We start from the raw sequence: 141,096 nt of genomic DNA, 5'->3' as shown, positions 1-141,096 counted from the left end.
GTGATTGGATCAGACTACAACTGGTGGTTTTAAAACCATAGGTCAGGAATACATGTTTGTGTTCCTGACCCTATAGTGATCCTTTAATATTTGTATGTATTTTGCAGAATAAAATATTAAAATATTGTCCATAAATCTTCAGCCACCCTCATTTATACTCTATTTGTGATTGATTACAAGCCATTTAGAGGGACAAATTGCTCTGCCAGAAGCCGCTAGTTACTGATATAATGAATGTAAAGTTGAAAATGTCAGCTCACCCCCTATTTAAAACAGTTGAAGAAGTTTCACAGGGTGAGGACATTCCTACAGTCAGGGAGGGGAGGAGTGAATGGACTCTACCATTTCACTGTCAGCATTAGTAGTAGTACTACTTTAGTAGTCCAGAGATTGATGAAGATTGCTATAGCAATTTTATATAACCTTTATATGAGAAACATATGCTTTAACTGTATTTACTGTATGTGGGCATTATGCTCAATGGAAATTTCCTTTTTTAATTCTGTTGACATTTTTAATAAGCTGTACTGCTATTAATTCCTTCAGAATCCCTACAAATACCTATAAGCAAGGTTTTTGACCATTTTTATATCTATATTTTTGTCACATCTACTGTATGTCAGAAAAATCAATTTTTTTTTATTTTATACTAACATTTCAGAGTCTGTTTAAAACTTTTCATTTCTCAAATATTTTTTAATATAAACTATAAAGGATGAATGAATAAGTGAAAGAAAAATTGTTGTGTTCTGTTCTGTTTATATGCTAGCTATGCATCCCTTGCTTCATATTTGTTTTTTTTTTGAAAATCTTTTTATTGAGGGATTAGCAAAGATTACAGGTCAAACTGATAGGACTCGCAGGTCCAGCATTGCAGATGAAAAAGCAAAATAGAACAGATAGACAACGACAATAAATGTTTACTAGTTAATCGATAGCAGTATAAACAATAAAATATTATACGACAACTGAACCTGGCCCTTCATAAGCTTAATTTCAACATATGAAAAGATATAAGCGGAAGTGATCCCGCCAATAAAACACTTTATATACTAAATCCTTGAGTGATATGCATTATGTATGAGCGGGTAATGTCTGGGATCAAACTCACCATTACGTACAATACTCATTATAAAAATCTATCGTACAGTTTGCTCAACTTTACACTCAATTTTGAGAGTAATGTATCTGGAAGGTAGCTGGCTAGCGGTGTCGATACCAGAGCAAAACCCCGGATATTTTAAGAGTAGCTTCATATGCCGCGGTGAAGACCCCAGGCCCTGAGTTAACTTGGGAGTCGGGACCTATAACTAATAATGGCCTCGTATATGACACATCGACGTTCCCCTCCATCCCATCTCTGGGTCAGACCTGTAGGCCATTCCAATGTGCCTGAAGAGAGAAAAAAAAAAAAGACAAAAGAAAAAGGAGGGGGGCGTTGGGAAGCTCACTATCTCAGGTTTCATAAGAGAAGTGTATTGTGTTGTGTGTTGTGCGTGCTATCGGTGCATAGGCAGGAGTTGTGTCGCGAGTGTGTCACGTCTGTAACCTACGTCTCGGTGGGTATCATCCCGTCATAAGGTAGTTAATCACCAAATCTGATAGTCAGGTATGCCAGTCCGTGAGCGCTTGCTATATCGTGTTGTTTTCGTGTGGATATCTCGGGTCTCCTCATCGCGTGTCGAGAGTGAAGTGTGTAGTCATTATCTCACAGTGAGTGTCTAAAGGACTCCCCCGGTCCTAGTCCGGAACCCCGGCCACCGACATGGGGTAGAGAAGGGGGTAAGGGGGGAGAGTACGAACAGGACAGAAAAGGTATTGCTCCCTCAGCCTAGCTCGGCACGGTCCGCGCACCCAACGTGCCCCCTGGTGCGCCCCCAGCTCCACGGCACTGAGAAATATACATGAACCACGGCGTCCACATCTCCGTATGCTTTGTTTCCCTGCCAGTTAGGACAGAGTAGGCTGCTTCAGCACCCTGGATTTCCTCCACCCTATGAATCCATTCGGACTTGGAAGGCGTATCAGGTTTCTTCCAGTGGGCTGGGATGTTGGCTTTGGCGGCGTTGAGTAAGTGCCGCAAAATCGATTTCTTGTACGATGAAATAGAGGACGACGTGATGTGCAGTAGAACGAGTTCCGCGTTCCAGTCCGGGACGTCCCCCAGGATCTGTACGATTGTTTCCTTGATCATCTCCCAATATGGGGTTATAGCTGTGCAATCCCACCAGATGTGTAACACCGTTCCGCTCGCCTCCTGACATCTCCAGCACACAGAAGGTATGGAGGGGAATATGCGGTGCAATAAGGTCGGCGTCCTATACCAATGGGAGATGAGTTTATAATTCATCTCTTGGTAATAAGAACTCATGGAGCTCTTATGTTGCCATAATAATGCTGTTTCCCATTGTTGTACCGTGAGAGATGTTCCAAGTTGTTCTTCCCATTGTCTCTTGAACGTCTTTGGGCCGTCGCTTGACTGGTCTGGAGGTGTGTATATAGGACCGAGATAGCATGTTCCACAGCCGTGCCCTGGTCGCAGAGGTTCTCGAACCATGTGAGGGGTCTGTGTAGCTTGTCTTTATGAGGTAGTGTTTCGTAAAAGTGCTGTAATTGGAAGTATCGGAAGCAGATGAGAGGTGTTCGTGGTCTGTCGCCTAGCATCGAAGGCAAGGTCCGCAACCTCCCGCCCTCGAGAGCCCTGTGGATAGGTATATACGTCCCTACGTCCTGCAAGGGCAAGGCTTCGGGGGGAAGTCCCCCACCTATGGCCTCATTATGCGTGATCGGGAGCATCGGGCTCGGGGATGGGGATATGCGATCCAACTGTCTCACAGATCTCCATCCCACCAGGGTCTGGAGGGTTAGTCCCTCGACAGGGTGGCGGATCGGTGATCGCCCCGGGGAGCCCCATATGCGTTCCTCCAATGTCGGACCTATAAGACCTTTATCAAGTGCCACCCATTGCTTGGTGGAGGGTGTTACATGCCAGTCTAGGACGCGTTGCAGTATTGCGGCTTGGTAGTATTTCCTGAAGTCGGGCAATGCCAACCCACCCTGGATTCTAGGTCAACAGATGATTTCGTGTCGGATCCGAGATCGACCGCCTCTCCAGACATACTTGAGCACCACTGTCTTCAGGGTAGAGAAGAAGACCAGCGGTAGAGCAAGAGGTATGGTCTGCATAAGGTACAGAATCCGCGGAAGAATGTTCATCTTGATTACTGCGATTGTGCCGTGCCATGTGATGTGTGGGTGTGCCCACCTGATGAGGTCCGAAAGTACGGTCTTTAATAAAGGTGCGAAGTTGTGTTGGTATATGCTACTCGGGTCCTCTGAAACCCAGACCCCCAGATACTTCATTTTGTCACGACACCAATGAAATGCGAACTCCGTTTCCAAGGAGTGGAATTCCTCTGAGGGGAGCGTGATGTTCAAGACCTCGCATTTCGAAACATTGAGCTTAAATCCGGAGATCTGCCCGAATCTATCGAATTCCTTGAGTAGGCACGGTAGCGTGATCCTAGGGCTGCGGACAAAGAACAGAAGATCATCCGCGTATGCTGCCACTTTGTGTTGTGTCCCCTTCCAATCATAACCTTGGATGTCTGGATTGTTGCGAATCGCTTGTAAAAGGGGCTCCAGAGAGAGGGCGAACAATAAGGGCGAGAGCGGGCATCCTTGTCGGGTTCCGTTGCTGATTGCGAAATCCCCGGTTGTGGCCCCGTTCACCCGCACAGACGCCCGTGGGCTGCTGTATAGCGCGGATATCCATGCAAGGAGTCTCTGCCCACAGCCTTGCAATCGTAGGGTCTCTAGCATATACGTCCAGTTGACACGATCGAATGCCTTTTCGGCATCGGTCGATAACAGGAGCAGCTGTGTCCCCAATTTTCTAGCGTGGTGCTGGATGGAAAAGAGTCTCAATGTGCTATCTCGGGCCTCCCTACCTGGAATAAAGCCCGTCTGGTCAGGGTGTATAAGGTCCGGAAGCAGTTGTTTAAGACGGGTGGCTATGACCTTCGTGAATAGCTTGGCATCTATATTTAGTAAGGAGATCGGCCTGTAGCTACCACATTGTAGGGGGTCCTTCCCCAGTTTCAGTAAGACCGTGATGGTGGCAGCCAAGGATTCCGTCCCCAGGGATCCTCCTTCTCCAACCGCATTGACTGCCTTAGAAAGCCAGGGCAACAATGTATTCGTAAAGCTCTTGTAGTATCCCGTGGGGAAACCGTCCGGTCCGGGGGCCTTGCCCGTTTTGGAGGCCTTAAGGGCCGCGGCCAGTTCTTCTATGGTTATCGGGGCATCCAAAAGTGTGGCAGAATCTTGGTCTATCACTTTGGTGATTGTTTCGGTCAAGTAGTCCCGTGACGCGTTGTGTACACTCGGGACTGTAGGGGTTCCATTAGGACCATAGAGATTATATAGGCGTTCATAGTACAGTCGAAACTCCTCCGCAATTGTCTGCGGGAACTGGGAAACTTCTCCCGAAGTCAGCCGGATCTTATGGATTTGTCGTTGGGGCTGGGGGCCTTTCAGTAGTCTCGCCAGATATTTTCCCCCCTTGTTGGCGTGTGTGTAGTAGAAGCCCTTTGTACGTTGAACCGAGCTAAGATGTCTTTTAAGGATAAGGTCCTTCAGTTTCCTCCTCTGCTCCATCAATTCGCCATACGTAGCGTTGAGTTGGGAGCGTTTATGTTGGCGTTCCAAGGTAGAGATAGCAGTATAAACTTCGACCATGTCTTGCATGAGAGCCTTACGTTTCTGGGACGCGATGCGAATGAGCATGCCCCGGATTACACTCTTGTGAGCCTCCCAGATGGTGATAGGGGAGGAGTCTGGGGTGTTGTTTTCCCTGAAGTATTGGTCCAGTTCTTGTTGGATTTGCATTCTAACGCCCGGGTCCTGTAATAGTGACGGGTTGAGCCTCCAGGTCCATTTCTTCGGTCTGTAAAGAGGTGAGTTCAGCTCAATCCCGACTGCACCGTGATCTGACCAGGTGGTCGTTCCAATGTCGGCCCCGCGGAGATGGGAGAGGCCTTCCCTCGTGATAAAGATATAATCTATACGTGAGTAACGATCATGGAGTGCGGAGTAATAGGTATAATCTTTTGTCGAGGGATGAAGGGCTCTCCAGCAATCCACTAATCGTAAAGAGTCGAGCGACTGCCGTATTGACCTAATGTTGCGCTGTGGTATGCAGCTATGACCCGTGGAGGAGTCCAGGGTCGGGTCGAGTGGGGCGTTGAAGTCCCCTCCCATCACCAATATCCCATCCGTGAAGTCCTCCAGTTGGAGTAAGACATTGCGGATAAATGATGCTTGCCTTTTGTTGGGGACGTAAATATTCGCTATCGTATAAATCTTGTCCGCTATGGTGCCTTTGAGGAAGAGATATCTCCCCTGTGAGTCCTGAGCACGTTCCAGCTCTTTAAAGTCCAGTTCCGTCGCAATTAATATGGCTACACCAGATTTGTGAGTTGTAGGGTGGTTGCAAAAGTAGTTAACAGGGTAGTGTCTACTTCGCAGTCCAGGTGCCGAACCTTCCTTGAAGTGCGTTTCTTGTAGCAAGGCAATTGAGATGTGTTTCTTCCTCATTTCCCGCAGTAGGTGCATCCGCCTTTCCGGGATGTTGAGTCCCCTGCAGTTCTGGGTGAGGAACCTCAGAGGTGCACTTTGGAATGCCATATTCACCTAAACGTGTCGGCAGGATTCCCAAACGAAGGAGGACCGGGTAGCAACCCCGAGACGCCGGAAGGCCAAGGGCGACCGCGCACCCGACGCGCGGGCCAGAAGCCGAGCGGCAAGAAGGGAGCAGGTGGGGAAAGGGGGGGAGGGTGTGTGTGGGGAGGGCGAGGGTAGAGGGGGGAAAGCTGGCGACAGCAGTAGTCGGTCGCCGGTGAGCCGGAGTCGGTACAGGAGGGTCAGGCTAACAGTCTCTTGTATATGCGTAGTTAGTCGTGTAACTGTATGTAGGAAACTTCCCAGAAACCAGTGAGCGTCCCGAGTTAGGATTCCCTTAACAGGTTGAAGGGGAGTCTCGCGCGGCAACCGGTTGCGGCTGAAGTTAGCTCCGGGACCAGCCCAGGAGTCCAAGGTCCTTCCGTCCGGTCACCAAGTAACTAGCGCGAGTATAGGTTGTAGAGAACGTGGGTCAAGCCCCAGCCAAGTGAGGTGTCAGAGAGTCGATGGGTCAAGTACGAGGATATCCACTCCACCACACCCCCTAGTTTAAGCTTTGAGTAAACAGTAACAACATGGGAACATTGCGCGTCATAATAGGAGCGAGCCGTCAACAACATCAAACATCATGGTCATATATACATTGCCCCCCTTGACAGAATATGAGGAGCCCCATAGTACCCGTGTCCCTCTAGCTCCCTGGAACCATTGCGCCAGAGGTGTCCCCGAGCGGCAGCAATCTCAGGTGTATCACCAGGAGGGGGGGGGGAGATGTTCGGGGTCGCAATTGCATCAAATGATTAGGGTTAAGGATAAACGCTGCACACACTGTTGTGAGCCAGTGGGCCTAGGCTGTAGCGGGCGGTGAACCATGCAAGTGCCCCCCCCACCAGGGAGGGGGGGGGGAGGGAGGGGGAACCACACCAAGTAACCACGGGTAAGTATAAACTCTGCACGCGCTGTCATGAGCCAGTAGGCCCGGGGTATAGCGGCGAACCTTGTATGTGTTCCTCCAGCCGGGGAGGAGGGGAAGGGGGGGGCGCTAGAGATGCTATGGGGGGGAGCCTCAGGCCTTCATAACCTTCCGTGTAATACTGATTGACAATGTACGTGGGTACGGGCCCAAAATGAGGTGCATGCATAAAATCAGTAAAACAGCACAACGTATGGTAAAAGCATGAAACGCAATTCACATGTCCCCCCATCCCCCTCCCAAAGCCAATCAAGAAGGAACCAACAGTCCCCTATATGTCCCCGTAGAAGAGTAGTCCCCCGCAACAGTTGAACAATCGATTCCAGGCAGTCTTCACCCTGATTAAACCTACGAGAGGTGCCATCCACGAGGCAACAAGTGCAAATACTTCGCAATGCCCCCCCTCCCCCCCACCCCAAGGCAAGGTGAACCCGTTCTAGCTTGTAAGGAGTTAGCGGTTGGAGACACATACAGGCCGGTGTCAATACCTCTATGGGACCTTCGCCTGTGTCAGAGGCAGGACCTGATTCCCCCCCCAGACTGTATGCCCCATTCCCCCCCACCCAAAGCCCATTTCCCTTCTTATAAAGTACAAAGTACCTGAAACTGAGTCATAAGTCAAACCTGCTTCCTGTAGATTCTGGGAGGCATTATCAGCCATCCGGCAACAGCTTAGGGACACATCGTATTTGGGTAAGAGGGGCATTTGAGGCGTTGAGGGTGCAGTAAGGAAAGCCATCCCGGGGTTGTATCAGGTGGCGCTTGGGTCCAGGTTGGCAAACGGTGTCACTCCTCTGGAGATAACGGGTCTCTGCGGCCTCCCATATGCGGAGCAGTGGGTGCTCTCCCGCCTCGATGTCTAGGTCCTCTCTGCGGTCTTGGTGGCGGGTTCAAAGAGCCAAGGATCCAGTCAGGAACCGGCGGTGAGGGAAGGCCCAATTCTTCCATGAAGCGCGGTACCTCTTCAGGCCACTTCAGCGAGAGCCAACGATTTTGATGTCTGACTTGCAGGGAGAAGGGGAATCCCCATTTATAAGGTATGTTACGGTCTCTCAATATCGTAGTGACCGGTCGTAAGGCCCTCCTGGCTTCAAGCGTCATTGGGGAAAAGTCATTATAGAGAGAGACCTGGGCTCCCCGGAAGGGCCAGGTCTGCCGTTCCCTGGCCTTCAACATTATAGCATTTTTTATCGGGAACGAGTGTAGGCAGCAAATTAGATCACGCGGGCCCTCCTCTGCTGAGCGGGGTCGCAAGGCTCTATGTGCCCTCTCAAACTTAATTTCTGCCGGCGGAGATGGTTGCAGGAGAGAGCCAAAGAGGTCAGTAAGTGTAGCCACTGCATCCTCCGGTCCCTCAGCTTCAGGCCCCCGCGGACTCGTATGTTGCACCTTCTTCCCCTATTGTCAACATCCTCCATCTGTCGGCGTAGGGAGAGCAACATCTCGCCCTGACGTGCTACCGCGGTGTCTGTGGCCGTCGCCCTGACTGTAAGGGCCTCACTTGCTTCCTCCAGCACTGTAATGCGGCCTGCCTGCGCGGTGAGGTCGTTGCGCATCTCCGCTATCTCTGAGCGCATGGTGTCTTGAATTGTGGCGATAATGGCCTGGAGGTCAACTTTTGTAACTACTGACTCCTTTAAGTCCTGCAGGGAGGCCTCAATGCGGCTCAGGGCTGGTACCTCCATGTCCGGCGCTGATGTAGTGGGCGCCGCCATCTTGGGACTTGGGGAGCCTCCGCTCGATCCGGATTGCGGCTGTAAGAAGCCGTCCAGCAGTCTCTGTTGTGGATGCTTAGGGGTTTGGGGGTGCTCCGGGCGTTTTGTGTGCCCCATGAAGTTAGTGGATGTGTGCTTATGTAGCTATTTGGGGTCCGGTGGAGCGGAGCTCACTCTTCACGCGGCCATCTTGGCTAGAGCCAGAACCACGCCTGCTTCATATTTGTTATGCTAGTATTGTTTCAATGAAAAAATGCTCGGTAGTGAAGGGGTTAAACAGTATTTTTAATCCAACCACAGGGATCCTTTATACATATTTCTTAAAATCGTCATGGCGCCATATATTCGGTATACTATACATATATTGTAAACTAGGAAAAAAACAGGCATTAAGTCAAATTAAATACATCAGCTGAATGTATTAACACCATATTACATAATAGGTCATTTAGCCCACAAACATTCAAGTGTCCTAATCCAAAAAATTTCTTTGTTTTTCAGTAATATTTGCAGGTCCTACTCGTCCTTGGACTTTTAACACAATTATTTGAAACCTTAGTTGTGATATCTTGTACCCCTTTTCTAGGAAGTGTGTGGGTATGGGTCTGACGGAGCTCCAGTACTCTGACCGAGTACCCTTCGCCAGGTTCGCTTTCTGCCACAGGGAATTCTGGAGTACTTCAAACCCAGTTGCTAAAGCTTAACAAGGGTTTCTCCAGAACTCTTCCAACCAACCAGGCAGCTCTGTTCTTCCTGATAGGTATCATTCCTTCTGCCTTTGCCTCTTAAGCGTCTTTCCACGGCAGGTATTCACACCTCAGCCTGTAATGTGAGTAGTTCCTTCTTTTACAAAGGCACCTGCGTCTCTCGGGCCTAGCTCTCCTTTTGACTTTTCCCAGTATACAAAGATCAAGCAGCCAGCCAACATGTCTAAAGACTCCAAACTGGGATCCCTGAACAAATTCACACAGGACACAGAGTTCCTAAAGGAACTAATATACAAATCTTTATTTTGAACAAGGACTAGCCATTGCTGACTAGTCTCTAAGCATGTGATAAAAAAAAAAAAACATACAAAGGGGGGTGGAGCTAACGCATGAACCTGATTAGACGCCATTTCTGAAAGCTCCTCAGAGACCTTTTAAAAAAAGCTCTATCCCAATTCACCATCTAGCCCTATCGACCCAAGAATCGATATCTGGACTCCTTCCCGCATAAATGCCTTTTCAGTACTCTCCGAGACAATACAAACAAATGCGCAAAACAAGGGCTGACCAACCTCTGATGCCACGAGGCCTGGAGACACTACTTCACAGCTACCTAGAAGCACACAGTCCAAGCAAGCCAGAACAGCCCAGGCTAACTCCATTACCTGCCACCTCGAGTATGAGACACAAAAACCTAACAGGGACATTGGAGCCATGCTCCAGAGGCCCACGACAACTAAACCAACACCAGCGGAGGCCTGCAACACTGCTGCTGAACCAACACTAGTGTCAGTAAGCGTCAAGGTAGTGGCTGAAGAGCTGCCGCACTTCATCCGGAGACTGCTTAACTCTGTTCTCTCTCAAATGATGGCCAAGAAAATTACTCTGGATGGCACATTCCGGATCGCTGACACTGCCAAATCCTCTCGCACAGAGTCGCGAGAAGTCATAATTCGATGCACCTCAACAACAGATAAGGCCCGCATTATGGCAGCATTACTTTACTTTACCCCGCTGACTTTCGAGGACTCCTCACTAAACTTCTTCCATGACCTCTCAAGAGCAACATTGCAATGGCGCAGAACCCTGGGTTCTGTCACTACCCACTTCCGATCGTCTGGTGTGCCTTACCGATGGGGGACCTAGGGCACCCTACTGGTGAACTATAATGGATCTACACACATGCTCCGGTCCCCTACTGAAACCCAAGCATTCTTTGTAGTATTGGGACTCACTGAACCTGATACCAACCCACATGCACGGGCTCCATCAGTTATTTGGAACCCTTCCACTGTCATCCCATTCGTATAACGGGTCGCTAGCCTCACCTTGTCAGAGACTTGACCCCTCGGTCTATATTTACTGAGCCCAAGGATCTACGTGGCAAGAAATTATAAACCATGCAGTGGATTACATTAAACCAGTTGTTTTTTCCTTTTTTGTATTGTGCTTCTTTGTGTTTTTATTTTATTTTATTTTGTTTTCAGTTTACCATGTGTTAGTCATCCTCAGCATCTCATGCTCTAATGCTACTATAGCTTAAAGGCTGCGATGGGCTTCTGGTAAACCTCAGAAAGCTACAAACAATCACATACTCTTTTAGGTGTGATATACCTTTAACCCCCCCTCTCCCCCCCATGGTCCCATAGGTCAGGGGTAATTGTTTACACAAGCTAACTAGCTATTTGCCAGTCTACTCATAGAAAATATCTGCCTTATGCAATACACTTGCACATAATTACATGTCACAGGTCCCTTTGTGATAGCAGGCTAACTAGAAGCTCATGAGAACCACGACCCACATGTATTTTTAGATATTAATATGCGTTACACAGGCGCTTTCACCTAACGACACCCTTCGACACATAATTGTTTAATTTCCCTGGGCAGCCTGGGACACCAATCTGATCCTACTATGTGTCACTCTCACCAGTGTTGTAAAGGACAGTTAACTCTTGATTACACAAGAAAACAGTGCTAGACGTCTGTCTTAAATGACTAATTTTGTTATTTCGGCGTTTATTGCCTTATTCGGCTAATTACATGTATTGTTTGCAACAAGCAGTACAAAAAGAACGAATTGTAAACAAAAAGAAACAAACATAAAAATATAAACAGACATACATTACTTGAAAAGCAAACATTATAATACTGCATCAAATATATAATACAATCACAAGTTTCCAAACTATAGAAATACACAGATGTACAAATGCAACTGGTCAGTTTTTGCAATTCTGTTATTTGCATACTGTAATTCCACAATTCATTGCATTTTCCAGTTACACCAAGAGGGCAATTATGAGTCATTCCATAAGATGGAAATAATCCCCTTTTAAGATGGATATTCCAACCTTGCAATCCCAAATCAGGGGGAAAAGCCAGTGCAAATGGCCCCTGTGTAGCTGCCTCTCCAATAGAGAACCTCATTCCAGGCCAGGGCCCATAGTCAGTGGGAAGGAGGCTGACCTGCAGTCCTCTACAAGTACCAAAGTAACGGAGGATTCCGTCACAATGAGTAAATCAGTTTTCTAGTCCTAACTGTTGACCCGTGTTTACAAAATCTTGTTTTTCAATTTCTGGATAGCCTGTCCCATACAAACCAATCCACACAGCGTTTAGTGTATAACCCTGGGCAAAAATCCAGCTGAATAATTTATCCAATGAGAAGGGGCAAACACGTAGGACTTAGCATAGGACTAAAATAACGTAATTCTTTTAAAGCCAAATACAAACTGTACAGACCTATCAAATAACTGGAATGATAGCTTTTATTTATTTTAAAGTCCTATAAATGCTTTTTCCTTCACATGGAATAAATAATTTTCATTTTAAGTATTTTTCCACCTGTAAATCCCAAGTGGATGAATATGCATTGGTCGTTGGAGATCTGGCATATTTGGTAAATTAATTGGTTTTGCTCGTTTTTTATAATGATGCTTAATTTTCACTTTGCTGTTTTTAAAATTTGAATGACTACTAGTGAACTCTTTCTACCGTTTATTATAATGTTCTGTTTATAACCTTAAAGGACCACTCTAGGCACCCAGACCACTTCAGCTTAATGAAGTGGTCTGGGTGCCAGGTCCTTCTAGGGTTAACCCATTTTTTCATAAACATAGCAGTTTCAGAGAAACTGCTATGTTTGTGAATGGGTTAAGCCTTCCCCTATTTCCTCTAGTGGCTGTCTCACTGACAGCCGCTAGAGGCGCTTGCGTGATTCTCACTGTGAAAATCACAGTGAGAGCACGCAAGCGTCCATAGGAAAGCATTATGAATGCTTTCCTATGTGACCGGCTGAATGCGCACGCAGCTCTTGCCGCGCGTGCGCATTCAGCCGACGGGGAGGAGAAGAGGAGGATCGGAGGAGGAGAGCTCTCCGCCCACCGCTGAAAAAAGGTAAGTTTTTACCCCTTTCCCCTTTCCAGAGCCGGGCGGGAGGGGGTCCCTGAGGGTGGGGGCACCCTTAGAGCACTCTAGTGCCAGGAAAACGAGTATGTTTTCCTGGCACTAGAGTGGTCCTTTAAAGGACCACTATAGGCACCCAGACCACTTCAGCTCAAGTAAGTGGACTGGGTGCCAAGTCCCCATAGTTTTAGCCCTGCAGCTGAAAACATAGCAGTTTCAGAGAAACTGCTATGTTTACACTGCAGGGTTAATCCAGCCCATAGGAGTGCACACGGGGTGTGCCGGGTGTGCTTGGGCACACCCTAATCCCAGCGGCACACCTATTGATTGAGACCGTGTCGGCTATCCGGGCGTCGGTTCTGCTCTAAGCCTCCATGGGCCGGTGGGGAGATCCTGAGATCTCTCTCACGGCCCACAGCAGCATGGAGGGAGGCAGGAGAGGACCCGGGGAGCAGCAGCGAGGTCGGAGCGTTGCAGGCTAGAGTTTACTCTCTACTGGACCACCAGGGATGGCAGCAGCATGGTCCCCCTCCCTACATAAGGTAAGAAGGGAGGGGGGATATTAACGAATCTGCTCCCACCTCCACCCCCACAATCACCCAAACACACAGCACCCACACACAGCACCCACACACATACAGCACCATCACACACAGCATCCTCACACACAGCACCCACACACAAACAGAACCCACACACAGCACCCTCACACACACAGCACACACACACATACAGCACACACACAGCACCTACACACATACAGCACCCTCACACACACAGCACCCTCACACACACAGCACACAAACAGCAACCACACACACAGCACCCTCACACATACAGCACCCTCACACACAAAGCATTCACACACATACAGCAGACAAACAGAACCGAATGGAAAGTGCCAACCAGGGGAACCAGGGGGAATAAAATATGTGTCTTTACAGTCGGTGACCTGGCCCATAGTCGGTAGGCAGGAGGCCAGCTTCCACACTTCTCCAGGAGTCTGTGGAAAATGTCTGTGGAATGCGGCGTTTGTCACATTATCAATATTAAAATTTGATGGTCATGGTCTCAATATCCTCAGTTTGTGAACTAAGTTGCACACCTAAGTGCTATACAATTCCTCTTATTGTTAAAACACAATCCAAGCCTCAAAAAAAAAAGTTTAACAAGTTCTTCCCTTTCGTACACGATGGCATGCATCAGAGTATTCTGGCTCACTTTGGCACAATAGTCACCTTTGCCCCAAAAGTCAGGAGAATTCATGCCGATCTCACATCCTGCTTGTGCACATTGTGAAGGCAGCATATTATTATTGGAGATCCGGTCTCTACATTTGTGATATTGACTTTACCTCCAGACTCTACCAGATTTCTGAGTATGTTGCAGTCTACATTCACTACCTCCATTATTACATCCATTTGAAGTTTTGGATTCTTGAAGGTTGTTTGGGTTTGAAATGTAGAATTTATAGGTTTGTGAAAAACAAAATTATCTGGTGGGTGGTGGCTTATATTTTAGTGGGGAGGGCAAAGACATGTCCACCCCTTCTTTTTTTTTTAGGTAGCCCCCTCCATCACCCAGTGGTTGGGGCTGGGGGAGCAATGGGATGTCTCCCCCTGTTAGGAAGTTAGTGAGTCTTTTTTTTTAGGTAGCCCCCTCCATCAGCCAGTGGTTGGGGCTGGGGGGAGCAATGGGATGTCTCCCCCTGTTAGGAAGTTAGTGAGTTCTGTCCATGTTTTTAGTTAATAGAACCCACACGCTGGCCAGCAGTGGGGACAGGGTGTGGGTAGTGACTTTCCCACCCCCAAATATTGAATTTGAAGCACACACGTGATGCTCAGAGGGTGGAACTTATGACAACCCCTCCCCCTGTTATTGTACAGGGGTGTTATTTTTGCTTCATATTTAGATATACCCCACCTGCAGCATGGCAAGTGGGGGCATATGATAAGTTTATATCCTCTCTTACACTAATATGGGGGTCATATTGACCACCTTAAACTTTTTATTTTTTAATTTTCTCTTTTTCAATGTGGTGGCTGGCTAGCGAGTGCTGGCCATCCACCGCTTGATTAACCCTTGCGCTGTCAATGTTTTTTTTTTAACTCTTTGTCCACTAGCAGCTTGTGCTTCCAGCTGGCAAAATGTACTTCAAATTATCATTCGCTTGTAAAGAACAGCTATATGATCATTTGTGTATGTGCATTCTACTGGATACATTTGGCCCTTTATTGGTTGAAAATCTGTGTTTTGTAAATATTCTGCATGCTATACTTTGTTTAGCGTTCGTATGCGAAAAGCACTGATTTTAAACCCTCAAATGCATTCGGATAATAATACATTTCTCGGTTTGACAGTATTCCAACCAAAATTGGCTTTAGTAAATATGAAAATTGTCATTCCATCGGGAATACAACCATTTTCACTGAAATTTATCAATCCAGACACAATTTGGTCTTTACTAAATAGATTCCAAAGGGTTATTTAAGTGAGATTTCAGATTGAATGTCAAAATAGCTGTTTTAGAAAATGTCTCTGTCACCTATGCTTTAACTTGAGCTACTGTGGCCTTAAATGTGAAATTCACTTTAAATTCTCACTTTAGTAAATAAATGTATTAGTTTTTTTTGCCGTGAACCTATAGTTTGTCCAGTAGGGTGTGCTATTAGTCTGCAAATCCCAGGTCATTGTGCTAGTAATGGGTGCTTTACTCAAAAGACAAGTAGGTTATATTTACACCATGTGAAGGATCACTATAGCATTAGGAATGCAAAACTGTATCCCTCTAACCACGAGTCCCTTAACCAGCAAGTAAAGGGTTAAAAAACCCTTTAAACACTTATCTCTTGTGGCGTTGGCTCCGTCTCCTTCTCCAGCAATGTCACTCCAGTGGTGGAACCTAATGTGTATGCCCGGAGAGTACTGTGTGCTTATTAGGCCTTCCACGTAGGAAAACATTGAATCAATGTTTTCCTATGGGGGATTTTGAAGATGTCCTCATGCAAAGTGTGAGAACGTCTTACGTCGTTTCACGGAGTTAAACTCTGAAAAAGCAGGAAGTGCCTTTATTGGCTGTCTGGTAGACAGCCACCAAAGGTTGTCTTAGCCCTGCAATGTAAACATTGGAATATCTCTGAAACTGGTTTAAGAGGACAAGGGCACTGCACTCAGAACATTCACTGCAATGAGATAAAGTAGTTTGGGTGCCTATAGTGTCCCTTTAAGGAGTGTGATTAGACATCCCAAATTCATCACTTATTAAACCACAGGCTGTTAGCACCATTCATTTGTACTTACCCCTCAGGATGAAAGTTGCAAACCGTCCACTGAGGAGTGCCTAAATATTTTAAGATTTAAAGGGACACTGTAGGCACTTTAGCAACTTTATCTTATTGAAGTTGTCATTGTGCCTGCAGTTCTGCCACCATGTCCTACCCCTCCAAAACCCAATATTAAACTAATTAAACGGCTTTAAGCCACGGCTCTAATCTCTCTGACTCTCACATCGTTACGAGCACATGCGCAATTCTGTTACAGTCGGCCATAAAGAGTAATTGAATACAATAATTTTCTATGGAGGAATCGAAGGCGCAGCGACGAGCGCCATGCATGTACCAACTTTCCCTAATTCTCCTCTCTTCATATTATTATTATTTCGTTTTAATTTGACAGAGGTGGGGACGTCATCGATAAGGGACATCAGTGCAGTACCGTTAGGAATACAGATATATGTTCCTAACGCTACAGTGTTCTTTTATGTCTTTACTGGACAGTTCAAGAATGTTGATTTGTTTTTGTTGTTGTTATCACTTCAGACGTGATAACCTAGAACAGGATCAGAACAGCAATGAGCCAGAAATATGTCCTCAAGAAAACGCAACCTTACTGCAAAATGTTAGAATACAAAATAAAACCTGTAAGCAGTTGTGCTGATACAATGTGTGTCTGACATGTCTTGTTACCATGGTAATGTGTAACTAGTCTATACAGCTAATCATCAGTCATGCTCAGTGGAATATGATATAATGGAGATATGTGTGTGACATGTTGAATACAAACATTAAACCCCTTGAAGGTTATACGATCATACTGTGTGATAGCAAGATTAATGAGATTAAAGAGATGTAACGATTATCATGCCCAGCGAGCATTAGCCATCATTTCTTTGTAAAAATATTACTAGTCAATAGGATGTGGGTAGTGGATGCATGGAATGCTTATCCATTAGAGCTGGTAAGACTGAATATCGCATTGCAAGAGCTAATGTGGCTGTTTGTAGCTAGAGGGGTGAGCCATTTGTTAACATAGGGTTGCAAATATCATCCCTTCCTTCCAAACATTTGTTCATGACTCTCTGGCAAGGTGTGAAACCCTGTGCCTATCGACCTTCACAAACCTGCTGGCTTCCAGCCATTTGTTTTTCTACGTTTCAAACAGGTCTGGTGAGGTGTTTCTGGAGGAATTATGACAATGCCACAGACTATCTTTGTACTGGGTATACAACAAGACCTTCTAGTCTTTGTACTGGGTGTACAACAAGAACTTATTTATATGCTCCGTTCCTCAAGCCACCTGTTCCCTCGATCCTATTCCCTCATATCTCATCCGCACTTTGTCTCCTTCTCCTGCTCTGCCTCTCTCTAAAATTTTCAATCTCTCTCTCTCCTCTGGCACATTTCCTCTACCCTTCAAGCATGCAACCATAACCCAGATTCTGAAAAAGCCCAACCTTGACCCTTATTCCCGGTCCAACTACCGACCTATCTCGCTACTGCCGTTTGTCTCCAAGGTCCTTAAGAGAGTTGTGTATGCGAGATTGACAGACTTCTTCGAATCCAACTCTCTGCTTGACCCGCTTCAGTCTGGATTCCACGCTCGTCAATCTGTTGAAACAGCTGTGACCAAAGTATACAATGATCTTATCACTGCTAAATCCCATGGCCACTTCTCTATCCTAATTCTCCTCGACTTTTCTGCTGCTGTTGACACTGTTGATGATCAACAACTTCTTCTCGTCCTCCGTAATATCGGTCTACAAGATACCGCTCTCTCCTGGCGCTCTTCCTAACTCTCCCAGCGCTCATTTAGTGTTTCTTTCTCTGGCTCTGCCTCTTTTCCCCAATCCCTCTCTGTTGGTGTTCCCTAAAGGTCTGTCATTGGTCATCTATGTTTCTCAACTGCCTCCCTTGGTAAACTCATCAGCTCTTTTGGCTTCCAGTATCATTTCTATGCAGATGACACGCAAATATATCTGTCCTCCCCTGATTTCTCACAACCCCCTTGACTCATGAAGCTGAAGTGGTTTGGGTGCCTACAGTGTCCCTTTAACAAGTAATCAAAAGGAATCTCCAAAAGAACATTGTATATATAAAAAAAAAAAAAATAGAATACCAAGAAAAATGTAAGTATGCTGATAAATATAACTCCCTACAGGAAGTTTCCCTAAACCGTCACTTGGGGTCATAGTGAGTGTCCACCTTTAATATCATGATCTAACTGACTATAAAATATAGCCAACCAAAGTGAAACAGTCAAAAACTGATAACAAAGCAATTAGCATAAAAGAAGCCAAATGCCACAGTCACAAAGATATACAGGTTTACAGTATAGAGGAGTAGCAAATATGGGCAGTCATCAGGAGTGCAAAAGCTTATTCAAGAAGCTTGTGGGGCAAAGGGAAGGAGACATATATGACAATAGCTAGGCAAGGCTTATGGGTCAAGAGAAAGCTTTTTTAGTATTGCTGTGACCAGTATGTGTTTGAAGGACGTCAGAAAATGTCTGAGCCGTGAGAAAGATTGAAGTTTCGGTGATACCAGAAACCTTGCTCTCCCCCTCTGAATGTACTACCTCTCTTGAATTTGGCAGTTTTATTAATTTGGGCAAGGGGAGCTTGCAGGGGTTGGAGTGCCCCTTTAACCCATTCACTGAAGATGAATGTTCTCTGTTGTCATCCGTAGCCCTTAAGAAATCCAGAGGACGATAAAGCGTCATCTTTAAAACAAATTAAACAAAAAACAAATTGCTTAATGTTCGAAATTCATCCATGCATATTGTTTATTTGCAATCTGTTACTTTAATGACAAAAAGAGAGTAACAGGGTTTCCATTTTTTTTTAAATCGTGCTTGTGGATCTATAATGAGCTACCCTCTGCTTCCTCCCTGCTTTTACTATTTAGTTTACCTATCTCCTATTTAACAAATATTTGTTTGGGAAGTCTTGATTCCTTGACAATCAATTATAAGCTCTGCCATGTGCACCTGGCAGTCTGCATGCTGAGCTTATAGAGTTCCTCCTTCAATGAGGGAACATTGGCTGTGTCAAGACTTCAATGGATTGTGATGTCAATTGGTAGATACTTTCCAATGCTTTATCCAATAGTGTAAAGTCCAGAAGTGTTGTGCACACTGTCAGACAATGTGTTGCAACATATTAGCACTGGATCTATAACAGGTACTTTCAGGATTTTGAAAGGTAGATACAAGACATGGTGGGATTTACCTTTCTAATCTAGGACAATTCCTTCTCAGGAAGACAGGCTGCAACCATAGATCCAGCGCAGTTAGTTTTTTCCAACACCATTGCAGAGATGTGAGGTTGTTTTTTCTTTAATGGAGTTAAAACATTTAACCCCCCCATCCATCTGGACAAAAATAATCTTCATATTCCCGACTCCTTACCACTGCCGCATCAATACAGTGGGTCCTCAGTTTAAGAATTTAATGCGTTCTCCGGGATGGTTCTTATTGTGAAAAATTAGTCAATCGAAATGCGGTTTCCCATAGGAATGCATTGAAAACCAATTAATCCGTTCTGGAGGTCAGAAAAAAGTGCGAATGAGCTGGCATGGACACCAACCCACAATGCCGAACACACAATAAAAGGCTTGCAAACGACGAAGCTCAGCTCCCTACATTTCAACAGCTTGAGAAATGCACCAAAAAGTCCCAAAACAACTGCAAACAATTTCCAGGATGGCTCCAAAACTCGATGCAAAAGCCGCTCGAACACCTCCACACTCAACGCCACATGCTACCCACAGGCTCCAGCATGTCGGGGGTGGTGCTATAAACCTCCCAGGTGCAATGCATCATGGGAAAAATTGCTTTGTATTGCGAAAAAAAATTGTACACCGAGGCATTATTTTCAATGGATTTTCTCTTGTAAACTGAAAATTATGTTAACCGAGGCATTTGTAAACCGAGGTCTCACTGTACTTTTAGGAAAACAAAATGGCTGCCAAATGTGCCCCCCATGGATGAGCTTCCATTGCTAACCAATATCAGGAGGGTAATAATAAAATGTGACCTAGATTTCTTAAGACCAACAGTGAGAGTATAACCTTTTTTTTTTCCGGAGGCCTCGAGATGCCAAAGCATTAAAACAAAACTTGTGTTAGTTTTCTAAGGTAAAAAATAAAATAAAATAAAATAAAAATCTATATAAGGGATTATTTATGTTTTATTGCTGTATTGATGTCTTGTTGACACTAGATGGTGCAATTGCATTGAGTTAGCAGTGTAACCATTGCAAAGATAACTGAGATTTGTCAGTTTTGTTTTTCATTCTTTTACAGGTAAAAATGAAATTTTAATATATGCAGGAGTTTGCTTCCTGGTAATGCTCACCACTGCTGAATGTATCACATTTCTAAAGTAGATATTTCCTTCAATGTAGCAAAATTTCTGTGTGCTTTAGTGTGTGAGCCTCCACACACTAAAATACCTTGTTTTATAACATAATTCCCTGGTGGTCCAGTGGTTGAAATTCCCTGGGGGTCCAGTGGCAGCAGTCTCTGGTGGTCCGGTGGGATGACTGTTCTGTCTGCAGCTCCGTGAGAGCTGCAGATCTTGTTCTCGCGAGCACCTATCAGAGCGTTGCCGTGGTAACCGGCGGCAACGCTCTGTAAGCCCGGGAGAACCGCATTACGTGATCTGCATCTCTGCACTCGGCGGAGCTGCAGATCAGAGGCTGGCTCTCCATGTGGACAGACCATGTGGAGGGGCCACCCGGCAGCATACTGGGCAAGCCGCCGGGCCCACTCTCACTGTCAGGTCCTCGGTCATTGACCGAGGTCCCGACAGTTCAGTCTGCCCTGAGGCGATTTAGGCGGCCGCAAGGCCCCAGCAAGCGTGAGGCCTTAGGCGGCCGCCTTAATCACCTAATTAGGGAGCCGCCTCTGACCAAAGTACCTCCATACCTGCTTATTGATTCCTACACGCAAACCTAAGCTTTTAATTAGCTAGTAAAGAGGGACATTTTTTTTTACCAGTTCTTAGAATTGCCAGGCTAACACTTATACAAAAAGGCAATACGCCTACAGACGCTGAGAATGGTCTGAGACCGGCCGAGGTCAAGGGGCAATAAGGCCAGAACATGATTAGTAAAACAAGTCTGAGATGCAGGGCAGTGTAGTCAATGAACAGCCAATAATCGGTAACCAGAAAAGCCAAAACAGTAAGCCAAACTCGCTCTCAGGTACAGTAGACCATGATGGGTCATAGTTGTGAGCTTGGGCTGGGTTTAAACATGGGATATGTCGATCCTATAGGGCTGCATCATTAGAGTAAAGCCACAATGTGTGCGACAGCTGTTACAGGAATGATGTGGAACCTGATTTATTCTTGCCATAAATATGAGCTGAGGTAGAGCAGTCCGCATCAATTATGATGACAGAGGGGAGCACGGCTTACAATGTATGGTGCGTTGACACTGGGAGAGGTAATATGACACTCATGTAGACATTACCAGGATGTTGGCACATATAGTATGCACCATACCCGCTGTAAGCATGTCCTCTGCCTATTGATACAGATATTACATACAGAATCCTAGGACCACACTTGATTTGTACACCATATCTGTCAATTTATATCAATTGGCAGATTCTATTAATTGACAGATAGAGATACAGACTGATACAGACATTGTCTGCCTATCTATCCACCAATATTTATATTTATTAGTTTGGATGGGCTACCTACCCAATTGTTCTACGCTTCATATATTTCTTTATATATTTTTTTCTTTTACATGTTCCTTTAACTGAACTTTTTATTCTATAAAAACTTCTTCCTTTGCAATTTATTTTAACCTGATTCATTTAATTTTTAGGAATGCCAGATAACCACGGTGGGGAGTGAAGCTTGGTGTCAATTAAACTGTTCACATCTACTGTTTAGAAGAACATTTTGTTTTGAATTGTGAATTTTCAACATATATAGACAAATCCTGAAACTGTATTTTCCTCTTACATTGATTGTAGTTTAAACGTGTTCTCAGATTATCTTGTAGTCCAGAAATAAAAGCAGCATAAAAGAAGTGTTTTTAAAAAAAAAACATATTCCATATAATAAGGAAGGCATCATTGATATAGCGCCATTATAGGACCAATCCCTGGGTGATTAGGTAATAGGACATGAGCAGTTTAACTTCGATCAAATTTGCTTACCTTCACCATTCCAGTAAATGTTAAGAAAATAAACTCCATTGTGTCATGGTCAATGCTCCACCTTGGACTTGTTGTATATGCCCCGATGATTGTGTCATTTTTAAAGCTGTAGCAGTCTGCTATCAGTCAGGTACCTTTTGGCATTTTAATTGATGTTGGCCTGGCATATGGAAATTGATCTGAGGTTAATTAAGGTCACTATAACCACTACTCTATAACCATAGTTTCTATTACCCGAGAGTGCATTTTGACTTATGGTGTGCATGTATTGTTTTTCAATTGGCTTTGTTTCTGACTAGTCTGACATCTAAAAACCCTGACTTTTGGCTCTGATAAATCATTTTCCTGCTACTCTGTATTTCTTGACCTCAGCCTGTCTTTGTTTACCCTTGTTTGTTAATATAGCAGACTGTATTCTATACATTCATAAATTAAAGGGAAATTAGTCATTATAACCAGTTCATCTCCTCGAATCAGGGCCGTTTGAAGGAATTTGGGGGCCCCAAGCAAAATAGACATGGAGGCCCCCCCTCCACGCCCTCCCCACCTTACGCACGCAAAGCCTACAGGAACCACAATATAGCCATACAGTTTAAGTTCACCCACACCTTATATAAATAAAAAAGGAGGTTTACAGTGCAAATACTACTGCTGCATTTAATGTGCATGAAATTTGCAAAAAACACCACTGTACCATACAATCCAATATACATTAAAAAAGTGCACAATAACTAAATCCAACATACTTAAAACACACACATTAACATTTTTCAGTTCTTACAAACATGTGCAAATGATCTAAAACTGCTGTTTGCGAACCTTGTTTTCTGCAAAGGCAATCACAATGTCCTCCATGTCCAAAGACTGGCGAACATCACGCTCAATTGATGTAAGTGCCAGTCCTGTGAGCCTTTCTTCGCCCATGGTGGACCTCATGTAATTTTTTATCAGCTTCAAAGCTGAAAAGCTCCTCTCACCAGAGGCCACTGACACAGGGAGAGTCAGGAGTAAACGCAAAGCAATGCTTAAATTACTGTACAAATCCAGCAGCTTCTCACTGTATATGTAATTAAGCATGTCAAATGGGGAAGTGGCTACATGGCCCCTGCCCCCTCTCTGTGTTCTCCTCACCCACCTTCCCTGTGTTCTCCTCATCTCCTCCCCCCCTCCCTTTGTCCTTCTTACTCCCCCCTCCTCCTCCCTGTGTCCTTCTTACTCCCCCTCCTCGTCCCTGTGTCCTTCTTACTCCCCCACCTCATCCCATTTCCTTCTTACTCCCACCTTCCCCTGTCCTTCTTACTCCCCCCTCCCTTTGTCCTTCTTACTCCCCCTCCTCCTCCCTGTGTCCTTCTTATTCCCCCCTTCCCCTGTCCTTCTTACTCCCCCTCCCCCTCCCTGTGTCCTTCTTATTCCCCTCCCCGTGTGCTTCTTACTCCCCCCTCCCTTCTTATCCACTGTCTACCCCATGTCCTTCTTAGTCCCCCCTCCCCTCCCTGTGTTCTTCTTATTCCCCCACTCCATGTCCTTCTTACTCCCCCTTCCCCTGTCCTTCTTACTCCCCCCTTCCCCTGTCCTTCTTACTCCCCCTCCCTGTGTCCTTTTTATTCCCCTCCTCGTGTGCTTCTTACTCCCCCTCCCTTCTTATTCCACTACCCCATGTCCTTCTTAGTCCCCCCTCCCCCTCCCTGTGTCCTTCTTATTCCCCCACCCCATGTCCTTCTTACTCCCCCCTCCCTTCTTATTCCACTACCCCATGTCCTTCTTAGTCCCCCCTCCCCCTGTCCTTCTTACTCCCCCTCCTTCTTACTCCCCCTGTCCTTCTTACTCCCCCCTCCCTGTGTCCTTCTTAGTCCCCCCCTCCCCGCTCTCTACCTCCAGTCCTGGCTGTCACTCAGTGTGGTATAGGTCAGGAGATTCAGACAGTTTCCTGTTCCCGGCCGCGGCCGGACTAAAAGGAAGTGAGCACTTAGTGTACACTTCATGTCAGTCCGGCCGGGAACAGGAAACTGAATCCCCTGTTCCTGTACCGTGCCGTACCCGGCCGGACTGAGTGACAGGCAGGAGGAAGAGGAGGAGAGCTCGGCCACGCTACAGAGCAGCAGTCAGCACTCAGCAGAGGAGGAACTCGAGAGGTAAACAGGAGTGCTGCAGCCGCCTGAGGGTCTCTATAGAGCCTTAAAGGAAGCAAAACAAGCACCGGCTCTGCTTGTGGCCCTGGGCCAGCTCGGGGCCCCAAGCAATTGCTTGTTTTGCCTGTCTGCTAGCGACGGGCCTGCCTCGAATTGGTTATAGTGCCTGGAGTCCCCTGGTACTGTCCCTCTATTCAGTGTAAAACCACTTTAGAGAAGTTTAACACTAAACAAGAATCCCTGGCTACCCACAGCTGGCCCCTTCTGAAAATGTGGCTAAGGCAGAGATTACACACTTCCTTGTTGTCATACCCATACACACCGTCAGTTGGAGCTCTGATAGGATGAAAGCAGTCAGCTGACACTCTCAGCCAATCACAGGTGCCCACTGCTGCTCAAGCTAATACTTCCTCATTAGTCAAAGCAGCACAGAGCAGATGTGCAGCCAAGGATTCTTGTTTAGCATTAAAACATAAAAACATTAAAAAACTGTTTAATGCAGAATGAAATTACAGTATCCGGGTACTCCAGATTCTTTAACCAGATCTAATGAGAAGAATAGCAGATACCCTAAGGACCCGTAATACAGTTTCCTATAGTATAGGATACTTTTAGCTCTGAGATTTGTGTGTTGGGACGTCTACCCTTAAGGATTGCATTATTACCCTTTAATATAAAATCTATTTCACCTTAAATCATTTTCCCTTTCTTTCTCCGAAAATTATTTGACTGCTTCATATATGATCTATAATACATAACAAGTTACAAATCAACAGGAAACTCTACATTGCAAGTATTCCAAAATACTAATTACATTAATAGAACCATCTTAAATAGGCAGGGCAAGTCTTTAATGCGTGTTGCAGTTGTATATCAAAATATTCTGATAATTTTGCTAATATAGTTACATATAGTTACATAGTTACATAGCTGAAAAGTGACTTGCATCCATCAAGTTCAGCCTTCCTCACATTTGTTTTTTTGCTGTTGATCCAAAAGAAGGCAAAAAAAAAAACAGTCTGAAGCACAATTTTGCAACAAGCTAGGAAAAAAAATCCCTTCTTGACCCCAGAATGGCAGTCAGATTTATCCTTGGATCAAGCAGTTATTACCCTACATTGAAAGATTATATCCTTGAATATTCTGTTTTTGCAAGTATGCATCTAGTAGCTGTTTGAACATCTGTATGGACTCTGATTAAACCACTTCTTCAGGCAGAGAATTCCACATCCTGATTGTTCTTACAGTAAAAAAAACCTTTCCTTTGCCTTAGACTAAATCTTCTTTCTTCCAGTCTAAACGCATGGCCTCGTGTCCTATGTAAAGTCCGGTTTGTGAATAGATTTCCACACAATGGTTTGTATTGGCCCCGAATATATTTTTATAATGTTATCATATCCCCTCTCAGGCGACGTTTTTCTAAACTAAATAGGTTTAAATTTGTTAACCTTTCTTCATAGCTGATATGTTCCATTCCTTTTTATTAATTCTGTAGCCCGCCTCTGCACTTTTTCTAGTGCCATAATATCCTTCTTTAGAACAGGTGCCCAAAATTGCACAGCATATTCAATATGTGGTCTTACCAGTGATTTATAAAGAGGCAAAATGATATTCTCGTCCCGAGAATGAATGACCTTTTTCATGCATGACAATACCTTACTGGCCTTGGCCACTGCTGATTGACATTGCACATTGTTGCATAGTTTGTTGTCTATAACAATTCCCAAGTCCTTTTCGTGTGTTGTTATCCCTAATTCACTTCCATTAAGGGTATACGTTGCTTGTGTATTCTTTACGCCAAAGTGCATAACTTTGCATTTTTCAACATTAAATTTCATCTGCCATTTGAGTGCCCAGTCCTCCAGTCTATCTAAATCCCTCTGCAGCAAAGTAATATCTTGCTCACATTGTATTATTTTACAAAGTTTTGTGTAATCTGCAAACACTGAAACATGACTTTTAATGCTGTCTTCAAGATCATTTATAAACATGTTAAATAGAAGGGGTCCCAGAACAGACCCCTGAGGGACACCACTTGCACCTTCTGTCCAATCCCTGAGATAATCAGCCATTCAGAGGCTCCTCCTTATTTCTATATACATAAAACTGGAATCTTTTAGTGATTTATATTTAGATTATTATATGTATTTTTATTTGAATACCCTTTATTCTGCCTTTATTTTAGTAAAATTACAATATTCTTATAAATCCTTCTGTCTTACCATCAGATCACCTTTTCATTTTTTTTACTACGTTTTCGCCTAGTTGCTTAGATATTATTTGTTCATAGTTCACAGTATTTTCTTCATTTCTTCAACCTCCATCACTAACTACTGGTTTTATTGCAATTTCTACATCATATGTGGAATCTTTAACCCCTTAAGGACACATGACATGTGTGACATGTCATGATTCCCTTTTATTCCAGATGTTTGGTCCTTAAGGGGTTAAAGTCTTATCTCTCATCAAAACTTAAATTATCCTGTACAACACCTTGTCTTCTGTTTGTATTATTAATTAGTGTATTGTGAAGTGGGAATACGCATGAAGTGTTTGCTACTTGTTTGATTGTTGACACCATTTCACACTACTTTTTCTCTTTTGAAGTAATTGCTACTGGACAGCTTTGGACCATTTGATGAGACATGGCGTGAAATGATTTCTTGAGACTTGAGAACAAGCCCTACTGTCCTCCTAATATCTAAAATCTTTCTCTGTATTTTAGGGTTCTTCCGTCATCTCCGCAATTTATTCATCAAAACCAAATTACAGGGAATTTTAAACCAAACTTTTAAATATCCGCTAAAGGAGCACAGCTGTGACTACAAACGAGTTGGACAATTTTTTCCAAATATCTTTTATGAAGCATAAATGTACGTGATAATCTATATATTTTCAACCTTTTTCTTTCTCATGGAATTTTAAATTTCATTTTATCACTTAATAGTTTTTTTTTTTAAAGTTAAATTGCATGGGTGGAGTTTTATGTTCACAATATATGTGTGTTGCCTCTTCTTTGACCAAATTGATAATGCTATTTTAACATAAAAAATATCAATATTTCTATTACATAAACATAAAGAGACAGTTTTTTAGAGACAGTACAAGTTACACATCAGGCTGCAATGTGATCTATATTATGTGATCCTGTGAGAGAGACAGTAACAGAACTACCTCCGGTTCATGGCCCGTTGGGTGGCCCATGCACTCACTGCCACCTTATGGGTATTGCTGAACAGGGCCAGGGGTAGGGGCCGTAGCCCTTTAAATTCGGGCCCGGGCCCTGTGTCATCGATTTTAATAATTCCAACAGTCTCCCTCCAACTGTCACATGTACCTGTCAATTTATTCAGCTAGTACTGAAGTTATCATACAATGTCTCTCTGGTTACCTTCTGATTAAAATATAAAAATAAACATGGAAGGCTGTCCATGATAAGTTGTTACAACTTTTAGGGTTTATTTCACAGGCCCCTTGGGAGGAAGTGACAGCTTGGGAGGAAGTGACAGTCTGCTACTTCCTCTCAGCTTCATACAGAGAGCGCTGAGCAGGAGGGAGAGAGGCAACATGGAGCAGGGAAGAGACAGAAGGATTGAACTGCTGCAGAGCCCACACACATTAGCCTCAGCCTGCAGCGTCTCAAGCAAGCCATCCTTCCTGCAGACAAACCGTATTCTAACAGGAGGGTGGCTACAGACATAAAAATTATGACATGTAGGGGTGAAACTTGCTAGTGAATGAGCTCAGACCCCATTTCTTGCAGCTCCGACTGCCTGCCTAATATAACTACAAATTACTCAAGCTACTGGTGCTTTTCCACTTTGAATTACCCCACCACTGTGTCTCAGTGGCATGCTGATCTGACTTTTGCCATTTTTTCACACCACAAAGATTTCCAGAGCAGAACGCAGGCCTGCGTCCTGCTACTCACATCCTGTGTCTGGGCTTGCTTCGTTCCTCGATGGCCTTCACATGAATGGCTCTCCCGCCCCAGCAATACCCACCTTGCCTGCTTTGGCTACTGCAAAACCCGAGATGTCGCAATCAGAAGCCAACGACTGGTGTCTCAGCTGACATTGACACTATGTTCCAACACCAGCCGCAGCCCACAATGGCGGCTGAGAAAATGCTTCCATGACCTCACTAGGGCTATGCTTCTGTGGTGCAGGTCACTCAACGTGGTAACAACTAAGCTTTGAGAGGCTGGAGTTGCCTATTGATGGGACCCCCTGAATTCCCTGTTGGTATCTCATTGTGGAACTGTACATGGACTCTTGACTGTTGCAGAAGCTTCCACAATCTTTAGGGCACTTTAACTACCTCCACTGAATGTCAGCGAATCTCAGGGAAGCCCTTTGGGAAGCCCACTCTGGAACGTGAATGGACTGCAGAGGGAACACGCATGGGCTCGGAGCAGCTAGTCACCTACTTTTGCTCCATGACATATCTTCTGACTTTTTAATTTTAATGTCTTTTCTTTGTAACCAGATGGTTTTCTCCTACTGTTGATGGGTCTTACTACCCAAAACCAGTTTAATTATCATTCATACCTGTTAGAGCAATTTAAGTCTGCTATACACACCAATTATTGTATGCCCCCCACTAACCTCTTCAGGGGCAAAACCATTACAAGACCCACTGAGCCTAGCGTGTCTTAACCTACTAGAGCAGGATTAGACTTTTCGTGTTTACCTGTCAATGCCTGCTACATCTATTACTACTCCCCATTTTGCAAGGCTCAGATGACAAAAGTTATGATTCATCTTAACTCACCACCTAGCCTCCTTATTGATTTACTTATATAATCTTTCACTGACATTTGTCATGTTATACTAGCTTACACATGATTGCTAGACGGTGATACCTTTTTAATTTACATTTTCATTACTGTAGCAGTATATACACATTGTTTCTATAACACAGATCAAAACAACATAGGCTTGCATGGTTGTGATAATACTATTCTGAATATCCCTTGGATATGGTCCCTCTTGTTTCTCTCCGCAGCAGTTTGGCTAACAAGTCCTCTTATTGAAAAGAAAACAGAAATGAGGTTGTTATTCTGTGCTATGTTATTGTCAGACTATATCTCTGTATGTTATGCACAATTGTACACTGTTATTGTGCCATTGTCACGACTAGTAATGTGGTCCAGCACGCAGAAACTATGTAAACATATACATAAGTAAGAAAAGGAAAATAACAGGATAGAGCGTAAACCGGACCTTAGAATGGCCGGACTAATACGCTAGAGACAGAGAATGGTCAAAGGGAAAGCCGAGGTCAAGGAAGCCAGAAAATACTCAATACCGATAAAACAAGCCAAGTCAGGGAAACCAGAGATCAGAATAACCAGGGAAACGCCAAGGATCAGGATACCAGGAAATCAGAAACACGAAAATAGCACTTTCAGGAAACCAGGAAACTGAAACCACGACATGGCAAAGTACTGGGGTGAATTAGGGGTTTAAATACCCCTCTCTAAGCTATGATTGGTCAGAGGGCGACCTCTGACCCCAGAACGTGCGTGTGCGTTGACGTCGTGACGTCACGCACACGTTAGTATAATTCTCGGGGCTATCCATAGACGCGACCACGTGGTCGGCGCCATATTGGATTCGGGCGTGATGCCCGGAAGAACTACGTGCGCGGTTCCAGGCTCGCCGACGAGCAGGTAAGCTCGTGTAGTCGGTGCGGTCGTGCCGGTCGGGCACGGCCGTGAGGCTCGGCGGGCCGGTGACCGCAACAGTACCCCCCACTCGAAGACCGCGCACCGGGCGGGAAGGACCCGGCTTAAGAGGAAAGCGGTTGTGAAATGACCGGATAAGACGGGGCGCATGGACCCGGTCAGCAGGAACCCAACAACGTTCCTCGGGACCATAACCCTTCCAGTCAACGAGATAGGACAAGACACCTCTGGATAATTTGGAGTCCATGATAGAACGGACTTCATATTCTTCTTGATCACCCACTACCAAGGGCGGAGGAGGAGTGGATAACCTGGTGTAGCGATTACAAGTAAGGGGCTTGAGCAGAGACACATGGAAAGTATTCGCAATTCTCATATGAGCCGGTAGTGCCAAGGAATAGGTCACTGGATTAATACGTTGGGTAACTCGAAAGGGACCTATGTACCGAGGGGCAAATTTCATGGACGGGACCTTAAGTTTGATATGTTTTGTGGAGAGCCACACCCTGTCACCTGGAAGATATACAGGATTAGCGCCCCGTTTTTTGTCAGCTTGGGCCTTTGCTCGTAATGAAGCTTTTTGCAGAGCTGAATGGACGGAATCCCAGGTATCATGAATTGATTCTAAACGGGTGTTCAAGGCAGGAATTTCCGTGTCTGAGAATTCATAACCCTGATTTACAAAGAATGGACTATGATTAGAAGATTCATGAGTGGCGTTGTTCCTGGCGAACTCAGCCATGGGTAAGAGCTCATACCAGTTAGACTGATTGGCATTTATAAAGCAACGTAAATAGGCTTCTAAAGACTGATTCGCCCTCTCTGCTGCTCCATTAGTTTGAGGGTGATACGCCAACGAAAAGGAGAGTTCGATGCCCAATTGCTTACAAAAGGAACGCCAAAACCTAGAAACAAACTGGGTACCTCTGTCAGATACTATGCTTTTGGGTACACCGTGCAACCGAAAGATCTCTTTCAAGAATATTTGAACTAGATCTTGAGCAGATGGTAATTTTTTAAGGGGGACAAAATGTGCCATCTTTGTGAATCTATCGATAACCATAAGGACTGTATTAAACCTGTTTGAACTAGGTAGATCCACAATGAAATCCATGGCTAAGTGGGTCCAAGGAGCACTAGGTATGGGCAGTGGTTGTAACAGTCCAGGAGGCGAACTAGGAGGAACTTTAGAAACGGCACATATTTGACATGCCCCAACATATTCTTTGATATCGTTTCTAAGAGCAGGCCACCAAAACCTCCGGGAGATGGCAGAGAGAGTTTTATGGACTCCAGGATGGCCTGCTGTGAGCTTGTCATGGAACAAATCTAGTACCTTCTTTCGAAACTGAGGTGACACATACAGTTTGTCCGGAGGTTTTCCCACAGGTGCCTGAGTTTGATCTGCTATTATGGCACAGAAGAGTGGAGAAGACATTTCGGAAACTGTAGTGGCAATGAGGCATTCAGGAGGTATATGTCAGGGTACCTGAAGTCTCTACCTCCGAGAGAGGTAGAGACTTAGACGTTCATCCGTCCGGACGGGCTGTTTCCTCTGTTCCTCGCGGTCCATCCGGTCACGTAAACGCCGGCCGCGAGGGACTCACTTCCTTTTCTAGCATGACGTCCGGAAACCGACGTCATGACGCCAACCCGGAACGACCTGTCACTCAATCCTTCAGAGACTAATCAGGACTCGTCGGAGGCGTGTCTACCCTTCCGAGCCAGGGTATTTAAACTTGCTTCTCCCATTTGCTCATTGCCCTGTCGTGGTTCTAGTCTCCCTAGTCACACAGTGCTCTTGTATTTCTGTTATCCCTTTGGTTCTGACCCGGCTTGTTTGACTTACTCTGTTTATCTCTGTTACCCTTGACCCGGCTTGTTCCTCGCTTACCTGTCTTCTCGTTCCCTCGACCTCGGCTTGTCTTTGACTATTCTCTATACTCTCCGTACGTTAGTCCGGCCATTCTAAGGTCCGGTATACGTATCCTGTACCTGTTTGTACTCTGCGTGTTGGATCCCTGTCCCGATCCTGACATTACGACAGGGCCAATGGATCCTGCAAGTGCAAACAGTCAGCTTGGTCCTTCTGATCCTAGGTTCGAAGCCATGGAGCACAGAATGGATCAGATGGCGCTAGCACTACAGGCGTTATTGTCTCGTGCTAATAACCCACCAGAGGAGACGCGTACTACTTCTATTTCTCCTGTGAGCTCAGGCGATGGTTGGATTTATTATCACCTTACTCATTGAGAAAGCTCTGAGATGAGCCAACCCATTATGGGAGAATGATAACCCTTTGGTATATAATTATAATGCCTTTGTAGCTGCCTTTAGAAGAACTTTTGACCCTCCTGGTAGAAAGGTCAATGCAGCTAGATTACTGTTGCGCCTGAGACAAGAGTACCGAACTCTTGTGGATTATGCACTAGAGTTCAGGTCTTTGGCGGCAGAAGTTAAGTGGAACGAGCAGGCATATATAGATGTATTTTTGAATGGGCTATCAGATGTAATCCTCGACGAGGTTGCTACGAGAGAGCTTCCTGAAAATTTGGAGGATTTAATTTCATTCATTTCTCGTATTGATGAGCGTATTGATGACAGAACACTCGAGAGAGGAACCTTAGACCTTCATTTAAATTAGCTCCCGCATTTCAAAATCCTGATTCCACTACCTCACTATGTCCTGAACCTATGCAGATAGGCAATACTCGCCTCTCAGAGGAGGAGAGGCAGTACAGGAGAAGGGAGGGATTATGCATGTATTGTGGAGTCAGAGGTCACCTACGCCTTAATTGTCCTAATCGTTCGGGAAACGCTCGCACCTAAGTTTCTCTAGAGGACAGGCCTTGGGTGTTTCTATTTTGTCCTCTACGCATAATTATAAAGATCACAGGCTTCTGCTACCAGTTTCTTTAACTTGGGAAAGGGGAGTACTAAGGACCATGGCTTTGATAGATTCCGGTGCTGCTGAGAATTTTATCGATCAAGCCTTTGCTACTAAACACACTATCCCATCCCAGTTAAGGGATACACCCTTGGCCGTTGAGGCCATAGATGGTAGACCTTTACTTGAGCCTGTTATCTCTCGTGAGACCATCCCAGTTAGCTTAACTGTTGGTATCTTACACGAGGAAAACTTATCGCTTATGCTTATTTCATCCCCTTCTGTTCCCATAGTCCTGGGTTACCCATGGTTAAAAAGACATAACCCTATTATTGATTGGGAGTTAGGGGAGATACTCTCATGGGGCCAGGGTTGCCAGGAGAATTGTTTACGGAGGGTTTCCCCATTGGGTGTAATTAACACACCAGGTAGTTCTACCCAGTCTACAGAGATACAGATACCGCCCCTGTACCTAGACTTAAAAGCAGTATTCGACAAAAAGAATGCCGATACTCTACCTCCACACAGGACCTTTGATTGTAAAATGAACTTGCTACCTGGTACCATGCCTCCGAGGGGCAATGTGTACCCCCTATCCACTAAGGAGAATTCAGTTCTAGAGGAGTATATTCGGGAGAATCTAGACAAAAGATTCATTAGGAGATCTTCTTCTCCTGCCGGGGCTGGTTTTTTTTTGTTAAAAAGAAGGATGGTTCACTAAGACCTTGCATTGATTACCGAGGTTTGAATAAGATAACCATCAGAAATGCCTATCCGATTCCCTTGATTACCGAGCTGTTTAATCGTCTGAAAGGCTCTAAAATTTTCACCAAGTTGGACCTCAGAGGGGCATATAACTTGGTGAGAATCCAGCAAGGACACGAGTGGATGACAGCGTTCAATACCCGTTATGGGCATTATGAATACACGGTCATGCCTTTTGGTCTTTGTAACGCACCTGCAGTATTTCAGGATTTGATTAATGAGGTTCTTAGGGAATTTCAACATGATTGTGTTATTGTATACCTGGATGACATACTGATACACTCTAGAGAGATTGAGACCCACCACAGACAGGTCAGAAAGGTATTATACAAACTCCTGCAACATGGCTTATACTGTAAATTGGAGAAATGTAGCTTTGACCAGTCTCAGATAGACTTTCTTGGATACGTGATTTCTGGGGAAGGCTTTAAGATGGACCCTGACAAACTCCAGTCCATTTTAGAATGGCCTTTGCCTAAGGGACTCAAGGCTATTCAGAGGTTTATTGGTTTCTCCAATTATTATAGGCGCTTCATTAAGGGATACTCTTCTATTATTGCACCTATTACCAATATGACCAGACAGGGGGCTGACACTAAGACTTGGTCTAATGAAGCTCTCGCTGCTTTCAAGACTCTCAAGGATCTTTTTGCTTCTGCTCCAATTCTAGTCCATCCTGATACGACTCTGCCGTTCCTACTCGAGGTCGATGCCTCTGAGACAGGCGTAGGGGCTGTTCTGTCGCAGGTTAGGGGTGGATAAACCACTACACCCTTGTGGTTTTTTTTCTAAGAAACTGTCTGGCCCTGAAAGTAGATATGACATTAGCGACAGGGAACTCTTAGCGGTCATCATGGCCTTAAAGGAGTGGAGACATTTATTGGAGGGGACCTTACATCCTGTTACTATTTTAACGGATCACAAGAACTTGTCTTATATTGGGGAAGCTAAGCGACTGTCCGCCAGACAAGCTCGTTGGTCCTTATTCCTGACCCACTTCAATTATGTGCTTACTTATAGACCTAGTTCTAAGAACTCCAAAGCCGATGCTTTGTCTCGCCAATATGAACCTTCTACTATATCTGAACCGGTTCTTTCCTCTATAGTTCCGAAATGCAATATTGTCGCCAACACGAATCTCAGGATTCACTCTCCGTTACTTGCCGAGATCATTAAACTGCAACATCTAGCTCCTAAACAGACTCCTGAAGGTCGACGTTTCGTTCCTCCTGTTCTACAACTGGAACTGTTGCAATGTTTCCACAACAGCAAGGTGGCTGGACATCCTGGTATTTGCAAGACATGTGCTTTGATCTCTAAGGACTTCTGGTGGCCTGATTTACGGAATGATATTAAAGATTTCATCGGTGCATGTGAGGTTTGTACTAAGACCAAGCAACCTCATACCCTTCCCTGTGGATTTCTGCACCCCTTAGAGGTTCCAGAGAAGCCATGGTCCTGTTTGGCTATGGATTTTATTGTCGATTTACCTATCTCTAAAAAACAGACTGTTATCCTCACCGTGGTTGACAGATTCACCAAGATGGCTCACTTCGTTCCGCTGCCTAAACTCCCGTCTTCTCCCGAATTGGCGGAGATATTCGCAAGGGAGATTTTTCGATTACATGGGATACCCTCCCAAATTGTCTCTGACAGAGGTTCCCAATTTGTTTCCCGTTTTTGGAGGTCCTTCTGCTCTCAACTGGGTATCAAATTGAATTTCTCTTCTGCCTATCATCCTCAGTCTAACGGAGCTGCTGAACGCACCAACCAAAAGATTGAACAATATTTACGTTGTTTTGTTTCCGAACACCAGGACGATTGGGTTGGTTTGATTCCTTGGGCGGAGTTTGCACACAACAATCTCGTTTGTGATTCTACTCGTTCAAGCCCCTTCTTCATGAATTATGGCTTTCATCCATCTATTCTTCCTTCGGCTTCTTCTTCCCAGGGGGTGCCGTCGGTTGATGTTCATGTTGCCAATTTGAGGAAGTTGTGGGATCAGATTCGACAGATTCTTCTGCACAATTCTATGCTGGTTAAGAAACACGCTGATAAACGTAGAAGGGCGGCTCCGGTATTTGTTCCAGGTGATAGAGTATGGTTGAGTACAAGAAACATCCGTTTAAAAGTGCCTTCCATGAAGTTCGCTCCTCGTTATATTGGACCTTACAGGGTGCTAACTCGCATTAACCCAGTTGCGTATCGTCTAGCTCTTCCAACTGCCTTACGCATCCCTAACTCATTTCATGTTTCATTGTTGAAACCAGTAGTCTGTAACAGATTTTCCTCCACATCATCCTCTCCTCGCTCTGTTCAGGTGGAGGGTCAGGAGGAGTATGAGGTTAACTCTATTATCGATTCTCGAATCTCCCGGGGGAGAGTACAATATCTGGTCGATTGGAAGGGATATGGTCCTGAGGAGAGGAGTTGGGTACCTCAGGAGGATGTTCATGCTCCTCGTCTCCGCAGGGCGTTTCACTCCCGCTTCCCATCTTGTCCCGGTTCCTTCCGCCCGGTGGGCGTATCTGAGAGGGGGGGTACTGTCAGGGTACCTGAAGTCTCTACCTCCGAGAGAGGTAGAGACTTAGACGTTCATCCGTCCGGACGGGCTGTTTCCTCTGTTCCTCGCGGTCCATCCGGTCACGTAAACGCCGGCCGCGAGGGACTCACTTCCTTTTCTAGCATGACGTCCGGAAACCGACGTCATGACGCCAACCCGGAACGACCTGTCACTCAATCCTTCAGAGACTAATCAGGACTCGTCGGAGGCGTGTCTACCCTTCCGAGCCAGGGTATTTAAACTTGCTTCTCCCATTTGCTCATTGCCCTGTCGTGGTTCTAGTCTCCCTAGTCACACAGTGCTCTTGTATTTCTGTTATCCCTTTGGTTCTGACCCGGCTTGTTTGACTTACTCTGTTTATCTCTGTTACCCTTGACCCAGCTTGTTCCTCGCTTACCTGTCTTCTCGTTCCCTCGACCTCGGCTTGTCTTTGACTATTCTCTATACTCTCCGTACGTTAGTCCGGCCATTCTAAGGTCCGGTATATGTATCCTGTACCTGTTTGTACTCTGCGTGTTGGATCCCTGTCCCGATCCTGACAGTATAATAGGATATATCACCTGTTCCGGAACTTCATCTGTCTCAAACTGCCTAGAAAGTGCATCTGCCTTGGTGTTTTTAGTACCAGGCCTGTACGTAATTACGAAATTGAATCGGGAGAGGAACAATGACCATCTAGCCTGACGAGAGGACAGTCTCTTAGCGTCCCCAATATAAGCCAAATTCTTATGATCAGTAAAGATCAAAAGTGGCTCTTTGGAACCTTCCAAGAGATGCCTCCATTCCTTAAGGGCAAGTACAATGGCCAAAAGTTCCCTATTCCCTATGTCATAATTCTTCTCTGCAGGTGTGAGTTTGCGAGAGTAAAATCCACAGGGATGTAAAGGCGTATCAGGACTTTCTCTTTGAGACAGAATGGCTCCAACTCCTGTCTCTGATGCATCCACCTCTAGGATAAATGGTTTGGTTGGATCAGGATGGGTCAGGACAGGTGCTGAGGAAAATAAAGATTTTAACAGTTCAAATGCCTCTCTTGCTTCTTTGGGCCAAGATATACAATTTGCTCCTTTTTTTGTTAAATTGGTTATAGGGGAAATCACGGAGGAAAATCCCTTTATGAATTTGCGGTAGTAATTCGCAAAACCTATAAAGCGTTGAGTGGCTTTAAGGCCCTTGGGTAATGGCCACTGTAAGACTGCCTCCAGTTTGCGGGGATCCATCTGGAAACCAGACGGAGATATAACGTATCCAAGGAATTGTATCTCCGTTTGGTCAAACTGGCATTTCTCCAGTTTACAGTAAAGGCCGTTCTGTAACAGGGTTTTCAGTACAATTCTCACATGTTCGTGATGTGTCTCTAGGTCTGGGGAATAGATGAGAATGTCGTCCAAGTACACTAGAACGAACATGTGAAGGTACTCTCTTAGGACATCGTTAATAAAATCCTGGAATACCGCTGGAGCGTTACATAATCCAAACGGCATAACCAGGTATTCGTAATGTCCCATTCTGGTGTTAAATGCGGTCATCCATTCGTGACCGTCCTTAATCCTGACTAGATTGTATGCACTTCGGAGATCGAGCTTGGTAAAGACTCGTGCTCCCTTCAATCTGTCAAACAGCTCTGATATAAGGGGAATAGGTTAGGCATTTTTTATGGTAATCCTATTCAAACCCCTATAATCAATACAGGGGCGTAGGTCTCCTTCTTTTTTAGAGACAAAGAAGAATCCAGCCCCGGCTGGTGAGGAGGACCTACGGATATGACCCTTTCTGAGAGCATCCTTAATATATTCCTCCAAACAAAGATTTTCCTGGGGGGACAAGGCATAGACTCCTCCCTTGGGAGGCATAGTCCCTGGTAATAAGTTTATGGTACAGTCATAAGGTCTATGAGGAGGTAACCCTTCTGACTGGACCTTGTTAAATACCTCTTTCAAATCCATATACTGCGGTGGAATTTGTGTGGTCAAGGGAGGTGCAACAGGAACATTAATGGTACCAATAGGTTGTGGGATTTGCTTAAAGCAAACACCTTTGCATCTCTCACCCCAACTCACAATCTCTCCTTCAATCCAATCCAAACGTGGATTGTGTTTCAGGAGCCAAGGGAAACCGAGTATTATCGGAACTGTAGGTGAAGATATGATTTGAAAGGTAATTTCTTCAGAGTGGAGAATACCCACTGAAACAGTGATTGGCAGAGTTTCGTGTGTGATGAAAGGCTGGGTAAGAGGCCTTCCATCAATGGCCTCGACTGCTATAGGTTTCTCTTTATGTCTTAAGGGCAGGAGATGTTTTCTTTGTGAATGAAATTCTTTGTCTAGGAAATTCTCCGCTGCCCCAGAGTCAATCATAGCCTCACACTGAACAGTAGTGTTCTTGAAAGTTACTTTGACAAGGAAACGGTTCTTAGTCAATTTAGGGGACATATACATCACACCTTAGGTCGGTCCCCGTACGTGCCTTAGGTGTGCAAGTTTTCCGGCCGAAACGGGCATGACGATCTTAGATGTCCCTTCTTGCCACAATACATACATAACCCCTCGTTACGTCTGTGTTGTCTCTCTGCCTCAGTGAGTTTAGCGCTACCCAATTGCATGGGTTCAGGTTCTGTAAGAGGCGTTTGGCTACTCACCACTGGGTTAGAGAAACGAGGAGCTATGGACAAATTAGAACGTCTGTTACGTTGTTTGTTTTTCTCTCTCTCTCTGAGCCGGTTATCAATGTCTATCATGTAGGCAATAAACGCATTAAGATTAACCGGAAGGTCTCTAGCTGCAGTCTCATCTTGTATACTCTCAGCTAGACCTTCAGAGAAAGCAGCCACCAGACCACTATTGGTCCAATCAACCTCAGACGCTAATGTCCTGAACTCTATTGCATAATCGGCTACAGAACGACTGCCTTGCTTGATTCTCATAAGGGCTTTGGCAGCGTTCTTCTCCCTGCCTTTAGGTTCAAACGTAGCCTTAAAGGCCGTAAGAAAGGTACTGTAATCACGGGCTACTGCGTCACCACTTTACCATAAGGGGTTAGCCCAGGTCAAGGCTTTTCCAGTTAATTGGTTCATCAGATAGCCTATTTTAGATCTATCTGTTGGGAATGAACCTGGGGAGGCCTCAAAGTGGTATTCAGTTTGGTTTAAAAAACCTCTGAATTCCTTAGAATCACCTCCATAACGAGGGGGCGGTGACAAGGTTATGGACGGTGGTTTATGTGGTACGGGAACCACTACAGGTGGCGGAACCACAGGTGGTACAGGAGGGACCTCTAAATAGGCAGTCCTCTGGAGCAAGGTCTGAAATGCCTGGGCAAATTGGTCTAACCTGTGGTCCATATCCTCCACCCTATTTTCACAGGCGATCATATGTTTGCATAGTTCTGCAGGATCCATGGCCATGTCGTAATGTCACGACTAGTAATGTGGTCCAGCATGCAGAAACTATGTAAACATATACATAAGTAAGAAAAGGAAAATAACAGGATAGAGCGTAAACCGGACCTTAGAATGGCTGGACTAATACGCTAGAGACAGAGAATGGTCAAAGGGAAAGCCGAGGTCAAGGAAGCCAGAAAATACTCAATACCGATAAAACAAGCCAAGTCAGGGAAACCAGAGATCAGAATAACCAGGGAAACGCCAAGGATCAGGATACCAGGAAATCAGAAACACGAAAATAGCACTTTCAGGAAACCAGGAAACTGAAACCACGACATGGCAAAGTACTGGGGTGAATTAGGGGTTTAAATACCCCTCTCTAAGCTATGATTGGTCAGAGGGCGACCTCTGACCCCAGAACGTGCGTGTGCGTTGACGTCGTGACGTCACGCACACGTTAGTATAATTCTCGTGGGCGGGGCTATCCATAGACGCGACCACGTGGTCGGCGCCATATTGGATTCGGGCGTGATGCCCGGAAGAACTACGTGCGCGGTTCCCGGCTCGCCGACGAGCAGGTAAGCTCGTGTAGTCGGTGCGGTCGTGCCGGTCGGGCACGGCCGTGAGGCTCGGCGGGCCGGTGACCGCAACAGCCATCTTTACCTCAATAAAACACAGTATGTAAAAAAATTATATGTGTGTGTGTCAGTGTGTATTAGTGTGTCAAGGTGTGTGTGTTCATATCAGTTTATGTGTATCTGTGTATCAATGTGTATCTGAGTGTGTCTATGTGTATCTGTGTGCCAGTTTGTGTATGTGCCAGTGTATGTACCATGTGTATGTGTCAGTGTGTGTATCTTGTGTCAAGGTGTGTATCTTGTGTCAAGGTGTGTGTATGTGTCAACATGTGTGCATGTGTCAAGATGTGTGCATGTGTCAGTGTGTGTATCTTTGTTTCTATGTGTGTGTCAGCATGTATATGAATGTATGTGTATGTGTCAGTGTGTTTATGTGTGTATCTGTGTATTAATGTATCTGGGTATCGGTGTAAGTATTTATGTATGTGGTAGTGTATGTCAACAATCAAACACCAACACAACATGCAAACACACCCCTGCAACGAAACTCCAAAATTATATACAAACACACCCCTTCACTCAAACACCAATACTACACACACAAATGTACATTTGCCTTTAAAAGCCAACATTACATCCAAATACACCAATGAACTCAAACCCAAATGTTACATACAAACACACTCCTGTATTAAAATACTAAAATTCTATGCAAACAACAACACTACACACAAAAGCACCCCTGTATACAAACACAAACGCTACACACAAGTACAACACTGCATTCCAATGGCAACAGTACATACACATACACCCTTACATGTACACACACAGAGGCGGCTCTCTAATTAGGCGATTTAGGCGGCCGCCTAAGGCCTTGCGCTTGCTGGGGCCTCGCGGCCGCCTAAATCGCCTTATGGCAGACTGCACTGTCGGGTCCTCGGTCAGTGACCGAGGACCCGACAGTGAGAGGGAGCCCGGCGGCTTGCCCAGTATGCCGCCGGGTGGCCCCTCCACATGGTCTGCCCACAGGGAGAGCCAGCCTCTGATCTGCAGCTCCGCCGAGTGCAGAGCTGTAGATCACATAATGTGGTTCTCGCGAGCTTACAGAGCGTTGCCGCGGGTTACCACGGCAACGCTCTGACAGGCGCTCGCGGGAACGAGGTCTGCAGCTCTCGCGGAGCTGCAGACAGAATAGCCATCCCACCGGACCACCAGGGACTGCTGCCACTGGACCACCAGGGAATTTTATTACAAAACAAGTTATTTTAGTGTGTGGAGGCTTGTCACAGCCTCCACACACACTGTCCCTAACACTACCCACCCACCCTCACTGCCCCAACACTGCCCACCCTCACTGTCCCAAATACACTGCCCACCCTCACTGCCCCAATACTCCCCACCCACCCTCACTGTCCCCAACACTGCCCACCCTCACTGCCCCAACACTGCCCACCCTCACAGTCCCAAATACACTGCCCACCCACCCTCACTGTCCCTAACACTGCCCACCCTCACTGCCCCAACACTGCCCACCCTCACTGCCCCAACAATGCCCACCCTCACTGTCCCAAATACACTGCCCACCCACCCTCACTGTCCCCAACACTGCCCACCCTCACTGCCCCAACACTGCCCACCCTTACTGTCCCAAATACACTGCCAACCCACCCTCACTGTCCCCAACACTGCCCACCCTCACTGCCCCAACACTGCCCACCCTCACTGTCCCAAATACACTGCCCACCCACCCTCACTGCCCCAATACTCCCCACCCACCCTCACTGTCCCCAACACTGCCCACCCTCACTGCCCCAACACTGCCCACCCTCACTGTCCCAAATACACTGCCCACCCACCCTCACTGTCCCCAACACTGCCCACCCTCACTGCCCCAACACTGCCCACCCTCACTGTCCCAAATACACTGCCCACCCACCCACACTGCCCCAATACTCCCCACCCACCCTCACTGTCCCCAACACTGCCCACCCTCACTGTCCCAAATACACTGCCCACCCACCCTCACTGTCCCCAACACTGCCCACCCTCACTGCCCCAACACTGCCCACCCTCACTGTCCCAAATACACTGCCCACCCACCCTCACTGTCCCCAACACTGCCCACCCTCATTGCCCCAACACTGCCCACCCTCACTGTCCCCAACACTGCCCACCCACCCTCACTGCCCCAATGCTCCCCACCCACCCTCACTGTCCCCAACACTGCCCACCCTCACTGCCCCAACACTGCCCACCCTCACTGTCCCAAATACACTGCCCACCCACCCTCACTGTCCCCAACACTACCCACCCACCCTCACTTTCCCCAACACTGCCCACCCACCCTCACTGTCCCCAACACTGCCCACCCTCACTGTCCCAAACACTGCCCACCCTCACTGTCCCAACACTGCCCTCCCACCTACATACACTGCCCCAACACTGCCCTCCCACCCTCACTGCCCATCTGCATACACTGCCCCAACACTGCCCTCCCACCCACACTGCCCCAACACTACCCTCCCAGTCCCACCCTCACTGCCCACCTACATACACTGCCCCAACACTGCCCTCCCACCCACACTGCCCCAACACTACCCTCCCACCCCCACTGCCCACCCACATACCCTGCCCACCACATACACTGCACCCACGTTGCCCTGCCAGCCACATGCCCTGCCCCCACACACACTGACCACCACATACACTGCCTCCCACACTGATGACCACACTGACCACCATACACCCTGCCCCCCCCCACTGACCACCACACTGACCCTCACATGCCCTGCCCCCACATGGCCTGCTCCCTCACTGACCACCACATACACTGCCTCCCACACTGATGACCACACTGACCACCACACACCCTGCCCCCCCCACTGACCACCACACTGACCCTCACATGCCCTGCCCCCACATGGCCTGCTCCCTCACTGACCACCACATACACTGCCCCCCACACTGACCACCACATACACTGCCCCCTATATACCGTTCCCCCACTCTTACCACCACATACACTGCCCCCACACTGACCACCACAGACACTGCCCCCACAATAACCATCACACTGACCACCATAGACACTGTTCCCCACACTGTCTCCCATACACTCTGCCCCCACCCAGTTTCTCACACAAAATGCCCCCCACTGTCACACACCCTGCTCCCCCACACTGTCTCCCACACACTCTGCCACCCACAAGGTCACACACCCTGCACTCACTACACTGTGCCCCACACTGTAACACACCCTGCCCCCCTCACTGTCACCCACTCACACCCTGCCTCCAAAACTGTCACATTCCTCCACACTGCTCTCTCACCCTGTTACCCTTTCACACACCATTTTGTCAGCCCCCAACACTATGTCACCAATACATACAGTCACGCCTCCCACACACTGCCCCTGCACACACTGTCACCCTTTCCAACACTGCCTCCCACACTTTCACCTACCCACCGTCACAATTCCACACACATACAGCCACCCCCCACACTGTCACCCCCACATGCTGTCATGCCCCCTTCACCCAGCCTTGCTCACATTAACCTCTCCTAATCTTGTCACTCTCACCCCCTCCATCCATACCACAATTACCAGCCCTTGCCCTTCTACACTCACCCTATCACATTAATCCCCCTAATCCTATCACACTCATCGTCTCTCATCCTGTCACACTCACCCCCAACCCTGTCACACTCATCCTTTTTCACATTAACCCTTTCACTCGTGCCCAACCATGCCACTCTCACCCTGTCACATAATCCTGTCCGACTCACTTTCCCTCGTCTTGTCACACTCCCTCCTCCAGCTGTGCAACACATAACCCATAACCCTGTCAAACTTATCCCCCTTCACCCTATCACATTAACTTCTCCTATCCTGTCACTCATCCTGCCTAGACATGCCACACTCACCCTGTCACATAACCCTCCCTCATCCTGTCACTCTCACCTCCCCATTGCCCTGTCACACTTTCTCCTTCAACCGTGCCACACTCACCCCAACGGTGAATACAGAGACTAGCTCTCTGTATCCAGAGCTGCAAGCCTGTCATACATTATAACAACAGCTCATTATACACACGATGCAACCCCTATATGTTTTTTTACTATGAGTGTTAGTTGGGGTCCTCTTGTTTGAGTTTCGCCTAAGGCCTCATAAAGTCTAGAGCCGCCACTGTACACACATATACTCTATACAAAAACATGCTTACATTTATGCACAAACACTGTTCACAAATACAACTCTGCTAGGATGGGCAAATGGTAGATCTCCAGCTGGGATTGCATAATGGGAGTTGTACAGCAGATGGGGATCTATCTTTTCCACCCCCCAAAAAAAATCTTGCACCAGGGCTCTCTCTACATTAGTTCCGCCACTGGTGAGAGTTAATTGTTATTTTAACCGCATGTGTTGCTGGAGTCTGTATAACAATACTACATTTGTCTTTTTATTTAATTTCGAAAGAGAACCCGACAAGTCCTTACTTTCCTTGAAACTCGCTGAGATCATGTCTGTAGCTCCATCCACGAAACTGTGAAGCTGCTATAAGCTTAGGCAGCAGTCCCTGAAAGAGAGGGATGCCCAGTGAATGTACATGCGTCATATCTACTGAAAACAATAGCAGCATCAGGATTGGCGGAGCTGTTTCCTGGTTTCAGGTGATCTCACTGCTGTAGCTACAAAGTAACTGCAGGAATTTGCTGCTAACCCGAAAACGATTTAATCTTTTTAAATTATTTATTTAATGCAGTATCTGAATACAGAATTAAAGTAGCAGTTTTAACTTCTCCAAGCAGGTTCAATTTCAGGTTTCCTTGTTGTGCAGCAGTGCTGCGGAGTTATGTATATTCTGATTTCTCATTTTTCTCTCAGCCTTTTCATTTTGCCATCTGCCTCTCTTGCTGGCATCCTATCCTTCCTGATATAATCACAATATAATTATTTACTATTCTTTCTCACTGCCGAGCGGTGGTGGTCCTTTATTTGCATCGTAACAGTGTCAGCTCATCTATTTCTAAGGATTCTGATCTGATGAAATGAGGGTTTCTAAAAAAAAGCAACTTGATTTTGAAAATCACATGAATTTATTACAGAAACATTAAAGGGACACTCCAAGCACCATATCCATCCAGTAGGAAGTATGTTCTCTCAGTAAGGTAGGCATTGGGTTTTATTAGTAAAAGGTGCCCCCCCCCCCAATTTTCTCGGGGTTCATGCATGCACAGGTGGATGGGATAGAGAGGCTAGACAGAATACGGACACACAAACAGAGATAGATGGATGGCTGGGTAAGTGTGTGGGTGGATGGATAGATGATAGATAGATAGACAGAGAGAGAGAATAGATAGATAACGGGAGAGATGATAGATAGATAGACAGAGAGAGAGAGAGAGAGAGAGACGATAGATAGACAGAGAGAGAGAGAGAGAGAAGATAGATAGACAGACAGACAGATAGACAGAGAGAGAGAGAGACACAGAAAGAGAGAGAGAAGATAGATAGATAGATAACGAGAGAGAGAGAAGATAGATAGACAGAGAGAGAAAGAGATGATAGATAGATAGATAGATAGACAGAGAGAGAGAAAAGATAGATAGATAGATAGATAGATAGATAGATAGATAGATAGATAGACAGAGAGAGATGATAGGTAGATAGATAGACACAGAGAGAGAGAAGATAGATAGATAGATAGATAGATAGACAGAGAGAGATGATAGGTAGATAGGTAGGTAGATAGACAGACAGACAGATAGATAGATAAAGAGAGAGAGATGATAGAGAGAGAAGATAGATAGACAGACAGATAGATAGACAAAGAGATAGAGAGATGATAGATAGATAAAGAGAGAGATGATAGATAGACAGAGAGAGAGAGAAGATAGATAGATAACGAGAGAGAGAGATGATAGATAGAGAGAGAGAGAGAGAGAGAAGATAGATAGATAATGAGAGAGATGATAGATAGACAGAGAGAGATGACAGATAGATAGATAGATAGATAGATAGATAGATAGATAGATAGATAACGAGAGAGAGATGATATATTGAGAGAGAAGATAGATAGACAGACAGATAGATAGACAAAGATAGATAGATAGATACATAGACAAAGAGAGAGAGATATGATAGATAGATAAAGATAAAGATAGATAGATAAAGAGAGAGAGAGATGATAGATCATAGACAGACAGATAGATAAAGAGAGCGATGATAGATAGATAAAGATAAAGATAGGTAGATAAAGAGAGAGAGAGAGATGATAGATCATAGACAGACAGATAGATAAAGAGAGAGATGATAGATAGATAAAGATAAAGATAGATAGATAAAGAGAGAGAGAGATGATAGAACATAGACAGACAGATAGATAAAGAGAGAGATGATAGATAGATAAAGATAAAGATAGATAGATAGATAGATAAAGAGAGAGAGAGATGATAGATCATAGACAGACAGATAGATAAAGAGAGAGATGATAGATAGATAAAGAGAGAAATAGATGATAGATAGATAGATAGATAGGTGGGTGGATGGATACCCTTGGCATTTGATCCACGTGATAAATGCTCTCATACTATGTTTAGGATTCCAGTCACAATCAAACAAATTCCATGAGTTTTTTTTAACCTTTATGTAGACAGAATAATTTGGCATTCGTTATCGGGAAACGCTTCGTGGACGATGTTGACGGGTGTTAATATAGAGAAAATATTTCAGACTGAAGATGGGTGAATGTGAATCCAAACTTCGATATAATAAAGCCTTGTTTTTGTTAGAGGCAAATGATGCATTTATCTTTCTCAGTTTGGAAAAGATACGCTTTCCAGTTTGAACCTCTCCTGATGAGTTCCTGCTATTACTGCGTGCAGAATCTTGGCTGTCTTATGGTATTGGCTGTTGGTAATAAGATACTGAATATCCCTTGTCAGAGAGATTGCTATTCTAATCACCGCAGCTGTAGATTGGATACATGCTCTGCACTTTGTTGCAAGCTGCTTTTTGTTCTACGAAGTGGGGGTTATGATGCCAAATGGAGATATCAAGATGATAAAAACCACAACTGAGAAGTAATGAAACAATAACCCATCTCACCTCCTGCATTATGCTAAAGAAAACGAGGCGCTCTGCAGATAAATAGATTTGAAAAAAATATTTCACCCCCAATATATTATTTCTATGAAAAAATCCCACTTTTGATATTATTTAAATGAGATCTTCTATTTGTAACCACCTTTCCATTAATCAAAATGGGTTCTGAAATGTCAATGTTTCGTTACCATTTTTTTCAGAATAGTTTTGCTGTTTTTATGGTGTTTTAAAATAAAAAATGCATTTCAACCTTCCTGCCTTAGGCAATGGGTCTTTTTTTTATTTTTGACATATATTATTTTAAAAAACGTAAGCATTGAAAGAAAGTATTTACTGGTGGAGAATGCACAACCAACTACTTTGTATTTTAACCACACTTGACAAAGCTTGAAAAAGGGCTACCATTGTCAAGTTTGATCATTTCCCTTATCCTCCGCAGGTTCCCCCATAGAAATCAGTGTTGTACTCTTCCGCATGTGTGAGACTACAGCACTGACGTACGCTACTGGTAGATGAAGGACAAGGAGCTAAAGAGGGTCCCATGGATGAAGATGGCGGTGGCCATGAGGGACAGCCTCACGTAAGTAAAACAGCCTCACAAAATATGCAGAGACCCCCATAAGGTGATTGAGCTGCTTTAACTAGTTGCACTATTGTTAAAGGACCACTAAAGGCACCCAGACCACTTCAGCTCAATGAAGTGGTCTGGGTGCCAGGTCCCTCTAGTTTTAACCCAGCAGCTGAAATCATTGAAAATCGCATTGAGCACACAGAACGTCTATAGGAAAGCATTGAGTAATGCTTTCCTATGGGCGGTGTGAATGCGCGCGCGGCTCTTGCCGCGCATGCGCATTTGGCACTGTCGTTGGCAGGAGGAGGAGAGTTCCCCAGAGTTGAGGGAGCTCGGTGCTGGAGAAAGGTAAGTGGCTGAAGGGGTTTCAACCCCTTCAGCCCAGTGGGAGGGGGGCCATGAGGGTGGGACCTATGGACTATATAATGCCAGGAAAACGAGTTTGTTTTCCTGGCACTATAGTGGTCCTTTACGTTTAGCTCTGAATGTTCCTTGTTTATTTGTCAACATATCTGTCCCATCAACACTCCCTAATCTCCTTTCTAGAGGCTTTGCAGATTGTGTGAGTATGTGTGTGTGTTTGTATGAGATGTAACAAATGTGCACAGACTCTGATCTGTCATATGGCCATTGCTCTCTGCAACTGGAATTACCTGTAATAAAAGAAAATACCAAAACTCAACCAAATTAAAACCACTTGCTCAACTGTATGGACATCGTCAAATGAGACTGCTATTCATTTGCATCAGCGATTTTCATGCATATTTCTGTAATGCTGGTCTTTGCTGCGGCATATGCCTGTCGACGATGTCTCTTGGAAATCAGTAATCAGGGGTTTATGGAAAACGTACCAATTTTGTTTCATCCCATAAACTTCTTCACAGATGCTGCAAAATTTTATGGAGCTAAGTTGTAACAGTTTTTGAATTTTTCATAAAAATAATACATCTTTCGTCATGCTGCTACAAAACAAATAAAAATAATCTGTTATCTTTTATACCGCATTTCACAAGGTACATTTTTCTAGGTGTCTGGAGCAGTCTGTAAGAAGCACAAGAGAGCCAATATGGATGATATAACAGTGACCTGTGCCAAATGAGGGATAGACTCATGAATCGACCCTGGGTAAAAAATCAAGGTTTTCAGATATGTGTTCACTGATGCCTCTCGTGCAGACATTTGACGATGAGTAGAAGACTTTTAAATCCAACACCTTCTACAAATCCTTTTGAGTGTGACGTTCCTTTCCAAATACAAATTGTTTATTCACGTGCAACGTGATGGAAACCTCCTTCAACATCATCCGTCATATTCCAAAAACTCAAGAATCAAACAGCTTGGGGCAATTACAAAGGGCTTAGAAGCCAAAAGGTAGCTGAGCTGGATGGGCGAGGGGAGGGGGTATCTTGGCTGATGATTGAAGAGGCACTCTCCTGGGCCAGCATATGGGATAAACAGCTGGCTCAAAGAAACAGAGCTGTTTGCCGAAAATCATCCTGTTTGCTAGACACTTACAAAAGAAAATTTTTGCCTGCTTTTACACTTAAACAAAGCATGAAAATAAAACAATCTGAATGATAAATACAAATCACACTATTGTTATCGCGTTCAATGGCATTTTGGCAGCTGACGGCTGTTAGATGATCCTGTTTTATCCCCAGTAGAGGAAAAAATGATTCTCAAGGCTGGCACTGAGGAGGGGTTCCAGGAATGCATTCCAGTAACAAGCAAATTGTTACTCTTCTGGGTAAGGGGTTGGGGAACATGTGAGTTTTCTGCTGCAGGCAAAACAATATTTTCAAAGTGCATTTTTTTCTCTCTGTCTCTCTCTCTCTTTTTTTTTTTATTGCTGCACGTCAAGCTCCGATGTTCATTATGTGCATGTGTGTCTGCACGTACAGTAACTTAGATGTACTGTATATGTGCACATCACATGGGCACCGGGGCAGAACAGTGATAGCAGTGCATGCGTCTTACATATCTCTCAAATATTTCAAATGGACACAGAACGTTGCTCTGAGAAATTTTAGGAGACTTACTAAGAACACTTTATGCAACTACATTTTAATTTAGAATATGAATAATGTATCTTATTTATAAACAGATTTGATTGGAGAGACGATTATGTTTGATAATTGCCTAACTATTATTGTTTGATTATGTAGTTAATTAACTGTAGTAGTTCACATGTTTTATCATTTACTAATTATTTTATGCACCTATATATTGATTGTAAGAAATGTGTTCAGTAACGTCGAAACGTTGTTTTTTGGTTCTTGGGTCCAATAAAATTGCCTATCTTTTGGAACATTTGGAGTGCCTGGATTACTTTCTACAATTATACTATATATTTGGTCTCTTTGGTACTGGGACTGATCCAAGAGCACCCTAGGATTCCAGAACGAATGGCTGAGTGCAGTTCCACTACCTGTATATTGATTATTGTAGATTAAAGACACATTACTGGGAGTATTATTGCTGAAGAGCCAGAGATATTTCTGACTTACCTTGGTCCCGATCTACCTCCGTTCCGGTCCCCAGGGGGTGCGATGTTCTTAGGAACACTAGTCGTTGAGGTTCAGATTTTTATAGTAAACTTACCTTTGTCCACATCAAAGATGGCGTCAACGTACGTGTGACATCACATCATAGACGCGCATGCACGTTTTGGGGTCAGAGACAGCCAATTACAGCCAAAGGAGGGTTATTTAAACCCAAATTACCTTTTTGTCAGTGCCTGGTCGTGGTTTCCACGAGCTGGTTATCCGAGAGTGTGTTCCTGATTGCATTTTTCTGGTATTTGACTTTGGCTTCATTTTGAATCCCTGATTTTCTGGTATCCTTGACTTCTGGCTTTCCTCATTGTGGTGTCTCATTTTGTGTCCCTGACATCGGCAAGTATTTTGACTATTCTCAGGTACATGAAGTCCGGCCATTCTAAGGTCCGGTTAGACGTTATCCTTAGTCCTAGGTGTGATATTATTCTGCGTGCTGGATCAACTATAATCCTGATAGGGTCTAATCCAAATAAACAAGATCAGTATGTGCCCTGAAACCATGCATTAAGTTGCCGTTGCAGAATTTAATCAAGTCTTATCTTAAAGACGCAGTCTAGATATCACCACATTAAATATTTTCATTCTAAAACATCACTATTTTCTCAGCTAAAAATTGTGAAAAGATGTCCGCATATTGTGTATTTTGGTAACAGTTCAGATTTTTTTCAAGTTATTTTTTATAATTTTTTTTAACATTTTAGAGTTTAGAACATGTAGAATAGCTCCAGAGAACGAGCTTTACCTCAATACTTTTCAAAGATGTGCTCTGAAATAATTTTAGTTTTGGTTCATTTTGGTTCGATCTGATAATTTATGGTTTTTGGTTCTTCTGAAAATTGACAGTGAATGGATTTATCCAAAAGGTGGCAGTCATGAAATTTGTTCGATGGTGGATTTGTTCATGTGGTCATTCATTAAATTATCTGCCAATATTAGTTTTCGGGAAAAAATTATCGAATATTTTTCATTAATTTTTAGATCCGTCTGAAATCGAAAGCTCGTATTTAATATTTATACCTTATTTCATTCCTTACCTTGCTTTTTGTTTTTTTAACGTTTTTAAAAGTCCCTGTCTCTGTTTTTAAAATGATTCCTCTTGGGATAGATGTAATTGCACTGTTGTCATTGGTGTCGATGGGATGGAATATATTCTTGTTTCCCTTTATCAACGAAAAGAATACCATGGCAGAGTGTTACCTATAATCACTGAAATAAGACATATGCAAGGTGCTTACAGTTTGAGGTCACGGCTGCTGACAAATGCCAACTTTAAATTTCCATCTACTTCTTTTCTGGCAGTGGGCAAATTATTGTAAAGTAGACATGTATCAGACAATCCAGAAGACTAAACTGAAGATGAGGTTGGTGCATTTATATCGGGGATAGGCAACATTCCGCACTCCAGATGTTATGGACTACATCTCCCATAATTCTCTCACAGCCATAATGCTGGCAAACCATCAAAACAAAACGTAATTTATTTTCTCACCCTGGAACAAACATTATTAAATTCAAATGTTATCCTTGTTAGTGGTAATCGATTTACAATATATTTTTATTTGCAAAATGTAGTGCCTTTCATTTTTTGCTTTGACAAACATACTTGGCAAGAAGGTAATCTACACGCCTTGCAGACTAGAAAATTAATTTTTTTTCAGGAACGTCTTGCTTGGATTGCATGTACATATAACTGTCTTTGTGTGTGTGACTTTATATATATATGTGATTGAACTCAGACAAATGAAAAGCGCATTCTGAAATGGAACACAAATGTCATTTTCCCATAATCCTTTGCAGAAGCTTGGCTTATTTGACTTTGTTTGACTTTGACACGTACTTATGGCTAGATTCTATTAGATAAAATCAGCTTTTCTCTTGAAACTGAATTGTAGTTTCCCTATTGAGTTTAATTGGGCAAATGCTATTCACGTAACTTAGTTATCTAATAGAATCTAGCCTTCAGTTCTGTAAAGCTTGCTTATGGAAATTGAGGGAATTGATTAACAGAAGCACTGCAAGGCCAACGCGTTGGACTCTGTGTCTATATATATATTGTATTGGGTTTTGTTTTAGTTTTACTATTTGCGATGAGTAAGGGGTAATGTAGTTTAACATCATGGCTCCAACTAAACTTATGTCTGTATGTATTAACCATTCTACTTTACTATTGCTTATTTCATTAGTTCCAGCTGTTTTCATAGTTATTGTCTGTACCTGCCAACACCCCCTCGCCTGTCAAAACAGCACTTTGGAGGAATGTGCGTAGGGAAGATCACGTATATAAAAATTCGAAACACACAATTTATGTCTAGTTTTTTTGTTGTTGCCACAAATACATTAAGTACAAGCCTGTGCCATCAGACTGAATTTGCTATTCCCTGGTACAGGGGTCCTCAAACTCCGGCCCCCCAGATGTTGCTGAACTACAATTCCCATGATTCTTTGACTTGCATAGATAGCCAGAGAATCATGGGAGTTGTAGTTCAGCAACATCTGGGGGGCCGGAGTTTGAGGACCCCTGCCCTAGTGCAACAACAGAAGACAACTCATTCAGCCACTACATACGTCTTTACTGTAATCTCTAAGAAAATGATTTCCCTTCATTTTCAACATTTAAATCCAGCCCTAATCACCATTATAAACCAGCATGTGCATTAAGGAAATAAAAGTTAAATATTGTTTTATTAGTTAGGAATTAAAAGTTTACCTACGTTAATGCAGTTTCAATTTCTTTTTAGTACAATACATTTTTTTCCTATTCCTGAACAAAGTATTCAGCCATTTTCACAGAACCATTTATTACCCCCACCCACAAATGGTTGCTCTTCCCACATAATAACTAATTCATTTCTTTTATTGGGCAAGGCATGCCTGAGGCCTCTGCATCCACTCCCTCTTCAAGTAACCTGTCACATGATCACGGTGCAGCATCTCATTGGTTATGCGCTTCTAAAGTCTTATGACGAACGTTCCCTCTTGAGGAAGTAGTAAATAGGGTATTGGAAATTCTGCAAGAGATACTGTAGCGACTATTAACAGAGGCTACGTTTCCACTTAACAGGGGTGTCGCTACCCAGAGGCTCCCTTTCCTACATGGTAATGACTCCAAGCACTTAATCTCTACTATCAATTACAAAGCACCTTATTTGGGGAAAAACTCAACATAAGTAGTGACTTAGAAAACTTATGTATGATTCCGGAATGTGGACGAAAAAAAAATAGACAAATGTTTTTTGTTTTTTTTCCCTGTGATTGTATTCCTTTAAATGTCAAGCTTTAAAATGCCTGTTATTCTGGATTGTGGTATGATTACGGGTGGGTTATCTGAAATACAATTATTAGGATATAATCCTATTCCTGTAGTCCTATTTTCCATTGCAGAATGTTATGAGCGCCTGGCCGTAGCCTGATTAGGAACCAACACAAATCGAAGAGATTAGATAGTAATTTTCTCTAATGCACATTGTGGGATTCTCTTCTGAATGAATATGCAAAACCGTTTTCCACCGAAGGAAAAAATAAAAAGAATCCCACGTTCTCTGTGCACTCAGAGGAGCTTTATCATCTTTGGGCATTCATGACAAGCCGATAGATTGGTAATGTCTTTCCTTTTCCTCCCTGAATCACAGGCCACTGTTTATCCATCTGTATCTCTAAAAGCCTATTCTTTCAATACTAATACAATACATGACAGGTAGTCACACAGATCTCGATTTCCAGCATTTGTTGCATCTGATGGTAGGGTGTTAGGTGAATATCTTCCTGATGCTCCTTGATGTTTTCCTGGAGGTACTGCAAGGGAAGCAGCATCCCCCATCTTCCATGGTGGCTTTTGGGTTCCCCACCAGGTTCTAGCAGTTTAAATGTGTTCTTCTGTCTTCTGTAAGAAGGATTCAGACAGGTGTAGTGCGCCTGTTGGAAGGATTATTGTGCAAAGATTCTTTATAGTCCTTCGGGATAGAGTTGTGAACTTGAAGAAAATTGTGTTCCCTTTCAGAATTTAGCAGGGAGCCCACAGTCACCTTGGTAGGGTCACGTGCAGTTAATGTATACAAGGATATATCACTAGTGGGAATAGTGTGGAAGCTCTTACCAACAGGAGAAGGTTCTCTGGATCTCGGCTCAGTGGAGCGTGAGCTGGAACGCCTTCGAAAGCGGTACCGATAGCTGGGAATGCGGGAGAAAGCAGATTTTCTGAAGAGGTCAGAGTGAGATTTGGCTCTTATTTGCCTGTGCTTCTCGATAAACATGTGCACAGCTAGAACGCCCACCATCTCCGCAATAATGAAAGACAAAGCCCCAAAATAAAAGGACCAGCCATAGGAATAGTTGCTTTTTTTGGAATCACTCTGCCCTGGGTCGCCGGCATTAGCCGAGATGTAGACAATGATTCCAATGATGTTGCTCAATCCTATAAGAAAATAAAGTAATTAAACTAAGATTACTAATAGATTTAAATACATGTTACAGGAAGCCATTAATACCACGATTTTAAAATATATATTTGTAGCCAAGGCCTTGATCACAAACCATTTCTAGTATTCGACTGATGACTTTTCTGAACTTCGTACGGAATTGAGTGCGTGCTGCTATTGCGAGCACACTCCAAAAACTCTTACAAACTTTTTCTGTCAGTAATGCTCACGAAATGAGAAATCATTATTGTATTAAAACCAAACTAAAACCATGCTCCAGTTATCATTGTTAATCATACTATCGCGAGATCGATACTAAGAGATTGCTAGGTTAACAACAAGGAATATTGATCCACCTTGTAAAGATATGACCTGTCTGTATGATCACTTTTATAGTGCACTTGTGACTGATTACAGCTGTGTTCTAAATATTCCTTTGCGTGCATGTTTCTTTAAGTACCGTATGTTCATATCGGAGATTTGGGGTGTAGAGTACAAGTGTTTTTTTACTGTTATCAATATTAATAAACTATGTTGTTTATAATTTTATGTTATGTTAACACACCAATAATATGGAGTTCCTAGAAAAGAGGGACATTAGAATCTAAAAGAGTGACAGATAGGTTTGGGCCCAGACATGGACTGTCCCTCCTAAACAGACACTTGGGAGGTATGCCGAACTGAACATTCTGTGCTCTAAATACAAACTGTGATTTTATCCCCCCAAAAAATCTATAAGAATAATATGATCTCAATATATTTAATCCCATACCATTCTTATAACTTTTTATTAATGCTCATTTTATTATTGCTACTTTAAATTATCTGCTTTAGTAATATTTTATTACGTAACTGGTCCTTATCAGGCTTAGTTACTAAATTGCCTGCAGATTGCAAAACGTTAAAGTGCTATTCATGTATTCATTAAAGGCATGGATATATTTCCAATAAATTTAAATTACTAATTAAAACAAAGACAAGAAGGCAACTTTACCGCTTCTTCAGTTTTTGTTTTTGGGTAACATCTTGTAGCAGTGAATTAGATTGTCAAAAAAAGCACTTAAGAGCACTTATTATTATATATTTATATTTAGAAGTCAATTTTTCCGCATTGATTACCTGTAAAATAGAAAAGCTCTTACCTATAGCGCCACTAAGACCAAATATCATTCTGATGCATGCACAATGTTTACTTATTACAATTTCTTTTTTTAAAGTCATGACAAACTGGGTCTCAGAGGGGGAGAACCTTTACTATGACCTTGGTCCGGATGAAGGATACTGACCTGCTGATACAAAGAAGATCCCCGCGCTGAGTATAACATTGTGCTTATTCTTGTAAAACTCGCTGGCAGCAACACATAGACCACCGAAAAACAGGAGACCAACGCTGAGTATAGGGAAGATGCTGGAAGCTCGGACAGCACCTAGAGTAGAGACAGATTAGAAGTTAATCAGGTCACTGGGTTAAGTCGATGCTTCGAGGTCAGTTATTAGTAGACAGCATTCTGATTACGGTATATCTAGAATTTAATAACAAGGCTATCGTGAGTTTTGTTTCAACCACTACACTAAATGGGACCCCTCCCAGACTCTCATCAACACCTTCACTATAAATCATTTTTGGTTGAAAAAATGTAACAGCAAGATTAATTTCAAACCTTTGAAGGAAATGCGGCACATAAACATAGGATAAAACAGAAATGTTGTGTATAGATTGCTGTTTAGAGATACATAAATCAATACAATTATTAAAAGTAAAAAAAAAAAGCTAAAAACGTTGGAGTAATTATTTATTCTGCCTTTACAAAAACATTGAAAGGATAAAAAATACCGATATTATGTTTTTTTTTTTTTGGGGGGGGGGGGGATAGAAATTTATTGTGTTTTCTTTTTTTTTTTTTTTAAATAGGAAACACAGGTATTATAAAGAAATTGCAAATCACGACTGGTCAAGATAGAGAACCAAATACGTGATATGATAGTGATATGATCATTCGGCATTTGGAGCCATGGATACAAAGTAATATACACTAAAGTAACCAAATGCCACCCAGATATTAGGAACCACAAAATGAACAGGGCCAGTTAGAAGGCCTGTTGGAAGAAAGGGAATTATGTACTACTTAGTGCTACGTACTCAGTAACTTCATTTAATGCACAAAAGGCATTCCCCACTCATTCCTAGCTTCTTGGTGTCTCGTTATGATGTAATTTATTTACATTCTATTTGCCTCCTTTTATGTTGACAGCGGCGCTTTTTGATGATGTTTACAATTTTATGACATCACAGCCCTTTGCAACCAATCACAACCCAGTACAGGATAGATATACTTCCCGGTTGTCCTTGTTTCCTTGTCTTGTGGTTTTTCTACGCCCGAGAGTGAGTTATTGTCTAGTGCTTTACTGCTAATCGAACTTGGCTTGTCTGACTATTCTTGCTTTCTGTAATCCGGACCTTGATTTGTTTCTTGCTTCTGTGTACCACTGTTTCTGGTTTACTCTGTGTATTCTGTTTCTTAGGCACAAGCCCGGCCACTTTAAGGACCGTAACGTGGTTCTGTCCTGTGTCCTTTTGGTTTGCGTATTAGAGTAGGTTAGTCCTGACAATAGCTAAAGCAATCGCTATAGCTGCAATTCAGGTATCTAATAGGTTAGGAGGATATAGCATTCGAGTTTGAGATTATATGCCTATATTGTACCTGAAGCAACAAAATCCATTCCTCCATTGGTTCAAGAGATTATATGTTATATTCCAATATTTCAGACTGGGTCTATTATGTTAGCATAGAAGCAGAAATAATGATAGATTGTATAAAAAACGTCATCAATACACTATTCGTACTAGTTAGTATACCCCAAATAATCCGTCTAGATTCCATTAGATGGGATAAGCTTATCTCTTGTAATTAAATAGAATTTTCCCTGTAGATGTCAATGTAAAGACTTATTTTCTGTTAGCAGAGTTGAGTATATCTCTGTTAACGGAATTCAGCATTAAATGTTTTCAAAACCTACCCTCTTCCCTTCTCCAACTTTTAGTAAAGTTTCATCTTCAAATAAATGAGGGTCCTGCTATTCTCAGTTCTTTTTGCAAAGTTGCAGCCATTGCGGATTCATTTCTTTCTGCGATGGGTAAAACTAAGAAACATTTTGTTTTGTGTTGATTTGCAGTTAAAGGGTTACTTCAACCACCAGGACCACTCTGCGTTCTACTCTACTGAGAGGGTAGTGGACGCATGGAACAGCCTTCCAGCTGAAGTGGTAGAGGTTAACACAGTGAAGGAGTTTAAGCATGCGTGGGATAGGCATAAGGCTATCCTAGCTATGAGATAAGGCCAGGGACTAATGAAGGTATTTAGAAAATTGGGCAGACTAGATGGGCCGAATGGTTCTTATCTGCCGTCACATTCTCTGTTTCTATGTTTCTGTTGTAGGATTCAGGATGTACAGTGTTTCAACTTGCAAATCCAGAGATAGTTGCCCCCCTGCACACATCATATTGGCAGCCCGGCGCTAGATTAAGGTACATATTTTTAAAAAAGGTTCTTTGAGCATTTTTGTAGGCGTGGATTGATAGAATAATGTTATAAACGAAACAGAGTTAGAGAAACCCTTTAATATCATCTATAGTTATTTTGGGAAAAGAAATATACACTGACTGGTACAGGCTAGGTTTCCCTGCCTTTGAACACTGGGAGCATGCCTGGGTTGTTTACATGTGTTCTCTTGTAAAATGCAGATAGGATATCTAAACAAATGTCGTGTTTGCCACCAGCCTTCTGTTTCTGATTAAATGTGAATAAAACTAACATCCATTCTACTAACTCCATTAGACAGCAGCTTCAATACTTGAGCGTCAATTATAAAATAGATGTAATTATGTTTGAGTAAATGACTAAATTGATTGAATTATACAAACACATTATTCTATTTAAGTTCTATTTAACAAGTCTACCTTGAAGGAAATTTTTTTCCAGCTTTCTAAAAAGTTTTGTACGTATTTACATACATATAAAGATGACAGATATATAAAGAGACCGACAATTTCTTGCTGGGCAACTTGATTAATAGCTGAATCGATCAGCCTAAAAACATTTATATTCTTTCTGAATGCTTGATTTATAAAACAGCATATTGTATAATTTAAAAGAATGGCATCAATTCAAAGTTATTTTAAATTCAACCTACAAAAACATGTATTTAAAGAGTAACTTCAAGCATCATGACCACTTCAGAAATTTTAAGTGGTCATGGTGTCTGAAGTCTCTATGTGTAACGTTACGCATTAAAAAAAAGCTGCACTACGCATAGGGAAGGACTGAAATACCTATTCTGGATTCCCCCATATCTGAGGCCCCCCAATCCGGACCTACTACCGACCACAGACCTACTATTACGAACATGGGATGCCACTAGAACCCCCTATACTCAACTGAGACATGGTCACTAACCATCCGGATATACAGCATCCACATAATCAACACCTCCTTTGACCACAGGGCATGGCTGCTCACGGGTTGCACCAACTCTTCTCTAACGGTAGATTACTGCAATTTCCTGACATCCAAGCCCAATTTGACCTTCCTCATAGGGCTCTATTCTCATATTTGCAAGTAAAGTTCACCCTGGGTGGCCAGGCCGCCTCTGTGCACATGACACTACCCATGACAACGATATAGAAATCCTGCCTATCTGTTATAGCCCGCAAAAGAACCATCTCCCTTAGTTACAACTTACTCAACATTGGGACCAACAACCCCCAGACAAAGCAAGGCATGGGGACCTCAACTCCACCTACACCGCTCAGCAGTGGCAAGAGGCATACACAGCACACAAAGTTAGAATGGCCTGTGTCTCCCACTTTTAACATATGAGAAAATTGCAATATAGATGGTACATGGTGCCTGATAGACTAGCAAAGATATATCCCCATACCTTGGCTATTTGGTGGCAGTGTGCACGCATTAGACCATATTGGAAAGCAGTGGAGGCTATGATTGAGGGAACACTGAACACAACACTTACTCTTAAACAAGACCTAGGGCTATTGTTTCTCACCCTAGGCCAATTTTGCAGGGTGGACTCTATCCTGGTTTTCCACATCCTTATCTCAGCCCTTACGTTAATAGTTAGAGAGTGGAAATCGACAGAGGCCGCCTTGACAAACACCCTGAAACAGCAGATCATGACTAACATTGACTACGAAGCCATGACTCACTAACAACTGGCACCCAGGAAACATGTCCTGGCAGCGCAGAGGTTATGGAAGGGCTACCTTAGGCCTACTACACCCACTTACCCGGACACTCCGACTCGCCCATTGGAACAATAACACCACACAAGCCCACCGTTAAGACTTGTGACGCTAAGTCATTCCAGAGTCACAGGTACAACGACGTGAGCCACCCGAATGGAATGGAGCTAACCTAGACACTCATCCATGGGGTATGGGAGGTTTAATCGCCGAGTCTCGCCCAGAGGAGACCACTGGCTGAGATTATTAAGCTCACTACACCGCACAAAATCCCGTTTGCTGAAACCCGAAACACCCACCACAACCCCACACAACCCCTTTCCACAACATGCAGATAACTAGCTCCGGACACAGTTCACCAGATTCACTCTCCCTCACAAACCAGGGATGATTAGGGTTTAGAGGGGGGTGACGGGGATGCACGGGGGGAAGCCAGCAGAGTGACAAGGTGGCCCAGGGGGTCCCCGTGGCATCTCCTCTGGAGCTACACGGAATTTATGTGTCACATGTAACATGTTAAGACCTGGGTGACATGAACTGACTCTGTATCGCAGTTGAATTAAAAATGTATTGCAACTGTATGACATAAGCAATTCAAATGTATTGCATTTGTTGAATTTGTCTTTACCCACAGCCCTCTTACTTTCTGTACCCCACATCATCTTTCTTTGCTTCCTTCCTTCAAGGAACAAAAAATAAGTGAAAGAAAAAACACTAAAAATTAGCTGCACTAGAGAGATTAACTCCTTAGCTGCTGGAGGTGTTGCTCCACCTCCGGCACCATCATAGGGGTGTCATCGGCCCGTCCAGAACTAATGTCAATTCTGTGCAAGTTTTGTTCCACAATATGTCAGTCGTTGGCTCAGAGAAGTCAGCTACAGCTCTAAGCCAAGAATGTCGATCGCTGCGGCTTCTGCATCGCTACAGAAGCCAGAAGTGCATCACTGGATCAATGAGCATCGGAGCCTGTTGGGGCCCAGGTAAGGGGGCTAATCATTTAGCAACGGGGAACCATGATGCACAGAGTAACCCTTTAAGAATATTTTTTATTTTCTAATTCATTCTATTTTCCCCCCCAATATATCTAAAAATATCTCACAAACTACCTCGCAATCATATTAAGTAAATAAAGTCACATATCTGATAAATTTCCGTAACTCATTATGCAGAACTGTGGAATATGTTTGACGCATTGTGCTTCATAAATAAACATATTACAATAACTCACAGCCCTTCTCCTACCCTTCACCTGGATTTGATAAGCAGATCACTTTGCCAAGCTGTGCAATAAAATACCGGTGACTATCTGCTATTTTCATTTTGTTGCACATGAATAATCTCACGTCTGCTAAAAAGACTCATCTCCGCTGCAGGAGAACATGTTTCGAAGTTTCCAGGGTAGACAAAGGCCGATCACAGAAAAATGAAACGTCAGTCTCCTAACAAATGAGAAACTGTCCCGGCTGCCCCAGAATTGCCATAGGCTTCTGGTAGATTGTAACAAACTATCTGTGTATCTTTATTTAAATAGAGTCCCAGCAAGCCTCTCTTCCCTATCAGTCAGCTTCCTTAAGGCATATTTCTACAACGCACAGGATTGGCTCACGTTTGAATGGGAATAGCTATTGACCATTAAGTGACTGGGGTGATACATTTATTTCTTCATACGATACACTGTTTCCTGCTGTGCATTTTGTCAAGGTACAACTTAATCCTGTAAGTAACGTAGATTCAAGCAATCTATTTCATTGCACATATAAATAATGTCATTTATTTATTGAGCTGTCCTTGCGGGTTAGGTTTTGCGGGCATGACCAGCTGCACACTTCGCAATCAAATCAAGGAAAATTGTAACAATATCCCAAATCAATATGGCAAACACGATATCTCATTATACATTAAAACAAATCCACACAGCAGCCCACAAGGCCCACTATTCATGGTTACTCAGATAATTCAAGAACGCCGCTGGAAAGGTAAAAATTTAGTTTCGAACTTAGTTCAATCTAAGAAGAGCAGAAATTTGCATCTGAATTCTATAAAACCTAAAGGCCTTTATTTAGATCTTTAATATTTTTTTCTGCCACTTGTATTTTTTTAGGCAATATTTAATAGGTGGCCTCTGCATTAGGACAAATAGGGGAACCTTTAAAGGAACCATCCACTAAAAAAATGCAAACAACAATCACTGTTAGATACACCGCCAGTAAAAACATGCTTGCATTTAATGATGCATTTTCTCATTGGGGGTATATCTAAAAACAGTGTGCTAGAGCTGCAGATCTCAAGTCTGCTGCCTTTTCAAGCCCTCCCCTTCTAACCCCGCCGAGACTTTCGTGGCTGTCCAATCACAGACTTCACAATGCAGCTCAATGACAAGTCTTTGCAAGGTCGGTGTTTGGGGCAATTCATACCTCTTGAGTTTAGCTCCACTGAGCTAAACAAACCAGGAAGTAAAAGGACCCAGTTGTCTGATTGATAGGGGGGTGTAACAAGGTTACTTTATAAAAGTGCCAATTTCTGTTAAAATCTGAATTTTTCTGCCTAAGCTGCCCGCTCACGGCGGAGAAACACTTATCTACCCAGGCACACAGACCTGCATAAACGGACACCTAACCTAACCCTGGGACTAAATGTCTAAACGCAAAGAAGGGGTCTGGAGGACACCTAGCATCAGACCCTTTAGGTAACACTACACACAGGGGACAGCCCCTAACCAGCCCCAACCTTATGTGTTATAACCTATGCTTAATTGTTTACTTTTAATTTAATTATATTGCATTGAAAACGGACCAATCATAATCATACTCACTATTAATGTTGATGTTTTTTCTAGTTTAAAATTGTACCTCATCTTGTGACACAACTTTTCCAGCTTTAGCCTAATATTATTAGGAAAATGTGCTGTCAAATCGCATGCCATGTCAAACCAATTGTCTCTAATTAGCTTGCCAATGCTGTTGTGGCACCGCAAGAAAAATGTTAACTGTCTATACATGCACAAGAAAAATACAGAATGTAAAAACCTTGTTTTTACTGGGACCTTGTCACAGCTGAAACTGATGTGCAGGAAAACATACTGAGAGGGTCCTCTGGGCCTCTCCTAACTAATGCTAGCACATCAAGGGCATTGGCAATCCCTACCATCTGTGGTAGTATCACCAGGGAGCAGTGACAGCAACTCACTCACTGACAGCCAGTGAGCAACAGACAGCCAGAATCACAGTGACAGCCAGAATCACAGTGACAGCCACTCACTCACTGACAGCCAGTGAGCAACAGACAGACAGAATCACAGTGACAGCCAGAATCACAGTGACAGCCAGTGACCAAGAGACAGCCAAAATCACAATGACAGCAGTTTATACACTGACAGCCAGTGACCAAGAGACAGCCAAAATCAGAGTGACAGCCAGGGACCAAGAGACCTCCAGAATGTCCATTGACAACCTATTCCCAAGTGAGTGCCAGAATGTAAATGATGGCAATTAAAACAGTGACAGCTAGCGAGCTCTTAATTAGACAAACAAGTTGCATCACTGGCAATGCCCCTAGCCACCAGCATCCAGATCTCATATCTCCCAATACTGGCAGCACAGTGATAGCCTGTGACCAAGCAAAAGCCAGAATCACAGAGACAGGTAGAATCACAGTGACAGCCAGAATCACAGCCAGAATCACGATGACAGGGATAATCACAGTCACAGCCAGAATCACAGAGAGAGACAGAATCACAGTCACAGCCAAAATCACAATGACAGGGAGAATCACAGTCACAGCCAGAATCACAGAGACAGGCAGAATCACAGTCATAGCCAGAATCACAATGACAGGGAGAATCACAGTCACAGCCAGAATCACAGAGACAGGCAGAATCACAGTCATAGCCAGAATCACAATGACAGGGAGAATCACAGTCACAGCCAGAATCACAGAGACAGGCAGAATCACAGTCATAGCCACAATCACAGTGACCAAGAGACAGCCAGAATCAAAGTGACATTCGTTTATACAGAATCACAATCAGGGGCGAATCCAGAACCTAATCTTGGGAGGGACACTGGTAGATTATTTAAAGGAACAACCCAGGCAATACAGCCCTCTGTAGTGGTTATGGTGCCAAGAGTGCCGTGGCACCCTCCCAGAGTAAGTAGTCAAACTGTTTAAGAACAGTTTGACAACTTACCTGGAGTCTGCTGAGATATTGCCTGTAGTAGGGTATAGGAGCAGTAGTGTGTGTGTGTGTGAGGAGTGCAGTGTTTGTGTGTGGGGTGCAGTGTGTATGAGGGGTGCAGTGCATGTGAGAGGTTTAGTGTGTGTGAGGGGTGCAATGTGTGTGTGAGGGGTTCAGTGTGTGTGAGGGATGCAGTGTCTATGTATGGGGTGCAGTGTGTGTAAGGGTTGCGATGTGTGTGTGTGAGGGGTGCAATGTGTGTGTGAGGGGTGCAGTGCATGTGAGGGGTGCAATGTGTGTGAGAAGTGCAATGTGTGTGTGAGGGATGCAGTGTCTGTGTATGTGGTGCAGTGTGTGTGTGAGGGGTGCAGTGTGTGTGAGGGGTGCAATGTGTGTGTGAGGGGTGCAGTGTGTGTGAGGGATACAATGTCTGTGTATGGGGTGCAGTGTGTGTAAGGGGTGCAGGCAGAATCACAGAGACAGGTAGAAGCACAGTCACAGCCAGAATGACAGAGACAGGCAGAAACACATAGACAGAATCACAGTCACAGCCAGTATCACAACGACAGTCAAAGCCAAAATCACAGTTACAGCCAGAATCACAGTCAAAGCCAGAATCAAAATGACAGTCCAAGCCAGAATAACAGTCACAGACAGAATTACAGTCACAGCCAAAATCACAATGACAGGCAGAATCTGTTACAAGTCAAAAAAAGAGTTGCAGCAGCTCCAAAAAAACTAATTCATATTAATCTATTTAGTCGAAGTGATCCTTAACACACTTCAGTAGATATATATCAGGGTTACCCTGTCGGTGCTGGAATCCTCCCAGTAGTCAAACAATAGTTAAACAATACTTCACACAAAAGTAAAAGTTTTGATCTGCACTCATCCCCAACAGTATACAAGGAAAGAAATCGTAGAAAAATGCAAATTTATTTAAATGTAAAAAAAAAGTACACATGGCATAAGACTGAGACAGCAGTCCTCGTGTATGCTATAATGGTCCAAGCATATAAACTAAAAATATAATGAAAGGTAAATAAATAGAAATGTATAAAATCCAAGACCTGAAAGCAGGACCACCTGCAGCATTTCGTGTTATTTACGTTTCATTGCCAGATTCTTGCTAGATCTTACTTATTAAGCTCTAAATAAGCAAAAACCCGACCCCTTTCATGCCCACAAACTGACAGCTGTAACCTAAGTACCTACTGCTAAGGCTACAGAACCCTGGTCTGGACACCGTGAAGCCCTTGTGAAAGATTGAGCATCCGGACCTACTCGAGCAATGGATGAGGTTGACGACCTCCTACTTACCGATTGCCCTCCCTGTTTCCCCCTTTGGACCGGTGGGGGTTATCCCGGTTCCCACTGGCTTGATTTACGTACCTCTCTTGGTTCCAGTAACGTACCGCAGTTCATGCGTCGCAGGCGGCAATCCTGGCAAAATGGCAGACATACCTCCATCACTGGAGTTTACATCCACGCAGTCCTGCGGAGGCTGCTGCAATATGGTGCTCACTTGAGTGGATCTCTTTCAATGCTTCTGGGCAATGCTAGAGAAGCACATGGCTCCAACACCAACCCACACTGTGAGGGAGGTGAAGAAAGTTGGGGATGGGGTGCTGAGATGGCCTCTTTTGGGCAAAACCCCTACTCCTACAATAGCTCCCTATGCTGTTTGCCTACTTAGGCCGAGGGTCCTGAGGAGACTGCCTCCGAAGCATTGACCACCCTGCTAGAAGACTGCCTGCCGCTGGCGGCAGAAGAACACATGGGTCTCCTGCTGCACCGATGTAGGGAAGACTTGGACTCACAGAGCCTTCGAGTCTGTGGTCAACAGATGCTGCCTTCCACACAGGCATGGGGCTGGAGGAGGACCTCATCCCACCTACATCACTTTACCCTACATGCTCCTGCGGTTACTCTCCAAAGTTTAGGCATTGGCTGACTGTGGTTGGTTTGCGATGTGCAAACCATGTGAGAGTCCTTGTTGATAAATCACTTACTGCATTTGTTACCTTTATTACCCTTATTTTATATTCATGTGATATTCCTTTTGTGCATGCAGAGTCTTAAACACTAAGCCCCAGTGGTATACTCAGTGTGGCGGAATTAACCCATGTTCCTATGAGTGTGACAAACCCCCAGGTCACTGGACTACTATGTTCCCCTATGATGCCCTGGTTTGTTCGGTAAAACCGCATTCACCTAGTTTTGATCTTTGTTTTGTTCGACAACCGAACAAAACCACAAAAGATCCCGACCACTCATATGCGTGTTAACCTCCATCACCCCTATTAACACTCCAATAATGGTTCACACCTCAGTGTTCTAAATGGTCGGTTGGGTGGCCGTTGTTTATATGTACGAACACATGGTGGCGGCCATCTTGTTCCCGTGAATGCAGGCAGCAGTGTTTGCTCATTGAGTGCCTGGAACTAAAATCGGACACTCGACCTCGCGAACACCGCTGAACTTCCATCATCGTCTGCATTTGTTTCTATACATCTGAGAAGAACATTGTTCGGTGGAATCATTCCCATGAATGAGGAGCACACAAATAGCATACAGGTTGAAGCATCCGTTTGGTATTTTGTGCGTTTTCGTGCCCCCGAAAGAGATTGACCGCTACCCCGGATTCTATGGAACTATTTTGGGCAGGAGCCTCATGTGAGGTCGGTCAAAACTTTACCCCGGTGGTGTTTCGGCTGTGTTCGTAGGATCTGAGCCCTTTTGGGATATGTTCTGCGCTCAGATCCAGGCTATCCAGGGATATAAGACTTCTTTCTTTCTGTACTTTCTGTACCTGAGAGATAATGTAATGGTATGTTTTTCCCCCAGGTAATTATCTCTCAGGCACAGAGGATCATGGGAGGGATTACCCTGTAAGTTTATAAGGGAAACCCCCATGTAGGGGCTTTTGCATAAAAGGCCGTGTGTGGCCCTGAATAAACCAGTTGACTCCTTTCCAGCTTCAGAGAAACCCAGTGGAGATTTTGGATTTTAATATTGCAGCTCCGCTACACTCAGCATGTTAGTGAAGTATCTAGTATTAAACTAACTCGTGACCACTTATTTCATTGCAACCACCATGTCTACCTAACCATCTGCAAGTTTAACCTCTGTCCCAGTGTAGACATGGCATTTACATATAGTGATTTTATTTATTTAAAATAAACCAAAAAATGACATGTTGTCACCCAGAAATGTCTATGACTGGAATTGTGTATCTGATTATTTTGTCAAGCAGTCAAACTCTGACGTCATTTTGATTATTGTCTCTTTCATGATACCATCTTAATAAAACAAAGATTGAAAAAAAAAATACCAACCATTGCTCAACACAGGGCACAGTCGGACCAATTTTTTTACATGTGTAAAGGTTATTGTACAGTGCTACAGAGTTTGTTGCCGCTGCATCAAAACAATACAGTGTTTCCGATACAGTGTGTGCTCTACGTCAATCCCTCTAGTTAACCAGATTGTTGACTTTGACAACGTTTCCTTTCTAACTGCAACTGTTTTTCAAATTGTTAATATTACAAGATTGTCTTTTTACATTGTTTTACATAGTCACAGTGCGCCATATTGAGGATGAAGGTCAGACAGCATGATAACTTGTGGTAACAATGTCCTTACGCAGTAAATACTCCGCCGTGTCTTGCTCATAATCCGCGTCCTCCGGGAAGTGATCAATTTTCTTGCACATTCCTCGGAAAGCTCCTGTGGGGGAAAGATAAACGTTTAACAAAAAAGCAGCAATGATGCCAAAAATATTACAGATTTAAAATCTCCCTGCAAGGCGTTAAGGCAGACATACACAAAACAAGAGTAATCCTCACTTTAACCATTTACTGATGTATAATGCTAGATTTGTGTCCTTTGTATGGGCTGATTAGAAGTGTAGGTACACTATAAACCTCTGGACGTTACCATTATTTTAATATTTTTTTTTTTGGGGGGGGGGGGGGGGAGGGGAGAGGGATTTTCAATAAATAGAACTTTTTTTTCCATTTTTGATATTTTGGTCTAAATTTTGAAGCCTCTTCATTTCTCCACAATTCCTAGTTTAGCGAATTAAAGGACAACTGTCATCACACACATTTTTTTTTTATATAATAATCCTGTCATAAAGTTTAGAAAATGAAATAGATATTTGTTTAAAATAAGTATATGTAAATTTAAAAACAAAAAAACACATCCCTATTCCCTACCTTTAGTATATGACAGGATCCTTCAGCCATATATATATGCACCTTGGGTCAGACAGTGTTTGAAAACTGAAAATTAGTCTCTATGGTCTTCCTGGCTTCTGTGCAGGGAGTGAAGCTGGGAAGACCATAGAGACTAACTATCAGTTTTCAAACACAGTCTGACCAAAGCTACATGTGTATGGCTGAAGGATGTCATGTCTTATACTAAAGGTAGTGATGAGTTTTTTTTTGTTTTTTTTTAAATGCTCCTTATCCCATACAGGGAATACAGATCTGCAGTACATGCATTATATGAATAGGATGCATACTGGAAACTCCCCCCCCTCCCCCTTATTATGGGAAACTCTCTTCCATTTCGTTAGTTAAAGAGACCAATTTAGCATTTTCCTTGGTTTAGGAGTGCTGTGTAACCATTTCCATTCAGCTGGGAGAGTAACGGAATCTTTGTTATTCTTAGTTTATGAGAATCTCAGATCCTTTACCCTATGGTTGAAGAAAATTACAGAATAATTTCCCCCATTGATTAAGAATGTACTGGATTATTTCCCCTGACATTAGGAAGGTACCGAAACCTTTTCCCATTAGCATTTAAAAATTCAACATGGACAAGCCTGGGGCAGATCTCGATAGGGGGAGATAACAGCAACTCATAACAGCAACTGATTATCAAATGAGTTGCTATGCCCATGGTAGCGCTTAATGGCTTTACCAATGAAATTTAGCAAGGGACAGAGAGTGAATGGATCCAGCAAGTTCACAAGGATGAACTATGGATGACTTTTGTGACAGCCAAAAATATTACGTTTCACTGCACTTGAACCAACTTTCACGGGGTCGTATCCCAACTTACAGGAATGGCGAATCTCACAAACAGAGATACTAGAAAGACATATAACCAGGCCTTAGAGAGACTTAACGCTAATACAGATAAAGACAGAGTCAGGAATAGCCTACGTCAGGGATATAGAAATACAGATAAATGGAATAACAAGCCAGGTACCAAGAGAGAGTTACTATGAACACTAACATGTATCAGGACAGAAACCATGATAGGGCGAGGAACAAGGGCCCAAATTAGCTTTATATATGCTAACATTAATTCTGATTGGTCCACGTCATCTCTGTGACTCCAAAATAATTGATAATGGGGTCGCCTGGATGATGTGGTCACTTAAAGGGCTAGCGTGACGTCACAGCACTCGAATGATAAAAGACGCCAATAAAACGGGCAGGGTCTTTTATAATGCAAGAAAAAAAAAAAAAAAGACTTTCGGCCCCCGCGAGCCAGCAGAGGGAGCTGTTTGTCAGACCGAATGGTAAGTATTCGCTGCTCAGGTTGCATGGCCATGTAGAGCGTTCGGGCTGCGCGACCGGAGGAGGGGAGCAGTGCAGCTGCACGAGCTGAAAGGAACAGCATGGACGCCAGAAACAGATACATTTGTGACATTTTGCTTCTTTTACCTTAAAATTAGGCCTGCGGCTGTTTATTGATAGGGTACCAATCATTGACTTTATGATTATATTTATTTCCCGTTTCATTTAACCAATTTTCAAGGCTATAAGCATTGAGCACAAGAGGTGACGTGGTTGTACAATGTCCTATAAATACGTGTGACCTAAATCTGAAGCCATGAATTTAGAGATCATCACCAAGTGTGTCCACATCAAGCCTTCTATCACTGAGTGCTCCCATTGATCACAGCTCGCATTCTCTGGGACACCAATGGTTAACACACTTGAATGCACCCAGATTAGAGAGAATATGCTTGTGTACCTTCCACTGTGTGTGAGGGACAGAATTAAAATCAATTTTTTGCTGTAGGGAAGGACAAATGAAATGACCCAGACGGAATACTGGAGTCCTCCCCATATGTTTGTAGAATATCATGATGTGTGTACATTCTCTAACTGAGTCTTAATCTTATTTCTAAAACAGAAAATATGACTAATACAGTCATTTTCCTTATCCCTTCACTACTTGCGACACGCAGAGAAGGCTTAAAAAGTATTAGAGAAGTGGGGACATTGATAAGGAGGAATTTTTTTCATGCTCTGCAGTAAGTAGTTCAGTATATTTTATGACCCATATGCCAGAGATATCCAAAAAGTAAACCAAAAACCTGGCTGGCAAAGCATCATGGGATATCTAGATGGACAACAATGGATGATCTACCCATTGACCACCCCTTCGCCATTGCATTTGAAGTTTTCCAGACAACATTTACAGCAGATCTAGAACAATCTCCAGATTCACCTGCTACCAATTTACCTGGTATATCAATGAGCATAGAACCATTTCCCAAAACATCTGATAAAATGTCTGACAGCTGGACTGACTGACAGCTGCTCTGGCCAACCCCAGTCAGGGATGATGCCCTGCGTGCAGTTTACACAGCATTAGCAGGATATTAAGACAGTATCCTGAATCTGGGACTGTCACACGCAACATGGGACTGTTTGGATAATTGGTTCTGTGTGACCAACACAATGTCATACTGACAACATTTAAAATAAACAAAGGGGGACACTTTTATTTCAGGGTTGCGGGTGGGGTATTTTAGGTGACTTACTAATAACAATTCATGGAACTAAAATGTAATTTAGAACAAGAACAATGTATCTTATTTACACAGACTGATTTCTAAACACATTTATTGTAGTTTAAAGACACATTACTGGGAGTATTATTGCAGTGGAGCTCTGTTGTACACTCAGACCCACCAACAATGCAGAGCTTCTAGAAAAGAGGGATATTAAGATAGAAAAGAGGGACAGAGGGTTTGGACCAAAAATAGGGACTGTCCCTCCTAAATAGGGACACTTGGGAGCAGGCCCGGACTGACCATCAGGCAAACTGGACAGTGGGCCGTGATTGGCATGGGCCAATCATGTAATCTCTCTGCTGGCCGCTCCAGTGTTGAGTGCTAAAAGTGGTTTCTGCATCCGGTAGGGAGATCACGAATCTCCCTCAATGGCCAGTCCTTTGAACTGTCGGGAAACATGCAGTGAACTGCTCTCGGATGATCAGAGCGTTGCCATGGGTTACCACGACAACGCTCTGATACTTTTGCAACAGCCACACAAACAGCCAAACGAGGACCACCATTGTTCCCACCTCACTGGCCAAAGGGACTTAACAAATTAATATAACTATTACTGTATTTTAATATTTTAAGCAACCTCTCCAACCCCTACTGTGCAGCCCCTACGCCCCCCCCCCACTGTGCAGCCCCTACCCCTACCCCTCCCCCACTCTGCAGCCCCTTACCATCCCATTGTACAGCCCCTTACCCGCTCACAGTGCAGTCCCCTCTACCCTACTATACAGCCTTTTACTACCCACATGGCAGCCCCTTTACTCCTACAGTAAACACTCTGTCTACCACAGACATAGTATAGCCCCTATCCCTGGACACAGTACATATCCAATCCCCCACATTACAGCCCTTATCTCCCAAAGATAAAGTACAGCCCCCACCCACCAGACACAGTGCAGCCCCTTATCCCTGCCTCATTACAGCCCCAATCCCATCCACATTACAGCCGCAATTACTCTCACACAGTGCAGACCCTATTATCCCCACACACAGTATAGCCTGTATTCTCACACACACACATTCCCTATCCCCTCTACACATACAGTATAATCTCTATCCACAAATACACTACAACCCCATTCCCCACACCACACGCACACATTGCTGCCCTACCCAGACACACACAGGACTGCGAACAACTAAATCCACACACACAACCCCACATGCACATAGCACCACAGGTAACCTACCCTACACACATTAACAACACAGGCAATTTCAAAACGGATACAACACCGTATGCAGTCTCTCTCATACACATACACAAACACACACTCTAAAACTTTCATGTTTTAACAGGCTAAGCTAGACATGCATGGAACAATGCTGATTGCGCTTAGGATATGGAGCAGGCAGGTCGTTTAAATGTATGGCTTCGTAGCGCATGAAAAACAAAATAATAAAAATAAGCAAAGAAAAATCAACGATTTTGATCTAAAGTTAAACCAGCGTAAGTCATATAACTAATGTTTGCTAAGCGAGAGGCGTTAGCTTTTAGACAGTGACATTTGGTGTGAAACAAAATAAGCTATTACAAAACATTGGTTAGATCTCTGAATGTCTAGTTAAGACTTTGAATGATAAAATAACAATCAAGAATCACCAGCTAGCCGTGTGTGGTAGGTCTCTACAACGAGAAACTAAATTGCTGAAACCTGGCTTTCATGATAATTATTACATGCTGATCTAAAGCAGTAAGTATGACGTTACCTGGTGACCATAAACATGCTAAATAAAACAGTCGAGTGGCTAACAGTGGTATCTGTTCAGCAGGCCATCCCATGGTAGCTGTGTTTTGAGTAGGCAAGGACTAAGTGACTAAGTGAAAACATATATTAAAATAAACATTTTGAAATAAACTCTGTTTGGGGATATAAAGATGACTTTGCTGTCCGTTTCTAATGGATGCCAGGAGGGGACAAAATAAGGGACAGTGAGTCCCAGTGAGTCCGTTCACAGTACCCACCCTAACCAATGCCTTCAGAGGGTAGGAAACAGTCCGGCATGTTGTGGGGATAGCGGGAGCTGCTTGGGTTCATTGCTGTCTCAATGTTGTCCTGCCGTCCCAGCCTGGGTGCTGTGTGCGGTCTTCTGTGTATGGGGTCCCCCCTCCTCTTCTCCCAAGGGGCATGTTGCTCAGCAGCCTTCGTGGCTAAGTCCCTCTGGGGCAAGGGATGGTTGGTGCTCCCTCTGTTTCGTCGCCGCCGGCTGTGGTGGATCCCCAGTCTCTGTGGTGTATGTCTGGATTGTAGCTTGGGGGCAGTTACTTTGCCTGGGGTGAAGGATCTCTTCCCACCGCTCACAACTCCAGTCTTGCTCTTTGCCTGCCTGTGCAATGGTGCCTGTCTTCTTTCCCCATAGGTACGATTCAGCTTACTCGTTCTTGGGGATGTTTGCAGTGTTGCTCGGGGTGCTTGCAGCCGTTCGTTTAGGTTGTGCCAGGAGCGGGTAAAGGCAGCTTCTATACGCCGCATAACATCGCTGTGGGTCTCCGTTTCAGGATCGCAGCTCGGCTTGCTCGTCGCCGCCATTTTGGATGCGCCATGCGCTCGGCTGCCCGAGTGCTGCGGTGAGTCAAACTGCGGGTTCAGCCTGTGACTGCTCCTCCCGTCGTTTAGAGCGGACCGAGATGACCCCCATCGGTCCAGAGGGGGGGGGGGTAGGAGGTGGTAACACCGAGGAATCTCTGTCCAGGTCAGTCAGCGCGGGGAGCGGCCGTCTCCCCGCTGCTCGATCTCCGGCAGGCCTCAGGGTATTTTGTCGGGTCCCCGGAGGGTTACAGGCTTGGGTTTGGTGTCGGGAGATTCCCCCGGGTGTCCCCGACATGATAGCTGCCAGTTAGTGCGCGTTTGTGCCGTTTTTTAGGGGAATTCACCCCAGAAAGTGTGGATTAGAGCGGGAGCTGAGGTTCAGCACAACCACTCAGTCCGGCTGCTAGGCTCCGCCCCCACTCTACTCTCTTTTAACCTTGTGTATCCATCTTGTGTTCTCTGGTTTGTGTCCCACTTATGAAGGAACCAGAGACAAGTCACCAGCAAACACAGAAGAAGTGTATCATTAAAATAGCTTGCACTGCGTTAAACACAGGGCATTTTTGCCTATGTGAGAGCTCTTCAGAATGGCTCTGCAAATGCCCTGGTGGGAAATCGTATGGACATGTCCACTTTGGGGTGAGTGATTCCGATTGGTGACACAACATGCTCCTTCCTATTGGGCTACCTTAAAATGTCCAGGACAATTTTTGTCCCAGTCCAGCCCTGCTTGGGAGCATAGTTAGCTCTCTAATTAGGTGATTTAGGAGGCTGCCATAGGCCTTGCCCTCATTCGGGTCTTCAGGTCTCCTGACTCACCTTTTGAAGAGCAAGGGCTGTAGCATGGGGAAAACTATTATGAGGTGCAAGGAGTGACAGTAGCCAGTCACACACTGCCACAGATTCAGGGGAGGGAAAGGGAGCACCAGCATAGGTGCCGAGCAGCAGTTAATATTGCAGGCAGTCCGCAAAGATCACCTGTACTACCTGTTAAAAGCCTAGGGGATGGTTGTATCCTGAAGGAGCAATACAAAAATTTGCTACTGAGGAAGTGGCAGGAAATAAAATTTTAAGCCCATCCCCCCTCATTAAGACTTTATCACTCCGCATAGGAGCTGCCCTCCGCTGGAGGGAAGAAGAAGGTGACCACCAGGGTAAGTGGTTTAACAATTTATTGTGCTAGAGGAGAGACACAAACTGGGATGGGAGGAGAGAGAGAAATTTGGAAATTTAAGGAAAGAGGGAGATGGAGCTGCAGGTGAGACATTGCCTTTAAGCAGAGGCTTCCAGGGCAGCAGGGCCACCATCAGGACCATCATGAGTGTACAGCTCATAATCTGGAAAGCGGACCAGTCATGCTTTTATTGTTCCAAGGTTTAGTTAGGCACTGGACATTACAGAGTCCGGTGATGGCACGGACCCCTTTAAAGGTATAGCCCCTCCTCATGCACGGCAGCACTGGGGGGAAGTGATGTGCAATCTATTCCTTCCAGTGCTCAGAGAAGGCCATGCGAGAAGACAGAAACTGCCCATCACAGCTTGCAGTCAGTGCCAGACCCCCACTGGATTACAGGGAAGACACCCGCTTGGCAAAAGATAAGCAAAGAGTAGGGTGACTGAACCATGTTATAATTCTATATTTGCGTTTGTGTGTGTCTCTGTCAGTGCTTGTGTATGTGTGAATGTCAGTGTGTGTCTATTAGTGTGTGTATGTGTGAGTCTGTTAGTGTGTGTGTTCCTAGCAGTGGGTGTGTGTATGTTTGCCTGTGCATTGCTGTGAGGCCATTTCTGGGTGGGTATTGTATGTTTGTCCGTATGTCTGGCATTGAGAATCACTGTGTGAGAGCATGTCTTTCTGGCAATTTGTATGTGGGTATGTATATGTATCTGCATGAGTGTGTCTGGAATGAATATGTGTGTGAGTGTGTATCTATGTATCTGGAAGCATGTGTGGGTTGATGACGGCGCAGTGACCATAAATGATGGCAGCCCTGCAGTGTGGATTAGGAGGCAGCGGGTGCGGAGTAATATGCCAGTGCCTTCCAGGGAAACAGGAAGGAGTCCCCACCACTAGACACCAGGGACCCTAACCAGTTAATTGTGTTATCACTGTCAATTTATTCATAAATGATCTCAGAGTGGGCCTCATGATCAAGTTTTGCCTAACGCCTCACAAAGTCTAGAGCCGCCTCTGCCTGGAAGGTACTCAATATGTGCACACTGAGTGATTGAGTAACACTCTGTTAGAATTGAATGCCGCTCACACTGTGTATATGTACACAAAATAAAGAATAATGGAGGTCTCAGTAAAAGAGTTTATTCCACCAGAATGAAGCTGGCAACGTTTTGACCAAATCACATACTCTTTGTCAAGGCTAAGCTCACGCCCTACCACAAACAATTTAAATAGGCACATAATTACTAATGAAGTAATTACTCCCTCGCGAAAATCTCAGCCAATTCGGGAGAAGAGGGCAATTTAGGCAGGGGTACAAAATGAGCCATTTTAGTAAACCTGTCAATCACTGTGAGGATAACAGTATGTTTCTTAGAAACAGGCAAATCGACAATGAAGTCCATAGCCAAACAAGACCATGGTTTCTCAGCAATTTCTAGGGGGTGCAAAAGCCCACATGGAAGCGTATGAGGTTGTTTAGTCCTCATACGGACATCACATGCCCCGATGAAGTCCTTTACATCCTTACGTAACGAAGGCCACCAGAAATCTTTAGAAATCAGAGAACACGACTTGCGTATGCCAGGGTGTCCGGAAAATTTACTGTTATGAAAACACTGCATAAGTTCCAGTTGGAGTTCAGGAGGAAGAGCTAGGGCTAGTAACGGCTGGATTCTCGAGGCAGTTTGGTTAGTAGCCTCTGTGTCCGGGTGGTTCAGCAGTGGGGAAGTAAGCTGGCATTACTACTATAAAATGATACTAATAAAGCTGTGGCTGAGGCTTTACCTAAACTATTATTGTCAATACTTACTTATCTGGTGATCAAATACAAGTTCTACAATGTGATTGGCTGAAAGCATCGCAGCCAATTACAATATTGTATGGTTGCTGTTGAAGTCAGTGTGAGCAAAAGAGTTAAATTGCTATGTTTGGCTACTGTACTCTGCAACTACCGTCACTTTCTAAATTAAGGTTTAATTAGCGCATTCACCTCTGGATGCCTATTATGCATTATTAACACTTATTACCCACGTCATTTCAAGTTGCTCCCTCCATGGTATTCATTCATGCTCTTCATTGATTACTATTCTAAAATCGCAATAAATACTAAGTAAATAAACAAATTCTATAGCAGACACGGATGAAGATGGAGAACAGGACAAAGACCTCCCATTCAAAAATTTCTAATAACTATGGTATGTCTGTCTTAACAGGACAATGACGAAGATTTATCAAAGTGTCAGGTTCTGAAAATTTATACAAATTTCTAAAAGTATTTGCCCACCCAGTCATTAGTATTTTATATTGTTTAATGTTAAAGGGACACTATAGTGGTCTGGGTGCCATGTCCTTGTAGATTTAAACCTGCGATGTAAAACATTGCCATTCTGCAGGGTTCCATTGCCTCTAGACTAGTGGCACTCACTCTAATAGGTACTACTTGGCTATTTGAATCAGATGGGTTCATTGAGATCATCTCATTGGCACAGTGTGGAGTTTGCGTTCTAGCCTCTAAAGCATTGGATTGGCTGTGATTATCACCACTGATGACCTCAGCCAAGTAGGTAGGACAGTGAAATCGTGTGAGAAAATGTAAGTAAGCTACTTTTTTTAACTCTTAGGGGAGGGGCTTACCCAAATGGTGACTAGGACACTATAGCATTAGAAATATACATATGCACTTTTTTTTTCTTAAACTTACATCTTGGAGTGGGAATAATTTATTTAATAAGTGGATTTTTAAAAATAAGATATCTGTAAAATGCCCTTTTAATATAATGACAGACAGGCGAACACTTACATACACTTAGTAACTTGTACAAATACTCACAGGCACACTCAGACTCATATGCAAACACTCATTCACACACACATGAAGGGGAGCTAACATGGCAGAAGGGGCGCTAGCATGGGAAAAGGGGAGATACGATTTGAGAAGGGTAGATAACATGGGAGAAGGGGATCTAACATGGGAGAATGGGAGATAATATGAGAGATGGGGAGATAACATGGGAGAAGGGGAGGTCACACAAGAAAATGGGAGATAACGTGGGAGAAGGGGAGCGAACATAGGAGAAGGGTAGATAACATGGTAGAATGGGAGATAACACGGGAGAAGGGGAGATAACATGTAAAAAAGGGAGATAGCTCTTTCCGCGCGGCGGCCCGGCATAAACCAAGATGCCCATTGCCAGAACATGGGTTTGTCGAAAGACATACGTCACTCCTCGACGTCCATTTGAGAAATCCCGCTTGGACTAGGAGTTAAAGCTCATTGGTGAATATGGTCTGCGTAACAAGCGTGAGGTGTGGAGGGTGAAATTCACTCTTGCCAAGATCCGTAAAGCTGCCAGAGAGCTGCTTACGTTGGACTAAAAGGATCCCAAGCATTTGTTTGAAGGTAATGCCCTGCTTAGGTGACTGGTGCGTATTGGTGTGCTTGATGAAGGCAAGATGAAGCTCGATTACATCTTGGGCTTGAAAATTGAAGATTTCTTGGAGCGTCGTCTGCAGACCCAAGTTTTTAAACTGGGATTGGCCAAATCTATTCATCATGCTCGCGTGCTGATCAGACAGAGGCACATCCGCACATGAAACCTCGTATACTGTGCAGGGCATATGGAGACCGAAAACAGCATGGTGACCTAAGCCTGCTCCATACTCATGTGATCCATTGAGTCCATTTTGTGGACATATTCAGCAAGGTCACTTTGGCTTTGTCCATACACCTTGTGAAGGGGTATACATTAATCTTGAATGCTGGCCATCTTGCCTGACAAATACAAGTTTATAGTTTTTCTTGTCAGGATCGGGACAGGGATCCAACACGCAGAATACAAACAGGAGATAGGTACGTATACCGGACCTTAGAATGGCCGGACTAACGTAAGGAGAAAGCAAAGAATGGTCGAGGGAACGAGAGAAGAGGTAAGCGAGAGACGAGCCGAGGTCAAAGGACACGAGAGATAAGCAGGAACGAAAGTACAAGCCGAGTCAGAACCAAAGAGACAATAGTAATAAGAGCACTGAGTGACCAGACAAGCTAGAACCACGACAGGGCAATGAACCATTACACACATCCCCCTTTTATACCTTGGTTCTTTAATTGATGACTCCGCCCTTGCCGAGCCCTGATTCGTTGTTCGTAACTAGATTGACAGGTCGGGATGTGATTGCCGTCATGACGTCGGCTCCTGAGCGCCGCGTCATAAGAGGAAGCGGGGCTATCGCGGCCGGCGTGTGAACGGCTATGAGAGCTGTGAGGATTGGGTGAATCAGCCCCCCTGAGAGGACGGCCGTTTGAAAGTCTAACCTCCTCCGAGGTAGAGACTTCAGGTACCCTGACAGTACCACCCCTCTCAGTAACGCCCACCGGGCGGAAGGAACCGGGGCGAGACGGAAAACGAGCATGAAAAGCCCTGAGGAGACGAGGAGCATGCACATCTTCTCGGACCACCCAAGACCTTTCCTTAGGACCATAACCTTTCCAGTCAACAAGATATTGCACCCTCCCCCGAGAAACTCGAGAATCGAGAATGGACTTGACCTCATACTCCTCCTGACCCTCAACCTGGACAGAACGAGGGGAGGACACAGCGGAGGAAGATCTGTTACAAACCAAAGGTTTCAATAAGGAAACATGAAAGGAGTTCGGGATGCGCAGGGCAGGTGGAAGAGCCAGACGATACGCAACCGGGTTTATACGAGACAGAACCCTGTAAGGACCTATGTAACGAGGAGCAAATTTCATGGACGGAACCTTCAAGCGGATGTTTCTGGTACTCAGCCATACCCTATCACCCGGGGAAAACACCGGAGCCACCCGTCTGCGTTTGTCAGCGTGTCGTTTGGACACCGTGGAATTATGAAGAAGAATTCGTCGAGTCTGATCCCACAACTTCCTCAGATTGGCAACATGAACATCAACCGACGGTATCCCTTGGGACGGGGAAACCGACGGAAGAACGGAAGGATGGAAGCCATAATTCATGAAAAAGGGGCTAGAACGAGTAGAATCGCAAACAAGATTGTTGTGCGCAAACTCCGCCCAAGGAATCAGACCGACCCAATCGTCCTGGTGTTCAGAAACAAAACAACGCAAAAATTGTTCAACCTTTTGGTTGGTGCGTTCGGCAGCTCCGTTGGACTGGGGATGATAGGCAGAAGAAAAATTCAATTTGATGCCACATTGAGAACAGAAGGACCTCCAAAACCGGGAAACAAATTGGGACCCTCTATCAGAAACAATTTCAGAAGTAATACCATGTAAACGAAAAATCTCCCTCGCGAAAATCTCAGCCAATTCGGGAGAAGAGGGCAATTTAGGCAGGGGTACAAAATGAGCCATTTTAGTAAACCTGTCAATCACTGTGAGGATAACAGTATGTTTCTTAGAAACAGGCAAATCGACAATGAAGTCCATAGCCAAACAAGACCATGGTTTCTCGGGAATTTCTAGGGGGTGCAAAAGCCCACATGGAAGCGTATGAGGTTGTTTAGTTCTCATACAGACATCACATGCCCCGACGAAGTCCTTTACATCCTTACGTAACGAAGGCCACCAGAAATCTTTAGAAATCAGAGAACACGACTTGCGTATGCCAGGGTGTCCGGCAAATTTACTGTTATGAAAACACTGCATAAGTTCCAGTTGGAGTTCAGGAGGAACGAAGTACCGATCCCCAGGAACAAGTCTGGGAGCCAGATGCTGTAATTTTTTGATCTCAGCAAGCAACGGGGAGTGAATCTTGATGCTTGTGTTGGCAATAATATTACACTTGGGAACTATAGAAGAAAAAACCATATCAGACATAGTAGAAGGTTCATGTTGGCGGGACAATGCATCAGCCTTAGAGTTCTTAGAACCAGGTCTATAAGTGAGCACATAGTTGAAATGAGTAAGGAACAAAGACCAACGAGCCTGCCTGGCGGACAAGCGTTTGGCTTCCCCGATATATGACAAATTCTTGTGATCCGTCAAAATAGTAACCGGGTGTAAAGTCCCTTCCAACAAATGTCTCCACTCCTTTAAAGCCATAATGACCGCTAATAGTTCCCTGTCACCAATATCATATCTGCTTTCAGGCCCAGACAATTTCTTGGAAAAAAAACACATGGGTGCAGCGGTTTATTCAAACCTAGCCTTTGGGACAAGATAGCGCCTACACCTGTCTCTGAGGCGTCTACCTCAAGTAAAAAAGGCAAAGAGGTGTCAGGATGAACTAATATCAGTGCTGAGGCAAACTGTTCCTTGAGAGTACTGAAAGCAATAAGCGCCTCAGGAGACCAGGTCTTGGTATCAGCACCCTGTCTAGTCATGTTGGTAATAGGAGCAATAATAGACGAGTACCCCTTAATGAAGCGCCTATAATAATTGGAGAATCCGATAAACCTCTGAATGGCCTTGAGTCCCTTGGGCAATGGCCAATCTAAGATTGATTGGAGTTTAACCGGGTCCATCCTAAACCCGTCTCCAGAAATAACGTAACCAAGAAAGTTTATCTGAGATTGGTCAAAGCTACACTTCTCCAATTTGCAGTACAAACCATGTTGTAGAAGCTTACGCAATACCCTTCTGACTTGTTTGTGGTGAGTCTCAGGCTCTCTAGAGTGTATTAGTATATCATCCAAATAAACTATAACACATTCATGTTGAAATTCCCTAAGAACCTCATTAATTAGGTCCTGGAATACAGCAGGAGCATTGCAAAGCCCGAAGGGCATTACCGTATACTCATAGTGGCCACACCGGGTATTGAAAGCCGTTTTCCATTCATCACCCTGCTGAATTCTCACCAAGTTATAAGCTCCCCTCAGATCTAACTTGGTAAAAATCTTGGAGCCTTTCAGGCGATCAAATAGCTCAGTAATCAAGGGAATAGGATAAGCATTTCTGATCGTTATCTTATTCAAGCCCCGATAATCAATGCAAGGCCGTAGAGTGCCGTCTTTCTTATCTACAAAAAAGAAACCGGCCCCGGCTGGAGAAGAGGATCTCCTAATAAATCCCTTGTCTAGGTTCTCCTGTATGTATTCCTCTAAGACTAAGTTCTCCTTAGTGGATAGAGGATATACAGTACCCCTCGGAGGCATAGTACCAGGCAGGAGTCTAATCTTACAGTCAAAGGACCTGTGTGGGGGTAAAGTATCAGCCCTCTTTTTATCAAAGACTGCCTTTAAATCCAGGTACTGAGATGGTATCCGTAAATCTGTGGGCTGGTTAGAGTTACTAGGTGTGTCAACTACGCAAACCGGTGAGATTTTCTGTAAACAACCTTTCTGGCAACCCTGACCCCAGGAGACTATCTCACCTTGTTCCCAATCAATAATAGGGTTATGCTTCTTAAGCCAGGGGTACCCCAAGACTATTGGAACTGAAGGAGATGAGATAAGCATGAGAGATATACCATCCTCGTGTAAAATACCAATGGTCAACTTAACTGGTATAGTCTCACAAGAAATAACAGGATCTGATAATGGTCTACCATCTATGGCCTAAACGGCCAAGGGTGTATCCCTTAGCTGAGATGGGATAGAGTGGTTCGTGACAAAGGCTTGGTCAATAAAGCTTTCAGCTGCTCCGGAATCTATTAATGCCATAGCATTAAGTACTCCCTTTTCCCAAGTTAAAGAAACAGGTAACAGAAGCCTATGATCCTTGTAATCATATGTAGAGGACAAAATAGAAACACCCAAGGCCTGTCCTCTTGAGAAACTTAGGTGCGAGCGTTTCCCGGATGGTTAGGGCAATTTAGGCGTAAGTGACCTCCTACTCCACAATACATACACAGACCCTCCCTTCTCCTGTATTGTCTTTCACTTTCTGAGAGACGAGTGTTACCAATTTGCATAGGTTCTGGGAGAGCTAGAGTTGTAGATTCAGAATTCTGAAATGCGGGGGCTAGTCTTAAGGAAGGTCTATGACTTCTATCTCGAGTGTTCTGCCTCTGTCTCATGCGTTCATCTATTCGAGAAATAAATGAAATTAATTCTTCCAAATTTTCAGGAAGATCTCTTGTGGCAACCTCGTCTAAGATCTCATCTGATAATCCGTTCAGAAATACGTCCATATAGGCTTGTTCATTCCACTTGACCTCTGCCGCCAAGGATCTGAACTCTAACGCATAATCCACAAGGGTTAGGCTATGCTGTCTAAGACGTAATAGTAGTCTAGCTGCACTGGCCTTTCTTCCTGGAGGATCAAAAGTCCTCCTAAAAGTAGTGACAAATGCATTATAATTATAGACTACTGGATTATCATTTTCCCACAGAGGGTTAGCCCATCTAAGAGCTTTGTCAATGAGTAGCGAGATTATGAATCCAACCTTCGCCCTGTCTGTAGGGTAGGCGCGGGGTTGTAATTCAAAATGAATCCCTATCTGGTTTAGGAAACCTCGACAGGTATCCGGAGAACCGCCATACCGTAAAGGGGAAGTAACACGGGAAGAGGCTCCCACTGTGGCTACCTCTAGGCCTGTATTAACAAGAGAGATGGGTGGTGTACGCATCTCCTCTGCTTGATTACTAGGATGGGATAGCAATGCTTGCAGTGCTAGAGCCATCTGGTCCATTCTATGGTCCATGGCTTCAAATCTCGAGTCAGGAGAAACAATCTGAGCGTTTGTATCTGCAGGATCCATGGCCCTGTCGTAATGTCAGGATCGGGACAGGGATCCAACACGCAGAATACAAACAGGAGATAGGTACGTATACCGGACCTTAGAATGGCCAGACTAACGTAAGGAGAAAGCAAAGAATGGTCAGAGACAAGCCAAGGTCGAGGGAACGAGAGAACAGGTAAGCGAGAGACGAGCCGAGGTCAAAGGACACGAGAGATAAGCAGGAACGAAAGTACAAGCCGAGTCAGAACCAAAGAGACAATAGTAATAAGAGGACTGAGTGACCAGACAAGCTAGAACCACGACAGGGCAATGAACCATTACACACATCCCTCTTTTATACCTTGGTTCTTTAATTGATGACTCCACCCTTGCCGAGCCCTGATTCGTTGTTCGTAACTAGATTGACAGGTCGGGATGTGATTGCCGTCATGACGTCGGCTCCTGAGCGCCGCGTCATAAAAGGAAGCGGGGCTATTGCGGCCGGCGTGTGAACGGCTATGAGAGCTGTGAGGATTGGGTGAATCAGCCCCCCTGAGAGGACGGCCGTTTGAAAGTCTAACCTCCTCCGAGGTAGAGACTTCAGGTACCCTGACATTTCTGTAGCAAAGTGTCCGCAAGCAAGTGGTTAACATTCCATCCTTTATTGTGCGCCTGGACTCTCAGAAACACATTGACTTCTCCCTGCGCTCACCATACGGAGGTGGACGTCCTGGCCGTGTCAAGAGAAAGAATGCCAAGAAGGGCCAGGCCGGTGCTGGAGGTGCAGATGATGAGGAAGAAGATTAAGCATGTCATGCATAGAATTCAGGCTGAAAAGCTAGACTTGGAGCGGCTTCTTTTGACCATCATGGAAGTAGTAAATGAAAAAAATTAAACCTTTTTTGGAGTTTAAGAAATTTTTGGATTTAAGGATTTTTGTGGCTTTAATCTTCCCTGGTGATACAATCTGAATTAAAGCATGATCTTTTATCCATTAAAAAAAAAAAGGAGATAACATGGGAGAAGGGGAGCTAACACGAGAGAAGGGGAGATAACACGGGAGGAGGGGAGATAACACGGGAAAAGTGGAGGTAACACGGGAAAAGGGGAGGTAACACGGGAGAAGGGGAGGTAACACGGGAGAAGGGGAGATAACACGGAAGAAGGGGAGATAACACGGGAGAAGGGGAGGTAACACGGGAGAAGGGGAGGTAACATGGGAGAAGGGGAGGTAACACGGGAGAAAGGGAGCTAACATAGGAGAAGGGGAGCTAACACGGGAGAAGGGGAGCTAACATGGGAGAAGGGGAGGTAACACGGGAGAAGGGGAGGTAACATAGGAGAAGGGGAGGTAACATGGGAGAAGGGGAGATAACATGGGAGAAGGGGAGGTAACACGGGAGAAGGGGAGGTAACATAGGAGAAGGGGAGGTAACACGGGAGAAGGGGAGGTAACACGGGAGAAGGGGAGCTAACATAGGAGAAGGGGAGCTAACATGGGAGAAGGGGAGATAACATGGGAGAAGGGGAGATAACACGGGAGAAGGGGAGGAAACACGGGAGAAGGGGAGGAAACACGGGAGAAGGGGAGGAAACACGGGAGAAGGGGAGTTGACATGGGAGAAGGGGAGTTGACATGGGAGAAGGGGAGTTGACATGGGAGAAGGGGAGATAACGTGGGAGAAGGGAAGGTAACATGGTAGGGAAAGGAGTGAGGAAATTTGTGTGATCATCAATATACTGTACAACATGACGCTAATTACCCATATAGTGATAGTAACTAAAGCAACGTGATGTGTAATAAGAGGTATTTCAACTTCTGTGAGAACTTTTTTATTTGGGTATAATTAATAATGTTGCTCTTTTTATATACTTAGATTGTAAGCTCATTTGAGCAGGACTTGCCACACCTCTTGTATCTGTTAATTTTCGTATATCTGTTACTTGCTGTCAGATATCCCCATTCTACAATTGTGAATAATAATAATAAAATGTGGGCTAATCTTAACCCTTTTTTAGTATAACAAGGAAGCAAAGAACTAACATCACAGTCCATCTGAGCACTGCAAACCATTGGGCAGGACCGCATGATGTAATGCAGTTCAATATTAGCCCAATATATTAAAGGCCACATTTTGAATATAATAAAATAAATCAATTGTTGATTTGTTATAAACAAAAAAAAAATAGCTTTTTATCCTTGACGGCAAAATAAAAACCGTAAAGGTGAAAACGGTATTTGTAATCAAGAGAAGGCATTCTCAGAATTATTTTATGAATAAATATTAGATTTGTCTTTTTCAACTGTCAAAAAAATCCCGTCCTTGTTTGTTGCTCATTATTTTTAGCCTGACTGTAAAGTTAATTTGCACTACATTCTATTGTCGATGAATTCTCCGCTGTTTCTAACATTTACCGAATGAATGGAGGGAGGATTTTTTTGTTGCTTAAATAAATTGTCTGTAGATCTGCGCAATGAACGGGGGCTTTCACGTTTTCCCATGATGCTCAGCAACAATCCTAACAATCAAGGGAGTGTGTCTGAGGCTGGCCGAAAAATTATAGCACAACAAACTACATATTGCCTATCATGGGTCTGTAGAATAATCAAAGGCATTTGTCGTATAAACTTAGATTGTAAGATTGTTTACCTGGTTGTAGAATGACAGCTATACATGTATGTATATATATATATGAGCCCCAGCCAGACCTTGAGGAGGCAGACCAAAGGGCTAGCTGGGAACAGGGACATGTGTGAGTGGGGGGGGGGGGGGGGGGGGGGGGGGAGGGGGTAGTGTAGAAAGTTCAAGGAAGGGAAGAACCTGTAAGTGGGGGGATGAGCTATAGGCTAAAAGGGGGGTGGCCATATATATATATAGGGGAGCCATTTCCTTTTATCTCCGAGCCATCTTAATTATTCTGCTTGGGAACAGCTTCTCGTCCACCCTCCCTTGTTATGTTTCTGTTCTGGTGTTCTCTGTATGTGCTAATTTTCTTTTCTTGTCACCGCAGGTGGATGAAGGTCCTTGCCAATCAGGGTTGGACCAGCGGTCCAGTGTAAAAGGTTCAGGGCTGATCCCTCCCCTAACCTCGGGTTGAAGGTATGGGTAAAGGATGTGCCCACTGAGCAAAAGCCAGTGGTTAGCATGGATGGTATTGGAAGGCCAGTTGGAAGGTCAGTTTTGGTGCAAGGACAAGGTGGGAGGCAAGCGCCCATGTTAAGGTAGACGGCTGGCAAGTATCCAGTGATAAAAAGTTACTGTTATTGGATATATTATATTAATATGTTATGTTGATAATGTTTATTGTTTTAAATAAAGCTGTGGCCTGTTGTCACCACTTAAGTCTTCCGTCAAGTTATCGTAAGTAAAAGGGTACCCTCCTAGACTGTTCCCACTACGTTCACACATGTCGAGTGTTGGAGTGGCTCGAAACTACACAATGCTTTGGCTAGCGAGAATAGCCTGTACGTCATTTGAAATGTTTTTCTAACAGATTGGGATAATTTCAAAAAGCTTATTCAAAAATATGAAATATTGTGGTTGGAGCCTTATTTGTTAAAATTATATGGATTTCATTATTTTGTTGTAGCCTATTGCTACTGATACCAAACCAAATACACCTGGACAACTGCATAGTGGGATTCCAATCTGATCTGTATTACACTTCTGGGTTCTTTCATATGAAAATCTAGCATATGATGTTATTGTTAGACAGGAAATTGTACTTGTCTCTGTTACACAAGTTTCATATTATAGACGCATGATTAGCACGTGGCTTGTTATTTGTATGAGTGTTTACATTGTTTTAAAATATAACTGTAAGTTGTGCATTTTATTTGTTTGTTTTTTCTCAATATTTTTCTAATTTTTCTTTGTATAGCATGCGTGTGGCTGTCAAGGCACAGTCTGGCATAAAATGCAAATCAGTAGTATCCCATAATGCTGTGTGGACAACATGTAAAGGTACGTGGCATCACAGAGCATAGAGACTAAGGCAAATGGTATTTCATTTCACAAAGACTGTCAAAAGCAAAGGGATCCCAGCCAGCAGCTAGTATTTATTTAAGCAAAAAATAGACTTACATCTTGGTTTGAAGCTGTTTTTTACTGCAGCAAAGCAAAAACACAACTCCTCTGGCATTGGGGAGGCAGAAGAAATTTCGGACAGGTGCTTAGTACAAATTTCCTTCTGGCCTTTTCGTCCCATGTAACTGTGTATGCTTCAGGCATAAAACATTCTCCCAGGACTTTGCATTGTTCTAGAGAGGTGGGAAAAGTCTCCCTGGGAAAGGGATGCTTTCTAAACTTACAGAGGTATTGTCACCTACGTGTTGATGGAGTGATGCATCAGGGTGAGGATCCCAGAATCCGTATTTTCAAAAAATATATAGAAAGACGTCTAGTTATGAGCAGCAGTAAATCAAGGCCGGGTGTTTAACTTAAGTTATTCAACGTGGATCTCGATAACCAGTTACTTTTGGCTTATTCAAGGTCTATATGGTCTTTATGACATGATATCATACCTTCCAACATGGCGAACTGGCTGTCTAGGACATATCGAACATTTTGCCAGCCAGCATGCCTGCTGTACTTGCATTTGTTAAACACAGAATTCTTTGCAACCACCGGCCAAACATGTCCTGGAGTAGCAGGGTACAGGTAAAATAACCCGGAATGCTGTGGATTCTAAACTGGGAAGGCAATGCTATATTCAAAATGGTTGTGGCTTGAGAAGTTTGATTTATTATTATCTCTATTATATTATATGGATGGTTAGAATCTACTGTACTCACAAGGATTATTTACAGTCAAGCACTTAACACCTGAGTTTAGCAGTCTCGTCTCGTTACCCCAGAGACTACTTCCCAGCTCATTTTTTCCGAAGGCTGAACGTGTGCCTTGTTCACCTGTCATTGAAGAGGTTAAGGGAGTGGCTCGTCTCCGCTTCCAGCTAGCAGGCTCCCCGTGCCAGTATAAATTACATATGTCACGGAACAAGTTTCCTTTGCATCTTCAGTACCCATTCCAAGAACTCATTGGATGCATTGGCTGATCCGAGGGGCATGTCAGTAAAGATCAGTGCTTCCATCTACCCAGATAATTGTGCTTGCAGTGCAGAAAGGTAGAGGAAGGGACGAGCATGGTTCTGCACACAGCAGCGGAGACTGAACTGAAGCAGAGAAAATGATGCATGATGTTCATTGGGCCATGCTTAATGCCAGAGGATGAGTGATAGAGCTGGGATGTCTAACTTCCCTGTTATAGAGCTTAAACTCCAGTCAGAGAAATCTCATATGTACTAAAGAAGGAGGGAGATTGCTCACATGGAGATTTCCATGTAGCAACCTCAACGACCTTGGAGGTACACCCAGCTTTTACTACAACAGCATAATGACACTCCGAAGGGTTTATTCAGCTTCAGCATATAGAGTCATTTGCAAGTAATTTGTTTGAAATTACCTAAATCAACTATATATATAATTTTTTTTTACATTTTACTTTTTTAAATATTTTACTTTATTTTGCATTTCAGGTTTCAATACCACTCAATACATTGTTTAGTGAACAGACCCTAAAGAGATATATAAACTACACAGTGAATTGCAGCGAATGTAAAAACTGAATTGTAAAACTTTGCGACAACCTAGCTAATTTAGAACCATTCTTTAACTGAGCTAGAGGCATAGCGTGGCTAGTTTAGACTAGATTTTGCAACCTGGTTTTCAATTTATTACAATTCACCATTATTATTAGTATTTATAAAGTGCCAACAAATTGAATGGCAGGACTAACAGAAAAGAATTATAAAACAAGCTGGGTGCAGAGGGTGTTGGGGAGCCTGCTCAAACGAGCTTATATATATTTAATGTACCAGAGAAGTAGGTTGCTAGAACAGTTTACAATCAAGGCTTAGTTTTTTGGATGACACAGTTGCAGGAGGGGACACAAGGTGGGTTACCAAAGTGTGGAGAGGATGTGGAGAGGGACAGCTATTAATTAACTGTTTAATTGTTATGTTTTCATAATGAAGTGAGTTTTTGAAGATTTTTTTGAAGGAATGGAGACTGGGTGAGAGTCTGACAGAGCAAGGAAGGGCGTTCGGAGGAACGGTGCAGCCCTACAGAAGTCTTGAAGGTGAGCATCAGAGGTACAAACAGGGGATAGATACAGGTTTAGGGGTGTCAAGGGGACATAGTTGTGTATTAGTGAGGGTGGTAGGTATTTGCAGCATTATATCAAGATTTTTTTTAAATTTTAATTCTTTATGATTATTTTCTATTTTTATTTTTATTTTCATTTTTTTATTTTTATTTTTATTTTTATGTTTTATTTATTATTTTTTATTTTTTATTTTTATTTTTATCTTTATTTTTATTTTTATATTTTTTTATATTTTTTTATTTTTATTTTTATTTTTATTTTTATTTTATTTTATTTTTTATTTTTTATTTTATTTTTATTTTTATTTTTATTTTTATTTTTATTTTTATTTATTTTTTCCCATTGTTATTCCAAATTTTACCCAATTTTCTTATTCCATTTTTTGCATTATTTTTATTATTTTTCTCTTATGATATTTGGATTGTCACCCAAAAGACATATAACTTATTGTATTTACCTTTAAACAGAAAGAAACAAAGGTGCAACATAAATGGGTTTCACCATCATACCGATATCAGTATATATACATTGTTTATGGTATCAGAATCATAAGATGTTAAATCATATCGCTATTCTTTCCTTATATGTTTTCTATAAGTGATATCACTATCCTCTTCCTATGTTTTTTATAAATGATATTATTATCCTCTTCTTACATATGCTGTATAAATGATGTGAAAAGCATAAAAAACATAAAATATGTAAGGGAAGCAACTTTTAGCAACTTTTATTTTTTTCTCTCACAAAAAGGGATGTATACATATGCCTTTACCAACACGTTATATCGTAAATATACATTTCTGATTTTGCTTTATAATTGTAAGTGCCATCCAGAGAACCGTTTTAATTACTTTTCCCTCCCCCTCTCCGTTTGGTGCACCCGTCTACACATGCTCTGAGTCTATGTAATGGAAACAGACCAACGATCGCGACCCACTTCCGGGTCTGTGGAACACATGGTGGAACGCACGTGGCGTACGCGATGACGTCATTCGGCCCAAGACCGCGAAAAACGAAAAGTGAACACCAGCTGAAAGACTTTGAACACTAAATGGGGATGTATAAAAGGACTGCGGGAGGGATATTTTTATTGCTGTTAATATTTGTGATTGCACCTTATCTCACCAAGTCCCTGAGGAAGTCCAGTCCAAGGACGAAACGCGTAGGACGTCTTATGGTGACATGCTGTTTATTTTTTACCTGAATGTAAGTTATTAAAACTTTTTTTACTTAAACTCTGGAAGTGCACTACAATTTCTGTATATATTTTTTCTTCTGAGATATATACATCCATTCATTGATGAATATGTGAGGAGGGACAACACATTGGATATTGAAGAAAGAGATACCTTTCAAGGCTGTTTTAACTCCAACAATTTGTGAGTGTCCAATTGTGATTACACATTAATACCAGTCCCCACACAGTTATACGCTATGTTTCTTTATTTTGCTTGTGTTTAGCAGATTTTCCCCTATCCTATTTGCATTGCTTATATCAAGATTTCTAAGAAAGTATCAGAATTTTAAATGGAACTCTATATCTTACGGGAAACTGGTGTAAGGACTGACAGAGGGAAAGGGTTTGTAAGTGCGTGCAGACAGGAAGATAAGCCTTGCCACCACTACCATTATTGACTTTAACGGGCCAAGCTGGGAATGCATAAGACCAATGAGAAGTGTATTGCAGTAGTTAAGATGTTAAATATGTCCTGATGTGTACTGTGTTTTTGAGATGGAAGCAGCAGGATTTGGCAATGAAATGGACATGAGGGGTGAAGAAGAGGTTGGAGTTAAAGAGAACACCTACGCATCGAGCCTGTGAGGTAGAGCTGATGTTAGTGCCATTCTTTGGAGGGAGACAGGCACAGGAGTAGCAACTCTTGAGGGAAGAAAGACAATAAGAGCAAAGAGGCAGTCCGAGACACAAAAAGGGATGGTGATCCCTGTTGTTCTTCCTGTATCCTTTTCCCATCCCTAAGCCAAAACGCACTCTCACAAACCACCTTCTTTCAGCAGCTAATTTGCTCATCCCTACTTAATGGAAAAATACATTGGCCCCATCTTTGAGAGAATGGAATCAAAGAGCAGAATAGCTAAGGGTAATGGAAGAACTCCACCACTCACTTACCCACAGATATGTACTCTATGGCAAAGTCTGGGAACCATGGCTGAAATGCCTCAGACAAACCACAAACCACTGAATGAGTTAAATAACACTTTTCCATCCAACCACTATTCTCTAATCCCACTCAAGATCCCCACCACATTGGTTACGCCAACCTTGTTCGCAATATTACCATTTGGAACATTTACTATCATACAGGGCAGGGGACACAATAAGGACTTTCCTAGACACGCTAATGCCAATCAGGCTCCTTCTATCTCCTGGCAGTGCGAGACCTTGAACGGCCTCCTGGTCCACAAGTTATACCAGACGGATTCCTATAACCTCTTCACAGTGACCTCCTGCTTTGTGCAAATAGGAGGTTATGCAATGACTCACTATGCATAAAATCTCCCCTCCCCAAAACCTCTACTATGCCATCAAAAGTGGACAAGAGGGTAGCACTTAGCAGAGTCGTTTCTGGTCTTTTGGTCCTAAGACACTATGTCATACTGGGTATTGCCTGGGAAGATTTATTGCAACTATTTCTAATGTTGTTTTTGATTCCTTGCTTGTAATATACCATCAACCATTATGCTATTTCTTGTTACTTTTTGTATACTTTGTCGAATTACATATTTGATGTTACATATTGATATCCTCAATAATCTTTAAAAAAATGTAAAAAAGAGGGACGGTGAGAGATCAGGAGAGGATAGATAGATTTGCGTGCCATCTATGTAGAAGTGATAGTGGAAGCCAAAGGAGCTGATGAGTTTACCAAGTACAGTATAGATTGAAAACAATAGGGGACCAAGGACAGAACCTTGGGGAACACCAACAGTGAGGGGTTGCGGAGAAGAGAAATAGCTAGAGAAAGAATTATTGAAAGAATGCTAGGAGAAGTAGGAGCAGACTGAGATTACGGAGGACGAGAAGACATTTTACCACATGACAGGACTCAGGAGGCTTCGTATTTTGCATATTTCTCTTTACTAACTCCATACAGCAGTAAAGAAACACTTAGAAAAAATAACCAATCACAGGAGAGCAGGATGTACACAAGGCAATGTGACCTTATCATTTCCTCTTTCTTTACTGCTCCATCAAGCAGACAGGTCAGAGTATTACTCTCCTCCATTACTTTATGTCTCTATTGCCTCTTTGAGGTTGTTTCTGTATTATATATTTTATATACTTTGCTGTATGTTCTTGCTGTGCTTCTGTACTATGTGCAGTTGTGTTTTTTCTATGTTATTTCATAGATATGTAGATTTAATGTTATACTTATTTCATAACCTTTAGTTGTGATTAATATCACTTGTAATTTATCAGTTTTATAGGCATTTCATCCTTTGTTTTGATAAGTATTATATGTACTTTATATGTATTTAATAGATGTCATATGTATTTTATAACATGGATTTAATAGGTGTTAGTTGTAAATTGTATTATTGACTTGATAGGTTTTATGTGTAGTTATGGTAGATGTACTTTATACCATATGTATCATGACTTTTCTGGCAATTTTCCTGGCCTTCTATGCCTGGAGCATCTGGGCACCCTCTTTTCCCGCTTTTCTCCTTCCCCCCAGGGTGTCATGGGGATTCTGGGTCTGGCTGGGGCTTAACCCCTTCCCTCCCGCGGTTCCCGTCGGCTCCCACTGGCTCCCGGGCATTAACCCCTTCTTCCGGCCTATCCGTTCGACCCCTTCCTCCTACAACCCTCAGTGCCCTCGCTCTCTCAGGCTGCCCCATACCGTGCACCCGGTAATGTGCTGGATACTTTCCAACATCCACTACCTTGGTGCAGGGCAGTCTGTTGGTCGACAGAGCATGACGCGGTGGCCATCTTTGATCCCGCGTCTACCGAGACTCCAGGGACCATGTTCCCCCTCCTTTACCCTTGGTGGCCATCTATAACCTTGCGTCTCGCGAGATTATGGGCGGCCGTTTTGCTACTCTCGCCCACCACGATTTCGGCGCTCGAGAGTAACATATACCTGGGCTGTCAGTTAGCGTTGCTGCTCTCTATACCTAGACTTCTTGGTCCTATACTTCACAATACATGGATTGATAAAGTACTAGATCGGCTGCACCCTACTGCAGGTAACCACAGATTAGGCGGTCAGGTTTCACATGCACCGGGATGGACCAACTCACGTTTATCAGACAACATGTAGGCTCCTTCGATCCCCGTCTTCTTCACAGAAGATGAACCCGTCTCCCGGGGGAGACACATCTCATAGGGGTCGACTGATTTGGATATTACCACTCATCACAGTATAAGTCGAGGCACGATGGTGATCGCGCTCAGTCCGACCTGACCTCCCCGGAGGACTTATGCTTCTTATGCTTACAAGGTCTACAGTAATTCTCGAGCAGGCGAGGATCTTCTCCTGCTACATTAATGGCAAACAATTCCTCACAGAGCCGTAGGGTACTCACATCTTCTATCCCAGGAGGGTCGGCTACCTGGGGACCTGGACCCGCTTTGGGGGTTTCTTGGCAGGTCAGCAGATGATCGCAGGCTGCCGGGGACCTCTTGGGAATCTGGGAACCCAGGGATGCGACAACCCTACCCCTACATCTGGACGTCTGGTTCGGTCCTGCACCTTGATCCCTTATGTGAGGATGGAGACGGAACTGCAGCCCGTATCACTACCTGAGGATGCCCAAGGGACTAGGATCCTCTAGGATACCAACTACCCAATGTCATACATCTCCAGCTTATGAGTTGTGGAGGTCGTTCTCCTTTCACTCTATAGGACTAAACATCCTGCTGACAAACGGTCAGACTTGGTCTTGTATAATTTCCTGTTAGATGGTGTATACGTGGGCGCTCAACGGGGAAGACCTCCCCACAACGCCGAATACTGGGTCTCTCGGCACACCATAGGACTCTTATTTAGTTCTATACTCTTTTCTCAGCGTTAAAAATGCAAAATACGAAGCCTCCTGTCATGTGGTAAAATTGAAGATTATGCTAGCTTTAGTGTACTAATAATCTTAATTTTAATAATGACAGGAGGCGAGTATTTTCCCCCCCTGCTTCGCTAGCCAAATATAGAAAGTACAGATACACCTCCTAGTTGATAGGACACACTCTTAGTGGGTAATAGTTGACAACAAAAAAATTACCCTTGGACTAAATGTATAGCAGATAAGGACTCCTCCGGGTCCTCAATAGATATGGGTAATAATGGATCTACGAATTTACGCTATGTTTGTTTCTGTTATTATTGTATCGTAGATCCATTGTTACCCCCCTGCTTCGCTGCCCACCCTTTCTATTCATTTGCTTTGCAGATATCATGTGCTAAGGTAGGTTTGCCTCTCACATTGGTGCTTATATGATATGTTCGTACTTCCATTAATATGGAATCCTCATTAGAGTTCTCATTACAATTACTCAGTTATCAAATTATAGTTACTATATTCTCCAATGGGATGTTAGGTGGTACTTTAATTGGAGTTACATGTTCGTGACTATGTCTAAACCTGTCACACATTCTCTTTTCAGTATGATTCGTCTTTGAAGATAATTGGCAGTTCATGTGAAACTATTGGAGATTTTATCCTTCGGATTTGTCTCAACCCTGAACTTTTTTTCGTTGTTCGAATAGAATTCTTTGGAAGTTTGCTCCTTCGCACATGGGAACTTGGAGTTGTTTTTAGTTTTATTGTTTGCTATATATTTACTTCTGCTTGATGTCGCTTTATGAAAGACGAAATGATAAGGTCACATTGCCTTGTGTACATCCTGCTCTCCTGTGATTGGTTCTTTTTTCTATGTGTTTCTTTACTGCTGTATGGAGTTAGTAAAGAGAGATATGCAAAATACTCGCCTCCTGTCATTATTAAAATTAAGATTATTAGTACACTAAAGCTAGCATAATCTTCAATTGTTGATGATCAACAGTGTCGAAGGCAGCAGAAAGCTAAAAGAGAATTAGGAGAAAGCAGCGACTCCTAGATTTAGCATTATTTAAATCATTGGATACTTTGGTCAGGTCTATTTCAACAGAGTGATGAGCACTGAATCCAAACTGAAGCGGATCAAGCAGAGAGTTGGATTAAAGTAAATTGGTCAATCGAGCAAACATAACGCTCTCAAAGATCTTGGATGAAAACGGTAGTAGCGAGATAGGGCGGTAGTTGAATGGGGAGTTAGGGTTGAGGTTGGGCTTTTATTTCTAATCAGGCTTACTAGTTTTAGTGAAAAAAACACTTTTGTATTATAAATGTTACTTATAGTGCAATCATTTTCTTTAATTCTGAGCAGTTAATATTTTATGATTCCTGGTACCATAGCACGATAGAAGGAATGCCTGAGACCTCATACATTTGTGCAGCATTTCTGTGCAGGTACCTTTGCACGCACGAGCACACCTGGAGCACTTTCATTTTTAGGGAGTGTGGCTGGAGTTGTGAACAAGGGGTGGGGATACTTCAGATGATATCAGGTGACTTAATGACCTATCAATGACATTTTATGTAACTGAAAATACAACAAAATAGGATCAAACTGCCAAAGTACCAAAATCTGAGACTTAAAAAAGGAAAAAGGTATCTGAGTCCAAAATAGGGACTTACCCTCTAATATAGGGACACCTTGGAAATATGGATCGATCATGCTTAGACATAAGAAAAGGAAAATATAAACCCATCTATTCTTTAATAATCAATTGCTATTTTCCAGCACTTCAGTTGTCAAGGGCAAAAGTGGAACTTTTCTGCCTCTCACCCCCTTCCTTATCTGGCCGCTAGGATCCAAGGATGCCTGGACACCTATAGTCGCTGTATTTACATATGGTGAATAATGGTGGGAGAGGACAGCAAGGGAAGGGTGCGTTATATTCTAACGCCACCCGTCATCCCAGGACTTGCCTATTTACCCAAATATTTCTGCATAGCAATAAGCTCATTCATCATTAAGAGAGGGAAAGGCCACAATATATTAAATGGCAAAGTCTATCTCTGCCACTGAACTCACAGAGAGAGAGAATATGTTTTTAAAAAGTGCAAAACAATTTTTAACAAATAATTTCTCCTTTTTCAAGTAAACATATACCGATCAAATAGCAAATTCCTAGTAGATTGCATAACGGAGAAATGTTTAATGCTCATGTTTTGATTCACTATTTATATTTGCTATTTTCATTTTGATGGTTAAAGCCCAAGTAAGAAACTTTGATGGAACGTTCATTATTGCAACTTTTTTTTTATTTTCAAACACATTTCATTTTACTGATTAGTTTTTCAAAAGCAACAGCTTAGTACATATCAATGATCACCTCCCTCCCCCCCCCCCCCCGCCCAAAAAAACAACAACAGATGCCCTCAGGGTGTTTTTCTGCATAGAGGTGCAAACATATTGTTACCATATTAAGGAAAACAGCCAAAATGGTAAACATGGTATCTGTACTGGTTAACTGGACTTCTTGGAGACTAAGTGGCACTGTTTTTGCATGCCCTATCAGCATTAAAAACTTGCTCTCTGGAGCATTTGTTAGCCAACAAATGTACGATCTTTGCCAAATTTTTGATGTCTCTGTAAATTATGTTTGTCTGTGTAACTATGGAAACTGTTAGATTTTTTTTTTTTCAACTTTATGTTCTCCCTGGATAGCTGGGGTTTACATCTAAGAGTTAGAAAGATAACAAGGATAAACTTGTGCCCTTGCACTGTTGAGGTACAACGAGGATTGTCTGTTGTTGTCTCCCCGAACAAAAAGCGCAGGGCATTCTCTTTGACAGTGCACAAATCGAACACTTCAAAGGAGACCGGTAACATTCTTTGCCTACAAAAAAGAAGCAACATTGTAAAACGAGGCTCCTGCTTTTCTTGAAGAGGGGTGCGAGTTAACACTGCATCCTTAATGATTGTCAGTCTCCATGGCAACCAATAGCATCCAACACTGGGGCACACTTGTGTGTATTTTTCGCACGCACAGATTAATACCAACGCTCACACATATTAGAGCAGGGAGAGCACACATTTTAAAAAGCAAAAGTAGAGGTTACATTAACCAGGACATGACAGCAGAAAAATAAAATGGGTTTATCAAGAGGAAATATCAATAATTCTGAACGTTAGCCAGTTTTATGCTTGAGAGGCCAAGAATTAACCAGTGACCTTCACGGTGAAGTAGGAGGATATGCAGCATGTGTGCTCGGGTGCTCGGGTTTCCACAACGCCATGTTAATAATGAATGCCCACCTCTCAAAATCAATACATACGGCAGGGACCAGCTTGTTAAAATAATATAGTGCTAAAGTAGATTTTTTTTAATGTGTTTGTCATTTAAATAGAGATCCAGCAACTTTAAATAATTATTCTACAAAATTTAGAAGAGACACGGGGCTCAGTTTTTTTGCACCTTTTGATCTGCCAGTTTACATTTTTTTTTTGGGGGGGGGGCCATAAAATGTCTAACTTGGGGGAAGGGACAATGACTCACACAGAGTCTAGTGGTAGCGCCGTCCCTTATTGCTGGTATGAATTGTTATGGCTACAAGGAAGTATGTAATCTTTGTCTTAACCACACCTCCAGTGGTGGCAGAGCTATGGGAAGCCAGGGACCGTCCTTCTGTGTTAGACTGCTTGAAAATGGTTTAACAATGGATAGAGGGACAGCGCCAGGGGACACCAGGGACTATAAACACTTCAGTGAAAAGAAATAGTTATAGTGCATAGAGAGGCCCCTTTAAGGTTGTGTGTTCAATGACAAAGACATTTTGAACTTTATCATGTGAAGCTGATTTCTTTTAACGTATGTTAATAATGTAGCAATTGACATGACAACCCAGTTCAGTCCAGGCGCAAACAGAGCTCACGTTGCCTCTCTGAACGCAAGTAGTCCAGTTGACTTAGAACAGTTTGACTTCTTACCTGGGATCTGCTTAGCATCGCTCCCAGCAGTCACCACGTCCACCTCTCTAGATAGAAGCTCTGTATCTGCTATATAGCAGGAGCTTTCAGGTCGCTGGCGTCTGAGAGGAGGTGAGAGTGGTACCTTGTGTACCCAGGGTAAAAAGTCAATGTCAAACAGTTTGACCACTTACAGTGGGGGAGACGCAAGGTCATTCCTGACACCATAACCCCTGCAACGTTTGGAACGTTCCTTTAAAAATTCTAAGATGCGATGACTCATTATGAAGTACATCTTACACAAAACGCATAACATGTCTAGTGAGATTTAGATATGATTGCGTATTTCAATAACTAAAAGCTCCGTCTTTGTGTTTATTTTGTAATAAATCGTATTCTCTGTTCTGCATACTTGATTAACAATTAAATACTGATCTGCATGCTAATTTATTTATGCTGCTCGCTATAATAACATTATCACTATTGAGAAACATGGTTTGGTACACTTTTGTTGTGGGCAGTTTTTATTAATTTGTTTTTTTAATTAATTAGTGTGCTGAAGTACGGCTATATGCATTGATACAAGTCATCTACATCTTGAAACAGTAAATTGAGTGCATTAAAAGACTAGAAGGTTATAGCAATAAAAAAATCTGGTTTCAGGTCGAAACGTTGCAATAAACTGCCTGGAAGTGATCACAGTGAGTGCCTGAGATTTTTTTCATTAATACAGATTGTTTGGGATTTGCTGACCGATGCTCAGTGCACCCTGTGTTAAACCTTGTTATTGAGTGCAACCCTCCTTTTCTCATTACTACATAGAAGGTTATAGCAAACATCCCAGTTAATGACTCAATCAGTATTCAGTTCAGGATGGTCATATAACCTCATCTGGGCAAGCCAGAGATATGCAAGATAGGAAATCAGAGCTCACAGTCCTCCTCTACCCCGAGCTGGAGTCTTCAAGGTCACAGGAATGCATCTCTTAAGGGCAGATTCCGGGGGTTTCATAAGTCCTGATGGCATAGGAGGCCTGGCCACAGAGATTGCCACTCATTGGCAGGCTGTGTTTGAGCTAGGCTGGAGGCTAATTGCTATGATTGCCCTTTCTTAGGGGAAGATGGAGACGTCAAACAATACTGCCGGCCAGTGTACAGACCTTAACGGTATTGGATCATTTGGTTCCAGAGAGTCTGATAGAGCGGATCTTGGAAAATTTAGAATATCAAATTATCAATAGATCTACTACTGGTTAGAGACACCACATCAGGGATAACCATGGAACTCAGCAATCAGGACATTTATCAGGCCTCCAACTTCTGCTCGAAGGGCCCTTACTTCACTTGGAGCATCACTTTAATGTTTTAGAACAGGATTTTTATTTTGTCCTTACAAAAGAGGCACATTTTCCTGTCTCATGATTTTTAGTTAATCTCTGCTTGGTAAAGTCTCCTGTTGAATACTCACTGTCTGAGATGTATTCCAGTGTTGCAGTTGGAGCCATCTTAAATGGCAAGGCCTACAGTTGTTTGACCGTAGACACCTCAAATCCAGGTTCCTTGGGTTTATCACTTCCATTAGAGTCACAGATATAGATAAGAGAAGGATTTGTAATCAGACACAAACAAAACGATAAATAGATAAACTAAGACTCAGAGACGAATACTGACTGAGAGTCAGGTACCGATAAAAGGTCATTTGGAGACACAGAGAGAAAGGGAGACCAAGAGACAGAAAAGAGAGAGAAGGGGATTGAGTGTTAGATAGAGACAGCATAAAAGAGAGAAAGAACATAGAGACAGATTAGAAGAGATTGAGTGACAGTTACAGAGATAGGTAAGTGGGTAGCGGTAGTTAGATGTTAATAAAGCACTAACAGAGGTGATCGAGGAGAGAGGCAGGTTGCGCCAAAACAACTATATACTTATAATACTTATAGATTATACATTTTTTGATACTTAATAAATGAATAATAAATCATTTTAAATTCACAAAAGATAGTTCTTGTTGAATGGTGAATCGTTGAACAAGAGGCCGTCTGCTGGCTCAAAATGTATTTGCTTAAAGCAATATAGTCTCTTGTTGTAGGATATTGTAGATAGGCTCAAACAGGATCTATATTGGAACCTCGATATTTCTTGTGGGATTTTCAAACCATGCGCATCATATATGAAATACAAAAGAAAATAGGACCCAATAGTGCAAATCGGTTGAAATAATCTAGGTGTATGTATAAAAGCGGGATAAAATACACTCACAAACAAGGAGCTTCCAATTTAGCTCTTAGTAAAGGCTTAGAGCAATATGATCCCCGCTCACGGATATAGCTGGAAAGGGGTATTCCTCCATATTTTTCAATGGATATATAAAATATAAAATAAGACAAATAGTGCTTTCTGTTGAAATGTGAAATACACTCAATAAGTAAAAATAAAATTTACTCACATTTAGGGGAGCATATATATGCTCGTTGGTAACAGCTTGGGTGGTGCAATCCCCACCTGGGATGTGTGAGTAAATATGATGCAGTAGTGGCAGTGGGTATTCTTAATTGAGGTAGGATGATAAAGGTTAAAACCAATATACCATAGAAAAATAAAATAAAATAGAATGCAGGACCAATAATAATAGTAATAATAATAATAATAATAATATAAGAATAAATTGAATGGTAAAATTACATTTAATTAAAAATTAAAATATTACCCAACAAATATAAAACACTTGGCAGTCTTTAAAATCACCCAAATGGCTTTTTCAAGTGATGATGTGAAGTGATGATCATCACTTGAAAAAGTTTTTTGCTTTCACTAACAGAGGTGAACTGAGAGGGGGGCAGGGATAAAACAGGGAAAGAGAGCCTTATAGGCAGACAAAGGGCACCAACCGGGTAACATACACGGAGAGATAAGAAAAGTGAATGAGACAGAGAAATAAGAGATGCTCAAACAGACAGATAAGAGATAAAGGGGGATTGTGCGACAGAGTTAAGGGCTGTTCCCCCACCGAGCCTCATGCTAGCATTACAGGCGGCATGCCCTGCATTGCCCAGAGCAAGGAGTGCCACCAGTCTGTGTGACAAGGGGTGAGCCCATTCTAGTTTAAATCTACTGACAATACTATGGGCTCACTTGCAGGACCCAACGCCAATTACTATCTGCTCTGCTTCTGTGCGTGTACCGTACCCATGTGTATTGTGTGTATTAGAAGCTGTTTTGTCTGTTTCGTTGTTGGTCTGTTTGTTTTTGTCTTTGTTTTTATGTTTATGTTCAGTTACATACGGAAATCCCTGTCCTGCTGCTGCCTTCTAGATTTCAACCTCTGGGTTAGCAATGCATTACTAAGTACTCTGAATAACCCAGTTCTCCATCTGCAGTCATACACGTTGCCTTTACAGCATGATTCGCCCTGGGGTTATTTTTTTTTAATCCTCTAATGTGGCTGAATCATTTAAAGGTCACAATTCCGAAACAAGGAGATTTGCTTTAATGCGCCTGCTTCACAGAACTATCACACTGATGTGACAGGAGGTCACAATAGAAGAAGCGCACACCCAGCCCTGCATACCCAACAATCCCTGACATGCCCCCATAAATTGAGAGAGCATCGTGGGGGTAGTGTAGTGATGTGCGTGGGCATAATACACAACATGATCATGGGGACAGTCACACAGATTAGCAGCCATTGTTTAAATCCGAGTTAGGCAATCTTAAATGCTTTTTTATTTTTTTATTGGAACTGAACTACGATTACTCTCAGCCAACCTTAATTTAAATACAGATAAACTAGTCTAACTGCTCATTATCTTTACAGCGCAATTTGCTGCCAGTATGCGTCAATAGTGTATGATGTTACTCTCTGTAAATGGATATAAACTCATGGTATGGGCTGATGGCAATAAGGTCTAGTCTTCAATGGGCCTCATTCTGTAACCTACAGCTAAATAAGTCCATCTGTTCTGGTTCCAAATTTCTATATCTCTCCTTTACTAGTTTAAATCTCTTTCTGTTAAAGCATTTATTAAATATCATACCATTACAACATATTGTCTACATATCTTGATAATTTTTTCTTCATATCTGAAAAAAAACTAATACAAAACTTTCACTGGAAAAATATATATAAAATATCTAAGGTTTGAAATTCTTGCATTAATAAAAAAAAAAACACTTTTCTAAGCAATGTATTTTTATAGGTATATTATTAAAATTAAATAGATTCATCTGCTATTCATAGAGACAAACAGAGTGCCATTAACAGGGATTAGATAATAGCAATATATCAGGTGCAGTGACCATGTTTGCAGGTGGGAAAACCTGCTTTGTATCGCCGGTATCTCCATAAAAAAGGGTTATTCACTAAAAAGGAAATTTAAAGTTAATTTTAAATACAAGACTAAAATAGCTGAGTTGGAAAAATTCTCAGCAGTTGGAAAAAAGTCAGCTATGCTCCCAGTTTGGCTACTTTGGTCTTAAATTTTAAATTCACTTGGAATTCTCCCTTTATTGAATAACCCTGTAAGTTACAACCTAATGACAAGCTGTGTACCCCATTCTGTTGATGCTCAACTAACTGTACTCTCAACTACTTTTTTCTTTAACTGCTTTATAATGTTTTGATCATTTTTTTTTCCGGTCTACATGCAATAGATAATTCAGTCTGTGCAATCTCTTGGGAATGCATCTCCTGCAGGCGAAGGGATACAGCTGAAAACTTTTAATTATATATGTCACATACAGTCATACGAAGCAAGCGTATCTTGTGTGTTCCAAGAAATAATGCTAAAGAAAAAAAATAAAAATTATTGTTAAAATAGTGCTCATTGGGGGATACAATTAATAGCACACATTCAAAGAACACTTGCCTTGCATGTTTTTATTCTGCCTTCATCGCAAACTGAAAACTTTGTCAAGTGTCCTTTAGCTGTAACGGTCTTCTATGATAATTGTCATACGGTAGAAGGTTGTACACTGTGAGTCATTCACAAGTGAGTTTTAATAACCCAACTGCTGTTTTTTTTTTTTTTAAATCTCAAATATTTTATTTTAGAATTTCAATTTTATGCCTGGTTGTCGTGGCACAGCCAGGGCATATCATGCAAATTAATTGAACCCTCACAGTGCTAAATGGTTAAGCATACGTGCACACACATATTACGGATGTAACGCGCAAGCGTGCATGCACGTTTTGGGCATTTTTCTACAGATGCTAACCGCACATAAGTATTATTGGACAATGATATTGCCACTGTTTCAAACATCATGGTCTACGAGGCAATAACAGACATTAGTGATGTGGAGCTGGGAAATGAAAAAAACCTCTGTTGTCTTATAAACTAAGTGGCACTGGCAATGTCCATAATAACCTATTCATCTAAGCTACAGCATATGAAAGGATACTTTAGAATGATAGTTCCACTTTAATAGCCATGGAAGAAACCAAGCCAGCTTTGTGCACAGTCTCTCATAATCATTGGTTGTGACAAGGCAGATCTAAGGGTTAATGATCAAAGAAATGAGGAATACAGAGCTATCAGTGAGGGAATCAGTGAGTGAAGGCACAGAGCAGTGCTTGTACGGGAATGTGCTGTCAGATACAGTAACAGGCAGTTAGAATGTTCTTCATCGTTTGATTCAGCTGCCTCTAGCTCCCCACTAGCATTAGTCTGTGGGCCACATGCTGGCATCATGCAAATGCTCCATAGTGACACGTGTATTACCCACTAATAACACGCTTGCGTGAGCAGAAAACTAGATTGGGGTCTAGGAAACACTTTGCGTAAGAGCCGAGCAAATATCGCCATTAAAAAAAGACTTACGCATGATTGATCAATGCTGTGATTTTTTTAGTTTAGTTTTTTGCCTTTTAGTGTCCGAATGGATATTTTACATATTGTAAGAAGGATGATCATCTCAAAAGTAAAATGGTGAAAGGGGCAATATGTGTTTAATGTTTTATTTTATTTTGAAGGCTCTGTTTTGATTTAAAGATTACAGTTTCTTTAGTCTGTTAGGGAAGCAGCATAGCACATAATATCACACATTCAAGGTGTGCGTCTTCTAAGTGCGTTTCTTTTTTATTTTAAATCCATATTAAAAGTGTATGATAAAAGGTCAGGAAGTGGACGGAGATGTATGGTCAGAAGAGGGATTGTCATCTCAGCCAATTAATGCTGTCCAAACTTGAACAAAATTGATATTGTTAAAGGGACACTTCCCTTGGACATGGAGTGGATGTTCAGGGCCAGAGCAATCATGTGCTGGCTTGAAGACTTTGGGGTTAAACTGTTCATAACAATATGACCCCTTCAGGTAAACCGGCACCAGGGGCCCCCTTCCACCATAACAAGTTTATTCCAATAAAGATGTGATGATGCACAGAGTTGTCCTTTACTAGGTTAGTGTAATTACAAAACAGCTGTATACAGAGCATGGGATCAGGTCATGGGTTTGACACAGAACTAAGGGACAAAGCCGGGGCATGCTCGTACCCTGGTCACTACAATGGGCTGCAGTGGTTATGAAGTTTGGAGCGCTTCTTTGAGTCAATAACTCTGCTAAATGTGCTTCCTGGTTTATCTTTGTACTAAGGGGTTAGCCATCTTTAAGCCAATTTGTGGTTGGAAGCACTGCTTATTCTTTTTATCCCCTAAGACCATGCTCAATTTGAATTACTGACTAGTCACAGAGTGCAATTTTAGGACAGCACTTGCACAATATATCAGGATTTATAAACATGCACTAGGTCTTGATTTCCTGCATACCGCTAGTTCAGACAAAACTGTGCCTCTCTCCAAAGAGGACTTAGAGATGGCTACTCTAACTGAGCAAGAAAAAGCAAAGAATGGACTTAAAAGAGCCTATTTACTCATGTACATTACAAAATAACACAAGCTGGGGTTATATAACTTATAATACATGGATGTTTTTAATTTGAACCATTCTACAAAATGATGGCAATTTTTTATTTAAATTTGAATTATTCTCACATGTGATAAATTACCCTTTAAAATAAACATACATGAGTATAACTATAAACCCTTTAAAATATAACTATCTTATTAAAAGAAAAGCCTTTGTGGTCCTTCTTAAACTGTAAAACTGTATAGAAATTTCCTTCTGCTGCAAATTAGCATACAATTTCCTACTGAATTTATGTATCTGTGGCATTAACAAACCTAACATGCCTTCAGGGTATTTTGTGAGAGTGCAACATTTCACCAGAATCTATCAAAACTCTTTCTCTCTGCCAATTTTCTGAAACGAAGCCGAGTTTAATATGTCTACCACGACACAAGTCTTTCTGTCTATCCTACCTTTGCCAGAACTATAACAGTCGCAGTAACTTGTGCCGGCACCAGCTATGTTTTTATACCTTAGGGTGCGAAAATTAGAAGATACAGAGAAGACATAGTCCTCTTATCTGTGTTTCCCCTGTGCCAATCTCATCAACGGAGAAATGTATACCTATCTTGGCACAGACTTTACCTACCATGGCATAGGCAATTACTGGGTATTATGTCCTATCAGTGCATCCCTGCAGAGAAAACAGTAAACGGAGGGCATATCTGTCTAAATCGGGGTTGTAGACCACGGGCGATGCCGACTTCTCCTCAATACGGGATGGTAGTGCCACTGAAATGCCACATTTCCAGTAATTGGTGCTCTGCAGGGATTGGTCACAAGAGGACATAGTCTTAAGTTAGAGGGGCAAAGGTTTAAAAATAATTTCAGGAAGTACTACTTTACCGAGAGGGTAGTGGATGCATGGAATAGCCTTCCAGCTGAAGTGGTAGAGGTGAACACAGTGAAGGGGTTTAAGCATGCGTGGGATAGGCATAAGGCTATCCTAACTATAAGATAAGGCCAGGGACTAATGAAAGTATTTAGAAAATTGGGCAGACTAGATGTGCCGAGTGGTTCTTATCTGCCGTCACATTCCATTTTTTCATGTATTCATTCACTGCCCGAGTTAGTTCAAACCGTATATTACATATATAATATATGTTTCATGTAAATTACCTGTCACGGGTCAATATATCACAGTGTATGACCAAGCGGGGGTTAATGCATTGTAGCAATAGGCATAGTCTAAATGCCATCGGCAAATTTCACAGCCTACAGTCCACATGTAATTAGACTGCTCCTGCAGATGTATCTTGCTATTGTGAATAGCGTTGGAGGTGATGAGATCCTTATGATCATTTTGATCGGTAACATTTCTATAAAGCTCTTTGCTGATGATGGAACGAAGGGTGATTGAGGGCTGAATGCTCAGACAAAGATTATATGCTGCTTCAAAATGGACTGCTGCCCTCTCCCTGACACAGAATCCGATTTCAGCGTGGACCTTTTATGAAGAGACAAAATGGTGTCTATTCCAGGTTTCACTTGTTGTATGAGCTTTTTTTGTAAGAAGATGCTTTTCAAATGAACTTCTGGTCATATTGCTGTATTTTATCATCTTAGCCCAAAGCTTGAAAGTGACTTGCCATCTGTGGCATCTTTGCAAAATAAAATAGCTCTGTTGTGTGCGTTTAATTTTTATAAAATATGCATCATTAAAAAGTAATAATTGGATACAAAACCGTACATTTTAGGCTGCAGTTCCCATGTTTTCTGTCATAACATTTAAAAATAAAAAATTGTTTGACAAACACCCCCCCCCCCTACCCCACCCCCAAAAACAAAATAAGGCCTAGTAACATAAAAATGATTTAATCATAATTTTACGTGAGTCATTCACCGCTTGTGAAATAAGCTAACAGTATTTGAAACTACACATAAAGAGTAGCCACTTGTGAAGGAGTCAAGAGAACCAAGGGACGTATTAAAGAAATGTGTAGAGCTCTACGCAAGAGAGCATAAAGTGCTCCCAGACCATTTATTAAATAGTTCTACATTTTATTTGTTTAACAGTGAAAAATAACTTCAAACTAACTCAACAGTTTTTAAAGAATAAATGGATAACGTAGGATGGAGACTGTTGAACTTTCTGTTGGCACAAACAATTTTGCCGTATACTAAACAGAACACTTGAAAGGGACATCAGGAGCAATTATATGTCTTACAAAAAGTACTAAGAAGCAACCATGAAGGAATAGTGATCTGTTGTTTGCCCAGCATGTGCCTTGAAAGACTCTGCTGAGAGGTCCTTGTCCTCCCCTTTAATATAATTTTGCATTTTAATGAGATCTTATGATCAAGAGCCTCTTTTGCAGTATAAATAAACTCACTGTGAAAAGATGATCTTAATAATTCAATGACAGCCTGTTCTCTGTAGCGATAGGGACAGGAAAGAGCCCTGATCACTTCTACCAAAACAATAATTAAGTATACTCTAATAAGACATCTTTTTTGAGAGCATCAATTTAAATTCTAAATTCTTTCATTCATTCGTGTACATTCATTCGTGCAAGCTATAAGTTGAAAGTTTGTGTTTTTTTTTATCACAAACACACAACTTTCCTTTTATCCCTATGTGCGCTGTAGTGGTTATGGTGTCAGAAGTACGCCAGCACCCCCCAATGCAACTAGTCAAACTATTTTCTATTGGTTTGACTTGTGACTCTTAGTTTGTAGCAACTCTCAGCACTTTTTCTTTATACAAGTTTTGGCTCCAAGAACAAACATTTTTTCCTACTTCATTCAATATGCACAATATTGTTAACCTCAAGACTGTAGTAGATGCTTTAGGAAAACCTAAACAGATCACATGTACTGCGAACAGTAGATTTTATTCAAGTCCTCATAGTACAATATTAAAGTAGTACGGCATGATCTATCAGACGTTTCATCTTAGCATTTCCATTTAGTCATAAGCGACAGCACACTGGTGATACAATGTTTCTGAACTACTTTTTACTGCCGTGCCTATTTTTAATTTTTTTTAATAAGGCAATGTATAGATTATAGATATATATATATATATTTAATATAAAACAACGCAACCAGAACATTCACAATTAATTAAGACAGATTTTACAAAGACATTAAACCACTTTGATTTATACTTATGATATTAGGGACCCTGTAGCCCTAGTTATTCATTTTGATATGTTTTGATAATAGTTTTGATATGTTGTGTTTTACTGGCCTTGTATATATTCTATGAAGTGTGTATAAGTCTTCAAGTCCTGTCAAAAATAATATTTCTCACTGTTTCATATCCTTATATTTATGGGTGCCGCCATTTTACCAATGGCTATAATTAGAATAATTTAATGCCAACTATGCCACTGGAAGAATGCCAATATATATATATATATATATACACTGTAGTTCATGAACAGATAAGGGTCTGAGTTTGGCATCCTATCACTACACTCTGTAGTGCTCTGTCGTCCTTCTGGATTTGTAGAATTTTCAAAGCACCTTGCACACACACTTTTTCGGGGAGTACTCCCACTAGGGTGCTATAAAACATTTTTAGATACTGTTATGGCTCCCCTGAGCCTTTGTCAAGACTTGACAAAGGCTCAGGGGAGCCAAAACATTATCTAAAAATGTTAACAAAGACTTGACAAAGGCTCGAAGCCGAAACGTTGTCTACATTTTTGTACTCCACAATGAAGTCTCTCTACTGAAGAAACTGCCGGTTGTGCCCAAACCTACTTTTTTTGTTCTTCTGGAGTTGTCAGACACATTAACTTCTACCAAAATTGTGAAGTAAACCAATTTGGAGGACTAGTCATAAAATACACGGCTGAAATAAGCTTTCTTCTTTTGAGAAATAAAAGTGCTCATTAGTAAGTCCAATAAAAGTGTGTAGCATAAAATGAACCTCCTATCTTGTAATACATTTGATATTTGAGTTTTTCTGATGAACTAGTCGTGCAAATCAAGGTAAAATGGCTGCTCTCGCAGGCTAAGCAACGGTTACTAAATCCCCTTCATACAGCATGATAAACATTTAGAATTGTTTTGGAGACTGATATTGCAGTAAAACAATTGAAAGACACACTTTATAAAGAAAAAATATATTATTTTATTGTCTTTATTTGTATTTAAAATTTTGCAGTGCCCTATAGAGTAATATAGAAAATAAATGTACTTTTGGTTAAAATATTGCCTCTTCCTATGTAAATCCCAGCCGGCTCTTGGCTGCATTGGTGCTGTTTTTCACTAGGGCACCTTCTGCGTCTTTTGATTAGTCATAAAAATATTTCACGAGTAAATCTAAAGAAACAAACCCTGTGAAACATAAACCTTTAGCTGCCACGCTTCTGCCAACAGGCTATCACAACATATGGCTGGAGTTTCAAGAAACCAATTAGATTCTGTTTTAAAAAATTATTTTACAAGACAATTTTACTGGCATGCAGCATGTTCGGCAGCTTTAATGAGCACTTAGACTTTCTCGGGTACAAGACAGTACAGAGGTTTGATCTTAGCGCTTCCAACTGATCAAAAGCGACAGCAAACCGGTGATACAATGTTTCGGGACTACTTTTTACTGCCGTGGCCTATTTCTCTCTTTTTTTTATAAATAAGGCTACGCAAAAATTATTGTTTTTTTTTTTTTATGTAAAACAACGCGACAAGAACATCCACAATGAATTAAGAGGTAAATTCTTCAGAGTACGTCCGTGTCTTGAAAAGAGTTTGTACAAAGGCACATAAATCTTTAAGGGGTGAGCGCTACGTTTACCATTTGAATGCCAAAGATTTGATAAATGCATCTGTGACTTCTTCATTGATCAAAAGGTTGAGCTAAATTAGCATTTTTTGATTACTCAGAAGCTCATTTTGTAAAAATTATAAATATGTGCTATGATCCCTTTAATCCTTATTATGTATGTAGATATTAACTCTGATTTTTGAATCCGAAATTTGTGTTTTTTTTCTGTGTTGAGCCAATTGATAATGACCCAGGTCCTGATGATTTTCCATCCATTACAAACATTTGATATTAATACATTTATGTACACATACAATTCCATGTATATGCTCCTAGCACACATACCCTCGTCACTTTTAGATCTCGAGAAAACAAAACATTGCAGACATTATGGGTGAGGCGGAACTGTGGAAATAGGTTGGGCCAGAATTGAACTGTGCGCATGTGTTGACCACAGGACCAATTGTCTACATCTTGGCCAGTGTCTAGTGTGCTGCATGGAAAGTTTGTTGTCTGTCCTGGTCTTGCACCCAACCTACCTCAGCCTACCTCCTTTTCTTTCCATGCCCTCTTTGTAAATATCGCATGAGGAAATACACAACACATAACGAATGAGCTACTGCAGGGCTCAACATTTGCAATTGCCACTAGCCTTTGGGGAGTGAAAATGTAGCCCTGATGAGTAGATGTTCAATCCTGGCGAATTGCCATGGACCCTCCTGACTTTTAGTGTATGGCTAGTAGTGTAGGTCTTTAAATTTAAAGCCTCGGGTTACAAAGACCTTCAGCTTATTCTGCACAATGTTCTATGCACTATTATAGCATAATGGCCATCCAGTAAGCCATGGCAGTCTCTGGCCAATGCCATCCTGCTACTTAACCATTTCTACCTGCTTATCTTATAGACCGTTTGGACTTGCCTTTAGACTTCACCTTATGGATCATATGTTGACTTGTTTGCTGGAGAATAATCCTTAATGCTTAAGTACAGTTTTACATATCTTCCTCTCTGTGCTGCAATGAAAGTATGGATTCAGCACATTTCATAATATATTCGTTAATGGATTGTAGATGTTTTAACTTGTAGTGAAAATTTCCACCCTGGCTCGTTGTGTAGATATACATCAGCCGTGACTCTTTCCATTGAAGGGTTGTACCATGCATCTACCACCTATCCTTCCCCAGTTAGACTAGTTCAATTATGTTAACCTGGCTCTGTAACTTGATGAGGGAGCTCTAACTTAGCTTATACCTGTTCTCCCCCCCACATAGAATGCACAAAGGTACCCCTTGTATCTTTAAAGCTAGCCAATGCACGCTCTTCATATGATCACAGCCTTACGATTAGGCAACAGTGCCTTAAAGCTCCATTCCTTAGGTATTGAAGGTTTCCCAGTTTATTAAACTTCCCGTAGGTGCCTTACAAGAGCTTTTGTTTAATGGTGCTATACCACTCAGCCACAAGGTGCATGAAGACCATCACCCGTATCCCTCCAGCTAAAATCTTATTAGCTGAACTATAGGAGAGACTGGGTTAACAAAAAATTCAAATGAGTAGGTTCAGCTATGTGATGCATGTCCAGCTTCTTTGATAATAATGTTTATATGCAACTCACGTAAATGTTGTACTTTCTGCTATAACTCACAAAAATAAGGAATGTAAAATTTTTTTTAAAAATCCTAAAATATTTACTAAGATAAATCACGCTGGTAGTTATTGTGATGCTAATTCTGTGGATAACTAAACAAGAAGAGAAAATAATTGATTGGAACAATAAAGCTATAAATACAAAGGGCAACAAATACAACAAATATAGGGCAACAAATACAAAATAGCAATATATAATAAAAGTTTCATAGTTAATTAATTAGATACGAGTTTTGGTCCCTTGAAAAATAATTATACAGAGAGCACCATTTTGACTTTTGATATGTTATAATATATGTTGATATATGCTACTCTGCAGCAGCTGCAATTGCCATTGCCATTTAATTTAGAAGATATTGGGGGGATTTGGAGCTGGTTAAGGTTTCCCCTCCAATACGAGTAGCCTTTACTTCCCGAGTATTCTAAAACCAGCAGTTGACCTGCCTAACTGTTTGGATTGACAACAGCCTGATATGTACTGCGTCGTGGAGGAACATTGACTTGTGCTCACAAAATGTGTTTGTTTCAGTAATGTCATGGAAAAGGCAGGAGGAGGGAATATATTTTAGACGGAATGACTATGGCTGTTGCAATCTAGCCAAATGGCACCTGTTAATATAAGCTATGACATATCAGGAATCTTTTTCACCATAATTCCCCTTTAAGTGAATTTGGGGCTTTTCTTACAGAAAGACTAGTATTGTCATCTGCAGAGAAATGAAGAGGTTTGAGTTGATCTAAATGTGTGTGAATCTCAGCGGAATAAATTCTTGTAATGAGTCACCCTTGCTTCGAAGACATGCTGCAGTCAGCGTGAGCGGGGCTCCCTCACTATACATGGTCCCATACTGCCATACCCTTACACATCTATCTTAACCCTCTCTGTATGCCGGTCCCGCCAACCCATAAATCAACTGGCCTCCTCTCAGGGACAAGACATTGAATGCATGACATTAGCTCACCCTACAGCTCGACTTCTGACCTGGCTTACTATTCCATTAAAATGAGACTCTCTTATTCTCTACACGTTCTCGATGGGGGCTGTTGGGTTCACTTGGTGCCTTTCTTAGCCCCTGGCATGGGGTACTGTCTGCCTTATGTTCTCAACAGCCATGGATTACCACAGTCCAGATTCATTACACTTACAGGGGTGATGTTCAAAGTCTCCATTAATTTAGTTTTAAGTCCAACTTACGTGGCATAACTTACCTGATTATAAATGTAAAAAGCACATTTCGCATGCCTTTAGTGTCAAGTAAAGAATATGAAATTCACGTCTTGCTCAGTTCCAGCAGCAGCATACAGTGTGTGGGAGATATATTAAAACTTGTTAGGTATGGAGGAAAATTCTGCAGGAGCTGTTTTACTAGATCAACTGGGGAACTGATATAAGTTTGGTGTTTTAGACAAGCATTCAACTATTGCACCAAGATTGTGCCTAATTTAAACCCTAAAACTAGAAATTTAGTAACGCAAATCCCAACGCACTGTTGGCCTTGGCGGGAGGTATCAGTGGGTCAAACGCCTGGAGCAAGTCGAGGGCTTAGCCTGGGTAATACATGATCAAGACGGAAGTGAAGCCAAGCAGGATAAATGTACTGGATATCAGGTTTCCAAAAGAGTCTAGAATATTGTCATAAATAAAGTAATCCAATCCCACATACTGCAGATATGGGGAAACCCAGGCGAAAGAGGGTTCATCGATTTTGATAATACAAACTTAAACGTGGAGCAATAATGGTGTTTCTCTGTTGGTTTTAAGGGTCAAACTAATTTAAGTGTGATCATGGCTGACTAGGATAGTCTAAATCAGGAATATTAAACTGTGCCTCTCTCCTCCCCCCCCCCCCCCCCTCCCAACAACTCCCACCATCTGTTGCATTCAAAGAATTCTGGGAGTTGTATGCCATCGACATCTGGAGATGAGAGAGTTTGAGACTCATGATCTAGATGTTAGCCAAATACAGTTTTTCATGGCAATGATTGATAGATAGATAAAGAGAGAGAATAATAGAGGGATAGATAGATAGATGGATAAAGAGAGAGAATAATAGATAGATAGAGAGAGAATAATAGATAGATAGATAAAGAGAGAGAATAATAGAGGGATAGATAGATAGATAGATAGATAAAGAGAGAGAATAATAGATAGATAGATAGATAGATAGATAAAGAGAGAGAATAATAGATAGATAGATAGATAGATAGATAGAGATAGATAGATAGATAGATAAAGAGAGAGAATAATAGATAGATAGAGAGAGAGAGAATAATAGATAGATAGATAAAGAGAGAGCATAATAGATATATAGATAGATAGATAGATATATAGATAGATAGATAGATAGATAGATAGATAGATAGATAGATAAAGAGAGAGCATAATAGATATATAGATAGATAGATATATAGATAGATAGAGAGAGAATAATAGATAGATAGATAGATAGATAGATAGATAGATAAAGAGAGAGAATAATAGATAGATAGATATATAGATAGATAAATAGAGAGAATAATAGATAGATAGATAGAGAGAGAGAGAGAGAGAGACTAATAGATAGACAGAGAGAGAGAGAATAATAGATAGATAGATATATATATAGATAGATAAAGAGAGAGAATAATAGATAGATAGACAGAGAGAGAGAGAGAGAATAATAGATAGATAGAGAGAGAGAGAATAATAGATAGATAGATAGATAGATAGATAGATAGATAGATATATAGATAGATAGAGAGAGAATAATAGATAGATAGATAGATAAAGAGAGAGAATAATAGATAGATAGATAGATAGATAAATAGAGAGAATAATAGATAGATAGATAGAGAGAGAGAGAGAGAGAGAGAGAGACTAATAGATAGATAGAGAGAGAGAGAATAATAGATAGATAGATATATATATAGATAGATAAAGAGAGAGAATAATAGATAGATAGACAGAGAGAGAGAATAATAGATAGATAGAGAGAGAGAGAATAATAGATAGATAGACAGAGAGAGAGAGAGAGAATAATAGATAGATAGAGAGATAGAAACTAAAGGATAGACAGACCACCTCAGCCACTCAGAGAATAACTTTTGTATATTAATATACTGCATCCTTTACCCCAATAAACACTTCAATTCAATTTATTGTAGCAATCAAATATACATTGTTACCCCCAAAAAGGTGAAAATTGTGTTTGATAATAAGAGGACATTCTTTGCAGCCCCGGGTTAGTTGCAAGGAGTCCAGTTATTTTACAGTTAGTGATATTAGTTTGAAGGGGCAGGGGGTTCATTTTCTATATCTACATATAGTTTTGTTTGACAAGCCCACCCTTTCTGCCACTCCCTTCCAACCTGCAGTATTTCCCTTTCTGGGCAATAAATATTGCTGTAGAGGGGGGCGGAGCCTGACCGGGAAGCTAGACAGACGTGCTTTCTGTGAGCTCCCGAGCCTGGAACCGATTATTGACAAAATACGGTGGATTAATCAGACGGCCGCTCTCCCAGCTCACCTACTCGAACAGCACCCGCAGCATCGGGCCTCCCCCCCCCCCCCCTTTGGACCGGTGGGGGTTATCCCGGTCCCAACCATCGTGTACCGCATACCAACATGGCTTGCACACGCTGGCAACTACTTGGAACATGGACCTGACAGGCAAACCGATACTGGCAAAATGGCGCCCGCGGAACAGGATGTCGAGCTCGCACCCTTACAACCCCTACACGAGCGCCTGGACGCACTGTTCAGGAGATTCTGGGAGAAACTGGAGAGCAGGGAGGCCCAACTCACCCCCACTACGCGCAGGTTGGTGCTGCTGACAAAATCAGGAGGGCGGAAAGGGCAGATCCCGGGCAATGCCGCCCTAACGCTAAAGGCGGCATGCCCATCTGGGCCGAGGGTCACCAGGAGACTCCCTCCGGGACACCGACCACACCGCAGAAAAGCCACCCGCCGCCGGCGGCGGATGACCACCTGGGCCTTCCTCAGCGCCCATAAAGGGAAAGACCCGGCCTCAAGAAGTCCCCGAGTCTGTGGCCACGTGGTGTCGACCCTCAGTAACGCCTGGAGCTGGGGAAAAACCCCTTGCCGCACACAACCCTTCTCCCTGCCTCAAAAACCACGGATGACCACCACTGCAACCCCCAGCAGGACCCTCCAAACCGACGGCACCATCCTACCTAACAAAGATCCAAGACCCACAGACCAGCGCGGCACAAACCTACATCTCAGGGTTCAAGCTGCAAACCGAGATGCTGCGCAGGAGGAACCCTTTCTGACAACTACTGCAGCTGAAATCAAACCCTGGGACAAGCGGGGCATCGGCTGAACAGGCCACACTGGCGAGGCTCCAGCCCTCCAATGCGAGAAGTGGGCAGGTTGGAGGACTGACACGCGAGCTATACATACTCGCAAACCGGGACTCTCTCCTGCAGACACCGCTGACCAGGTCTTACCTAATGTGCACCCCTCAGATGCATCTGAACTAAAACTACCATATGTTAGTTTCCATTCTTGGTTTGCATATATTGCATGTTTAGTGAACATCATTATGTCTCTAACTTACTGCCTTGCCTACGAGGAATAGTGCTTACGCTTCCACCCAGCTAGGCAGGGTAATCACCGACCTTCCTGCACACTAGGATTAAAGCTTATTGTTAGTTCAAAGCAGGGAGACTCAACTGTTACCCAACTCAGTGGATAGGCGAGATTAGCCAGCACCCGAATTGTTTATGTATCTATAGCGAGTTGTTAGCCTATGTTCTCCATGCCTACTAGCCTACACACCTACAGCATAAAGCGTCTGGACATAGATATGTAAACTTGTTTTATCATACGTCAGGCACTCAATCTATGTTAGCATCTACACTTGTAACCATCCCTGACACATACGACTAAAGCTCAGAAAAGCATAACTTAGCATACAAGATACTTATATGCAATGGTTTAGCTTGTGTTTAACATAAAAATTTTAAAAAATGAGGCATCAATATCCTGAAACTGTACTGTACTGACAATACCGATGTAACTACCCTTTGATGTAACTCACTGGTACGTTTCCCATATTTCTTCTTCTGTTCCCCATCATATATGCCTTAAATAAAAGAAAGATTGACAAAAAAAAAAAAATATTGCTGTAGAAGAGGTCATGTCTCTGAGAGTTACAGTTCAACTATTTCCTGTCTTTAGTAGAAAGCTGACCATTAAACTACAACTCCTCCAACCCCTGTTGAGACCATAAAGGATTGCTTATGGAATAGAAACAGCAAACGGTTTGACAACTTACCTGGGTCTCACCGGGTGCCCACACGTACTCCCTCTTTTCCTGGAATCTCCTTACAGGAGAGGAAAAGCTAAGCAGGGCCATCACTCGGCCAATGAGTGCAGTCCTTCAGTAAGAGAGTGAGGTCACCCAGCAGACCCAGGTAAGTTGTCAAACAGTTCTCACAATAATTGTGTGACAATTTACTCTGGGAGAGTGCCAGAGCACTCCTGCCACCATAACCACTACATAACATTTTGGTGATTATGGCGCTTGAAGAGTTCCTTCAATTAATTAATAATAAAAAGCATTAGAACAAAGAATGGGTCAAATCAAGGTTAAAAAGTCTAGTTATTTTTAACTAAAAATGTTTTTTTTTTTAAATTGCTTCTTAGGCTAAATTTTTTAAGTTCGCTGTGAAACCCTGTTAGTGTCATTGTGTGGACCGCCAGGGGCCTTGCTATGTGTTCTTTGTGAATATTAGATATTTTTTCAGCCTATTTATTTTTTTTCTATTTAATTTTTTTAAATTTTTTTTTTGCATTTCGCATATATTCTATAATACACTCTAGTATAGGACTGAATTAATTTGTACACAGCACATGTAATCAGACATGCCTGAAGCTGTGAGTGTGCCTTTAATCCCACGCGTGCCTTATTGCACTGTCTGGCCCTTATCAAGTACAAGACACAAGCGGAATGTATGTTAATATGACATGGCGAAGGATTAAGTACACCTCAAATAAGATTTGCATTAATCTCCAGAAATATACTGAGAAAATGAGTCTTGTGAAGGATTAGTTTAGTGTAATATCCCAGCTGTCAGGACATACACAGAGAAGAGACATTACCAGTGGAATCATCTCTCCCCTCATGCACGAAGTGGGACATACCACTGAAGACTACTTAATGAGAAAAAGCTCCATTTGACTCTTATGCTTCCCACTGGCCCTGCAAAGCATTGTGGGTATAATTGCAAATGGAATAATTTGTTTACAGAAATGTGTTTTTTGTCGTTTTACCCTCCTAAAGCTTTGTGCTTGTTATGCTTTTTTTTTTGTATTCGTGAGTTTTTTTGCAGTATAACATTTATATCTGAAAATTTAACACTGACTTACTGTCTTCAGGCTGACAAAACATCTTGGTAATTATGGCGAGGATATTTTTAAATGTAACTTGTGTCAGGCAGGGAATTACATCACCACTAATTTTCAGATTAGCCGGATTCTTCAGCTATTACCCAAGCCGACGGTACTTATAAATACAGGCCCTCGGCTAAATATTTACAGGGTTACTCGGTAAAGTTTAAAGTATAAAAAAATGATCTTCTTAAACACTGAGGCAACAAAAAGAACAACACATAAACAGTCTAATTGGCCAAAGAATTGTACAAAATCTAAGTAGGAATGAATCAAGCTCACTCACATGAAATAGAGCAAAGCTCCGATACTTAAAAGTGATGGCAGAAGTAAAATTTTCCCTGTGGAGTTTTTCCACCTCTGCCTCATTTGGATCAGAGAGCACCTATATATTGCTTTATTGTATAATTCATTTTGACTTTCCTTTTTTGTTGTTAAACTTGCTCTTGGACACGCATAGTTCCAGGAGGAACCTGAGACCACAAGACACATTTGAGATGATTAGAAGCATGTCCTGCAAGTCACATTAACTTTCAAATCTAGTTGTTTTCTTGTTGGCACACAAACAAACTGATCTGCTGTTAAAAATTGATGTATCGATGTGGACGGAGACTTCGAAAAAATGCCAAACTATTAATAAACATTATGGATTACATATCTCTTAATTTAATTTTGTTGTTTGCCGGTCCAAAGGGGCAGAGTTGTGAACACCACAAGAAACCTGCATCCTGATATCTAAGAAGAATATTTATTATTCACTGCTTATGTTACCATTCCCACAATATGCACAGACAGATATATATTATTCACACTATAAGCACGGACAGCGAACCATCTAAAACCATGGATATCCCTCTCTTTTCCTTAAGCCCTCAACTGTATGTATTACAACATTACAAATAGAAATGAAAGGTTTGACATAATTACAAGATTGTTCTTATAAACAAAACCAATGAACAATCCATCTATCTATATGTCTATCCACTCATCTGTTTGTCTGTCTGTCTGTGCCTCTTTTTTCCCCCATCTATCTAATCTGTCTCTCATGGGTATTTTATTATGTACAGCGTGGGTCGGCCAGTGTTGGCCCCACCCCCGATCTGCCACCTTGAGACATCATGAGAATTTACCATTTTTTTAGTCAATCCAATGCTTTCCCATAGGATAAGCGTTGGGTTGGCTGAAATCAGCAAGGAGGCAGGATGAGGCTGGACCAAACGCCGGCTTGGTCAATCAGCATTTCCTCATAGAGATGCATCAAATCAATGCATCTCTATGAAGAAAATTCAGTGTCTCCATGCAGAGGGTGGAGACACTGAACATCAGTCACACTGTGCAGCACCGCCCCAGGAAGCACCTCTAGTAGCCATCTGAGGAGTGACCACCGGAGGTTTCCCTAGACTGTAATGTAAACACCGCCTTTTCTCTAAAAAGACAGTGTTTACAGCAAAAAGCCTGAAGGGAATGATTCTACTCACCAGATAATAATACGCTGTAGTTGTTTTGGTGACTATAGTGTCCCTTTAACCCCTTAAGGACACATGACGTGTGACATGGCATGATTCCCTTTTATTCCAGAAGTTTGGTCCTTAAGGGATTGAAGACCAGAGTAAAGGCAAAATGTGAACAGTTTTGTTTGGGCGTCTGTAGGTAAGGGCAAGATGGAGGTATTTGCCCTCTTCCTGTAAATCCAATGTATGCTGAGATTTTGGTTTGTGCTGCCAGGTGTAACTTTTAAATATAGATTCTAAGCTCATTGTCAACACATTGAACTAATTTCATCTTTTAACATTCTGCAATATTTAGTAACATTTCCTGGTAAACGGAATCCGTTCTCACACCCAATATTGCTGTGTTCATTGGACAGAACACTAATAATGTGTTGAATGTCACCCCTGACAGAGACTATTTTGGCTGCAAATTGTTAGTTTATTTCTAATCTGCAATATCTTTTCCTTGCCAAATGCATTAATTAGCAGCTTTTAAATATGTAATTATTTGTTAAGCTTACTGACTAATTAGATTTATTCTGATTGCCGTTTATGTTAGTTATCTACAGAGCTCTGACAGCGGGACTGAATTTCCCAGAAGGCAGTGCAAACACTGTGTATGTTCAAGAGTCAGCGGAGGGTTAAAGGGACAGTCCTGGCACCAGAATTATTTCATCTTAATGCAGTGATTTTGGGCTATGGATAATGTCCCTCAACCTTGAAAATTCAAAACAGATCAATTTCTTCACATTTTGTAGGTTCTACCACGCCTAGTAGTGGCTCTCATGCAGACAGCCAGTTTGGGCCTCTGACACAAATAGATTTTTTTATTGAATCTATTTGATATTGGCCATCAGCATCAAACTATGCTGAAGTTGGACGTGTCCATTGCATGAATTTCCTTAGAGAAGCATTGGATTACAGGATTGGGGCAAGAACTGCACGTGCTGTGTGTTCTCAATACTTCTCTATGAGAAGTATCTGATTGGACAATAATCATCAGCACTGATGATGTCACAAGAGGAGGGTTGGGAAGTCTTTCCCAGCACTGGAATAGAGGTAAGTTAAGGGCTCTATAAAACATTTGTTTTTTGTTTTGCTTTTGAATGAGATCCCAATGAATAATCTGCAAAACAACAAAAAAAATCAAATCTAATAAATTATCTATCTATCTGTCCTTTTAATGAAGAAATATTGCTTTAGACCTTATATTTATGATAAAACCATCCATACCTGCAATTGGACAATATACTTTTCTTGTTCCTGTATTATATATGGTATCAGACACATTACGGTTTATATAGTTTATATTCTGTATTATATACCGTGTCATATAACATTCCCAACCTTTCTTGTATTATATATAAGATTACAGCATAACCCTTCCTGTGGCTTTGAGACATACTCTCTTACACCATATTCCCACCAGTTACTATATCATATATATCATTTATAATGTGTTTTCACTACACATACATTGATATTTCCCACAGTTATATGTATACCCTGCATTATATCATATCCCAGCCTGATACTGTACCATATGTTATATTATATCTTCATATTATGTCTCTCCCTCTTATCATATGACATAGCGTATATTCTAATTAAACACATTGCTGTGTTATATACTGAACCATATCATAGCCTACCTATTCTTGTATCATAAATTGCATTATATCATATAACTGTTACTGTATGTACATTGTATCCCTTCACTAAATATACTATACATGGAGATGTACGAAATAATAAAATTGATGGACTTGAGTTATTTTTTAGCCTGTATTACTTTGTAACAATGTGTATAATAAAAAGATCCAACATCACTACGTTACTACAGCATGCATTCAATTCTCTCAAAGTGTATCGGTTTATTATGACCTTATTATATGCGCCACTCTGTTGTATCATAGTCAGTTAAACTTATTATAGTATAGCTAGCACAGTATTTTCATATGAATGTCAACTAAATATTGCATATAATATTCAGCTGCTGTCTGATGAGTTGCATTATATATTACATGACTCTTGCAATACTATACTTTAAATATATATTACGCCTCTATTTAAGATGCGCCCAGCACAGTACACAGTACAGTTAGAACACTTTCTGATAGAATTCAGGAATATATAACCATGATTTTATTAGATACCGCTCAGAATTAAGGTGAGCAGCTCAGGAAAACAACATCGAAAGATTGTAGAAAGCTGGATTAATCTGGAAGAAGATTAAATACAAAGAGAATTTGTGACTTAGATAGCAAAAGTAATTTTACCTTTCATTGGTTTTATTAACCCTTTCTGGTACAAAAAAAACCAAACAATATTGCCCCTTTTTATTTAGCAATCTTAATGTTTGAATTTTTTTTATATATATATATTTTTTTTTCCTTCATTTTTTTCAGTGTATTTAGATTTTGTTTGTTTTTTTAATTTCAAGACTTTCAACTTCAAATTCAAATTGGAGATCCTCAAAATGTCGATATAAACAGAGGTTCGGATAAGAGCAGTTGTTAGGTGTTTTTTTTCCCACCATTAACCTGCTAAAGGCTGCAGTGATTTTATATTGTTAATGAGGAGATAGCAACACATTGCTTTGCAATGCTTGGCTGACCGCAGGCTGTGAAGTAGTTAACCCTTTCTGTAGACCACGCAATGCTCTGTGAAACACTCTGCCCACACACCTACTAATATTAGAATAAAATCACGCTAAAATAAATGTAAAAAAATGAAACAAGCAGAAACAAATGTTTTTGTAAAGCATAGACCAAGGGTAGATGAACGAGATATTAAAGAAGGACAGATAGAGAGGGGCAGATAAAGCAATAGGTTGGCCAATAAGTCTTTGCAAATAAAACGAACAAATTCTACTGGCAATTTTTTTTAACCCTTTAAGGGATATGCTGGGTAGCAATACACAATAAAGCTATGCTTTAACCCCTTAAGGACCACATTTCTGGAATAAAAGGGAATCATGACATGTCATGTGTCCTTAAGGGGTTAAACCTGATTTAACTGTGATGCACCCAGTTCTATATCCATGTACCCTACATTAGGACAGAGTGGGGTGAATATTTAGACATCAGAAAGTTCTGGATTCCTATAATTTTTCACCCCCCCCCCCAAAAAAAAATAAATCACTTTACATTTGTCAAAATCCCCAGCGGTGGAAGGGTTAATACTTGACTTGTTTTTATCTCACTATGTCCTAATGATGGCATGATATCAATTTGAATTCATATTGTATATTTTCTGTTTGTATTGTATTGCAGATGTTTGCAAGTCCCTTAAAATAACAAAGAGTAAAAACAAATAGATTGTTTACAGTATTTAAAATGAACAATTCAATATTACACAGGGTTAAAGGAAGTTTATTTAAAGAAACCCTGATGTTTAACCTACGTCCAGAGGTCCATTGCAGTCTATTTAGATATGAAGAGGTTCCAAATTACAGCCACAAGTGACACGGTGCCTAGCACACTTTGGAAACCTGGAGAAGACGATGGGTACCTTGCATCTGCCTGAAGAACATGCCTTGCTTATTCCCAAAATATTTTGAAGCCAAACATACATCAAGCTGTGAGGTTAACTCCAAAAGCTCATGCATCTGAAGGTGACTTACCTTCAAGGCAGCAGGTTCTCCAAAGCCCTGAGTGGGTCATCACCTCTTCGTTCTTCTTACTGGTTTCATTGTCATTAGTGGACTTAGCCTTGCAGACACCTCTGGAGTATAGCCAGTAATCTGTGCCCACAGCTATGGTCATCAGGCTAAACGCTGCAAAGGCACCCACAGTGGTAATTAACATCTGGACACCTCTGTCACACATCCTCATGCTTAATCATGATATTTAGGATCCCAGCTAGAGAGGAACATGTGTTGGTTCTTGTCTTTCCCTCCTGGAGGGTCGCACCTTGTGACTAAAACCGTCACCACCTCAAACATTTCATATTCCCAGTAAAAAGTTGCTCTTTATATTGGTTTTGTTTTCAGAAAATTAATAATGAAGATGTTCAGTGAAACACTAGGAAGAAACTCACAGATTACTTGAGAGACATTAATACATATTGCCTGGTCATCTCATTTAAGGCATAGGTTTGACCCCAATTCTTCTTCACGGTTCTATGTGTCACCTTTTGTCAAGTCTCTATCTCCTTCTGCCAATCACCCCAAATCCCCCTGGAGCTGCCTTGTACACAATTCACTATTAAGGTTAAATGTGTCCTTCACAAGTCTTCCTTGACTGCCATCACGTAACCAGAACCCACAATATCCTGGTAAACCTCATGAGGTGAACCCGATGCTCGTTCCTTGGATGTGAATGAGAAGTATTGAGATGCTGAGAGTCAGCAGGTGGCCCTTTTCTGTGTGTCTACAAAGTACCAAATGGTAGTGCTGAAGGGACAGCTCCCAGGACTTCCTCCTCCTCACAGTGATCTGTTTGGTGGTACTGAATGGACAGCTCCTCAGGACTTTCTACTACTCACACTGGTCTGTTTGGTGGTCCTGAATGGATAGCTCCCTATGACTTTCTCCTACTCACAGTGGTCTGCTTGGTGGTCCTGAAGGAACAGCTCCCCAGGAATTTCTCCTCACAGAGGTCTGATTGGTGGTCCTGAGTGGACAGCTCCAGACAATATTTTATCTCCTCAGTCCAAGAAAAATTTATTTTAATGGTAACCTACCATGCTTACATAACACAGCCATTATCATTGAATAGGCAAATACTATAGGGAAGACCAGCTACAAGAAAGAAAAGATTATGATTTCGTAAGATCGACCATTTGAAGGTGCCATAGCTCAGGTTGTTGCTAAATGAGTTGTCTCATCATGTTCATGAAGCCAAAATTATATCAGACTTTATAATCAAAAGGGGCAAATCAGCAATCCAAAGTGTCTGAGGAAGGAACAAAGTGCTGGTTGTGGTGTAATTGAGCACTTACCTCCTGCATTCCTACCGGGGGCTGAAATAGCTTCACAAAAAAATCTACTGCACCTCCCCTAGGGTTTGAGTTGAAAGTGGTGCAAGTGATCTGAGCTCATCACCACTTCTTACATCTGACATCCATCCATTTAACGTCAGACTTTCAAGTTGAATGTCATACTCAGGTAAGAGCTTCATGAGGAGCCTGTCTCTCTCCGGGCTGCTGGGCTCCTGTTGATGCTAAGCCTGCTCCTGTGCAGACAGTATACTCAGAGGGGGGCCCTCCTGGAACCCTGGGAGCCCATCCTGCTCTTCACAGACATCCAGAGCCCACTGTGCCCAGAGTGCAGAGATCTCTGAAATGGTGAGTATAGAACTCAGATCTTCTCACAATGAGTTACATAGTGATACATTCCCAAACTGCATCCTCTACTGCCCCTATTCTGTCTCCCTCACTCCTGTGCATCTCTCTCTCTCTGCCTCTCCCCTTCTTTCTTTTTTTTTATCTCTCTCTCACATTTACAGTGGGTCTCCCAGAGCACTGTCTGCATTCTCTCTACCTCTCTCACATTCTCTGTTTATGTCTGTCTGTCTCATTTACTCACTCACTCACTCACTCATTCTCCCACTCACTCTCTAACCTCATTGCCTCACTCTCTTTTTCTCTTTCTTACTCTCTCCTCCTTTACTTTTCCCTCTCACCCTCGCCTACTCTTCTTCTCATCTTTTCTTGTCTATTACCCCCACCCCACTTTATCCCATTATTGTATCTCTCCTTCTCCCATGCCTCTAGATTTATCTATTTTTTCTCTCACACTTCTTCCTTCTGTCACTACTGTCTCTCTCTTATAGCTCAATCTTTCCCTGTTGCTCCAAAACTCCCCCTCTAATCTTCCTCTCTCTCTCTCTCTTCTCTCTTCCTCTCTCTATTTCCTTCTCACCCTTTCTCTCTCTCTATTTCCCTTTCCCCTTTTCTTCTATCTCAATTTCCCTCTCCCTCTTTCTCTCTCTCAATTTCCCTCTCCCTCTTTCTCTATCTCTCACTATTTCCCTCTCCCTCTTTCTCTCTCTCTATTTCCCTCTCCCTTTCTCTCTCTCTATTTCCCTCTCCCTTTCTCTCTCTCTATTTCCCTCTTCTCCTTTCTCTGTCTCCCCCTCTCTCTTTCTCCTCGTGATATTCCTCTTTTTCTTTCTTTTAACACTGCTTCTATCCCCCTCCCTCCTGTCTATCTTCTATTACTCCTTTCACTCTCAATCTTCCTCATTCCCTGCTGTTTAACCCTGTTTCTTCCTCTCCCACAGACTGTTTCTATCTCCACATCCCTGTATCTCCTTCACCTTCTCCTCTCCCTCCTTCAGTCTGCCCCTGTCTTGCATTCCATGACCCTGCTTGTGGTTACCTCCTCTGAAGCTCTGCTCCTCTCCTGGTTCCAATGCCACTCAGACTTTCATTATGCAAAAGCTGTGTCTATTGATGCAGAGAGAATTAGACCCAAGAGAAGCCTGATTTTTAAAGGGGCACCCAGCACTCTGTGATTGGGGAGCTCAGCATCTGAGGAAGAGAGTGCCCATATTATCCACCCTGGCTCTAATTAGCTTTCACAAATGCCAGGGCATCATGTAATACCCTGTCCCAGGCAATAATCAGGAGAAGTGTCACTTGCTGAATTAGACAGTACATTTTAGTGAGTACAATGACAAAATATGGTTATCTGGTGAATGAACGAAATGTTAATATAAAGCAATTTAAAGTCTGCCAATGTTGAAGGACCATGGGATATTAAAACAAAGTATACAGCATACATAATATGGGAGTCAGGGCACAAAACATTTACACATTTCATAGAATTAAGGATTCAATATTGCAAAGGAAATTTCCTTCTGGGAGATAGCAGTTGCTGAAATCCAACTCTCAGGACCCTAAGTCAGGCAACACCCAAAACCCGGTTGAGGATCACAAGAATGATAGAATTCTAAATGGTCACCCCTGCCTGTGTCTTGTCGGGAAATGTGAGTTTTGTGAGATACAACTTCTGTTTGCCTCTGAATCATAGGAGTTTCAGTCCAAAGATTTTGTAGATCTAAAGCCATGCAACATTTGGTGTTATAAGTGCCATGGTTTAACATTTCACTTTGAGAAAGAAAAAACAGATTGGAGATCCATTTACCTACATAAAATAAAGCCAAGCGATTTCTTGTTTTCATACACATTGTGCAATAGACATGCACGTTGTGTTTTAGTGGAATATCATGATATAAAATTGATAACCCAAACTGCTGTAAACTATTTAGCGATAAAGCGAGAATTTTACTCCAAGATTAGCGGCAGGCTGCTGGAGCCCAGATATGGTGAGGTCCATGTATATTATATATTAATGGTTTATTTTTGCCTATACAGGGAAATTCACTAAACTCTAAATTGTAGGGAATTAAAATTGCATCTGGCTAAAATACCCCAGCTATGAATAATGCTAAGCTGGAGAATCTTGCCAAATCAGCTATTTTAGTCTTAATTTTAATATCTGGATAGCTGTTGGCTGCAATTTAGAGTTTAGTAAATAAGCACTGATGGGATTTCAGGGATATAACCAATTTCGATGGGATTTGGATTCTAGAATATAATGCGACTACCAAATCCTTGGATACATATTTGATACGTAGATGTATCAAGATGACTTTAAAATAAATGTTTTACTTTTAATAATATTATTCTTTTTTTAAATCAATCCTACAAAAAAATTACTGAACCGATTTATTGACTAAAGGGACAAAATACTTTGTGTACAAAAAAATGCAGAAACTCATGATTATATTAGGGGGTTATTTTGTAATTCTGGTATAAAGTGATAAATATAACACAATTGAAAAGTAGGCAGTATTGATTTGAAAATATTCGCCAGCCATAGTTATAGTCACAACTTTGCTATTTTAGCCTCAATTTTACATTTGGGTTTTAATTAATAAATGATTCAGCATCACTTCGATTCCTAATATATATTTTTGTGTAGTTTATATATTTGACATTAACACACAGGCTGTGTTTAGATGTAATCAATAATGACATTAGGAGTTATAGGTTAGCCCCTTGGGCTACAAGTTAAATTTCTATTTTCAATCATTTAATTTTTTTTAACGCTACAGTGAAGATGTCTTTTTTTTTTAATGGATAATATATTTACAGCAGACTCTCACCTATAGGTATATATGCTTAAACCATTTCATTAAGTGTAAGATAGTCATAAATATCCCAGATACATATATTTTATATAAGGGGGATTTGTGGGTGAACTGGACAAGTAGAGGAATTTTACAGGCATTTTGTGGAAAGATAATTGTGGCGGACCGCCTGGCACCCCGACTGGGTGCCTCTGCCAATCGCTGCTTCCTAGTGCTCACCGAGTACTTCCGAGCACTCCACCAGACACCATAACCACCATAGTCCCCACAGCCAGCGTTACAGCTTGGTTGGGGTCTCGCTGTCCTCCACCCACCCTGGACCCAAGACAAGGATCCAGCTTCCAGTGAGTAGACCTCTCCTACTCCAGAGAATATAGCAGGAATGCTCTTACAAGAGCTAGTGATTATAATCCAAGGGTCTAGAAAGAGTATAGCAATCATCAGAGGGAATATAGTTGTCCCCTCCACACATGAGACAAGGCTCTATGTTTAGGGTAAAGAGGAACTCATTTAATGGCAGCCACAACTGCCTTATATGCAGGTCCCCATGCAAGGGGTTTCCGGTTACATATTCCAGGGGCATCCCCCACTGGACCTGAGAGTAGACTACAGCAAAAACATACACATGATTACATTGGCTCTCAGGTCTAGGACACTCCCACACAAAACAAGATAATCCCTCCCCTGTGCCAGGGAGATAATTGAGTCAGGAACTGTACTAAACTCAATTATCTCAAGGCAAATAAAATATTAATTTTAACAACCTCCCGAAAGTACCCCCAAAACACATGGAAACACCACAAAAGTCACATCCCCTGATAGCCCTGATCTGGGGGACCAACATATCCAAAAATCACCCAGATCGGTTCAGGGGTTCGGGATTTCCATGGAAGTCATAGTTTTGACCGACCGTGCACATAGTCCTATGCCCAAAACAGTTCCAGTGTATTAGGGCTAACGGTTGGTCTCTCTTTTTGGAGTACAAAAGTACATAAATCACATACGTTTTTAAAGGGCCCATAGTCTTTTGGCAAGAGGCTGGCCAGCAGGCCCCTCCTAGAGCCCGTGGCGAGGAAACGTTCGCCATGATAATTAAATGGACAGGTTATAGGACAAGCTTTTAGACTGTTAAGTCTACATTTTCAGCATGACTCCTAGTTACAAATACCACTATAATGCTGAATATGTCAGCACAGTATAAATAAATAATATAAATAATTATTCCATCAACCAGGTTAAAAGCAGACTGGGCTTGTTTTCATGCATTTTGTAAAAAAAAATAAAAAAAATAAGCAGCCCTTAATCTAATAGGTTGCCTTGGGCCATGCCTGCATTTAAAGTCTCCATGCTGCTACCGTTTGCCTCCACTGGTACCGTCTATACTGTTTAGTAGATATACCCCAAATGTAAACTGGTATGTATTTAATTATGCATTTTTTCATTGGCGTTATATCTAAAACAACTTGCAAAAACCTGAAGATCTCTTGTCTGCTGCCTTTGCAAACCCTCCCCTTCTAACCCCGCCCACACTTTCTCTGTCTGTCCAATCACAGACTTCCCAGTGCAGCTCAATGAGAAGTCTTTGTAAGGCAGGTGCTCTGGGCTGTTGCTGTCTCTTGAGTTCATGGTAAATAAGCTAAGCAGCCAGGAAGTAACATGACCTGCTGTCTGCTTGAAAAGTCAGTGGGTGTAACCAGTTTAATTTAGAAACATGTCAATTTCTATTGAAATCTGTGCTTCTTCCAAAATGAAAAAATAGGACACACTCTTCACACATAAAGCTTCTCAGCAAGCTAATGTGCTTTAGGGGTCTGTTGTGTCCCTTTAATATACATCAAAGACAAGGCACAGTTTCCAATCCATTGCCATAATATGAGTTTAAAATTTTCACTGTAATTTATTTAAAACTACAGTTTCTTAAGTGCGTATATTTAAATAGAGAAAGCATTATTATTGTTTTATGATGTACTGAGAGCTTGAAGTATTAAAATTGTTCTTTCCTCTTTACACCTAGATGAGGCAAGCGTAATATCTAGTCAGATAGCGACAGGTGATACGTTTTTGTTACCGTTTGCCATGGAGACCAGGTGTTGCAAAGCGTTTAGCATCTCCTATGAATCCCGATGGAAGACATTAAAACATTTTACAGCTGCTAATGGTCAGTAATTAATTTGTGTAGCATGGACTCAGTCAGTAATTGAGAATAGCGACAGCTTTTTGTAAAATTACCGACTTGTCGATAAATGATTGGGACAAGCAAGGAAACAAGCCCATTGTTAGCAGACTATATGCAAGACTTAGATGGGACATAGATAAAAAATTAAGCACTGTTTAGATGGGTCGGTGTGAGACATATTCAGAAGTGGACGGGACTAATACTAAAAGATTATCATCCATCTCGAATTGTAGCCTTGATAAAATGCTATTTTTTTTTTTACCCTCCGTGAATTAAGTTCCACACGATCTCTCTACAACACATAAAGGTCTGTGATTTGACAGCCACAGAAAGTCTGGGCGGGGTTAGAAGGGGAGGGCTTGTAAAGGCAGCAGACAAGAGATCTGCTGCATTTGCAAACTGATTTTACATATACCCGCAATTAAAAAAAAAAAAAGCATATTTAAATGCATGCATATATCATTGGGGGTATAGCCACTAAATTGTGTTTTGTTTTTATTTAGGTAGTGGAGTGTCTTTTTAAAATCTGTAAGCATGGCTCAATTGAAAAAATTTGATTCTGTATTTTTGGCATTGAATTTCACTTCATTTCAATTAAGAATTTAGTGACTGTAAACTTTTGAAGTCTAAGTTATCCAAGCTAAATTAAACAAGGAATATTAATAAACCCTACATAATTAGCTCCCTTCTTCTGGAACAGCCTGCCTACCACTAGCAGACTCTCCCCTAGTCTCCATTTGTTAAGGAAGTCCCTCAAAATACATCTGTTCGAAAATGCTTATAGACTCCCAGAGTTACTTATCTATACTTATCCAAATCTGTCTGTCGCTCTCATAAAGGAGCCACACTCCACTCTCTCCTCCAGCTCTGCTACGTTCCACCTTGTTTGGTGGCCGTCACCCTTGCTTCCCTGTTGTGTATTTGTACCCCACCTCGTCTAGACTGTAAGCTTGTTTGAGCAGGGTCTACCTATTGTTCCTGTGTCACTGTGTAATTGTCTCATTTATTGTAAATCCCCCCCTTTCATAATATTGTAAAGCGCTGTGGAATTAGTTGGCGCTATATAAATACCAATAATAATAATAATAATAATTGCAAACAGAAAATTATGAACTTTATATTGGCTCCAAGATGCCTGTAGAGCTCGTCTGCAAAGTATTTTAGCTCATTGTAGCATGTGTTATTATTATGTATCAAGAATTACCCTGAACAGTCTTGTCAGGATGTGCCTGCTATTGAGTTAAAGCCTTTGTGTTGATCGATGTCTTGGGTGCGTAGCCAGAGCACGCGTTGTCAAATAAGGTAACTCACTAAAACATGTTCTTTAAGATTCTCATTAACCTGTCAGCTGTCAAGTCACCTGGAAGCTATCTGGCTCATTAGCTACCTATATAAACATTGTTTCTTCGTGGTATCTATTGCCAAATCATTTGTCACTTGTCTTCAGACCTAGCCTAGTCTCCATTTCTGGATCTTGTTATAAAGTTTTTCTGCCATGTCTCTTGTCTGTATGCTGATACTTTCCAAATGTTTCTCGAGGGCTGCTCATTTGCTTCCTGTCTCGTTTTGACCTCAATGTAGACATGGTCCTGTGTTATGTGTTCTAGCTTAGACCATGTCGGTTCAGATGATCAAGTTTTATCCCCATTTATCATTTTCACACAGCCCCCTCCATGTGTCTCATTCCTCTCCCAGGCCCCACATGTGTTTCATTCCATCCCCCCCACCACTCCATGTGTCTCATTCCTTCTGCCCCAGCCCATCCATGTGTTCCAACCCTCAACCCCTCTATGTGTTTTATTTCCCCCCAGTCCCTTCATGTGTCTCATCCCCCCAGCCCCTCTATGTGCCTCATCCCCCAGCCCTTCCATGTGTCTCATCCCCCCCAGCCCCTCCATGTGTCTCATTTCTCCCCAGCCCCTCCATGTGTTTATTCCCCTACAGCTCCTCCATGTGTTTCATTCCCCCACAGCCCCTCCATGTGTCTCATCCCTCCAGGCCCTCCATGTGTCTCACCCCCCCCCCAGCCCCTCCATGTGTTTCATTCCCCCCAGTCACTCCACGTGTTTCATTCCCCCCCAGCCCCTCCATGTGCCTCATCCCATCCCAACCCCTCCATGTGTCTCATCCCACCCCAGCCCCTCCATGTGTTTCATTTCCCCAACCAGGTGTCTCATTTCCCCCAAAGCCCTTCCATGTGTCTCATTTCCCACACCAAAGCCCCTCTATGTGTCTCATTTCCTCCCTCCCCCCCAAGTCCCTCCATGTGCCTCATTCCCCCCCAAAGCATCTCTCCATGTGTCTGCATTTTGGAACTGTTCTGCCCAGGTGAGTGGGATCAGTCTGACATGCAAATGGCCTGGTTATTTTTGTAATGGCACAAGATGAGCTAAAACCAGCTTGATATCTAAGCGGGGACCCACTGAAGGACAGGCTAATTGAGCTGTTGTCTGTTCTCAGTATTCTCTTGCAACTTGTTTTTTGCTCTCCTATGTAATCTAGTTCTGACATTAAACCCCCTTTACCATAACCACTTCTAACATTATCTTTAACCATGCATGCATTTACACAGCTGCACACACTCATTGTACTCCCAAATTCAAACAAAATACATTACAAGCAGAGCAGCAATATGCACATACATACACTTACACATATGCAGTTGCCAAATGTTGATGTTTTATGCCTGCAATGTCCAGTTAATGAATTCAGTATACTTTATCTGCCTTATTTTGGGGTTGGCGAGAGAGGGTGCTTTAGAATTGAGATGGTGACGAGGTATATGACGTGCCATTGGTCATTGATCACTGGTCCAGGCACCAGCACAACCTTTATGTATTTGTAACATTTTAGTCTAAGTAAGTGCATATTTTTCATGCACAATTTTGCATAGCTTTTGAAAAACAAACATGTTTTGCAGCATTCTGCATGTTAAGTATACCTTCTCTCTCCACCTACTCAATTCTGTATAAATTCTGCTATAGCTCTTTCTACCTGGTTACTTGACCCGATTAAAGCTCTCTCTCTGACTCTCCCTTCTAACTTACAGTGTGCAATAATACAGAGTTACATATCATAAGGATACACAGCAAAGCTTCATGGGAGTTGTAGTTCAACTGAATGCTTTTATAAGTACAAAGTTGAGAATTGAACAAGTCACAAAAACCCTGCTCTGAGCAAAACTGAGGATGAGAACAGAGAACCAGCCAGCTCCCCCTCAAACACTTTAGCCTTGCATTGCCAGGCAAGACATATACAAACAGGTCAGAGTCCTTAATGAGAGGCTTCTGACCAGTCAGCTACTTCCCAGTGTTGGGAGTAGGACAAAAATATGTCCTTAATATGTAAAGAATTGAATTGTATTTATTTTTTTGGATTGGTTGGTTTCCATATTTTTATCTTTGCTATGCATTAAAGGGACAATATAGTCACCAGAAACACTACAGCTTATTGAATTTGTTCTCGTAAATATAATCATTCCCTGCAGACCTTTTGCAGTAAACACTGTATTTTCAGAGAAAATGCAGTGTTTACATTACAGCCTAGTGATAACTCCACTGGCCACTCCTCTGATGGCTGCTAGAGGTGCTTCCTGGGGCACTGCTGCACAGTGTGACTGACATTCAGTGCCTCTGCATGGAGACACTGAATTTTCCTCATAAAGATGCATTGACTCAATGTATCTCTATGAGGAGATGCTCATTGACCAGTGCTGTGTTTGACTTGTGCTGCCTCTCCTATGGGAAAGCATTGTGATTGGTTCAGAACAACACTTCTGATGATGTCAGCCAAGCAGGCAGATCAGCAGCTGTAGACTTGAATACAAGTAAGATTTTACTATATTTAGTGTAGCAAGGGACAGGGTGGGGGTGGGGGGCAGATGGTCTAGATGGTGGTTTTAACACTTTAAGGTCAGGAATACATGTTCGTGTTCTCGACCCTACATTGTTCTTTTTAAAAAGATCCAGCTATTTTCTTTAAGAGCAGGAGCTATAACCACTTTGCTTTCATAATGGCACTGTTACTGAAACGCTCACCGACACATAAATAGGAATTAAAAGACATCTTATTATAATTCAATTCAGTAACTTGATTAATGGGAATAAAAGAATGAATAAATGCAAGTAAATTATATAAATCTGATAAGAGCTTTGCAACCATGAGTCCTATAATTTTTAAATGAATTCTCCCGTCAGCAATCCATTTTTATATGGATGTTAATAATAGATAGAAAGTCATAAAAATTAATTTTTCCTCTTTAATATAATCCTTGAGAATAATTAGATAAATTCAGTGACTGAGAAAAAAGATTTGAGAGCGATAAGTACTGACTGGAGAATCAAATAGAAGAATTTACATATGCTGATAAATCTCTAGTGAAAGAATTCGTTTTGGAAATGATCAAAAGAGACAGCCTAGTTTTCAAACCATTATTAGTTATGGATAGACTGACGGAACACAGGACTGGAAAATATTCATTATAAAAAGAACTACTCAAATACATTTTATGAAGTCCTTTTCTTTTTCTTTTTTTTTGTTAATCGAGTTTTTATTGAACAGCAATAAAAAAGCAAAGCAGGTGGGCGCGCAGGCCCTCAATTATTCAGTGTCAGATGAAATATAAAGATTATTAACATTGAAGTCGACCTGACAATCAATAAAAAATTAGTGTCGCTTTTGATAGTATTTATACAGGTATATTTCAACAGCATATGTCCTTTCATACAGTTCAAGTGCGTTATCGTATCCCACATGAGGGGGTGATGATGTGGTGCGTGAGAGAATTGTCATCTAGTGTTGTGTTAATATGGTAGGTATGTTGCGTGTGGTACAGAGAGGGTCTCATGCCCCATGGTGAGTGGTAAGTGTCGTGTGAGTGCCATTTGTATGGTAGCGTCGATGTGTGCGATATCCCATTGATCTCCGTCATACTGGAGTCGTTATTATTGGGATAGCGTATGTGTGTGTAGGGTCGAGTGCCATTGTGTGATGGGTATTTAACAGTCACAGTATAAACTTCGGTGGGCACGCAGGCCCGCAACATTAGGATTTGAACATGATGCCGTAATACGAAGGGGAAAAGCTATCGTATCATCTAAAGTCAACAATAGTATCATCTCCCACAATAATGTAGCGTTTACAATTTACCAAGCGTGATCTCCTATGTATCCCTGGTGTGTTTTCATACTCCCATCGGTATGAAGGTGTCATAGTGTTTGAGCAGTGTGTAGTTGTCTATTAGCTCTGACGTAACTGTGAGGTATTAAACCCCCGTTTTTACGGAGAGTAGGTCTTAAGAGCACGGACTCGTGATGGAGCTCAGGCGCGCGGACCCATCCTGTGAGTGATATGTGCCTTAATAAAAGTTGTGAGCTAAGGTTCCAGGGTTTCTCGCGGTGGGTCATTCGTGGTCAGTGTGATGTTTCAGTATACTCGATGTGTCGAGCTATCTCGTTGTGCGCTATGGGGTGAATGTCTAGTGCCAACCCCGGTTTGCTAAATCTAGACCTCTATGGTTAGTTCCAGGAGTGTGCTATCCCCTATTGCGTTGTGTTGTTGCCCTGTATTATTGTCTACAGCTGGTGGCCGAGTGTGCGCGTGTAGCTCTATGTGTTGCGTCCTACGTGGCTGTATGGGTAGGTATCAGTATAGTGGTGGTGTACAGGTATGGTTCGGATCCCGGGACCAAGTCTGGGGGGGGTTGAGGCGTGGTTGAAGCATATAGAGGCGGACCCCTACGGGTCTGAAGTTATGTTACCCGTCTATGGGATACTATTGTGTCCGTACCCCTCCCTGAGGTCGTCCGAGTCAAGTTCCTTCAAGTCAACGATGGGAGCTCGTCATGAGGGTGGTTTGCGGGGTCTCCAGGTTGGTGGGGTGTCCTTCTGTGTTGTCCATGTGTCTAGTGGTGTGAGTCCCTTTCTAGTCAAATGTTTGTGAGCAGGTGGAGGGTCGGCAGTCATGTCAGTCAGTACGTCGCGGGATCTGGTATCCCGGTGTGTTTAGTGTCTATGGGGGCCGCGTCACCCCATCAGCTCCCGGGTCCCAGCGCACCTCCCCCCCCCCCTTATTGCCCCGCGCGGAAGACAAACCATGGCGTCCACATTTCTGTGTGTTTTGTCATCCTGTCCATCAGGGTTGCCTGGACTGCCTCGGCTGCCCGAATGTCCTCCACCCTGTGGATCCATTCTTCTCGGTCGGGGATGTCCGTCTTCTTCCAGTACAATAGAATGAGTGATTTGGCAGCGTTCAGCAGGTGTCGCAATATAGACTTCTTGTAAGCGGGCAGTGGTTGTGCAGATATATGGAGTAAGGCCAGTTCGGCCGACCACTCCACATCGTCCCCGAGGATCGTCCGGATGTCATATTTGACCTGGTTCCAAAACGGGGCGATGAGCGTGCATTCCCACCAAATGTGGAAGAGCGTGCCCCTCTCCCCCGCACATCTCCAGCACATTGGTGAGGCATCAGGGAAAATCCTCCTGAGCATGGCCGGAGTCCTGTACCACATAGCTAGCAGCTTATAATTCACTTCTTGATAATGTGAGCTGGAGGAGCTTTTGTGCTGCCATATGAGGGCTTTGTCCCATTGTGTTGGCGAGAATGTTTTGGACATCGCCTCCTCCCAGCGTCGCTGGAACGTGGTATTCTCCACGGTAAGGTCTGTCAGCAGATATTGGTACAGGCTCGAGATGGCCTTTCCCAGTGTCTCATTGCGAGAACAGAGGTCCTCGAACCAGGTAAGATCTCTCCGTAGTTTATCTTTGTGGGGGAGGGAGTCATAGAAGTGCTTGAGCTGCATGTATCGAAAGATTATCATCGGAGATCGCGGTCGTCCGCCCAGCAGCGCGTCCAGTGTGTCTAGGTTGCCGTCATGAGTGACCTTGTATATCGGGATGTATGTCATATCTCCGATAAAGGACCAGGTGTCGGTTGGTAAGCCCCCCCCTATATCTGGGTTATGTGCTATCGGCAGTAGGGGGCATGGGGTCGGGGATATCCGCGGGTCCTCCCTGAGGGTTTCCCAGGTGAGCAGAGTTTGGGATACTGGGTCTTCATCATGTTGTCTACCGTTTCTAGTCGCTCTCCTCCGCCACACCGTAGCCTTCAGCTTTGCGGCGTTCCCCTCCTGGTCCAGGTGTACCCACTGCTTAGGCGAGTCCGCGTTATGCCAGTCCAGAATTCTTTGTAATACTGCAGCCTGGTGGTATTTTCTGAAGTCCGGAAGCGCCAGACCTCCCCTGTGTCTGGGTCTGCAGAGGAGTCCTTTTCTTTTTCTGCAGTTTATGAAGAATACATGATATATGGTGCGGAGTCCGTTTTATTCCACAGATTTCAATGAGATATTATGATGTTGCATAGTTACAGAGTTAGTAAGGATGGTAAAACACATCTGTCTATCAAGCTGAACCTTTTCCACAACATTTCTTTTTTATTTGTTTTTTAATTTGTATTTTATTAGCGATTTTTTTATATTTACATAAAAATACATCTGCTTCGTGGTATAACAATAGAATAACAAAGTTTTTGTTACGGTAACAAGCATGGGGCGTAAATTTATACTAAGTGATGCAAACTGATGAATACAAAATAACTCAAAATAACACAGGATAAGTGAGCAGGCTTAGTTAGCCGGGTCGCGTATGAGTAGTGGTTCCCTCTCCTTCTTTCTTCAGTATTATCAAGTCTCTTGGCCCCCTGGACTTCCAACCAGTAAGTTCAGCTTCTGTAGAAAGGGCGTCGGATTCTCAGAGGGCATCAGAGTGATGGTCTCAGCTCCCCAAGGAACTAGGAGAGAGCCGTCCTCTCCCCAGCGGTAATGGATCACTTCTTCTCTGAGTCCTTTGGCTGTTGGAGCCAGCTGTCTCTACGCTGTGAGCACTGTCAACGGTAAGTCTCCATATATGGACACAGAGCTGCCTTTAAATCGAATGGTTCCCAATTCTCTGGACTTGGACATAATGGCAGATCGAACCGCAATGGCTCTGGTAACTGCAATTGTGTCTCTTGATGCTCCCTCTGGAGCGGCCGCCGCTTTGCGGACTAAGAACGCTAGTATCATTCCTTTTGCATCTTTCCCATTGAGGCCACCAATCGTGGGTTGAAAGGCAATAATGCTTCCCCGTCGATGGTTTCTGGCACTCCCCTCACCTTCTATGTCGGGATTCTAGGTTGGCTACAGAACAGTAGAGTTTCTGCAATTGCAGGATCAGGTCATCCACCTGGTGTTGGGTAGAGTGTAGTTGCCGATTTCGGGCTTGGTCGTTGGTTTCCATCTCTGTGATTTTCTGGTGGAGCTCCCCTATCTACAATTGTGCCTCTTTGAGGTCTGACTTCCAGACCCTGCAGATGTCTTGGAGGAGGTGTTTTATATCGCCTTTGGTGATCGGTGAGGAATCTGCGTCAGAGTCCGTGTCCGAGTCAATCTCACCCGGTCCTGGCGAGGAAAGCATGTGCCCTTCCTCTTGGGATGCCTCTGAGGCCTCCTTTTCACTGTGAGCTGCGGGCGCCATTTTAGGTGAGGCTGCAGCTTCGGGCCTCTCGAAAAATAGCCTAATGTCCGGTAGTCTAGGCGTCTCTGGAGGGCGAAACTTCTTATTATTTATGACCCATGGTCGTCCCTGGTGGGGGGGTCAGGTAAAGTTTGTCCTTTTGGAGCCAGAAAGCTGTTAATTTTGCCAATTAATGCAAGGTGGGCCCGGAGCTCCACATGTAAGTGTCTACTCTCTCCCGTTGCTAGCCACGCCCCCCTCCCCCCCCCCCCACGACAATACTTGTTGCTTTTAAAAGCACCTCAGTCACTTCAAAATGTATACTGATTTATTGGTGTTTGTTTTTTTTCTATACATCCCGTTTTAATATTATTTTAATCGTTTAATATAAAGAGTATTTAAAATCATGCGATTCACTTCCTGATAACGCTGTGTAATGTGATTGATTGCTGAGGCCTTCCTGAGGTCACCTAATTATTAATTAAAACATATTATATTGTGAGTGAATAAAGGAGAGACTGGAAGACAAAAAACACACTAGCAGAGTTTTAGAAAAAAAGCCCATAAGGTAAAATAGTCTCTTTTTAACTTGATGATATTGATAAAAATAAATAAATAAACAAAAGAACATACAGACCTTTTCTGATGAAGAATTTAAGGACGCTAAAAGCAAAGACATGACAAATCTGCTTTAAGTTGTCGCCAGTTTTTGAAAAAGGAAAACGGGGGAAGGGAATTGAGATAAATCTCTGGATTAACCAATGTTAATTACACACAGCCTGTCTACAAATGCTTTATCTTCTCTTAAATCATTTACATTATATTCTCCAGACAGTACATTCCAGAAAAAATCCACTCATTTTATTAAACTGCAACGGATGTCTCTATAGTTTAATTAGCTTAGTCTGTGCGATAAAGTGCTAATCGGAGAAAGCTAAATACTCACCTTATAGACATTACTGTAATGGGGTCAGATCATCTTTTCAAGGGTAAATGAAGTCCAAAATTAAAGTGGTTTCATATTTTAGGCCAAAATGTCCGAATTTGAAAAATTGTCAAAAAAGTCATCTTTGTTTTTTGCGTAACTATTTTAGACTTAAATTTGGATTTCAATTTAAACTGCTGATAATTCACACGTTAGTGATTAAATCCATCTCAGTATATCTCCTCTATATTCTACTGGCCAAGACATAACCAATCCCCAGATGTCTTTTTTTCTGGTATAAAACTGAAATTACCATTTGGAGGACAATTTTAAAAACAAAAAAAAATCCTGCTCTGCATTAAATTAATCCCATTTCACTCTGTTTTTTTTTCCAGTTGGCTTTCAATCATGACATGTAGGTTTACTCTATGAGTTTAGGTTGCACCTAAAAATTTGAATTTTTTAAAACAGTAAGATAAAGTAATAATACAGTGCAATAAAAAAGTCCAAGTGTAGATAGTTACAAATCTTAAAATAGGTAATGTAAGTCCAAACCTTGATTCTAAGCAATTGTTTTCTTGTAGAGATAGAGGAATTAAAGGTGGCTTTGGATCCGTATCGTCATAAAGAAAAGAACAGAGAAAAAAAACTCCAATAGTGTAGTATGTCACAGCAAACTGATATGTAACATGCAGATCTTTATGGTCGTACTCACATTTAGTAGAGATTGTAGAGATGATTTGCATTCAGTGGTGTGATCCCCTACTGGTGAGGTTATTGGTGAGAGTATGTTCAGTGGATATCTCAGCAGTGTAGTAACCCAAAAGAAACAATAAGGAGCAATAGTGTTCTCTGGATAAAACCAATACAGAATATATAACAGATCTTATACTCACATTTCATTGAGCTGGACAAACTGTATAGGGCATAGGTAGTATAATCTCCACCTAGGATCCTTTAGTGAGGTCCTCTTTGGAACTGGGTTTCTGGGGTGCCCTCCATCACCAAAGTTCTATGTGTACTAGCTTTCAAGAGATCAGTTATAAATTCTGATGAATTTGTATGACATGCCCCCAGAATTTCCCAGAATACCACCTACAATTTCAGATCAGTGCTGGAGGCGCTGTGAAATGGTTGGAACATTGCCTCATATTTTCTCGGAAAAAAACTATTATTACTCCTTTTTTGGAGATGGATCTTTGAAACAGTGTCCTCCCTAGTCGATGAAGCATTGGGTTTCCATCCTGCAGATATGCTACTTGGTTGTACTAAACTGCCAATTTCTCGATATAAAAAGATCATCTCAATACATTTACTCACCGCTGCAAAGTCCCTGATCCCTGTACTCTGGAGACAGCAGTCCATGCCGAGATTGCAAAGATGGCTTGACAGAGTAAAGGCGATAAGGCAGATGAAGGAACAGGAAGTTGCCCTTGTGGGTAGGAAAGATAAATATCTAATGGGGTGTGTGTTGGCCTCTCTGGACCTTGGTGTTGGGGAGCTGGTGGGATCTCTCCATCTCTTTTCCTCCTTTCTCTATCACGTTTTCCTCTTTTCTTCCTACACTGCTTTTTCTGGCTCATCTTGGTTTCTACAAAGTTTGTACTTTAGATCTCCATACTGGTGTTCTCTCGGGGGTGTTTCTCAAACTTGGTCTCCAATCAAGTTCAAAATAGTCCAGCAAATTGTAACTATTTCAGCCCATATATCTACTGCATCACTCGAACATTCCTTTGCTCTCTAATGTCCTATGCTGTAACATTTTGTTGGAGCTTTTTGTTTTTTGATATATGGCTAAACAAAGATTGTCAAAAAAAAATAAAAAAAATAAAAATATATATATATATTTATTTATTTTTTTGAATAAGCTTTTTAAATGATTTACTGTTTTTGGAAAAACTTCTAAAAAGATTATTTTAAAAAAATCAAAAATATATGGTGCATAAAAGATATATCAATATTTTAAAA

The 141,096-nt window shown here is 42.5% G+C and overlaps 1 protein-coding gene and 1 pseudogene across 1 annotated transcript; one reads left to right on the top strand and one right to left on the bottom strand.

Moving 5' to 3' along the window:
• Positions 1–52,808: 52,808 nt before the first annotated feature.
• On the bottom strand, positions 52,809–125,310 carry CACNG3 (calcium voltage-gated channel auxiliary subunit gamma 3). The gene is made up of 4 exons (XM_063430509.1): positions 123,059–125,310; positions 67,662–67,745; positions 55,872–56,012; positions 52,809–54,581 (listed from the first exon to the last, which is right to left on the bottom strand). Exons 1-4 carry the CDS (start codon positions 123,267–123,269, stop codon positions 54,064–54,066), a joined length of 954 nt encoding a protein of 317 aa, XP_063286579.1. The 5' UTR covers positions 123,270–125,310; the 3' UTR covers positions 52,809–54,063.
• Positions 77,697–84,058, top strand: LOC134570947 (small ribosomal subunit protein uS4-like; annotated as a pseudogene).
• Positions 125,311–141,096: the final 15,786 nt, after the last annotated feature.

The sequence above is a fragment of the Pelobates fuscus genome, chromosome 8, assembly GCF_036172605.1.
Source record: "Pelobates fuscus isolate aPelFus1 chromosome 8, aPelFus1.pri, whole genome shotgun sequence".
Classification (NCBI taxonomy): Eukaryota; Metazoa; Chordata; class Amphibia; order Anura; family Pelobatidae; genus Pelobates; species Pelobates fuscus.
The sequence above is the reverse complement of the archived record's forward strand: the minus strand, read 5'-3'. Positions and strand labels throughout refer to the sequence as shown.

Coding starts and splice junctions, on each gene's coding strand:
- CACNG3 (XM_063430509.1), bottom strand. CDS start 123,269: ATGAGGATGTGTGACAGAGGTGTCCAGATGTTAATTACCACTGTGGGT. Junction 56,013..67,661: donor CACGGCGGAGTATTTACTGC/GTAAGGACATTG, acceptor TCTCTACTCTAG/GTGCTGTCCGAGCTTCCAGC. Junction 54,582..55,871: donor GATCTTCTTTGTATCAGCAG/GTCAGTATCCTT, acceptor ATTTTCTTATAG/GATTGAGCAACATCATTGGA.